The 116,408-nt window shown below is 47.4% G+C and overlaps 2 protein-coding genes and 1 long non-coding RNA gene across 5 annotated transcripts in view; 2 read left to right on the forward strand and 1 right to left on the reverse strand.

The window, feature by feature from the left end:
* The window catches only part of LOC116635880, a 14,347-nt gene extending 1,918 nt beyond the window's left edge, over positions 1 to 12,429 (forward strand). The window contains exons 2-3 of the long non-coding RNA XR_004300222.1: positions 6,078 to 6,260; positions 12,345 to 12,429. This is a non-coding gene — a long non-coding RNA (uncharacterized LOC116635880). The remainder of the gene's footprint in view (positions 1 to 6,077; positions 6,261 to 12,344) is intronic.
* Positions 12,430 to 24,817: 12,388 nt separating this feature from the next.
* Positions 24,818 to 44,232, forward strand: BNIP5 (BCL2 interacting protein 5). Its single transcript, XM_032410118.1, has 12 exons — positions 24,818 to 24,938; positions 32,074 to 32,717; positions 33,833 to 33,952; positions 35,519 to 35,583; positions 35,855 to 36,095; positions 37,122 to 37,253; positions 38,115 to 38,176; positions 38,481 to 38,718; positions 39,586 to 39,717; positions 40,620 to 40,684; positions 42,144 to 42,407; positions 44,197 to 44,232. Exons 2-12 carry the CDS (start codon positions 32,078 to 32,080, stop codon positions 44,230 to 44,232), a joined length of 1,995 nt encoding a protein of 664 aa, XP_032266009.1. The 5' UTR covers positions 24,818 to 24,938; positions 32,074 to 32,077.
* A 4,499-nt stretch (positions 44,233 to 48,731) lies between these two features.
* PNPLA1 (patatin like phospholipase domain containing 1) lies at positions 48,732 to 94,890 on the reverse strand. 3 transcript variants are annotated; one of them, XM_032410181.1, is made up of 10 exons: positions 94,252 to 94,890; positions 69,498 to 69,730; positions 68,297 to 68,362; positions 66,871 to 67,080; positions 65,110 to 65,170; positions 57,483 to 58,067; positions 56,149 to 56,227; positions 54,596 to 54,721; positions 50,977 to 51,082; positions 48,732 to 50,197 (listed from the first exon to the last, which is right to left on the reverse strand). In XM_032410181.1, exons 1-10 carry the CDS (start codon positions 94,454 to 94,456, stop codon positions 50,171 to 50,173), a joined length of 1,698 nt encoding a protein of 565 aa, XP_032266072.1. In that variant the 5' UTR covers positions 94,457 to 94,890; the 3' UTR covers positions 48,732 to 50,170. The 3 variants fall into 3 exon arrangements, with proteins under 3 accessions (XP_032266072.1, XP_032266073.1, XP_032266075.1); XM_032410182.1 differs by lacking the exons at positions 48,732 to 50,197; positions 50,977 to 51,082 and having other exon boundaries at positions 54,592 to 54,721; positions 56,149 to 56,233; positions 94,252 to 94,456; XM_032410184.1 differs by lacking the exons at positions 48,732 to 50,197; positions 50,977 to 51,082; positions 94,252 to 94,890 and having other exon boundaries at positions 54,592 to 54,721; positions 56,149 to 56,233; positions 68,255 to 68,362; positions 69,498 to 69,650.
* Between the last annotated feature and the right edge of the window lie 21,518 nt (positions 94,891 to 116,408).

A 116,408-nucleotide genomic window follows, 5' to 3' on the forward strand; every position in this document is an offset into this window, starting at 1 on the left:
TCCTTCTGAATGCCTTTCCACCCTTATTCATTCCATTCTCCAGCCTTCCTTATCCTGCTCCGTGGCTAGGAGGCTGACCCGTATGGATGGCACCAATGGCTCCTTTGTCCTCTGCTTGTAGTTGGGTTGGGTCAAGGAAGCCACTGGAAGGAAAACTGGAGAATGTGGTCTAGGTCTGTGTTTCTCCCGATCCCTCCTTGACTGGGGACTTTCCCCCAGTCCCAAGCAGGTCCATAGGTTGGCTATGTTTTTCTACTAAAGGCCACGTTTCTGTCACTGCCCTCTCCATACGGTCACTCCCTTCAAGTTTTGTTCCTGTTCCTTCCACTTGTCCTTTTAGACTGAGGGATGGTAACCACTGCCCATTGGCAGCCCCAGGAAACCGCACCAACATTTGCTGTTTTCCCTACACCTTGTGTGCATCCTTGTAAATGGTCTCGTTATTTAACCTTCCACAATTGTCCAGTGCAGGTGGAAGGGACTCTTTGGTGGACAGTTGTCTCTGCCCCATCCACTCTGACCTCTATGCTTCTTGGCTTTTCTGCATGGGCTATCAAGGGCTAATGCCTCTTTCCTGCACCCCAGCTTCCTCATCTGTAAAATGAGTGGGCTGAGCAGGAAATCTATTCAACTGACATTTGGTAGCCCCTCCAGCTGCAAATGGCATCTTGGCTGTCCCGAGCTACTTGGCTCCTTGCCTATGAACTCAAATGCAGGTTTCTCCTTCGGGCTCCAAAATAAAAGTAATCTCATAATGTACCACCTGCCACATATCTTCTCCTAACTTCCTCTTGTAGATTCAATTGTGCCTTTCCCCAAGCCCCGTCAAATTCACCTCTTGAAGCCCTAAGCCCCAGTACCTCGGAATGTGACTATATTTGGAGATAGAGCCTTTAAAGAGGTAATTAAAGTAAAATGAGGCTATTAAGGTGGGCCCTAATCCAATCTGACTGGTGTCTTTCCAAGAAGAGGAGATTAGGACACACAGAGAGACACCAGGAATGTGTGCACACAGGGCAGAGATCCTGTGAGGACACAGCGAGAAGGCAGCCGTCTGTAAGTCTGTGGTACTTGGTGACGGCAGATCTTAGAAAACGAATACATGTCCTACCTTGGCTTCTAGCCCTTGAAGGCTTCTCTGTGTTATGGCTCAATACTTTGATAACTTAACCTGCGATGATGATTCAGTGGAGGTCAGACAGTCCCTCAAATTTCCCTCAATAACACATCTCTACTTGAAGCATGACTCTTCATAAGACAACGCCCCAAAGAGATTGGCAATGAGATAATGCAGGTTAGCCGAGCACCTCTCTTGTCATCCTCCTGGTAATAACTGGTTTTGCTTCTGGGAACAGCTTCTCTCCTGCTCCATCACAGTCTCCTGCCCCTGATAATGGGGAAAGGCCTGCAACCCAAGTGGGGCCATTGAGAGAAGCTCATTCCCCTGACCACAGTGATTGTTCCAGAGAAGGCATGTGACCCAGGACAGGCCAATCAGAGTCCTTCCCTGGCATTTTTCTGACTGGAGCTGGCAGGGAGGTTACCCCCAAGCTGTTGGTGATCACGCCCTCCGCCATGATGATATGACAGAGAAGCAGGAAGGTGAGGGGAAGTCCTGACTGGGCCTGCTGTCCATTTCCAATCCGTGGGAGTTCTGAGCTGTCCTGATCCCTGAAGATCTTCCTTCAATTCTTTGACAACCCCGATAGCTTCCTAACAAATCTCCTTTCACTTAAGTTGGTTTGAGTTGGGGTTTCTGTCTTATACAATTAAGAACGCTCTGACTCTATTTTGAGGAGGTACAGTCCTTCCCAAAAAATGTTTGGCATTCTTCAAGTTTGCTCCCAGGCCTGCCACTGCTCCCTCTCCTAGAAGGTAGTTCCCTATCACCAGAGGTTTTCGGGCAGAGAGGGGGTGTCCTTTGTCTGGGTTGAATCAGAGGGAATTGCTGCTTTGGAGCTCAGGAGGTTTAACTGGGTGGCATCAAATATTCTCAGTAAAAGTCACTGATTCCATTGTGTACGGTCTCCTCCTGCCAGGGATTAGAGAGGCCCACTGTTTGAACACAGCTCTACTTTTCTCTCAAACTCATACATTGAGAGTTTATGAGCATCAGTGTAATATACTCTATTAATAAAAATGGAAGAAAAAGCCCATATCATCATCTCAACAGACACAGAAGAATCATTTGGCAAAATCGAACACTCTTTCATGATAAACATACTCATATCTTGGAATAGAATTGAACCTCTCCAACCTGATAAAGGTCATTTATGAAAACCTTGCTGCTATATCACACTTAATGGTAAAAGATTAGATGCTTTCCGCCTAATGTCAGGAGATTCTAGCCAGGGAAATTAGTCAAGAAAAAGAAATAAAAGACATTCACATTGGAAAGGGAGAAGTAAAACTATGTCTGTTCATAGATGATATGATATTGTATACTGAAAAGGCCCAAGGAAAAAAATCGATTAGAATGAATAAGTGAGTTGAACAAGGTTGTAGGATATGAGACCAATCCATAAAAGTCAGCTGTATTTCTATACACTAACAATGAACAGTCTGAAAATGAAATTTGAAAGCAATCCTATTTACAGTAGCATCAGAAAGAATAAAATACTTAGGATTATATTCACAAAACTACAAATCATTCCTGAAAGAAATTAAAGAGGCTCTAAATACATGGGCAGGCATTCCATGTTCCTGGATCGGAAGACTTACTATGTTAAGATGGCAGTACTCCTCTAATTGACCTACAGATCCAGTGCAATCCCTCTGAAAATTCCAACTTTTTTTTTTTACAGAAACGGATAAGCTGATATTAATATTTATATGGAACTGCAAGAGACCCTGAATAGCCAAAACGATAGCCAAAGTAATCTTGAAAAGAAAAACAAAGTTGGGGGACCCATGTTTCCCAATTTAAAACTTACTACAAAGCTACAGTAACCAGAACAGTGTGTACTGGCATAAGATAGACATGTAGATCAGTGAAATAAGATTGAGAATCCTGAAATAAATCCACACATCAATGACAATTGATTGTTGATAAGGGTGCCAAGACTATTTAGTGGGGAAAGAATAGGTTCCTCAACAAATGGCATTGAGACAACTGGGTAGCCACATGCAAAAAAAATGAGGCTGTAACCTTATCTCACACCAATGTACAAAATTTAACACCAAATTCAACTCAATACAAAAATTAACTCAAAATGAATCAAAGACATACATATAAGAGCTAAAACTATAAAACCTTTGGAAGAAAACATAGGAGTAAATCTTCATGACTTGGATTAGGTAACAGTTTCTTTTTTTGTTTTAAGATTTTATTTATCTATTGTCAGAGAGAGAGAGAGAGTGCACAAGCAGAGGGAGCTGCAGGCAGAGGGAGAAGCAGGCTCCCTGCTGAGCAAGGAGCCCGATGTGGGATTTGATCCCAGGACCTTGGGGATCATGACCTGAGCAGAAGACAGATGCTTAACTGACTGAGCCACCCAGGCATCCCTAGGTAACAGTTTCTTAAATGAGACCCCAAAAGTACAGCAAGAAAAGAAAAAGAAATAGATAAAATGGACTTTATCAAAATAAGAAGACAGCACAGAAAATGGGAGAAAATATTTCCAAATTATATATCTGACAAGGGATTTATACCCAGGAAATATGAAGAACTCTACAAACCAATAATAAAAAGACAAATAACCCAACCAAAAATGGCAAAAAGACTTGAAGAGACAATGAACAATTACCAAAAAAGATGTATGAATGGCCAATAAGCACATGAGAAGATGTTCAACATCATCCATCATTAGGGAAACACAGACCAAACCACAATGAGGTACTATCTCACGCCTACTAGGATGGTCATAATAGACAAGATGGACGGTAACAAGCGTGTGGAGAAACTGGAACCCTCAGACATTGCTGGTGGGAATGTGAAATGGCGAGGCTGCGATGGAGACCAGTTTCACCATTTCTCAAAAAGATAAAATAGATTTACTATATGATCCAGCAATTCCATTCCTAAGTACATACCCAAGAGAATTGAAAATATAGGTCCACATAAAAATTCATACACAAATGTTCATTGTAGCATGATTCATAATAGCCAGAAAGTAAAACCAACCCAAGTGTCCATCAACTGATGAATGGATAAACAATATGTGGTATATCTATACAATGGAATATTATTTGGCCATAAGAAGGAATAAAGTTCGGATTATATCATCCCACTTACCTGCAATGCCTGGCAAGGCAAATCAATAGAGACAAACAGTAGATGAGTGGTTTCCAGGGCCTAGAGGGATGAGGAAGTGGGAATGACTGCTAATGGGAATGGGATTTCTTTTCAGTGTTGAAAATGTTCTGGAATCCGGTAGTGGTAATTGATGCACAACTCTGGATGTACTACAAACTATGGCATGTGAATTAGATCTTAATAAAGGTGTGATTAAAGAAAAAAGTGCTTATGAGCAAATAGACCTCTGTGTGGAGTGGCAGCTTCCCCAAAGACAACAGCAGGTCAGAAGTACTTTCCTAGGTCCCTAAGAGTGGGACACAGCATAAGGATTAAAACCCAGGCTTTGAATCCCCATGGTTGTGGGCTTAAACACTCCTTCCACCTCTTATGAGTTGTAGAGTGTTGGGAAATGGTTTCTCTGAGCCTCTCATCTGTAACGTGAGAATAATTCTTACTTTCTAGGCTTCTTAGGAGGATTATCTGCTTGGTAGCTTAGAGTGTTCAATAAATGATAGCTATTATTATTATTATTATTATTATTATTATTATTATTATTTTCTCTTGGACAGAGGGGGAAGAGATCCCTGGAAGGAAACTTTGGCCTTGGATGAAAGGTGGAAAGAAGAGGCCCGGCTGAAAGAAGTAGACAAACAGATTTTAGGTTGTAGCTAGGACTAGAGGGACACGGAGGACCCTCTCCAGGAACGGGGGGCAGGACGGTGATTGGAGAGGGAAAGAGTAGAGATACTCAGCCTCCCAGTACTGTCGCCAAGTAGGTTAATGCTAGGAGGCCGATCTGGTGTTTTGTCACATTCTAGTGCTGCAACTTTCCAAACCTTTACTCTTGGGAAGGGGCAAGGAGTTGCTTGTGGATACCCAATTGTCTCAATACAGTCTCACTGTAGATCCTAGGCATGAACATCAAAATCAGCCCAGGTTCCCTTGATTCTGCAAACAATGAACAGCAATAGCTGGCCCGTTAGGACTACATCTTTAGTGGGGCTGAATGTTTTCTTCTCATCAATATTTGATTCTTGTGCAATAACAGATGATTTTTATTTTGTTCTTTGGCCTTTTTTGTACTTTTCAAATTTTCTACAGGGATAAAGGTTTTGTTGTTGTTGTTTTGTTTTTGTTTTTGTTTTACTAAAACGCTATTAGGAAATTCATAATAAGCATGACTTATGACAGCATTGCCTTTTGTCCATGCTTTTCCTTCTTGGATCTTGCCTGGCTCCATCAAGATTAGTATTTGTGAGCTGTATCAGTCAGGGTTCAGCTGGGGGAAAGAGAAACTACACCAGCTGATTGTAGCAGGAACCGAATCAGGGGCTTACCAAGTTGGTGGAAGGGTTGGAGGAGTGGGTTCTGAGTTGTGGCCCCCAGGAATGATCTGGAACACCGCCATGAGACCTATGATCCAGACATCAAGGGCCATCCTTGTTCCATGAAGGGGTGTCCGCAATGCTGGAATGCTGTTGAAAAATACAGTTTCTCTTGACCTTGCTTGTCCCCATAAGAAGACACCCCATCTCACCTGCTCCTCCCAAATCTTGGGCCCCAGCCTCTAATGGTCAGATCCTCATTCACGTCCAAAAATCTAGGGGCAAAGGAGGGTGAGAAGTGTACTTTTCAGTTTTTTAGCCTGTGAGGTAAAGGACGGGACTCTGGCAGGAGGCTGGGATGGACATGAATGGGGTCAATCCATCCAGACCAGCCTCCGTATATCAAGATTTTGACATTTCTTTTGGCTCGAAACTTAACTGAGTTAAACAACTGATGATACCCACCCCCCTTCTCTCTCTGTCTCTCTCTGGCTGTGTAAAATTTATCTTTGCAGTGTGAAATGACTTTTTCCTGTGTGTGGAGTCTATACATTTACCTCTGAAACCCTTGAAACCAGGAGAAGCAGTTTCCTGCGATGAGTCCTTGCATCTGACTTCAAGTGCTCTGAGTTTGGCCGCTGCTGAAATGAAATCCACTTTTTCTACAGGAAGTGCGAAACTCCTGTGCATTACAGGAAGTAAGAGCTTCCACATATTCTCTTGAGAATAATGAACACTTCCCGGAGGAAACAATATAACTTAATAAGGTTTTTTTCAATAAAGAACCAACTGCTTAAGAACACACTCAGAGGGAAAAAGCGTTTGAGAAGATGCTTCACTTCACGAATAATTAAAAGCAAATCAAAAACAAGAGTGGCTCATCAGATCAATAACAAGGAACAGGCTCGAGTATCTACTCGGGTCCGGTACTTTTGCTGTGAGCGACTTTGCCGTAGACATCTTTGCTGCAAACATTTTTTGTCACATAACTAATTGGCCATAAGGCGATTTTGCCATACAAGATAAAATAACTGGTTGACGTTTGGTTTCATTTCTCCATTGACAAAGTTCCCATTTTTATGTTATATAAATCGCTAGCCCTCATAATGGTTTAGACAGTGTTGAATAGAGGTGGTGATCTTAAACTAGTGGGTGATAACAACTATGTATATCTATTTTTTTTTTTAAGATTTTATTTATTTATTTGACAGAGAGAGACACAGCGAGAGAGGGAACACAAGCAGGGGGAGTGGGAGAGGGAGAAGCAGGCCTCCTGCTGAGCAGGGAGCCCGATGCGGGGCTCAATCCCAGGACCCTGGGATCATGACCTGAGCTGAAGGCAGACGCTTAATAGCTGAGCCACCCAGGCGCCCCTATGTGTATCTCTATTTGATAGAAAGTTCGGTGACAAAGCTTACTGGCAGTGTGACATAGCCTGTTGAGTAGACCGCCTACTATACTAGGCCAGAAAATGTTATCTTATCAGTTACAGAGATAACAAAGCTCAGTTATAAATGCTTTACAGCACTGGCATTTCTTCCACATTTCCCATAGAACTTGGAAATGTCTGTCAGCAGACAGGTGACAATATGCCAAGAGCGAACAAGGGTGTGGAAGGCTTTCACAATGCAACATGAAGCTCAGTGACAAATACGCATCCTACTATTTGGAAACGGATACCTCCCTTAATGAAAAGAAATTTTATTCTTTTAGGTTTGCATTTATTTTAATTTTATTTATTTATTTGAGAGACAGAGAGTGAGCGGGGAGAGGAGCAGAGCGGAAGGGAGACGGACAAGCAGACTCTGCACTGAGGGTAGGAGCCCGACCTTGAAATCACCACCTGAGCTGAAACCAAGAGTCAGATGCTTCACTGACTGAGCCACCCAGGTGCCCCTGAAAAGAAATTTTAATGTAAAAAAAAAAAAAAAAAAAGTGTGATGCAGGATGAGGAGATGAATCAACAGGCAAATAATTTTTAAAAAATGCATACTGTAGTCCCCCCTCATCTGGAGTTTTGCCTTCCGGAGTTTCGGTTCCGCCTGGTTGGTTTCATTTACCCTAGTCAGTCAACACTAGCAAAGGCAGATGATTCTCCTCCTACATCATCATGTCATCACAAGAGGAAAGGCGAGCACAGCACAGTAAGATGTTTTGAAAGAAAGGGAGAGAGAGACTGCATTTATATAACTTTTATTACAATATATTGTTATGTTTTATTATTAGCCTTTGTTGTTAATCTCTTACTGTGCCTAATTTATAAATTAAACTTCATCATAGGCATGTACATACAGGAAAAAACATAGCATATATAGGCGTCGGTGTGGTTTCAGGCAGCCACTGGGGGTCTTGGAATATACACCTTATGGATAAGGGGGAACTACTGTATTACTATGAATGAAAGACTTTGAAGACATGTGCTTAGGTACAATCCACAAAATAAAATCAATTATTTGTGCAGTGTTGCCATGAATCCACGCTCGACACCTTGAATGAATTCAAATGTTTTGTATTTCCCAATATTTTTAATTCCATTATTCATTTTTCATGTTTCCTTACGTGCTTTTAATGAATGTTCCTCTTTCGTTTTTCGTGATTTCGGTTTTTACGACAAATTGCCTTATGGCGATTCTATTAATTTTTTCATATCTCATTATTATTTTAAAATGTCCCTTTTTACTTTGCATTATTTTATCTTTTATGGCAAAATTGCCTTCAGTCAATAGTTATACAGTGAAAGACGCTTGCGGTAGAGATGTCTATGGCAAAGATGTTTACGGCTGAAGTTACCTGGACCTGTGTCCCCTCTGAGTGTGGGTGCAGAGAACAGCCTCTCTCAGCAACCACAACTGGTGCAGTAAAAAGGCGCAAAGTTTGGGAAGGAAATTTGGCAGGGCCTACAAAAAACTGAACATTGGGACCTCTGGGTGGCTCAGTCGGTTAAAGGTTTGCCTTTGGCTCAGATCATGATCCCAGGGTCCCAGAATCGAGTCCCGCATGGAGCTCCCTTCTCAGCGGGGAGCTTGCTTCTCCCTCTGCCCCTGCCACTCCCTCTGCTTGTTCTCTCTCTCTCTCTGATAAAGAAATAAATAAAATCTTAAAAAAAAAAAACCCCAAACAAAAACACACAGGAAAAAAAAACCAAAAAAAAAAAAAAAAAACCTGAATATCTCCCTTGGGACCCAGCCATTCTGTTTCTGAGAAAACACCTTTCAGAAATGTTTTCATATACGAACAAAAACATATTTATAGAAATCATCTTTGAAACATGGGGTTACAATTACAGAAATTTGGGAAAAGCCCAAATTTTCCATTGGATCAATAAATCCAATGGAATACTATTTTGTTCTGCAGGATACTTGATATAAATTCTATCAAGGAGTGAGACTGAAAGCATGACTTCCTCTAAGAAGTCACGAGGATTTTACTTACCTCTCAGGGTTCCCCAGTGAGGAAGGAAAGGTTGAACTTGGATGTCTTAATTGTCAAACACCTTGGGTTTAAAAGAGGGAGGGGTGTTACCTTGGAGAGGGAAACAGTGACCTAGCTGCCGACAGACAGACAGACAGACCGCTGGTTTCGGTCCGCCTCCACATCCCTGCCTGTGTAGGTTGGGGTGGGAGGGGGGCAGGTAAGTTCCACTCCAGCTTTTGAAAATTTCAAGGAGAAAGGTCATCAGCTGAAGGCTGAGAAGCTAGTGTGGGTAAAATGCAATATTCTTCTAAATATTCTAAAATGCATGGGGAATACAGGGACATTGCTGAACTCCCCTCCTTCAATATTCATATTGACTGTCTCTTGGAGTTTTGAACCTTGCTCTCACTCGTTGAAAAAAAAAAAAAGAAACCCTTTGAGGCTTGGAAGGAAGAAGGGAGTCTCCCCTGCTCTTTGGCCCCAACCTCCCTTAAGGTACTGTTTATTGTGGAATCCCACCACCAAAGGAACATAAGAGAGGCGAGTCATGGAACAGTATATACTGAATGGTCCCATCCATGAACATAAGAATAACAATATGTAATGCTATGCTATTTTCCATATTAAAAAAAAAAAAGATCTCAGAAAGGCTTATTCAAAACAATGGCTATGTCCAAGTGTGGGGGTGTTATGTGGCCTCTGGTGTTTTAAGTCACACACAGACACGTATTATTCTTGAAGGAAGCTGCTCTGTTTCCAGCCAAGTTGCCCACAGGCTTGCCGGCTCGTTTTGATAAGATAAGACCTTCAAAGTCTGTCCTGGACTGCTTATTTTCCTGTTCTCTGGTGGGAGCAGAGAGATCTTACTTTTCAATGGAGGAACAGTCACCTGTTAGTGCAAGGGCCTGCCTCTTCCCCGAAACACGCCTCCTTCCAACTTGGGCCTAGTACCCAAGATCCTGATAGCTGATCACATTCCCCAGGGAATTCCAGAGTGCTCAGAAAGACTTGGCCCTCAAGTATCACCTTGTGGGTGACATCTGCAGGTGAAAACCTGGGCCTCCCTTGGACTTACTGGGAAGGTCAGAGCTGCCGAGGAACCTTCTGTCACCAAGAGCAGAAAGACCTGTGAGTAATGCTTTGCCTTGGCTTCAGTATCTTTGATATTGGTTTTACATTTTTTATTTCAACATCAATCATTTTCTCTTGTAATTAATTTTATTTGCTTATTTTTCAGGGCCATGAAGGGACCGCTTTAGAAGTGGCGGGATGTGGCAGTGTCATCTGCCCGGGATGCACACTTCTGCTGGACCACTCAAGGTGCTTCTTGTTCTAGCAGGAAGGGGAATATTCCAGTGGGTTCCTGCTTCGGAGGGGGAGATTGTTGGGCAGCTGAACCCTGAGCCTGGATGAGAGTGTGCTGGGTGGGGGTGCCAGAACCTGGAGACCCAGACTGCTGAACAGCTGGGTGTGAAAGAGAGCATACCACAAACTTGGGGGCTCGGCACCGCAGAAATGCATTCTTCCATAAGAGGCCAAAGATCCAGAATCCAGGTTTCATCAGGATTGGTTCTCTCTGGAGGCTCCAAGGGACATCGGTTCCATGCCTTTCTCCCAGTTTCTGGTGGTCGCCAGCAACCCTTGGCATTCCTGGGTCTGTAGATGCCTCACTCTGATCTCTGCCTCTGTCTTACATGGCTCTCTTTCTTCTGCATGCCTCCATGAGTCTCAAATCTCTCTGTCTTTCTAAGGACATCTGCCATGGGATATAGGGCCCACTCTAAATCCAGGATGATCTCATCTTGAGGTCTTTAACTTAATTACATCTGTAAAGACTTTTTTCTGAATAAGGTCACATCCCCATGTTTCAAAGGGTTAGGGCTTGGTCATATCCTCTTGGGGGTCATTATTCAACCCACTACAAAGAGGGTCCCAGCGAGAGCGAAGACACTGCTGCTCTCATTGCCCTTTGGGCTACCACAGTTGGTCACGGCATGTTGCAAATCTCTCTCTGTCTAATAATTTGCATGATCTCATATTTGCAAAAGTTTCCAGCTCCTGGAACCTAAATTGCAGCCTTTCAGCCAGTTCAGACCTGGCTGGAAGATGGGTATAACGGGGCCCTTTTGCAGAAGACACTGGAGTGCTCAATGGAAGGGGAAATAGAGGGACACTTTGGGGCAGGTGATCAGTTCCTGAGGAGCAAGGTTCTTCTTGAAACTCCTCCTCTTCTCTGCTTGTTGTCACTCCCTGGCCTTGTGTTGGTGGGCACCCCCCTCCCCCATCCCTGCAACCCTCCCAGATAGGAAGGCTTGATTTGGGTTTGTTCAGTGTTTGGAGAGCTAGAGCCACTGCGTGGCATTCTGTTTGGGAGCTGTATCATGACAGAGAAGGTCTGGCCTGCGGCTTGAGTTTCTTGGTGAAACTGAGAGAACCAAGGTGACATGTCTGAGACCCCATGTGGACAGGAAGGAAGCTTCCATAGGGCGCAGGAACTTGGAAGCTGTCACTGAGTAAGATACTCCAGGAATCCTCCCCTCACACCCTCTTTACCAAAGGGGGTAGCCATTTTTTAAAAAAGATTTTATTTATTTATTAGAGAGAGAGAGAGTGAGTGAGCACGAATGGGGGCAGAGGCTGAGCGTGGAGCCTGATGCAGGGCTCCATCTCAGGACCCTGAGATCATGACCTGAGCTGAAACCAAGAGTGGGATGCCCAACTGACTAGCCACCTAGGCACCCCTGGGGGGATAGCCATTTCTATAATTCGCCTGGTGGGGAACAAAGCCAGGAAAATACTGTTAACTAATTTTCAAAAATGGAGTAGATAAATAATACATAGGTACTGTAGAAAACTGGGAACATTTGGCAAAAATAAATAAATAAATAAATGAATAAATAAGTAAATATCACCTATAATTCCATTCCAAATGAAAGTCATTTAAAGTATTTAGGTGATTATATTTCCATTTTTAAAAACACATGTGTATGCTTGAATATCATTTAGATTCTTCTGCACGTGCAATTTTATATCCCGAGTTTTCTACTTAATGTGCCATAACATATACAAATGAAAATAAACTCTGTATACAAAGTGTAGTTGTATATTAACAGTGACGTTAAACATGTATTTTGTGTTTACTGATTACTTTTAAATTTGCATTTATTTTTGCATTCCTTTATAAAATAAATAGAGTAACCCTTTGCCTGTAGTATTTGTTGCAAATAATTATTCCTAGTTTGGTTGTTTGCCTGTTAACCTCTGATAGTGTTTTTGATTTGCAGAAGTTTATGATTTTGACTAAGTCAAATCTATCATTTTTTCCTTATATGACTCTTCTCATTATGTTTTTTTTTTTTTTCTTAAAGTATACTAGGTCCAACGTGGAACTTGAAATCACCACCCTGAGATCAAGAGTCGCATACTCTACGGACTGAACCAGCCAGGTGCCCCTCATTATGGGTTTTATTCTTACAAAGCCCTTCACCCAAATTAAGTTATGTACTTATTTTTTTAGCTTTTTAAAGTAGTGTTATTTTTACATATAATGCTTTAATGCATCTGCAAATTATTTTATACTACAGTATAAAGTGTGGATCTAAACGGGTCCTCCCCACCTTCTAGCTAATGTCTTCAATACCATTTGCTGTATAACCCACCTCTTCTTGTTGGTTTGTGAGCTTTGTTTCTCATACACAAAATTCACATATAGTTTGGAATGGTTTCAGAGCTATTTTTTTCTGATTGATTGTTCATTGATTCTTGTTGACACAGCCTTCTTTTACTTCTTTAGCTTTATAATACATTTCATATCCGGCAGAGAAAATGTCCCTTCTTTATCTCAATTATTTTTATCTTCCAAAAATATTATGTAACCTTACCTGTCAATTTTTCTAGGAAAATATAGCCAGAGAAAATTTGCCAGTTTTTATATTCAAATTCTGTCAAATTCTTTTGAATTTTAATCGAAACTATGATGAACTACGAATTACCAGCAGAGAATTAAAGTTGTTTTTTTTTTATATATATAAGCTTTCCTTTCAAGAATGTGGATGTTTCTGTATTTTCTCAAATCTTTTATACTGCTTGTAGACCTCATACATTTCTTCTTCAGGACAGAGTATTCTCTCTTTTTTAAGATTTTATTTATTTATTTGAGAAAGAGAGAGAAAGCATGAGCAGGGAGGAGGGGCAGAGGGAGAGGGAGAAGCAGACTCCCCGCTGAGCAAGGAGCCTGATGTGGGGCTTGATCCCAGGATCCTGGGATCATGACCTGAGCCAAAGGCAGATGCTTCACCGACTGAGCCACCCAGGCACCTCTGGACAGAGTATTCTCAAATTGCTTTATGGCTGCCAAATTTCCTGCCATCACACCTTCTACCTGGTTATATAGAAATAAAGTAAATAGGGCGCCTGGGTGGCTCAGTTGGTTAAGCGACTGCCTTCGGCTCAGGTCATGATCCTGGAGTCCCTGGATCGAGTCCCACATCGGGCTTCCTGCTCGGCAGGGAGTCTGCTTCATCCTCTGACCCTATCCCCTCTCAGGTGTTCTCTCTCTCTCATTCTCTCTCAAATAAATAAATAAAATCTTTAAAAAAAAAAAAAGAAATAAAGTAAATAGTAAATAGAAAATATTGTAAATAACAGTAAATAGAAAAACTGGACCTTTTGTGGTATTTATTTTTCATGCAGGCTCTTTTGTATTATTAATTCTAAAAACTTTCAACTGATCCCAATTTTCTGGCTTTGTAATTATATTTCTACCAGTGATAGTACTATTGCCTATCTAGATTTATTTCATGAAAGAATTTCAATCTAAAATGGAATCAAAGGATACAAAGTGGAGAATCTCACACATGTATCCTCAGAAAAATAGAACTTAAGAACGAAGAGACTGATTTCCATCAAATGCCTGACTTACAGAAGACAAGACTTATCTCCTGATCAATGAATATCTGCCAAGAATCTTTCCCTATCCTCAAGCCAATGAACCCATTGTTTGGACTCTGGCTGGACTTCCCCACTATGTGCTCCTCGATTGTAAAGACAGCCCACCCCAAACCCAGCAGACTCCCCTATAGCTTGCTAAAGCTTGTGTTTCTGGCATTGCAGTTCCTCTGCTATTCCTAAATAAACTCAAATTTCTAATAATTTGAGCTTGCCTCAGTTTACCCCCTTATTTAGGTTAACATTCAATGGTGTCAGAAGTGAGATCGGAAAGAGACAACCTGCCTTACCCCCCGCAGGGAAGAGGAGCCTCAGAATCAAACAAGTCGCCTGAACTGAGCCCCTTGAGCTCAGTGCTTTCATGAGTGACATTCTACTTCCGGTTTTATGAGTTTCCTGTTGAATTTCAAGCTCCCTCCTTTTGGTTGAGCTTTCTGACTTTTTCTGGGATTTGGATAAGGACAGATTGTCCTTCTGGTAAGTACTCTTTTGGTTTCTGAATTTAGAATGCACTTGGTTTCTGAATTTAGAATGTGCTTGGTTTATGAATTAGAATGTGCTTGGTTTAGATTTAAACTTGTGAATTTTCCTGAGAGCAAGACTAAAACCAAAGCCGATGGCATGGTTGAGCACCTGGATGCTGCTAGGGCACTTGCCACCTTTCTAAGAGAGACAACCATCTCTGAAGCACAAGACTACTGTGTAAAGATAAGGTGATCACAGACGAGGGAGTTTCATATTAGGTCACTCGCCACCAGCAAGAAAATTCTGTGCAACAAGGGAGACCTGGTCACAGGTCAGATAAATAGGGCAGAAGCCGTCTGTCAGGAAAAAGGAGTATCCTGAGAAAGGCATGCTGTCAAACAAAACTGACATCTCAACCCCAAACATGTCCCCTTGGCTATCTAAGAATTTTTTTTTTTTTCCTCTCAGGAACACTCCAAAAATGGGATCTTAGTCATCTAAATGCTTTAAGAATGGCCCCCTCCTTGGCAACTGTGGTTGGTTTTATGTTAAAGAAATTATGGTCTCTCCTCATATGCATGGACCAATCTTACTGAAGACAACTTAGAACAATGACCATTATGAGGAATGTTCTAATTAGATAAGATCGTTTATTTAAAAAATGCACTCGGAAGCAAGGATGACCAGATCAAACAAACAGAATGGGACACCTATTTTAATCGGTATGTAGAAGCCTCCAAAAGGCTTCAAATTTCCAAAATAGTTTTGTTGAAATATTCACTGCAGAAGGCTAATGAAGAATTAAAGGCATAAAAGTACGGCAAACAAAAGACCATGAGGCTGATGTCACTCCTACTGCCCCCACTACCCTCCTCTACGTAAGGACTCATTCTACTAGTCCTCTGTCTGATTGGTCTTTCCACTCTGAAGAGACTACATGACTGTAAACAAAAGTCCACTGTTGGTGGTCTTATAGATGCCCCCATGTCTATCCTCGAAGCCCCCTCCCAGGGTTGACAGGATCTGAGGAATTTTCTGGTAAACTGCTACCAGTGATTTCCTTGAACAGTCAAGGGAAATCTAAAACTAATGGAAAGTCTTGCCAATTTCTGGTAGATACCAGAGGTACATTCTGTGCTTTAAACCCTACTTGCTTTGGATCCTGCAGATGGGATCCTAGGAAAGTGGGCAGCCGCCAGCAAAGGGTGAGAATTCTCACCAGGGTCAGCTCTCCTGAATCTCTGTTCGCTGTGCTCAGGTGAGAGAGGAAGGTAAAATTTCACATCGTCTCTTCCTTTCCAAATCCAAATCCACTGGTTACGGATCCTCCCCCCGACCCCCGGGGTAGTGGTTACTTTCTTGTTTGTTTGTTTTGTGTCCTAAGAACTTGGCTTGGCAACCATTAGGTTGGGGGCCCCAAAATATGGCCGGACACAAATGTGTGTTGGCAGCCCATTTGCAGGCAAGGTCTATTGTCAGCCCCCCAGGGGACTTGCCTAATAAGTCTTTCTTTCATTTAGTTATGTTTGGGAGTGGCCCTGAATCTTTGGCAGGTATCATCTTTTGCAGTCTTTGCGGGGATGCCTCTTGGGTCCATGGTGTTGTTTAATACTCCCAGGAGTATTTACTATTTATCCTGGCTGAAACCTGACAAGATATTCGGGAAGATTTTTTAAGTAGCTCTGTGGTCAGAAGTTGGCTCAGTTGAAAAAAAAAAAAGAAAAAAAAAAAAAGAAAATTCTCTTTGTCGCAAAAAAATAAAATTTTAAAAAAAAAAAAAAAAAAAAAAAAAAGAAAATTCTCTCTCTCGCAAATAAATAAAATCTTAAAAAAAAAGAAAAAAGAAAAAAAAAGAAGTTGGCTCAGTTGGAAGCTGATAAAATCTGTCTCTATATGTATGTGTATATCTGTCTCTGTCTCTATACCTATCTGTGTATCCATCTACCTACCTATTTACCTTTTATGTAGACCTTTTATTTCTATCTCGGGTCTTAACGTGTTGGTCAGAAATACCAGGAACAATGTTCACCAATTATGAGATAATTGGCTTTATCTTTTATTCCTGTCTTCAACAGGAAGACCTCTGATATTTCACTATTGTGCAATGATGTTTGCAGATTTAAGAGATTTATGGTCTTCTTGTTTATTTTTGTTTTGTTTGTTTGTTTTGTTTTTTTTCCCTGGACCTCAGGTACAGTTCATGGTACATCATTTGCCTGTGCAAGGCCCCCTCTCGCATGTGTTATGTATGTGTTTATCCTGGGTGGCTTTCTCTCCCCAGCTGACCCTGCCGATATGTTGAATGTGTATCTTTTTTTTATTTTAATTTTTTATTGTTATGTTAATCACCATACATTACATCATTAGTTTTAGATGTAGTGTTCCATGATTCATTGTTTGCGTATAACACCCAGTGCTCCATGCAGAACGTGCCCTCTTTAATACCCATCACCAGGCTAACCCATCCTCCCACCCCCCTCCCCTCTAGAACCCTCAGTTTGTTTTTCAGAGTCCATCGTCTCTCAGGTTCATCTCCCCCTCCGATTTCCCCCCCTTCTGAATGTGTATCTTTTTATATGTATTCTTACAAACCCAGCATTGTTGTTTTTCCTGTTTATATTCCTTTATTTTATTTTATTTTATTTTATTTTATTTTATTTATTTGCCTGAGAGAGAGAAAGAGCGAGAGCATAGAGAGAGAGGGAGAAGCAGACTCCCCACTGAGCAGGGAGCCCAACGCGGAACCCGATCCCAGGACCCTGAGATCATGACCTGAGCCAAAGGTGGACGCTTAACCGACTGAGCCACCCAGGCACCCCATTTGGTTTTTTTTTTTTTTTTTTGAGAGAGGAAGAGAGAGAGAGCATGTGTGCAAGTGTGCATATGTGCATGTGCGAGAGAGAGTGAGGTGCGGCGAGCAGAGGGAGAGGGAGAGAGAGAATCTTAAGCAGGCTCCATGCCCAGCACAGAGCCAACGAGGGGCTCAATCTCATGACCCTGAGATCATGACCCCCGCTGCAATCAAGAGTCCCATGCTTAACCGACTGAGCCACTCAGGCGCCCTGCCTGTTTATCTTCTGAATTTACATAATGTTATTTGGTACATCTCATTCTGTTTCTCACTTTTTTCCAATAAATACTGCATGTTTAGGATCCCTCCACATTGCTATGAGTTTATCCAACCAGGCTTCTCATGTGTAAATAATTCTTCAGGGTGTCCCTCTTCTACATTTTATTTGTCCTTCTCCAGGATCCTTTAACTCTCCGTTACCACAAATGGTGCTTTGGTGGACTCCTCGTTCATGTGCCCTTAAAGAGCCGTGTGAAAACTTCTAGGAGTGGGGCGCCTGGGTGGCTCAGTTGGTTAAGCGACTGCCTTCGGCTCAGGTCATGATCCTGGAGTCCCTGGATCGAGTCCCGCATCGGGCTCCCTGCTCGGCAGGGAGTCTGCTTCTCCCTCTGACCCTCCCCCCTCTCATGTGCTTGCTCTCTCTCATTCTCTCTCTCTCAAATAAATAAATAAATTAAATAAATCTTTAAAAAAAAAAAAAAAAAAACTTCTAGGAGTGGAATTGCTACGTCCCAGCAATACAGACACCGGCCCATTTGCCCTCCACCCCCAGCAGAAAATGTCCCCACAGCTTCACGACCATTCAGCACTTCCTAGTCCTCTAATACATGAAACCCGATTTAAAAAGCCCTGTTTTTTTTCAGTGTTACTCCCATTGATCTAAGTCATATTTTGGATATTACTTAAGATAAATCATTTTTATCATGAAAAAGAAATCTCCTCCTCTGCCTAGCTTAAAAAAATTCCCATCAGGATTGCATATAGAAATTGTCAAACAATTTTGTTTAAACCCGTTGACACAGCTCCCTGACAGGAGTAGTTTCTTAATCTCAAATTGCCTTTGATTTCTTAAAATACAGTCTACTGGATGTTATGGCGAAGTCATTTAATGTACTTTCAAGTTTAATTTGTTGCTTGATGTTAAGAAATACTGTGATATTACTGCTCTAAGTGATTCGGATGTATTCTGAGAGTGACCCGGAAAACCCAAAGCATGTGACTCTTAGTATCAATCAGGTCAGTAAACTATGGATTGTCACCTGTTTTTGTATGGCCCAAGAGCCTTCGGGAATGATTTTTACATTTTTAGATGGTTGAAAAAAAGATTTTTTAGAAGAGTAATATTTCATGGCATGTAAAAATTATATGAAATTCAAATTCAGCACCCATAAATAAAGTTTTATTGGAACAGAGCCATGCTCATTTGTTTATATATTATCTATGGCTGTTTTCTCATTCACTCTGTTCAGAGTTGAATAGTTGCGACAGAGGTCACGTGGCCCACAAAGCTGAAAATATTCACTCTGTCTCTACATGAAAGGTTTGCCAAACACTGATATGAATTATTTAGTCAACAAAAGCTTATGAAGAACCTACTAGTGAATTTTGTGCTGTTGTTGAAGGAACTGGGAGATGTTTGCATCATCACTTGCATTATGGGCTTATTTATAGTTAAACCATGTTTAATTTGCATGTGAATAAATAATTGCCTATGTAGGGCTTTTAGTGATGTAAGCAGAAAGGGGGGAAGTGAAAGCATTCATTGATTAGTTCACTCACTCATTCATTCAATGAGCATTGATTGAGCACCTTCTCACTGCCAAGCACCTGGCTAAGTTCTGAGGACACAGAGGAAAACCTAAGGAGGTCCCTGTCGTCAAGGTGCTGTCATCTAGTGAGGAAAGCAGATAGAAAAATAATTTCCACACGTATGGGAAGTGCCCATATCGCCATGTCAGGGGGGACCCACACCATTTCCTACCCTCTTCTCCCTGGCCACCTAGTCACTTCCCCAGCCTCCCTTGCAGCTAGGGATAGACATACAACCAGTTTTGGTCAACAAGACATAGAAGAGAACTACTGAGAAGTGCCTGGGAAAACTCTTGAGATTAAAGGCAAAGCCACACATAACACCATCACTTTGTGCCTCTTGCCTACCTTTGAATTTGAATGTGATGGTGGTACAATGGGATTTGTGGCAGCCATCTTGTGATCATGAGGTGATGATCCTTGTTAGCATCCTCAAGCTGCTGCACCAAACCTGGAACTACCTACCTTCAGGGACTCTCATTCGAATGAGATCATTACATGGCATCATTGTTTAAGTCAGTGGTTCTTACCTGGGGGGTGATTTTACCCTTCAGGGGCTATTTGGTAATGTCTGGAGACATTTTTGGTTTTTGCTACTGGAAGGGGGTACTCCTGGCATCTAGTCGGTAGGGGCCAGGATTGTTGCTAAACATCCTACAATATGAAGGACAGCCCACACAACAAATAATTATCTGGTCCAAAATGTCCGTAGAGCCAAGGTGAGAGACCCTGGCTTAAGCCATTGTTGACCAAGTATGTTCATTACTGATACAGAGAATGTGAAAGGCTGGCCAGAGCCACAGGAGGGTGAGCGGACCGATGGCCACCTTAGGACATGGGAAAGAGGAGTGCAGGGAATTATTCACTGGCCTCACTCCCACAGCACCGTTAGGTTTGACGCAAGTTCCGTGAGAGGGCTGTGGTCCCCAGCCCCTCAGCTGAGGCCTCATCATGGGCTCCTCTACACCCCATGCTGCCACGGCCCGAGTCCCTTACTCTGTGGCCCAGGCTAGTGCTCATGGGAATCACCTCCTTGAACTTTCCCGCCAATTCTGCCAGGTCGGTGTCATTTATTCCCATTGTACAGCTATGAAAACTGAGGTTCAGAAGAACAGTGGTGTGCCATGGTTAACGACATGTTTGGAGACTGACTGACAGGTTCTCTTCTGCCATTTAGCCGTGTCACGTAAGCTTTTTGTCTTTTTGGGTGTCACTTTCCAAATCTGTAAAAGAACAATATCTACCTTATAAACATTATGATGGGGATAAAAAGAAATAACACACGTAAAAGCTCTTAGTACAAGGCCTGACATACAGTAAACATTTCCGCAAATGGCCGCTGTTGGCATTACTAGTCTAGTATGCCCACTGCAGGCGAGGAGCTGGATTGCAGTGCAGCTCTGTCCAAAGTCAAAGCCAGGCCCTCATGAGGGTCACCTGAGTTGCTCACTTGCAGTGGGGGCCCAGAAACAACTGAGGGAGGGGAGATTCTGGGAGCCCCTGGAGGGGCAGGAAAAGTCAGCGAGGCAGGGGAGCGTGGAGAGGGACTGAGATTCCTTGAGCACTTAAGGCAGGAGACCCAGAGCGCCTGGGTGGCTCAGTTGGTTAAGCGACTGCCTTCGGCTCAGGTCATGATCCCGGAGTCCCGGGATCGAGTCCCGCATCGGGCTCCCTGCTCGGTGGGGAGTCTGCTTCTCCCTCTGACCCTCCTCCCTCTCATGCTCTCTGTCTCTCATTCTCTCTCTCTCAAATAAATAAGATCTTAAGAAAAAGAAAAAAAAGCAGGAGACCCAAGTTCAGTCAGGGTCTCTCACCTTGGCTCTACGGAAGAAATTTTGAGACTGCCTCTGGACAGGGGATTTTGGTCCCTGGTCCTGACCTGGCTTGGGCAAGTGTGAAGTCACAGGGTTCAGGTACCTGTCACTGAGGAGAGCGAAGAAGACATCTCTCTAGGAAGCTGGGTAAGTGGAAGGTGCAAACGAGGTTGGGACTGGACTTTGAATTGGTGGATTCCAGGCAGAGGGTGTGGCCCCGGGAAGGAGGGCCTGTCCAGGCACTCGCTCTTTGCCCTTGGGCCTCACCATTTCCACAATGCAAATTCTCTTACTGGAGTGGCGGTTAGATTTCTGGGAATGGGGGTTCCAACCTCAGAAAGATTCTCCAGTGTCTCCTGGGAGAATTCTTCTGTTAAGTACGTCACTCAGAACCACCCCGCCCCCGGCTCCTGAGACTGGAGCACTCCCTTCCACCCACCCCTCTTCATTCGATACCTTCATTTTCCCTCGAGACCAAGTTTATCTTCCACGTCCCTGTGTTGCCTGCGCAGGCCACCCAAGAAGCTAAATGGTCTTTCTAAACAAACAAATATACAGACTCTCAGGGAGAAAAAAAAAATTCTCCATTTTGTGAATATGCCCCTGTTTTTGCAAGTTTTTGAGTTTGGGGCTATTCCAAATAGTGCTGATAAAAGCCCTCTTGTAAATGTTGCTTTGGGGGAGTGGGTGCACGCATTTCTGTTGCGTTTGTATCTAGGAATGGAAGTACCGCGTCAGAGGGTGGGTGTCTGCTCAGCTTTAGCGGACAATGCCACTCAATTTTCCAAAGTGGCTGCACCCAGTTTCCGCTCCCTCCGGCAGCTTAGGAGAGTTCTGGGCCCCCCACATCCTCTCTGACACTTGGCATTGTCTGTCAGAGAATTTACAATCGCACTACAGGCCACAGTATGGCTGAGACGTGAAAGAGAGAAAAGCCAGCCGTGAAAGAAAACATACACTCTGGTTCCCTTTACATAAAGCCCCCAAATGGGCAAAATAACCTAAGCTGTTAGAAGTTCTGATTGGGATACCCATGAGAAGCACGAGGAAGGCTTCCAGGCTGCTGGGATTCTGCTTCTTGATTTAGGTGCTGGTTCCACACCGAAATTTCCTCTTTGTGAAAATTCTGTATGGTTATGATTGGTGCACTTTTCTGTATGTGATACTTAAATGAGACTTTCAAAAAATATTCTGTCTCACTTTCCCCCTCTCCGTCGCTCTGTCCTCTTTCATCACAGCACTGACTGGGAACTGTCCCCACCAGAGTCCCCTCCATGGCCATGTGACTGGCACTCAGAAAGGCCTGTGATTGGTTTCATGCTCTGCTGTCTCTGTCTTGAAATAATTAGCACTTAAAAAAAAAGATTTTATTTATTTATTTTAGAGAGAGCGTGTGAGCACGAGCTGGGGGAGGAGCAGAGGGAGAGGGAGAAGCAGACTCCCCCCCCGGGGCTCGATCCCACAACCCCGAGATCATGAACTGAGCCAACACCAAGAGTCAGCCTTTAACAGACCGAGCCCCCCAGATCCCTGCACGAGGCTTGGTCTTTGACGGGCAGAGGGCCAGGGCTAGGTTGCCCCTCTGGCTGACTAGAGAAGGTGCCAATGCCCATAATGGCCCCAGGATGGCTCTCCCTCCTATGGGAGCCTGGGACTGTATGTACCCGTGCATGGACTACGGGGTCACAGGGGAGGTTCGCGGACGATGCCCCCTTGGTTCTGCCCCTGCTTTTCCATCTGCTTTTTTTTTTTTTCAATTGTGGTAAAATACACATAACATGAAATTTACCATTTTAACCATTTTAAAGGCTACAGTCCAGTGGCATTAAGTACATTCACTTTGTTGTACAACCAGTCTACCAGGCATCTCTAGCTCTCTTTCCTCTACCCAAACTGACACTTTGTACCCATGAAACAATACTCCCCACTCCCTCCCACCTGGTTGTATGATACTTCTGTGTGTCTCTCTTCCCAACTACACTGGGAACGCTATGAGGGCTGGGCGGGGCTTACTCACCTCTGAATGAGAAAGAGCACGCAGGATGCATGCTGCAGGAGGACCTGGCTAAGAAAAGAAGATGTGGTCCATCTATACAATGGAATATTACTCAGCCATCAGAAAGGATATACCCAACTTTTGCATCAACATGGATGGGACTGGAGGAGATTATGCTAAGTGAAATAAGCAGAGAAAGTCAATTATCATATGGTTTCACTTATTTGTGGAACATAAGGAATACATGGAGGACATTAGGAGAAGGAAGGGGAAAATGAAGGAGGGGAAAATCGGAGGGGGGAGACGAACCATGAGAGACTATGGACTCCAAGAAACAAACTGAGGGTTTTAGAGGGGAGGGGGGTAGGAGGATGGGTTAGCCCCGTGATGGGTAGTAAGGAGGGCACATACTGCATGGAGCACTGGGTGTTATACAAAAACAATGAATCATGGAACACTACTTCAAAAACTAATGATGTATTGTATGGTGACTAACGTAACATAATAAAATTAAATTAAATTAAAAAAAAACACAGTTTCATTAAATAAAAGAAAAGAAAAAATTGGAGGGAGGAGGACATAATTTAACCCTTATCTGAAGCCTGGGTCAGCTCTTGGGCTAATCAATCCTCTAAATTCAATGTTGAGACAGTGCCCAGCACATAGCTGGATCCCAAACCTATTTGCTGGCAGAATGAATAAAATGTTAGTAAACGTGCTACCAATAGTAAAATATTGGCCCTTTATTGAGCACTTCCAGGTGCTAGGCATTCTTAATACACAGAAAGGATGGAGGGGCGCCTGGGTGGTTCAGTTGGTTAAGTGTCTGCCTTCAGCTCAGGTCATGATCCTGGAGTCCTGGGATCAAAACCAGGCTCCCTGCTCAGGGGGAAGCTTGCTTTTCCCTCTCCCTCTGCTGCTCCCCCTGCTCATGCTCTCTCCTGCCCTCTATCTCTCTCTAATAAATAAATAAAATCTAAAAAAAAAAAAAAAAAGAAAGGGTGGAGAAAAGGGCTTGGTACTCAGTACGTTTTCTTCTTTTCCTTAGGAACATTATCCCATTTAGCCCTACAGTCACCCTCTAAGGTGACTACTTAGTTTTTGAATGAGAAACAAACTCAGAGACATTGTGTCCCCTGCCAGCAGTCACACAGCTGACATATGGTTCCAGGTCTGGGTGCCTCCAAAGCGTGGTGCTTTCAATATTTACTTTGCGATGCCTCCCCGCGTCAATTAAACAGAATTGGATTTCTGCCTATTTTCGCTTTTGTTTCAATAAAACTAGTTCTTCTCTTTTGGATTATAAACATGTATCAACTCTCTAAAAAAATCTCAGGCATTACAGAAAGTGAAAAATGTGAATTTTTAAGACTTCTTTGAATGTTCTGTCAAGATTCATGGCGACACTCTCCAAGGGTAGCGGGATTTGGAAAACATGTTCCTCATCATCCTCCTTCTGAGTCTTTCGTCCAACTCAAGGAATATATGTGTTGCGTTCAATGACCTTTCTTTTCAGATCTTTCCCTCTTCCGGGAGAGCTGAAGGTGAAGGTGATAAAACGCCTCCTCCTCCCCCCTCCCCCCACCTGCTTTTCCCATAAGGGCTTGTTTTCTCTTCCATGGACTGGCTTTCCTCCAGCCAGGTCCAAGGTTGTTTTCTGGTATTGGTTTCTTGTTGTTGTTTGGATGTAATAGGGAAGTTGTTAAATGAAACTGTTTTTTTTTTCCCCAGGTAGCTGAGGTAAGCCTCGTATCGCTGGAAGAGCAAGAAGCAGCCTTGTGATAGGACGGGGCGAGGCCAGAACCCGCAAAGGTTGACCTTAGGCTCTCTGGATTGGCCGCCCATGAGCTCAGCTCCTGGGAGTTACGATATAAACGTGATCATGACCGAAATATCTTCTGAGACACTGGAAACTGGCAGCAGCAATAGCAACATCTTCTCCCTGGGTTACCCCCTCGGTCCAACTTCCAGCCGACAGGAAGTGGTACCCAGACACTGCGGGGGTTCCCGACGCAGAGCCACTGGTCTGGAGGTCCTGGCCAAGGGTGTCCTGCGACAGCAGGGACTTCTGTGGTCTGAGGTGAGTTGAACAATACTCTCTCCTTAGGGGGCTGGAGTAGCGGGTATCTTGGGGTCCTGAAAGTAGGGGCAGACCCAGGACTCAAACTCTGAGTCGAACCCCAATTCTGCTTCTAGCTTGTTGGGCTTTCCCTAGGCCTCAGTTTCTTCAACTCTAGAAAGGCAGAGCAGACTTCAGTGAAGTAATCTCCAACGGCGTCTTGCAAAGAGCTCTGGACTAACTTGGACTTACGAGCGCTGGGTTCAAGTCCCAGGCCTGCCACTTACTAGCACAGCAACCTTGAGTGAGGAAGTCCCCTTTCTTGGGCCTCAGTTTTCTCATCTATAGAATGGGAGCAGCATTACCCACCTCTCCTGCTCGTTTCCCTATTGAATGTTGTAGAGGTCAGGTTAGAGACTTTATGTGAAAGTACATAGTAAAGGGAAACCTGACATAAATAGGAGGTATTGTTATTACCCATGGCTCGATTCAATTTCTATCAGTTTAAAGTTCTTGAAAGTTAGTCCAAGGCCAGGGAGATCTTATGGAAGAGCTCTGGTGGCCTGCTGTTCTGACAGCGATTTGAGGGGGGATGATAGCATCGCATTGCCTGTGGTCCTGGATAGACGACACGATGGGGTGGGGACGGGATGGGGCGTCAGCAGAGCACAGTCTCGTGTTGGATCGAGGGGAGTGGTGGTTATCGTAGGAGTTTTCCAGCTTTAGGAATGATGACCCCACTACCCCTGCCCCAAGTCTGCCCCACTGCTGTATCATAGTGCCTGAAGTTCCACCATTAGGTACTTCTTTCTTTTGGGTTTTGAAAGATCCTCAAGAGATGCCAGGGCCCAGCCTTTTGGAAAACAGGCACCAGGCATCAGTGTGTTTGGCGGTGACGATAAGGAACAGGCAGATAGTCAAAGTCCACTCCTTTACACAGAGCTGGCACCCCCAACGGTGCCATGTGACTTCTTAGATGCCCTGTGGTCGGAGGCTTCATGCAAAGATCCCATCAAGCTCTGCCGGGGTTTGGCCCTGGCTGGAGCCCCTGTCCAGGCCTAGGTCTCACGTTCTGAAGTGGACGAGGACCAGCAGGTGAATACCCAGGGAAGGGTGCCCAGGAGGGGAACAGGTCTAGAAACCATGTGATTTGAGGTGACTGGGGTGATCGGGGTGATGGATGGGGACAGAGAAGACTCAAAGGGCGACATGGCCTCCCCTCAGGTGTGAAGGGCTGCCGCTGGTGACTTCAGCTCAGTCTAAGGAGGACTTCCCTCAAAATACAGGCTGGCTGACAGTGGAAAGCTCTGCCTTGGAGGGTGGTGAGTTCCCACTGCAGGAAGTGTTCCAATATGGGTTGCAAGTCTCCCTGCCAGGAATGTGGCCTAAAGGAGTCCTATACAAGAGGTAGGGCTAGATCCTTCTCAGGTCCCTTCTGGCTCCTGGAACCTATGAAGAACCCCAGAAAGGAGAAGAAACACCTTGAATTGTCACCATCTAACACCTGAGAGGTGGGCACAGGAAGAGGATGGGTCTAGTGTTGAAAGAAAAGATGACAGCCTCGCCCTCCACTTGAGTCTGGCCAGTGGGGCTAGAGGGTCTTCCCCAAGGAGGCCCCTCACTACACTGCATGTGGGGGGGGTGTGAGCTTCGGAGGGGACCTACATCACTGTGGGAGCCCAGGTTGAAGGCTTTGAACTTGGATGGACACAGCTCCCATGCCAAGAGTTTGGAGTGTCCCTGGGGCCACCTATGCCAGTGAGAAGCAAGCGTGACCTCAGGGTGCAGCCCTTGCCCCTCCAGCCTCCTGATTGGCTCTAGTTCAGGGGTCTGTGAGCCCCTCCTGGTGTTTACAGTCTTTGCCTCTGGGGCACAGGCATCTATACCAAGCACACGTGTGTGTGTGTGTGTGTGTGTGTGTGTGTGTGTGTGTGTGTTTACATTTATGGAAGGCCACTTGGTGTAGGAGAGAGAAGGAAGGATTTAGAATTCAGGGAGGGAGAGTCAAGCCCCAACTCACTATGCTTCCCGGCTGTGGGTGCCCAGGCAAGTCTCTCAACTGTTCAGAGACTCCGTTTCCCACCACCAGCCTGTTGGAGTCATGGGGCCGTGGCTTTGAATGTGGGCCGATTCAAAGGGCATTCTGGACGCTCTGTGGCAGCGTACCGGTGACTGGTTGAATTTGCGCTTATCTGTGTATTGCTTCTTTGTTCTGCAAACGCTGAGAACTGCCCAGGCAGGGTGGACCCAGCTGGGAACCAGGCAGGCTCAGGTCCGTTCTCTTAACTTGGGAGGGGGGCGGTGGTGGTGGTGTTGTGGGGGCAAGTAGACTCAATCATTCCCTTGCATTTGATTTAAGAAAAATCAACACAGTGTTATGAATCCACATAGGTTTATGTGTGTTAGAGTATGTTTCTGTGACCCGTGAATGTGTGAGCCCATTCAGGCTGCCGTGGCCCCCAGACTGGGCGGCTTAAACAACAGACCTTTATTTCTCACAGTTCTGGAGGCTGGAAGTTCAAGAGCAAGGCGCCAGCTGATTTGGTGTCTTGTGAGGGCCGCTATGGAGGGTCACCTTCCCAGTGGCCCTTACATGGTAGAAGGGGTGAGGGAGCTCCTCTCTTTCATGAGGGCTCTGCTCTCACGACCTAATCACCTCCCAAAGACCTCACCTTCTGACAGTGAGGTGAGGATTTAATATGCGAACTTCGGGGAGTGGGGCACAAACATTCAGCCAATGGCCATGAGTGTCTGTTGGGTGTTGACCCTGAGCCCCCACGTGGGCGCCATGCACACGCTCCCTCGGAGCTGCCCCTATTTGTTGACTATCTATTGTGTGAAGCACAGGGCGGGGGAGAAGGGGAGCCCCAGAATCTCTCTGTGAACTGGTGCCCGAGCCTGAGCAATGAATTATCCAATAGTATAGAGATGAGGTTTCATTCACACAATAAAACAAAAATGGCAGCACGCTGAGAAGAAGTTGGCAAACTTGCTGCTCCCTAGTCACTCAAGGTCAGCTCCGCGGACTTTCTCTGGTGGCTTGTTGTTGTTGTTGTTGTGAACACGTCACTGGCCTGGATCACGTCTTATCAGAAGTCCTGTGATCTGCACCTCACTTGGGGGTTTTGGAGCAGGCTGGGACTTTGTTCTGAAGTCTGCTTTCTACCAGGGCCATAAACGAGTTTACAAGAGCAGCTGGGGTTCCCTGCAATAAGGGTTTGCTGCTGTTTTGGGGTTCCTGGTCTGGACGTACATCCAGGACAGGGTGGAATTCCCCACCAGGCCGAGTGTGGGTGGACCCCCAGGCAGAGCACAGAACATGGGAAAAAGGAGGAAGGAAAAAGAAAGTCTTGCTTTGCTGAATTCTAGACTGGCAGAATTTTACAATTAGAAATTCTGGAAAGATTTAACTTCAGCACACGTAGAATTTGGGGTGTGGTGTGTGTGTGTGTGAGAGAGAGAGAGAGAGAGAGAAAACACAATCAGGGCTTAGAGACATTAAAAGTCTGAGGACACGTTGGCCAAAGGGAGGCTCTTCCAGGGTGTCTCCAGGGGGTGGCTGGGCTTGACCTCCTGGGCCAGCCACACTCTCCCCACTCTCTGCTAGCATTGGCAGACAGGATCTTTGGAGCGTCACAGAGGAGAAGTGGTGGTCAGAGAGGTGGGAGGAGGCCGGGCTGAGCTGGGTCATGGCCGCCCAGGGAGGAAAGAGTGGCAAGGAAGCAGGGTGACCATGTGAATACCGTATCGAATGCTGTAGCCCCTTCAGGGAGGATGGGGTCCGTGGATTTGGAATGAGGAGACCTTGGGAGATCCTGGAGTCTCTCCTCTCTGGAGAAACACTCAGAAAGGCCTCTCCCAGCCAGCTTCTGGGGCTGTGTTCCTCGCTTCCCTCCAGACTCAGGGCATTGTTGTTCTGGGGAGGGGGTCGCCACATCAAGGCAGTTTCCTTGAGAAAACATCAAGAAGGAACCATTGCCTGGTGGAATTGTACCGATGCTCTGATGAGAAGTAGCAGCGTGTCCTTCGAATGCAGTAGGAGGACACTGCGACCATCGGCGATGGTGGAAACCGTTTCCATAGCAATGACAGCTTTTAAACAGATTACTGTACCTCTTTTCCCATTAGCTGGGAAGGATGCTCCGACCCTTCCTGTGATTTCCAGCCCCCCCTGCCCCCCCCCCCCCCCCCCCCCCCCCCCCCCCCCCCCCCCCCTTTTCCGCCCCCCCCCCCCCCCCCCCCCCCCCCCCCCGCTGGAGCCAAGTTAGCGCAGGAAGAAGAGGGGCTGAGCCAAACCAGGGTGTTCTGTTGTGTTCTGCTGGTTTGGTGGTTTTGTTATCGAACAGCCTCTCGGCCAACCCCACCCAATGGGCCCTGACCACAGCAATATATGGAAAAATCAGAGAAGCCTGACACCACTCAGTAAATATTTCTGGCTCAGCTTGCTTAGATCTTAAATTAAATAGACCTTCAACCTAAATTTATCTGAAGACCGTGTGCTGCTAAAGAGAGAGCGGCTCTCGGGGAATAGGCCATTACCGTCACCACCGCTTCCTGTGGGGCCCATCTGAAGAAGACCAGAACATTCTCTCCGAGGGTACAACCTGCATCTCGTTCATTGTATCCCTAGCACCGAGCATAATTCTGGTACTTGGTGGATGCTTACTGAACGTTGCTGAAAGACATAAATGAGAAGAAAGGAAATCTTTTCTTCTATGATTTCTTCTGCTTATCCCACCCCACACCGCATTTCAGCTGCAAAACCACAGGCTTCGAGGCTTTTGAGAGCATTCGTTAATTTCCATATAAGGTACAGGCAGAGTGCTAAAGCTTTGGTGTAACTCAGATGCTCCTTTTAAGGAACATTAGACAACAAATAAAGCCTTCCAAATGGCCTGCTCCCTCCCCAGCCCCTTTTCTCATTTCCTCCAAGATTGTCCACGTGTGGATGCCCAGCCATGCTGCTGGTACCTGGGGCCCCTGGCCACCCTTCCCAGTCCCTCCCCCCCAGACCCGTGCTTGAAGGAGGGAAGACATCCTGAATGTTATAGTCACCTTCAAATCTCTCTGTATTTTCCCATGCCTGTCCTCTCTCTCTTTATGTATTTCCTTCATATTCACATGGATCCCCGCACATCTGGAATTGCAATTATAGATTGTTATTTGCCCCTCTAAGCTGGACATGTGATAGAGCACATTTTAAAGTAATGAATTAGGGGCACCTGAGTGGCTCGGTCAGTTAAGCATCTGCCTTCGTTCGGCTCAGGTCGTGATCCCAGGGTCCTGGGATCGAGCCCTGCATCAGGCTCCCTGCTCAGTGGGGAGTCTGCTTCTCCCTCTCCCTCTGCCTGCCTCTCTCTCTCTCTTTATCTTATTAAAAGATAAATAAAATCTTAAAAAAATAAAGTAATGAATTAGTTGGTAAACGCGGGACATATGATGTAAATACGTAATTCATGAATATGTAATACACTAAATAATACTTAGTAAATGCATAATAAGGCTATAATTACAAAGTAGAATAGGCAGTCCCTGTATCTAAACTCCATAGGAATCTCTGGGGGCTCAGATTTGGGATTCAAGACCATATTTTATTTTTCTTTTAACTTCCACCAAAGGGCAAAGGGTTTCTGAACAACTTTGGAAGAATTGGAAGCCACAGGAGTTTCGGATTAAAGACACACAAATTAGGTGCGTTGCTCACAGCCTGGCCTGCTTAAAATGCTGCCAGGAGGAGATGATTCCTTCCGTCATCTTTTCCATGGGCAGCTGCTTCCTTCTGGATGGATCAAGGAAGGGCCCCCACTGTTCTAAGATGGGACCGGTCCAGATATGTTTACTTTATGTTAACTACGCACCCAAAGATACCTTACGTATTGTATAGTTTACTAAATGTTTGTGTTGGACATTTATTCATTTATTGAATGAGGGCTTATTGAGTGCTAGGTGCTCAGGATACAAGACCTCGCAAAACAGAGGGAAGGAAGAGAGACTCAGACTATAACAATGACCCACACAGAGGTGTGATACCACGTAACATGATGTAGTAAAGGGGGAGAGGATGTGCTCATGGTGGGGGGGAGGTGCACAGGGAGGGCCTCTCTGGGAAGGTGACATTAGAGCACAGCCATGAAGGAAGTGAGGGAACAGACCGTAAGAATGTTCTAGAAAGAGGGAACAGCCCGTGTGAAGGCCCTGAGGCAGCGAGCAGGGCTGTGTGAGTGGAGTGAGTGATGAGAGGTGGTGAGAGGGGTTATGGGACCAGGTTGTACAGGGCCTTGCTGGCTACTGTAACGACTTTGACTTTGACTCTGAGTGCAAGGGGAGCTGTTGGAGGCAAGAGAGTGACGTGATCTAACTTAGGGCGAGTCCCCGTGGCTGCCGAGGGGAGAAGCTAGGAGGAGGACAAGAGCAGAGCAGGGGGACCAGATGGGAGGCGATTGCAGTAGCCCAGATGAGCAGAACTGGGGCCTAGACCAACCCAGAGGGTGGTGGAGGAGGTGGGGAGACGGGTTGGGGTCTGGACGTGCTTTATGGAACCAACAGTCTTTGCTGATGGCTCAGATGTGGGGAGCAAGAGAAAGCAAGGAACCAGGGACAGCTTCAACTCCTTGGCCCAAGCGAATGGACGAGCAGTGTTGCCATTTACTGAGCTGTCTTGTGCAATAGTCTTACAGGCGGGTCGCAGGCGTATTTCAGACGAGGACAGTGGTGCCCGAGGGGCAGGACTTGGCCCCTGGCTCCAGCTCTATTAGTTTCCTATCGCTGCTCTAACAAAATCCACAAACTCAGAGGTTTGGGAACAACATGAATTAATCACCCTGCAGTTCTGGGGGTCAGAAGTCAGTCAGTCTCAATGGACTAAAATCTTGGTGTTGGCAAGGCTGTGCTCCTTCTGGAGACCCTGGGGGAGTTGCCGACCAGCTGTGACATCTGGGGCATGACCTCCATGGTTTAGTTTTCTCCTCTGGAAAACGGGGACGAGGATAGCCCTCCCTCCTGGGGCTGTTGAGGAATTGAAACGAGACGACAGCTTTGAGGGTTGATTGTCACTCACACGAATGGGCAGGGTGGCTCGGAGGGCGGGTCAGCGCCGGTAGCCCACTGAGGCGTCCTGGTAGGTCTCCTGTAAGGGAACTGTTTGCTTTGTTCATAGTGCCATGGAGCATCCGCGGGAACCGAAGAAGCCTCTGTCGGGGAGAAGAGCCAGGTCTCTGGACAGGTCACATGGCCCCAAGAAGGACTCAGAGTCATGGCACTGCCAATGCCTTTCCCTGCCCATTCTCACCGCCCCCTACAGGCGGGTGCTGCACCGGACGGCCAGCGAGGGGACCAGATGTCCCCAGAGCCCAGCTCAGTCTGTGGAGGCTCAGGGCACCACGGCCATAGCCCTCAGCCTGGAGGAGACCAGGGAGTTTCTCCCCAGTGACCACAGGCCTCCGCAGGACACTAAGAAGGACAAGGCCCAGAGGCGGGGCCAGCAGGGGTGGCTGAAGACCTTTATGAACTTCTTTCTGAGGACAGGCCCTGAGGAGCCCAAAGAAAAGGGCAGCCGGAAGGCAAAGGGGAAGGAGGGCCTCCCCAAGCCCGCAGAATCCCCTGGGGCACCGGGGGACACAGCTCCTAAGAAGAAAGCCCACGACAAGAAGGCCAGCCGCAAGAAACATGGTCACAAGAAACATGTTGCTGAGGAAACCAAGGGGGCCCAAGATCAGGAGGCCGAAGGCCAAGAGACAGGGCTGCCCAAGATGGCGGTTGCCCCACGCTCCGAGGAGGCTGACCTGGGCCCAGCACCCAGGGGTGAGCAGACCGTGCCCGGTAACCTCCCTGCCCCACCCCCAAGGGCTAGGGTACTCTAAGCCGGCTCCTCAAACCTCTCAACAGAAGGGACGTGGAAGGCGGGGCAACCATCAGGGCTCCACTGTGCAATTTCTTTGAGGCAGAGCGGCACCGCGGCTGAGAGCCTGCGGTCAAACCCCATTTCCACCCCCCCTTAGCTGTGTGACCCGGGGCTGGCGACTTTCCTCTCTGAGCCTCAATTTTTTTTTCCATCCATAAAATGGGGGTAACAACAGTTGCTACCTCCTGGAATAGCCGTGGCCTGGAGCTGGCACAGGGAAAGTGCTCCGTATATGGTAGCTGGAGTTAGGTACTCTCGTTGAAGGAGCACAGCCCCTGGGGGAATGGGAAGGCAAGGAGGGAGGTGAGGAGGGAGGTGAGGAGGGAAGCCCAGCCCCTCGACATTAATCCAGAGGCGAGGACTGTGGGCGGGGGGCCCCGTGCTGGTTCTCGGCTCAGCTGTATCGGGAATAAACTTACAAGTTGCTGCCCCTCTCCAGGACCTCTGGTTCTTCATTTGTAAAATAAGGAAGCTGGTCCCCGAGGTGCCTTTCTTTTCTGACTCTTAGGTCCCGGAGGTGAGCGCCCTTGTAGGCACCTGGAGGGAGACAGAGCTTTGCCCTGTAGCACTCAAAACCCACCATGGGTTTGTTTTTTTTTTAAGATTTTATTTACTTATTTATTTAGAGAGCCCACATGAGGGGGTGGGAATAGTGAGAGAGAGAATCTCAAGCAGACTCCCCACTGAGCGCGGAGGCCGATAGGGAGCTCCATCCCTGGACCCAGAGATCATGACCTGAGCTGAAATCAAGAGTCAGACGCTCATCCGACTGCACCACCCAGGCGCCCTCAAACTCACCATGTTTTTAATGAGGATAAGGATGCCTGGGTTGAAGCAGCCTGTTTTCGAATGGAAACCTTGGCAAGTTGCCGCTTTTTGGTTAAGCCTAGAGCTACAGGGCCCGTCCTGCTGTGAGTTCTGGGTTGTTTTACTGTGCTCATGGACGAAGTCAGAAGAATGTCATGGACACCCCCTCACCCCACCCCACACACACTTACTTTCATCTTCCTTCCAGGTGGGGAAGGTTCGGATCTCCACCAGTCCTTGTTCATTGAGGACCAGGGTCCTGGAGCGTCGGAGATTTCTTCTCAAGGCACAGGTCACTTGCTGGAAGAGAAGCTCAAAACCCTTGACAGTGAGTCAGAATCTACTTAGCAGCCTCTTTCCCTGCAGCTGGATGACTGCTTAGACCTTGGATGGTCCCTCTCAAAAATGCCTGTACTAATCTTGCTCCTTCTGGTGCTTCTGGTCACATTTACTTATTTTAGAGTCTCACAGAAGGGAGTCTCAGGAATTAGAAAAGCCACAGGCAAATGCTCCTGCCTTATGTGTTAATGAGCGTGGGACTTTTTTTTTTAGTCTTTTTAAATTTATAGAAGGAAGATGGAATAGAGGAATATAGAATTTATATATGTTTTTAAATATATGAAAGAGTGGAAGAGTTCTTTGTACACTCATATACTCCCAATTGTTGATGGAGGCCAATATTTGCCTCATATGTGTATGTGTGTGTATGTGTGTATGTGTGTGTATGTGTGTGTGTGTGTGTGTGTATAATTTTGTTGCTGAGCCATTTTCAGTAAAATGGTCCTTCATCCTGAAATACTAAAGCACACATCTCCCAGAAACGAGTACAGTCTCCCGCACAACCGCAATACTGTCATTGTCCCGAATAAAATCTATGTGATGCTCTATTAATCTAATTCCCTATAAAGAATGGGCATATTTTAAAAGATAATAAAACATCTATGCATCTGTTGAAGAATAACTAAAAGGCATTTAGTTGGCTAGTCTGCAGGCTGTGTATTTTACGTGCTAATTGTTTTTTCACACCAGAGGAAATCAGCTGGTAGACTGAGTCAAGGAAAAAAGGCCAAACAGGATTTATAAATGAAAGAGGAGTGAGGGAGGGAAATGGGGGGTGACAAAATCTGCAGGCAGCCCGGGACCAGGAAGTCTTGTTTGCACCTTCTTTCGTATAATCCGGTCAGTTGGCGGTTAGCAGAGGCTACTCTGGGCGCATTGTCTTTGGATCAGTCGATGGGGTATCAGAGAAAACCATTTATGTTGTTTGTGGTTTCTCCGTAAAGACTTGGTGGAGGCATCGACATGGCAGGCCATCTGTGTCATGCCTGCTGGGGTCCCTCCGTCTTCCGCCTTAGTTAGGCTGGGTCTCCACCATTTTCCCCACTGGAATTTTGCAGGTGGGAAGATCAGCATTAAGCTCCCACAGTATTTCCAAGCACAGTTCCTTGGTGGCCTGATAGCCATCTGAGGGAAGCAGGACTGGGATTATGATTCACCCTTCAAAGGGAAAGAGATGAAGGCCCAGAGAAGTTAAGAGATGTACTCAAGGTCACACAGCTTGCTGAACCCAAAGCAGATATTTACAAATCTGTAAAGGTCAAAGGAAATAGTGGGGTACAGGTTGAACTCTTGAAGGACTGACCTGAGATGGCCTGCATAAAAGTTCATGCTTTGGCCAACTCCCCTTTTCCTTTGGATCTCCCGAGTCTCTCTCAGAAGGACAGCTCCTGGAACATGGTGCTTTTCCCCACTTCTGTGGCCTGAGGAGCTGTTTTAAGAGCACGCTCACTTAATACAGAAGGACTAAGTTGATCTCAGAAGTCCAAGACAGTCATTAGAAAGAGGGCTCTGTACATGGAGAAAGACTAAATGGGTGCATTTCACTTTCTTCCAGAGGAGACCATCATCAGCATGATAGTGGAATTTCTCCAAAGAGTGGGAGACCAGTGGGAGGAGGAGGTAAGGAGCAATTGGTCTGTGTTGACCCCCAGAGGCTTGCTGTTTCCTTTCCATCCCCCTCGTCCCCCCTCCTCCCCCTCCTCCTCCTCCCCTTCCATGCTCAAACCCCATCTGCCCTTCCAGGCTTCCGTGTTCCCTGGCTCTGGGCTCTGTCACCTCCCTCACCTAGGGCCACCTTGAAGCACTTGGTTGCTCTTCAGTTGCTTCTCGGGGAGCTTTTCCCTCTCCTCAAGGTCAGGGCCTGACTCAATTTCTCTCATCTCTCCCACAGCATCTTCAAGCTCCTCGGCCAGAGGTGGTTCCACAGAACCCAGTGCCAGCCGTCAGGAAGAAATCCCAAGAGAAGAAGTCTAGCCTCAAGAGAGCCTTTTCTCATAAGAAACACAGCTCCGAGGAGCCTAAGAGAGTGGGGTCTGCAGATGTTTCTAGCCCGGAGTCCTGGCCACTCAGGAGGCCCAACTTTCTGCCCCTGTGTGTGGGGGGCCATCAGCCCTCCGCCTCCAGCAGCACTGGTGAGCAGGCTCAGAGTTTCCATAGCAACACTGCAGCTACCTCCAGCTCTGGAACCTTCTCCAGGGTTGGAATTGGCCATTTTAAGGGCTGCCATCCCAGTTCTGACTTTCGCTCTGCCCTGAGCAGTGTGGGGAGGGCAGTGGGGAGGAGAAAGGGATGCCAGCAGGTCACCTCCACAAATGAAACCTCACTGTCTAGGCAGGCAATCGGGTAAGCCCGCAGTGGAAACTGTGTTGAGGAATCCCCTCGCCATCCTCATCTCTCCACAGCTCCAGCCTCTCTACCCTGGCAGGGGGTAGCATGTGTAGGAAGGAGCTACAACCTGGGAGGCAGGACACCTGGGCTCTGAGCTGGACTTTCTACATCATTCCCCATCTCTCACCTGTAAAATAAGACACTTCCGTACTGTGTATCTATACTCGATCAGCTTTTGTGGCCATATTGTTATCCCCATTTTACAGATGAGGGAACTGAGGTTTAGGGAGGTAAAACAATGTGTTCAAGGTCACATGGCCCCCAGTGATGGAACCAGAGCTAGAGAGAAAGGATCACCCTGGGTGGAAGGGAGGAATGGCCTAGCCCAGCCACTTGGTCTGGCCAGGGGAATTTACATTTTAAAAAGAAGGGGCAATGCTTCACACCAAATATAGAGCCACAGTGGTGGAATTTCAGGCCACAAGGGGAGATATCCTCATGCAGGGAGATTCTGGCCCTGCTGCTTTAATTCATGCTATGGAATCAGGCCTTTACTCTCCAGGCTGAGATGCTGGAGGAGGATGGGGTTACGAGGGGAGGGAGGAGAGGAGGGCAAAGCCCAGGAAACCTGTTGTAAGGAAGTGCAAAGGGATAAGGGAGCTAGGTCTGGGCCAGTACATCAGAGCCTTGACCCTGACCCACCTCTGCCCCAGCAAGACCTTTGCACACTCTAGCCATGGAGTGAACCTTGGAACCTCTGCTAACTTCTGTGCATTAGTTAACACCCTCACCCAAATGAAACACACCCACCATTTCTTCTCACTTCTCAGGTTCGGAGGAACCCCATGTCCAAGAGGCCCTGTCTGCAGACAGCGGGGCTCCAAGTTCCTTCGAGCTTGCCGCCCAAGCAGGAAGCCAGGGACCCGAAGAGGACTTGCAGATGAACAGAGCCTTGGAATTCCGTTAGTACCCCCTCGTTTTCTTAGAGGCCCCTTGGAAATCATCTGGCCTGACCCCTCCCCGTGCAGAGAGGCAGTGACCTGGCCTTGACTTCCTCTGAGCTCAGCAGGCGGGGTCCAGAGCACTCAGCACAGTGAATAAGCTATTTAGAGCTACTAAATGTTAGCTGCCCTTTATTGTTATTATTGTGGTGGTTCCGGAGTCCAGCTTGAGAACAAGGCCTCAGGAGAAGTCCGGAGGGTAGGCAGGAGGGTAGGGGCCCTAAGGGTGAAGTTCAGCAGACGGTGGTTGCCGGCACTGTTACTATTATTCCCTTACCATTGGCAGAGGCGAGGCGGGAACCATAGAATCACTGTCAGTTCTGCGTGTCTGGAGATCCTTCCAGATCCAGATCTGGATCCACTTCGCCCACATCCCCCATCCTGCCTTGTTGGCTTCTCACAGAAACTGTGCCTCGAAGGGGAATTGAGAAGGGCCACTGTTGTAAGTGGAAGACGAGGAAGGTGCTGGGCCAGGGGACTTGTGGGGACCAGGCCCTTCCGGAAGGCCTCGAGACCCCTTCTCCTGGAGGCAGGTGCCTACGTTATTTTCCTCACACTTAACGTGGCCCATGTGGGCGCTGCCTGACCAACGAAGAGGTGGCTATATTCTCAGGGAAGCAGCTCTGCCCTCAGGCCACTTCTGAGCAATGCCCCTCGTCCCCATGGCCAGGCCTGGGACGACCGACAAGGGCAAGCCGGTCAGCAGCCCGGAGACCTGGCAGATTCACCCAGGGAGCCGCTTGGGCCTTAGGAAGTGAGGACTGACTGTAGAAAAGCTTTTCTCCACACTCAAGTGCAAGCCACCCTTTTGTTCTCTTTCAGAAGAATTCATCCAGAAGATCATTGCCCTACTCCAGGATGCGGAGGAGCAGTGGGGAGAGAAGGTGAGGCCGACATTCCCCACATAGATCCTGACCCTCGCTATGGACACCCCCACCCCTGCCTGGCCTAAGAACTTCCCTGCCCCTCCCCCAATGCTCCATCTTTCCAGAGCCAGGCTCCAGGTCCTTCCCGAAGCCTCCCCAACCCCGTGGCTGCAGGCCACGCTTGTTCTGGCCAGGCCGTGCCCTCTGGTCCACAGCGGGGTCTCCGTTTGTTTCAGGGGGTGCTGGTCTCTTTCCCCAGCTTGCTTGCAATGTCCTCACGGTTGGGGGCCCTGACTCAGTTTCTCTCCTCTCCCCCACACAGCTTCAAGTCCAGGAACCGGAGGTGGCTGTAGAAAACCTGTCCCCATCCTGCAGAAGGAAATCCCATGAGAAAAAGTCCAGCTTCAGAAAAGCCTATTCTCATAAGAAACGCGGCTCCAAGGAACCAAAGAGAGCGGGGGCTGCAGGTGCCGCCAGCCCGGAGTCCCGGCCACACAAGAGGCCCAGCTTCCTGCCCCTGTGCATGGGGGGCCATCAGCCCTCCACCTCCAGCAGCCTCGGTGAGCAGGCCCAGCGTTGCCATGGTCACAGAGGCTGCCTCTGGCCCCAGGCTTCCCCCAGGGAGGCTTGGCCAGCTGTGTGGCCTCAGCCTCAGGCTTGACTTTGGCTCTCTGCTCTGAGAGGGGTGGGGAGGTGTGGGAGGGCTGTGGAGAGCGGTGGGTGCCGGGCGCCAGCTGGACCCACCACCCACAACGCAAGCCCTCCCCCCCCCATACATAAACGCACAAACACTTTAAAAATGCAGTTTGAGAGCCGTGCATGGGTTTATCAGCGAAGGGCATCAGACTCACCCGAAAGCTAATAGAAAAGCACAGAGACCCGGGTTGGATGAAGTAGGATATGGCCTGGGCCTCTGCTTTTTCACTACTCTGCCGTGTGAGGTGCACCGTGATTCCCTTGACATTGACGGAGTGCCTCCTACGTGCCCCCCTCACACGTGTTATCTCATTCAGCCCCCTTGCAACCTGTGAAGTCGGTCTTGTTATTCCCATTTGGCAGATGGAGAAAGTGAGGTTCACACAGGCGAAGTGACTCAGCAAAGCCTCACAGAGCAAAGGGGAAGTGGGCTCATCGGGTGGGATCTGTTGGTGGGCCTGCTCTCTTTCCTCCCAGACTGTGAGGAGGCAGAGGGGGTTGCTGGCGGAAGGGAAGAATGAGGTTTCTGGAGGGGCTAAAGAAGGCACTGTGAGCTCCTTTGAGGCGGGCCCTGGAGGTCGGGGGGCTCGCTGAGGAGCCTGGGAAACCAGGACCCCTCTGGCGCCAGCGCCTTTGGACAGCTTCTTGTCAGAACCTGGACCCCCCGTAATGTGCCTGTGGATTTGAGACAGGAGCAAAACACACTCACACCACCTCCTTTCTGCCCTCAGATCTGGACGATGCTGAGTTCCAGGAGTCCTCGCCTGCAGAAGGGACACCTGTTGGATCCTCAGAAGCGCCCCCCAAGACCAGGGGCCACAAGCCAGAGGAGGGACTGCAGCCGGATGAAGTGTTCGAATCTAGTCAGTACCGCCCTGCCCTCTCCTGGGCTGCCCTCTCCTGGGGCGGCTGCCGTGGGGCTTCTATTTGCGTGGATCTCGTAGGGTGAATTCGAGTAGGATCTGGGAAGGCTGGTGATCAATACCCCAGGAGACTCTAGCAGGGCGGGGAGGAGGCAGGGTTGGCCTTTCAACTGGGGCTCCTGGGGCAGAGTTGCAGGTGGAGAGTTCTCTTCCGCTAGAGAACACCTGTCTATTCCGTGGGATGTCACTTCACCCCACCTCACCGCATTGGTTTGCTTGAATGTTTCATATAAAACTCCCCGCTTGCCCTGGGTCTCATAACCGGTGGTGTTCTGGCAAAGAGGCTGAGGGTGGGCCTGGTGGGGGAGCCCTGATACGTAGCATTTGCAGATTTCTATGGTGTAAGTGTTCCCACCATGGCTGATTTCAAGCTGCCAACAGTTTATAAAAAAAGGACCACAAACACCCAGAATATTTGCAATTAGGTCTTGGTATGAGCAGCCATGTGTATGTGGCCGCTTACAGCCCTGGCTGTGCATTCTTGTTGCATCTGGGGCTGTGGTCTTTCCTCTCCCTGCTTTCTGATTAGCTGCTCCTGGTCCCAACTTCCATGCCTGGCCATGCTACTCTGTAACCTGGATAGGGGACATTGGGAGGTCTCAGTTTCCCCATCTGTTAAATGGAGCTGAGGTGAGGCTTGACTGGCCAACATCCTTTCAATTTCTATAAAGCAAACTCAAAATAAAGCTTTCATGCTTCAGCCCTAGTTTCGGGGAATCTTTCTTCGCCCTTCAGAGCTAATCCATGTACTGTGTTGTAGAGACAACGTATCGTCTGTAATGGGAGGATGTGTTGTTATAGAACTTGTCAACAGTCCCTGAATCTTTCTTTATTTTCTTTAGAGGAGCTGATCATTCAGGGGCTGGTGGATCTTCTCCAAGAAGTGGATGACCAGTTGGGGGAGCAGGTAAGGACTGCTCAGTCCCCCCAAGGCTGGCCCTGGGGGCCTCATCACCTCACAACTGAGGCCTGGGTTCAATCCCCATCTCTGCATCCAGGTGACCTTGGGCACATCGTCCCTTAATCTCTCTGAGCCTCGGTTTTCTCTTTTGCAAAATGGGGGTATATATCTACTTGACAAAGCTTAATGTACATATAGAAAATGCCAGTCACATAGGAGATGAGATAAATGTTTGCTTAAAATAGTATCATGCCCATGCAGCTCACCCTGCCGGCCAGGACTTCCCCCAATCCAAATCCCCCTTGAAGTTCAGCTCATGTCTGACCTCCCTGGAAGCCTCCTACCCCAAGTCCGGTCCACCAGTACCCCCTGATCTTGTCCTGTGCTAGCTTCTTTTTCACTCTGTCTTGGCACACATTTCAGCATCAATATGGTCTCCAATTCTCTCAAGCTTTTAGATTTTCCCCTCCTGCTAGAGAGCCTATAACAGAAAGTTGCCTCTTTGAAAACCTCACAGTCTACTTGGAGAGACAAACACAGATCACCTATGAGGTGTCAGATATGAGCACAGGTCATAGATGGGTCATGAGCATAGCGGGCACTGTGAGTGCCTCGCTTTACCACCACGGTGCTCACTGGCCCAGCTCCCCACTGCCAGCACCCGCATTCTTTTGCCTGAGGACTGGCCTCTGGAACTATTTTACCACCCACATGGTAGGCCAGAATGATCACCCCCCACCTCCTGAGGAGCAGCCCTCGACCCATGGCTCCTGGGACCTGGTGTATACATACCTCAGCTCCCTTGCCCCTTGCAGGGATAACTCTGGAGAGTGTGCTCTACACCAGCTCCTGGAGTGGCCAGTGAGGACCAGGCTCAGTAGCTAGTGTGTGTGGACTGCCTTCCCATCCTTGTCCCAGAGCTCCATTCCCCCATCGGTGTTTCGTAGCATCTCTTACCACCTAAACTACCTGCACCTGAGCCCTAGTCTCTGGGGGAACGCAACCTAGGACATTTAGGTATGAAGAAGAGGTGACTTAGAGTGGGAACTAAAATTCATCCAACATCTACTCCGCACGGAATATTTTACATAAAGGATCTCACTTAATCCCCTCCCCGCAACAACTCTGCATGTGGGTGCGGGGCATTATTACTGCCATTTTACCCATGACTAAACTGAGGCTCGGAGAAGTCACATGGCTAGTAAATGCTATTTGAGCATCCCTTGGACAAAGACCTGCTTTCCGTCCACCACCCCCCACGTTGTTCTGCTGCTTGGAGTTGAACCTCGCAGAACAGATTCTGAGAGGCTGGAGGGAGTGGAGGCATTTAACAAGGGAGCTCATCCCAGGGACAAGGAGGCGCCCAGCCTGGGTGCATGGAGCTGGACGGGGGGCGGGGGATCAGCTGGTGGGAGGGGGCTACCTGCCACCATCACTGATGGTCTGCCTCCGTCTCTACTTCCAGATCAGGCGACACCCCAGCTTTAAGAGGTTTTTACACAAGCTCTCCGACTCCTCCCTCAGGAAGTTGGCAGCCACCCTGCAGAGCCGGAAGGCCCACCCTGCAGAGCCGGACAGGGACCTCACCAAGGGACCCTACCACTTTGCCTTTGGCTCGTCTAACAAATTTGCCGGCAACAATAGCCACGCCGTCCTCAGCCTCATGGGCCTGTGCTCTGGCCATAGCCAGCACAGCTATACCCACTTCCTGTGCCGGGTGGCCCAGCAGGTGAGAACACGTGACAAGAGGCTCAAGATCCCAGCAGGATCGCCCTTACTGGCCTCTCCCCTCCCCTGCTGAGTTCTTGGCTTTTGGGGGGCTAGCTCACATGCCATCTCCTTGCTGAGGCCCCATGAGATGATTCTACACCCACGTGACCATTCTCTTTTCCAAAGCCCTCACTGGCTTTACTTGATCCTTAGCATCTGCTTTATTTGGCTCTGGTCCCTGATTGTATGTGCATTTCCATACTTTATGATTTCGGTATGGAATACTGGACGGGGTGCTACCCTAGCTTGCCCTCTTGTTGTTTCATGGGTTGTGCTGGTTGGCTTCCCAAATTCAAGACCATCATAAAATTTAAACGACGAAGCAAAGTAAGATTACATGTCAAGTGAGGGATGGTTGAGGTAGATGAGGATCCATGGGCCATTGGTTCTGGAAGGCTTCCAAGGGGGGTGGTCCTTCACTGACCTTGTCTTGGTTGATTGATTAAGAATAGCTTCTCCTTGCCATCGATCTCACTCTTCTGATCGGTTTCATGCTTTTCCTAATAACTGCCCCTGCCCCTAAGGCTCTGAGATGGTCCCTTTAGAAATAATACTTCTCACTGATTTTTTTAAAGTCTGAGTTTTCATGTTGTCTGGTGGACTCTGATAAGCAGTGTTCCCCGCCTTTTTCAAAATCACTTAAGGTAACTTGCCTACAGACATTTTGACCCAGATCTTTACTGCAGAAGCTACCGAATGAAGACGTGACATTAAAGGAAGGAAACAGTGTTGGGGCACCTGGGTGGCTCAGTCGGTTAAGTGTCTGCCTTTGGCTCAGGTCATGATCTCAGGATCCTGGGATCAAGCCCTGCATCAGGCTCTGCTCCGTGGGGAGTCTGCCTATCCCTCTGTTACTCCCCCTGCTCATGCCCTCTCTCTCTCAAATAAATAAATTTTAAAAATCTTTAAAAAAAAGGGGAGGAAGCATTCTGTTTGTTGGCATTGGACAAATAGAACTTCTATATCCAGATGGTCTCTAGGCCTTTATTACAATGATGTCACCATCATGCAAACACCCTGCCTCTCCTGGAATTACCTTTCAAAGTCATGTGATGCATCTTTCAAGAAAGCTGGTCTGATTTCATAATATTCCTATCTTGTCATTCAAATGGTCTGCTCTATGTTGGCTTGTTTTCCTGGTGGGAACTCCTTATGACCTTCGACCTCTCTTTCCTCAGCCTCATTATCTTTGCCCAGATATGGGGATATTATGGATAATTTGCCCTCTAGGATGGGTTAGGTAATAGCTTATGGAGTGATCTGAATTCTTTGTGAAAGATATTAATAGAAACAACAGCTCTGACATCCTCAGTAGCCCTAGCTTCATCTTCTGGTTTTACTAACCATTCATTCATTCACTCCCTCACTCATTTGACCAATAGGTGTTGAGAACCTCCACTGGGCCCTGCTGTGCAAGGTGCTGTGAGGGCCTGTGGATGGTTCTGCTATAGGAAAAGACAGAATGTTTCCTGATGACGAAATTAAGTACCAGTAAAATGCCAAATTAGTGGTAACTGAGGCCAGTGAAGCCATTGGTCCTGGAAGCCTTCCAGGGGGTGGCAGGCATAGATTTTGACCTTTGAGGATGGAGAAGCTATAGATGGGGAGAAAGGACCGAGAGAGCACTGCAGATAGGAGGTAGTGCGTGAGTCCAGACCCAGAGGGGACAGCTAGTGTGCTGTGTTGATATGTTAATTAGAAGTCTGTTGGGGCTATGGCTAAAACCTATGTTCTTTTTCTCCTTCCAGAACATCGCAAGTCTTGAAATCCAAAGTCCAGATTAAAAGCTATGCTTTAAACTCAAGCTCCCTTGAACTATTCAAACAATTGGTGGCTTTAGGCAGGACCCTCTGAGGATGCTTCATGACACCCTCCCCAGATATGAACGAAGACGAGGATGGATGGCCATCTGCATACGTATGCCATCGTGGGCTTCTTGAGACTGGGATACACGAATCCCTCTTCCACTTAGCTGGACGCAGAGGCCATGCTGGGGGAAGGAGAGCACTGCACCGGGAGTTAGGAGACCAGAGCTCCACCTGCTGAGCTGCCCCAAACTTGCTACAAGACCCCGGACTTGTTTGTCTTCCACTCCAGACCTTGGATTCTGGGCAAGTCTATGTACACGACCCATCAGATCCCTTCTGACTCCATCATGCTGAAGTCTCTTTAAATGGGGGGAGGTTGGTGCTTCCACTCAGTGGCTAAATACACCCCACTGAGCTGGAGGCAGTCCTTAAGTCCTCATTGAAGGAATGAATGACCAGACGAATGAGTGGGAGAGCTCCTGAGATCCAGGTGATTCTGCCAGGCATTCCTTGGGAGGCCTTGGTCTTCCACTAGAATTGTGCAACCCGTAGTTCTTTCTCTAAATTGGGGGCTAGGGAGGAAATGGGGAGCTACCTTGACAGGCACTGGTCCTGAGCATTGAACCAGGGGTCAGGGCCTTCACATTCTGGGGTTAACCCTAGTACCAACTTATGTACCCTTATTTTTTACTATCATGTATTTTCCTGATCTGTAGGGGCTAAAACTATGCCTACTATCATGTGGAAAGCTGGCTGGCATTTTCTAGATGACAATTTCAAATGAGTCTTAGTTTGTTTTTGTTTTTTAGGATTTTATTTATTTATTTGTCAGAGAGAGGGAGGGCACAAGCAGGGGGAGTGACAAGCAGAGGAAGAAGCAGGCTCCCCGCTGAGCAAAGAGCACAATGTGGGACTCGATCCCAGGACCCCAGGATCATGATCTGAGCCGAAGGCAGACACCTAACCAACTGAGCCATCCAGGCGTTCCAAGTCTAGTTTATTAAAATAAATTTTTGTTAATCTCTCAGCAAAATACCCATATGTATTTAACCAGATGTGCATCCACGTGCAACAAGTAATTTATTCGTTGGCCAACAGTGCTTAATGTCCATATGGATTTACAGACACCTCTCAGGAAATCTGCAGGCCTCAGACAGAGAAGATCTATGGATTGGGTATCACTGGTCTCTCAGAATCCTTCCAACCCTGTGTCCTATAATTCCATGTCCAGAGAAGTGAAGCTGATGACTTGCACCTCTCCCATCTCATGGGGGTTTGCCAAGAGTCGGTGAGAAAATGAATGTGAAGAGTGCCACGTCCATGTATGTTGCTATTCTTATTATAGCTACAATCTGGGTAGTTTTCAGGAAATAGGGAAGGGCTTTAAGCTGGATTGCCACGGATGGTTGTATGGGTGTGCACTGCTCAAGAATATCATACCCCAGGAAGTGCTATTCACTTCCTAGACATTGTAGATTTGTAGATTTATGATAGCAGTTTTCTACCTGATGGCAGTAAAGAGTCCTGAGAAAGGGGCTCCTTTTTGTTTTTGTATAAAGGTGAGGTGTGGGCTGTTAGAGGCTCTGCCTTCTACAAAACTGAGTAGTTTGAACAGCTTGGCTCAGATGGGCAGTTTGCCACACGTCCATTATCTACATGCATGCCCAACAGGGCTATAAACACAGCCATTGGACATTGCATGGAACACATGGCCAAAGGGGAGAGAGTGGTAAAATCTAGACTCACTCTTATTACCCTCGCTGGACACTGTATTGCTGTGTTGAACATGGTGATCACTGGGGGGTAGGACTGGAGAGGGGGTGAAACCAAGGGCAGAGAGGCCTTGGGCACTTAGCTGGGACTGGCCTCAAACCTGAGGCAAAGTTTTAGGAAGTTCGACAAAGCATATTCTATAAGTCATTTAGTTTTATTGCTGATGCTAAGAAGTGAGGCAGAAGTGATCTATTTATGGATTTATTTTAGTGTTCAGGAACACAGCCCCCAAATGCGAAGGATCAGAATCAGTTTTGAAACGAGGGTCAGGAACCTTCTTTACATAGTTTCTTGGTTGGGATGATGTTCTTTAAGTTGTATGTGTATTTGGTATGAGTCCCTGATGCTGGCATCTGAGTCTCATTTTTGTACTGTTATTTAAGCAAATAAAGAAATTGACTTGCACCAAGGTCTCATCTGGATGATTCACAACGGTGGCAAGATGGGAGGCCACCTGCCACATCTGGGCCAGTCTGGCACCTTCGAGGCTGTGAGGGCCAGCCTCCCTGTCCCCGCCTGGGGGCCCTCTCTGGTTGCTTCCCAGGTGTCCCCCTCTTGGGATGTCAACTTATTGAGACAGTAATGGAGTGCCCTGAGCATCAGGAGACCTGGGTTTTAGTCCAGCTCCCCGCAGGCTGAGGCCCTCAGGGACATGATACTTGCCTCTGGACCTGACATTCTCCCACTCTGTGACTGTTAAGATGACAGTTAATGGTATGTCCAGGAACATCTGGGTCAGTCTTGAGTCTACATCATCTGTTTTATTAAGTCGCTAATTTTGGTGCCCAAACTGTCACTCAGAACCAGGGTAAAAATGGACAGAATACAGTGTCTGGGTTTTGGTCTAGAGAATGCGGTCTCTGCTGAAAGGCAATGAAGACCTCCTCTCTTGACTCTCAGGTAACACGTGAGTCCTTCCAGCGGCTCCCTGGGGAAGGCGGCCCTCTGGTGTACATAGTACACAGGTTGTCTTCTTTCCAAGCCACCTCTCTGCTCCCAAACCTTGGAGGCTCACTGTAATGCTCTGAGGGGGGCAGGAGAGGGCAGCACCTCACTTCATAGACGTGGAGGCTGGGGCTCAGAATGAGCGGATGCCTTGTTCAAGGTCACGAGGCCACCTATAGACAGAACCAGGCCAGGATCCAGCTCCCAGAACCCCCGTTTTAGTGCCTTCCCGAACTGTCTAATCCATTAGTTCATTCACTCAACCAATATTTACTGAGCATTTACTACGTGTCAGGTCTGATGTAGCTCAGTGCAATACACACATGCAAAAGGCACAATCCCTGCCCTCGGGGTGCTCATGGACCTCACTCGTTATGGGGATTTTGTGCCAGTAGGAATATAAGGTGGCGGAGACACCATTGTGCGAGGGCGGGCGGGGCTCCCTCAACTCACACCATGGAGGCTCTCAAGAGCAGTGAGGTGCATGGGAGACCCCGCTGCTTTGAAAGGCTTTGAAAAGGTGGCTAAGTGCCATCAGGACATAATTAACTTAATTTCTGACCCTGAGAAGTCAGGAGGCTAAGCGAGTAAGTCAGAGATGAATGGGTCAGCCAAGACCGGGTTGAGTTTGGGATGTGCACTGATTTACAGGGAGGGCTGTGCTGTAGAGGTCGTTCGGATATGCTTGTTTGGAAGACCAGAGAGTGTTCTGCCCCTGGCCTCCGCACCAGGGAGACCTCCAATTTCAGAGTACAGTGACTGGCACATCAAAAACAACAACAACAACAACAATCCACTAGTATTGGCTTTAGAAAAAAAAAGGCATTATAAGGAGAAAGGAACTAATTAGAGTTGCCAAATTTAGCAAATAAAAATATGGGTGGCCTAGTTAAATGTGAATTTCAGACAGACAACAAATTGTAGCAATACTGGGGTCTTCCTCCTACTAAATATTCACTGTTTATCTGAAATTCAAATCTAACACAATGTCCTGTATTTTATCTAGCAACCCTGGAACTAATGCAAGAAGAGTTCTCTTATTTACTTTGTAATGGGAAAAAGGGAAATAAGCAAAATGAAGGAGAATATACAAGGGGATTTATCCATACCTGTAACTGTAACATTAACATAAAGGCATCTGAGCTCTAAATACAGGCTTTAATTTAGAACAACAATGATTGTTATGTTCAATACCCCTTTGCACACCAGGTAATAAGCATTCCAGAGTTGTGCAAGACTGAAACCCTCCCCCTCCTCCCGTTCACATGTCTCAAGACCTCGGGGGCCGCAGCTGCCAGCAAACCGCAAGACCACTCCTGGGGGGAAACGCCAGGAGACCGCAGCCAGGTGGGCCACTCCAGGTGGGACCTGTCTTTCCCCACCCACGTGGCCCCCAGGATGCTTCCCTTGACTGGTCTGAGCCACAGATTCAGAGTATCAGAGGAGGCAGAGGGTGAGGGAACACCCGAGGTTTGAGTCTTTTCAGCCTCTCAAAGGTACAGTTAGTTAGTGATGGAGGAAATGTTGGGGTTCGGAGCTGATGGCCAAGAAAGAATTCTTGAGGCGTCTTTGGTGCCAAATGGTGGTTTTATTAAGGCACGGGGACAGGACCCATGGGCAGAAGGAGCTGCACTGGGGTTGTGAGGGGTGACTGATTATATACTTTCAAGTTGGGAGGGGGTTGAGGACAGCGCAGGCCTCCGAAGTATTTTGGAAACAAGGTTTCCAGGATCCTGAGGGGGCTAGAAGGGGCTAGCTATTGTTAGGAAAAGGTCATTTATTACTGTTTAGTAAAAACTTGGTCATGAGCCCCTTCAGATGCAGATCAGTGGGCCATATGCTTGGAGGATGATTGCCAACATGTATCTTGGGGGGTAGAGGTCAAGGAAGTTTCCGTAGGCATTCTTAGATGTTAAAGTAGACTCACAGGATCCTGGGGGGTTGGGGTAAGAAGATGGCCTTTTGCCCTTAGCAAAGTGTCAACACTGAGGCAGCTGAGCTCCCAGAGGAAGGTCACTCTGCCTGTTACAGGGACTTGTCAGTGGGCTGTGAGCAGTAAGGAAATTTAATTTTTTCTTTTGTCTTTGTTTTCCATATCAGTTAGGTTCTTCCTGGCAGAACCTTCTTAAGGGTGCCTGTGTGGACTCCTGCTCCGTGACATGGTCCCCTTAAATGTAGGCTCCAGCAGGCCCCCTTGCTACAGCCTCCCGCCCTCCGTGGCTAACATTTGCATGCATCCCCCAGAGGCCCCAACCAAGCTCAGGGCTGTCTTGCACCCAGTCCTCTGGGTTTTGCATTCCAGGGTTTGCTAAGCAAATACATCTGAGGCCTGTGGGCAGCCCGGGGTTCCTTACTGGGCCTGGATGGGGCTGGAAGTTATCTGCACTCCAGCAAGCAGTGGGGCTCATTTTTTTTCTGGATGGGTTGAAAAAATTGAAGCTGAAGGTGTCTTTCTCATGGAACATTTTCACTGAGGTGTGAACAGCAGATGGAGTCTGCCCTCATGCTGCCCTCCTGCTGGGGGATGGGGAGGGAAGGGACATTTGGCCTCCCGTTTCCTCTACAACCACACCGGGACTCAGGGGAGGCCAGGGCGGCCTGCTCAACATGGCTGCACCACACAAGCCCTGGGGAGCTTTTAGAGACCTCATGCCTGATCGGCTCCGCAAGTGATTCTGCTGAGCAGCCGAGACAGAGTCCAGTGTTTGCAAATCAAGCCTTTGGTCCACCGTGAGAATTAAAAACAAAACAAAACAAAAGAACTTGGTCTCTTGACACCACATCAGAGAGGAAAGTGCATCAACCCCCAAGAGTTTAGCCTGAAGACTAGATCCTGGGGGGCCAAGGATGGATGCAGTCTATCTCGAAGAAGCAAACTCAGGCTGAGGCTGGGAGGAAGGCCCAGAGCCCAGCCAGCCGGGAGCAGGATGTGCTGTGGGCTTTTCAGAGCCCATCTGTGTTGGTGTCCATCTGTTTGTCCAGAGCAGGGTAGGGGAAGGGCTGGAGGAGCGCAGAGAAGCTGAGAGGATGTTTAGACAAGGAGGTGCTTGCCCAGGAGAAGCAGGACCCTCCACACCAACAGGCTTGGTAGTGGGTGACACTTGGTCCCCCAAAGGCCTAGGGTGAGGGGGATGCGTCTGAGAGCCTTGGGGAGAAGGCTCTACCTTGAGGTCATCATGTTCTCTCCCATTCCAGCTCAAGTTCTCTCCTTGTTCACAGCTTCCTAGAAGAAGGATAGAGATTCATCATTTCTAAGTCCCTCATCGAGGACTTTCCTCCCCTTATTTCCACTGAGAACATCCCTCACAGCTTCCTATGTGTCGGGCAGCCCCAAGCAAGTAGCCAGGCCCCATTCTAGCCAGTCTGATGCGTGGAAATTGGAAATCTCAATTTGTATAAAAAAATCAGTTAACAAATCCCACTTTATTATATAAGGTATTTTTTTTTTTTTTGCAAATGGAGAATCCCATTTGCAGAGCAGGAGTTGATAAAAGAGTGTTTGAAATATTATTCGATTTACAAAAGTCTGATTAATATTTGTTTTTTCAGGAAGGGGAAAGAAGTAGAGTGACCTCCAGAGCGCTGAGTGCAGTTGTGTAGACTGCAGACTGCACAAGGAGACCCTGCCAGTACACAGGGGAGGCATCTCATGGACGTATTTATGCCGCATGTTATTTTTACAGTTTTCTGTGTTATTTGTACAGTTTGGTAGCTTTGTATGACATTCATACAGATTTCTAGCAGGTGGCAGTCAACTGTTTTAACAAAATCAGTATATTATCACAATCTTCCGGCAGCTGGCAATCAAGTTCTCCAGGAAAGGGTTTCTTTCAGTTTTCTGAAAGAAACAGTTTTCTTAGTGCACAAGGCAATATATGGGCTAGTGCTGGCTTTGACTATGACCAGGAAGAGGTGGGTGGGGTCAGAAAGGAAACTGGCGGACGGAGCTCAGAGGTCACCGCAACATCTGGGAACAGAGCAGGCACCTGGGCAGTTCCACACCTCAGGGTCGCTGTATTCCTGGATCCGGCTGGGGTGAGGCCTGTAGGTGACCCAAACTGTCTTGGAAGTGGAGAGCAGAGAGAAGTCGAGTGGGCAGGGAGCAGACCTGGACATGAGACGCCGAGAAATCACACGTGAGGAGAAATGAGACAAAAAGGGGGAAATGGGAAACCCTGAGTTTCAAGGACTCTTCCACCTGCTGTGTGACCCTGGTCAGTCATTGGCCCCCTCGAGGGAATTGCAGGAAGACTCTTGCAGAGCCCACCTCAGAGAAATGCTGGCATGAGGACCTGTCCATTCTTGGATGGTTTTCAACTCTGACTGTGTCATTCTGTTTAATCCCTGTAATGACTCCCCAGCACCACAGGTGAAGTCCAGGTGCACTTTGTTAGCATGGCCCCCAAGCCAGCCTGCCCTATCTCTGCCACGTCTGCCTGTGCACCTCCAAAGTGCACCCCCAGGCCTCTCCCTGCCCAACAGACAAAGTAGACTAGACCCTGTGACGTCCGATTCACTCCAGGGCTCCTTCGACCCTGGGAGGCTAGATCACTTGGTGCTCGACACCAAGACATTGGTGACAGACAACTTGGATTCAGATCCTGGCTCTACCATCTACCTACTGTGTGACTTTGGGCATGTTGCTTACCCTCTCTGTGCCATAATGCCTGGACCATAATAACTACTTGGTAAGTTTTAGCTATTATCATTACATTCCTATTTGCATAGGGGGACATTCCATAGTAACTCAAAGGGGGGCTCTCCAGCCATAGAAATGGCAGAAATCAGAAGAGTCTGACAGACTTGGTAGCCGTTGAGAGGATTTGAGTAGCAATTAGCAAGAGGGACCTCCTCCTTTTCCTTTGGGGGCCTCTGGCAGTCCCTGAATTTCTCAATCTGTCTTGCCACTTTGAGGCCCGTTACACAACCCGAACCAGATGGCCACTGAAGGCTTACGGGAGGAGAGCTGAGGCTAGCAGAGGAAAGCCAGGCTGACACATGTATCTAGCCATGCTCCAGAGACAGAGCATATTTGGCACATCTGCTGGTCCTGGAATGAAAGGGACAGGGAGCAGACTCGACCCCAACCTGTAGCCTAAGCAGAGCTATCCCAGACAGCTCACAGAACTCTGAAAGAGTAAAAGAAGCATCTGTTTTGGAATCCACTGAGATGGGGTGAGGGTGGGGGTTGTTATGTAGCATTATCAAACTGCAATTACTGACTAATACAACCAGCATCAGAGTATTAATTTGAACATCTGATTTAAAAAACACAGAGGGAGGGGCACCTGGGTAGCTCAGTCAGTTAAGCATCTGACTCTTGATTTTGGCTCAGGTCATGATCTCAGGGTCGTGAGATGGAGCCCTGCATTGAGCCCAGCATCAGGCTCTGTGCTCAGCACGGAGACTACTTGAGATTCTCTCCTTCTTTCTCTGCCCCTCCCCACCCCGGTACTCTCTCTCTCTCAAATAAATAAATAAATAAATAAATAAATAAAAATTTTTAAGAAACATGTTGAGAGAGAGAGAGAGATTAATGTATGGAACATCTACCCTGTAGCTTTTATTCTAGCTTCTCCCCTCTTTATTTGGAAGAATATCAGCTGAGGGCCAGAAGTTGCACAGGACTAGCCCATGGATGTGACAGGGTCTCTTGTGATTGTACTCTGTTAGGAAATGAGCAGATTTCCTCTTTCTGGATCACTCCTCCTCTCTGCCTAACCTTTTTGAGCTTCTCTTTTCTACCCTCTACCCTGGTCTTTGAAGCTCAGAGCAGTGAATTTGTATGGAATTGCCTAAGAACGTCAACTGGTAAACTGCTTCCAGGCAGTTTCATAGTCTGTTCTATAAAGGAACACCGCAGACGGCATGTGTGACCTACTGACAACAGTGTTTCCCACAGCTGTGAATGTTGTTTTGTTTGTTTTCATCACAGTCTGCTTCTTTATAAAGTACCTTGATTCCTAGAAGTTTATCGACCAAGGGAGCTCTGGCTGAATTGCATAGGTCCCACTGCCCCAATGTATAGGAGGAGGCCTGGCCCTGGAATGAAGGGACTCAAGTCTGGGCCTGGCTTCTAGATGGCACTCCCAGCCCCAAGGAAGCTTCCCCAACCCCACAGCAGACCTGCCTATGTTCTCCTGACCAAACTTGACCTTGAGCTCCTAGAGACAGAGATACAGACACTCAAAAAGTCAAAGAAGCCTTGGGGCTGGAGACCAAGGAACAGAGCAAGACTAATCCCAGGATTCACTAATTCCATGACCCCCAAGGGGACTGCCAAATGCCCACTGGATTAAACGATGGGCACCTCCAGAAAGTGACACACGTGTCTGCCCCACTTCCTGCAGCAGCTGAGAATCTCCTTCCCACCATACTGCTTCCTCCCACCCACAAAGTACCTACTTGCCCAGACCTCAAAGTGGGCCTGTGGCTGCTAGGGTGAGATTCTGACCCTCATCTATCTGATACATCTCTCTGCCCACCTGGGATCCCCACCTGGGACAGGAACAACACAGAAGGATGTCACTTAGAATGATCTGGGGATTTTCCTGACCAATGAAGGCTTGAAGCAAAGTAGATAGCAGTGTGGGTCTGTTCCATTCAGAGAATATTTTGATAATCCTGTAAAATAGTTGTAGATGATTCCTGGCTTGGTTTGCGTTTGAAGCTGGCATTTTTCATTTGTGTGTATGTGTGTATGCATGTCTCTTTAAAAAACAAGGTTACAGTTCAGTAAAAAATTAAGACTTGGTTCTTGGCTTTAGTCTAAAGTTCAATTTTGGGGTAAACTCTTAAAGTTGGGAATCGAGAGGTGCCTGAGTGGCTCAGTTGGTTAAAGCGTCTGCCTTTGGCTCAGGTCATGATCTCGGGGTCCTGGGATGGAGCCCCATGTCGGGCTCCCTGCTCGGCGGGGAGCCTGCTTCTCCCTCTACCCCCGGCTCATGCTCTCTCTTTTGTGATCTCTCTCTCTCAAATAAATAAATAAAATCTTTAAAAAAAAAAGAAAGTTAGGGATTGAGTGCAATTCATCTTTGCTATTTCTAGAGCCCAGAAGAGTGGTTGGCACTCATTAGGTGCTCAATAAAGGTTAACTGATGGAACCAATGACAAGGTAATATAACCAAAAAGCTGTAAGAAGCAGGCTTACACTAGTTAGGGCTTTTAGTTGTAGGTTGGCAACAGTTTGGATCTCTATATGTTGAGGGTCACATGGTTACACACCTGTCTAGTTTGGTTTTTAAATAAAGTTCTATTCAGAAGCTGAGAAGTCCTAGTTAACCTCTGCATATAACCCTAATATCTGCTAAATTATTGAGTGCTAATTACACGTCATGCATTCTGCAAAGCAATTTACATGTTGACCTCATTAAACCCTCACAATATTATCCCTATTTTATAGATCAGGAAATAGATGCTTAGAAAGATCACATGTCCTAAGCATGATCACTGAGTAAGATTATGGCAGAGCAGGGAATTTATGTTGGGTGGGTCCGACTCCAAAGTCCAGTTCCTAACACCTGCTCCTGCTGACTCTTCCTTTACCCCTTGTGATCTTCCTGCAGAATCTTTCCAAAGCTTTTCTTCCCCATGGAACTTGAGAAACATTAGTCATGCTCACTGCACTTTGCCGCCTGTTTTTTTGGATGGTGGATGTCTTGGGAAGCCTTTTCTGGTGCTACTTGTCTTTTGTTTGTTCTTCTTGAACATCTTGCTCATCCAGTTGGAGTCTTCAGTAAGGCTCCCCCTGGGCAATAGATGAAGTAAATAGTTTGTTAATGACCTTTCCTGTGTCCTCCACTATCAGGGCCCTGCTCCAGCTCAGAGGGTAGACAGACACACCAATGCTACGGCTTTTAACCCTGGCTGAACACCAGAGTTCCGCAGCAAACATTTGTTTTATAATCAATGACCATTTATCTAAGTAACATCATGCCAATGAGTCAACTGAAATTCAACTGAACTTTTATAAGTTATATGTCAATGCAATAAAGTTTAAACCCTGTGAACAAAATGCATAGTATATGCCCAAGCACAAAATTTTTAAATTTACGCAAACTCTTTCAAAAAGTTTTATAATTAAAATTATACTTAATGTGAGAAGCAAGTATGTTTTAATATATTTGATATGATATGGAGTTGGAACACCAAAAGGACCTGCTCTCCCAATAGCTGCAGCTGTGGCCATGGAGAACCCCAGCCACTGCCAGAACTGCCCCAAGGGAGGAGAGATGAGGTTGGGGAGGGGAGAGATACTCTTTGACTCACCTTCTGATCTCCTGCTGGTGCCTTCCATTGGCTAACCCAACTGGCAAGAAGCCAGCAAGGGAGCCCGGGTAATATGGTCCCCAAGGAACTTAAAAAAATACCAATCCTGGGGCACTTGGGTGGCGCAGTCGATTGAGCCTCTGACTCTTAGTTTCAGCTCACGTTGTGATCTCAGGGTCATGAGATTGGGCCCTGCGTGGGGCTCTGCACTCATTGCGGAGTCTGCTTAGGATGCACTTTCTCTCTCCTTCTGCCCCTCCACCCCTCCACCCCTCCCCACCCCCGTACTCATGTGCTCTCTCTCTAAAAAATAAATAAAAATAAATCTTAAAAAAAAAAAACAACAATCTTCAGGCCCTCTCAGAATGACTGTGAAGGTAAGTAATGGAGAACTTGTCACACAACCCAGACAACTGATGTGCATTATAAAAAAGATTTTCTGGGGACAATCTATAACATAGGAATATTAGCTCGCTTATTGTGCTGATAGAAAATAATTTGGATTAAAGGAGGCCTTTGACAGAGTCTCACAATTCACACCATGCAGGAAATAGGCTACCTCAAGCTAGGATGTAACATGCCTGCTAACTCCCTTGAACTGAGACACCACCGGAGAGTGAGACACAAGGGGGTGCACGTTCTCCCACTGCACTCAGAGAAGGTGCATTCCCTAGCATGCACAGGAAGGAGCTGACGAGAATGACATTGTGAGCACAAATAGCTCATTTCCCATTCAGTGCCCCCACTGAAGAATAGAGAAGTGTAAAGGGGTGGACTGTAATCACACAAACCGGAAAAGGATCCCAGTGTTCCTAGGACAGCTAAAAAGAAGGAAAATTTCCCTTAGCTTGGCCCCCCTCCTCTGGCCAAAGGAAAGAATGTGTCCCTAATTAAGGAGAAACTTACATTGCGTGAGGCTTGCTGGTGGTTTCCTTCACATTAACCAAGGACATGGTGCCTTTCAGATTTGAAGAGGCAAGGGGAGCTACAGTCAAAAGTAAAAATAGAGGAGACAAGAGTGAGGTGGCAAAATCGTGCCCATTTCAACTCACCTGTCACCTTCAAGAAGCCTTCCTTAAACCCCCAGAGAGAAGTGATCTTAACCTCTATGAATACTTCCAACACTCTGTTTTTCTTAGTAATGTAGTACTTAATAATTTGTGCTGTATTTTTGAGGTTGGTATCTCTGTCATCCCCTCTGCTGGAGGGGAGAGTTCCTGAGAGTGAGGAGCTGAGAATTGTTTAGCTTTGAAGCCTCTAGAGCAGATCTGTAGAAGATACCAGTTGTGAAGAACCAGCTTTTAAAAATCTTTTTTTGGAAACCATAATGTACTAGTACTTTTGTGAAATACAATACAATGAATTAGTAGGAAAATGACCAAGCTCTTGGATGTCATGGCTATAAACATTTCTAAATGCTTACTTTCAACCTCTGTGCTCATTTCATTGTAAATTAGTAACAAATAGTTTGGGGACCAGCATTGGTTCACAGAGCATTCTTTGAGTAGCTCTGCCCTGGCACAGTGGTTATCACAAATAATAAAAACCTTCTGGTATAGTGGTTCTCAATCATGGTTCTCAAAAGAACCCCCTGGAGGGCTTATAAAAAGATAGAAGGACACCTGGGTGGCTCAGTCGGTTAAGCGTCTGCCTTTGGCTCAGGTCATGATCCCAGGGTCCTGGGATCGAGCCCCGCATGAGGCTCCCTGCTATGCTGGTAGCCTGCTTCTCCCTCTGCCTGCCACTCCCCCTGCTTGTGCTCTCTCTCTCTCTCTCTCTCACAAATAGATAAATAAAATCTTTAAAAAAAAAAAAAGATAGATAGCTGGGTCCCACCCCCCTGAGTTAGGAGGTCTATGGTAGGGTCTGAGAATTTTCATTTCTAACAAGTTCCCAGGTGATGTGTTTGCTGTTGGTCAGAGACCAACCTTTGAAAATCACCGGACTAAAGACAAGAACAAATGTCAAGAACACTGTCCCCTTTTGGTGGCCTATCCTCAAAATAGGTAGAACCGCTAAAGCTAAGTGCTAACTTTACCAGTGCACCCCTCTAAAGCAATGGTTATATGAGACTAATGAATTGTTGAACACTACATCAAAAACTAATTATGTACTATATGCTGGTTAACTGAACATAATAAAAAAATAATAAAGCAATGGTTGTCAGCTCCCATGTTGTGGCACACTTGCTGAGGGGCTCCAGACATAAGGAAGCTGGGAGAAGCCAGAAGGGTTCATACCTTGGGGCTGTTCTGGGCCCAATTCCTCCACAGGTGGCTGTGCAGATGACGCTGAAGGAGAACACTGGGGCAGTGTTTGAGATGCCCCTACAGATGAAGGCCCCAGGGATGGCCTGGGTGACAGAGATGCCTGGGAGGGTGGGGATCTTGGCGGTGATCCAGTCGTTTGTACCCGCTGCTGTGGGGATCCACGTGACGGCACAGCTCTGGAGCTGAGGGGTAAGGGCACAGCTGGGAGTGAGCAAGGGGGCAAGTCAGATGGGGAATGTGATGGTAATGAGGCCAGTGGAGATGCAGGTGACTGCTCAAATGAAGAGACAGGTGGTGAAACAGGTGAGTCAGCAGGCCACTCGTGTGTGGATTCAGGTGTCTGCACAGGTGAGGACACCAGTGGACCGTGGCGGCACTTTCCTTCCCCTTCAGGAGCCCACTGTGTGTGAGGTTGTATGGATTCTTCCTGCTCCGTTTGGAGGCTTGATTGGCTGCGTTCAGGGCACTCATTGCCAAGGGCAAGTTCTATATTGCAGTACACTTCTACACGGGGGAACATCACTCTCTTGGAGGGAGAACTGAGGTGAGCAGCATCTAGGAAAACAACAGCATGGGGTCACAGGTGGCATTACTAACCCCTGGCATCAGCATGGCATCTGCAAAAAGTGATTTCCCAAATTATTTTCATAAGCAGGGTTAGTGCTTTTCACTCGTCTTTCTTTACTTACTCAAATTTATATTGAGTATTTGATTGTGTATTGATTCATTATTCAACAGATATTTATTGAGCATCTATATGTGCCAGGCATTATACCAGGCACTGAGGAGTGAAGGGGACAAAAACAGGTGTGATGGTCCTTGGCCTCTTGGAGCTTACAGTCTGGCTTGGGGTCAGGCATTGACTACCCAAATAATCTCATTTTAACCAAGACACGTTGTAGGCGAGAAAGGAACATGATGTTAGGAGAGAAGGAAGCAGGGAGGACTACTTTGGGAGGGTTTCCCAGAGGAAGCAACGTTTGAGCTGAGATCTGAAGGGCGAGTGAGGGTCCAGGGGGTGGTCGGGGTGGGATGGGGCGGAGCAGAGCATTTCAGACAGAGGGAACAGCACACACCAATGCCACAGGTTTGAGGGAGCATGAGAAGGACCTGAAAGGCCAGTGTGGTTGGAGCAAGGGTGGGGGCACTGTGGTGAGAGATGGGGCTGAGGAGGCCACAGGGGCCTGACCATGCTTGTAGACACCATTGAGGGCCCTTGGTTTTCACAGAGGCCATGAAACACCTATTGGCAGTGGGGATGCTGCTCTGTCTCTGGCTTTGACAAGATCACTGTGGCTGCTGTGTGGAGACTCACTGAGAAGGGCATAGCGGATCCAGGGAAACCTGTAAGGCTGCTGTGGAGAGGTATTTAGGGCTTGCACCTGGAAGGAGAGAGAAAGAAATAGAAGACTCTGTTTAGGAGGTAAAATAAATGAGAATTGGCAATGGATTGACTAGGGGAAGAGAGGAGGTAGCTGGCTTGCACAACCAGGTGGATGTTGGTGCTGACAGGGTGACCATGGAGGGGATGGGTTAGGGGAGCAGTGAGGAAGGCACAGTTTATAGTTTGTTTGGGGATATATGGATTTTAAGGGGTCTTAGAGATGTCCAAGGAGAGATGACAAGTGAGCAGTTGGATAGATGGGTTTGGATCTCAGAGAAGAGATGAAGGTTAGAGGTGTCTATTTGGGAGCCCATCTATGGATGGTCACTGAAGCTGTGATGGTGGCCATGGAGGAGACTGCCTAGGGAGGAAAAGCAGAATGAGAAGAGGAGGGAGCCAGGACTGAGCAAGGAGAGGGGAAGAGGGGAACCCAGGCCAAGTTGCTAAAATAGGCAAGACTGGGGTAGACCTACAAAATGCTGGTAAGGATCCATTTAAGAGGTGGGGGTTGGATATGTAAAAGAGAGATGAAATAATGGATAATTCAAAAGTGCTGAGATGGGAAGGGGTCTGAGCACAGGTACGGGGTGGGCTTTAGGCAAGAAGAGGGTTGCTTTCTTTAATGTTCTAAGAAGGAGGGAACAGAGCAGGCTGAGTTTGTATATTTGGTAGCGCAAAGTTGAGAGAACTTCTCTCTGTTGGTTTTGCTTTTCTCTGTGAAGTTGTTTGGAGGCAAGGTCCTCGCCTAGGGATCAGGGAGAGGGGAAGTCTCGAGGTGGTGGTTGCAGAGGAGGAGAGAATAGGTTGCCAAGACAAGTACAGATGACTGCATTTTGTGTAGAAATTCACAAGCTAATTCTAAAATTCATATGGAATTAGAAAGGACCTAGAATAGCCTAAACAACTTTGAAAGAAAAAAAAAAAACAAAGATGGAAAACTAAGACGACCTGGTATCAAGATTTACAATAAAGCTTCAGGGATCAAGACAGTATGATATTGACCTAAAGACAGACAAATAGATCAATGGCACAAAACAGAAAGTCTAGAAATAGACCCATAACATATAGAGACAACTGACTTTACTTAATAGAGAAAGCATAGTTTTTTCAACAAACAATGCTGGAAGAAGTGGACATCCATATGCAAAAAAAAAAAAAAAAAAAAAAAGAACCTTGTTTTATATCTTGAACCATATTCAAAAATTAACTCAAAATGGAATATAGACACAAATGAAAAACCAAAAAACTATAAAACTTCTAGAAGGAAACATAGGAGAAAACCTTTTTGTGATCTTGAGTAAAGCAAAGGTTTCTTAGGTAAGACACCAAAAGCATGATCCATAAAGAAAGCAAATTAATAATATGGGCCCCATCAAAATTTAAAACTCCTTTTTAGAAAACTGTTAAGGAATTGAAAAGAGAAATCACAGACTGAGAGAAAGTATTTGCAAATTATATTTCAGATAAAGGGCATTTATCTAGAATACATAAAATCTCTTAAATAAGAAAACAAACAATTCAATTTTTAAGATTGGTAAAAGAGCCCACCAAAAAAAGCTTCCAATGGCCAAAGGAAATCTGAATATATGGTCTTCAGTTAATAATAACCAATATTAGTACATTGGTTGTAAACACTACACTATACTATATACCGAATTTTATATGTACCATACTATAACTTCTAACAAATGTAAGACATAATAATAGGGAATGTGGAATACATGGAGGCTCTCCATACTATTTTCACATTTTTTTCTGTAAATCTAAAACGATTCTTTTTTTTTTTTAAAGATTTTATTTATATATTTGATAGAGCGAGAGAGCACAAGCAGGGGGAATAGTAGAGGGAGAGGGAGAAGCAGGCTCCCCGCCAAGCAGGGAGCCCAATGCAGGGCTCGATCCCAGGACTCTGGGATCATGACCTGAGCCGAAGGCAGACACTTAACCGTCTGAGCCACCCAGGCGCCCCTAAAACGATTCTTAAAAATAAAGCTTATTAAATGGCTAGGTGGGAAATGACCAAAAGAGTTGAACCCTTCAACAAAGAAATATATAGATGACTAATAAGCAAGTGAAAAGATGCTCAACATCATTAGTCATTAAGGAAATACAAATTAAAATCACAGTAAGATACCACCACACAACTATTCACATGGCTAAAATTAAAAAGACTGACCATTTCAAGTGTTGGTGATAATAGGGAGAAACTGGAACTCTCATGCATTGCTGGTGGGAATGTAAAGTGGTACAACCACTTCAAAAAACAATAAAAGTTAAACATACCTTCTTCATATATGTCCTTAGTATATATCCCAAAGAATTGAAAATAGGATATTTGCATACCTGGGTTCATTGCATCATTATTCACAATGGCCAAGAGGAAGAAGCCATTCAAATTGTTCATTAATAAAGAAAATGTGGTATGTACACAGGGGTACGTCACATGCTCTGAAATGGATAAACCTGGAGGACATTACAACAACGAAATACACCAGCCACAAAAAGACAAGTACTGTATGATTCCACTGATACGAGGTATCTGAAGTAGTCCATCTCCTAGAAATAGAAAATAGAGTGGTGGCAGCCAGGGCATAGGAGAGGGAGAAATGAGGAATTGCTGATCCATGGGTATAGAGTTTCAGTTTTGCAAGAAGAAAAAGTTCTGGAGATTGGTTGTACAATGTAAATATACTTAATAATACTGAACTGTACACTTAAAAATGGTTAAGATGGTGGGGCACCTGGCTAGCTCAGTTGGAAGAGCATGCAACTCTTGATCTCAGGTTTGTGACTTCAAGCCCCATGTTGGGTGTAGAGATTACTTAAAAATAAAAAATCTTTAAAAAATGGTTAAGATGGTAAATTTTATGTTATGTGTTTTACCCTAATTATACATATATATAATTGTATATTACATAAATATAGATTAAATGTACATCCACCATACCATCTAGACATTCCACTCCTAGGTATTTACCCAAGAGAAATGAAAGCATATGTTTATACAAAGACTCCATGAGTATTCACAGCAGCTTTATTCATAATAGCCCAAACTGGATACAACCTAAATGTCCATTAATGGGTGAATGGAGAAATGAACTGTGGGGTTTTCATAAATGGAATGGAATGTAAAAAGGAATGAACTATTTATACATGCAATAACATGATGAATCTCAGCATAATTATACTGAGTGAAAGAATGCAGACAAAATAGAGCCCATACTGGAAGTCCATACTGGAAATTTCTATAATGACAGAAAGTAGATCAGGGGCACTGGGGGAAGTTGGGAAGGGTCACAAAGGAGCATGAGGAAAACTTTGGGCATGATGGATGATGGTTCAGTCTCTTGAATGTGGTGTTGGTTTCACAGGTGTGTGTGTGGGGGGGGGAACTTAAATTACGAGAGGGAGGAAGGGTGCAAGAGAAGGAGGAATGCCAAGAGGGAAAGAAGGAAGGAAGGAAGGAAGGAAGGAAGAGAGGGAGGGAAGAAGGAAGGAAGGGAGGGAGGGAAGGAGGGTGGGAAGGAGGGAGGAAGGGAGGGAGGAAAGGAGGAAAGGAGGAAGGAAGGAAGGCAGGCAGGCCTGGCCAGGCACGCCTGGATGCCAGATGGATAATTTTAGACATGGCATCCTCTGAGCTCCAACCTCACTCAACGCCCACATCCACATGTCTGTGTGGGGAATGTGGATTTTCAAGCATGCCAACAAGCAGTGCCCTTCCCTTTGGCAGAAGGCTGCTGCCAGGGGAGGCCAAGGGTGGAGAGGGAAGCTCGCCTGGAATCATTAGGCAGATGTGAGCCCTGAGGAGGGCAGAGAAGGGGGACGTCAGGATGTGAGTTGAGGAATTGAGGGTGACACTTTGTGGGTGTGGCCTTCTGCCAGAGCTGACCCCCATCTAGAAAGCAGTAGGGTGGGAGGCTGGAGCGGACTCCCATTTTTCTGTTCCCAGATGGCAGGTGGGAATTAAGAGTGTGGCTCTGGGCACCAGCCGCAACTTCTCAGGATGCGTCATACCTCCCGCTTGCATCTGGTGCCGAGAGGAAAATCCAGCCCTATCAAACCCGAGGGGATTTAGGGGTGGGACTGAAGAAACCTGCACTGAGAGAGCCATGCAAACACTGGCAAATCGGAAGAGGAATCAAAACTAGCTGGTAGCCAGCAGGAGACATTTTCTTCCTGATGAGTTGTGTCAGTTCCTCCTTGGAGTGATTCCAGGGCCCCTGGAAAAGCCCACCATCCTCCATGCACTGCCCTGATTCTTTAGTGAATGCCTGAAATGCTCCTATTAGAGCCTCATCCTTGGGTTTAAGACCGCCATGTATACCATGGAGTCCACATCAGCTAAGGGTGGAAGGGTGGGGGAGCGTGAGCCTGCACTCGGTTCCTCCCAGAGGCTGGCCCAGGGGCTACTGAGAATTGGGGGAGACCAGAGATGCTAAAGCAAGGCACTTTGTAATTCTCCCCGGGGCTTGCCCTGAGAGGAAGAGAAAGAAGTTCTAGGGGAGAGACAGGTACGGTGGTAACCAGGCAGCCAGGCTGGAACCTGAGGTGTAGAGGGGTTTCCTGAGGCATAGAATTGGTCCCAAGTCCTGGTCCCAAATCAGGGGATCCCCCAGCCCCATGTCCCCAGTACACATCATCACTGAGGAAAGAGTGAAGGGGCTTCTCGGCTGGGGGTGGAAAGGACCCCAGGTCCTCGCCAGCCCCTCCCCTTCCTGAGGCTCCGTAGGTGAGACCCCATGTCAACCCCCCACTGACACCCCTCAGGTCTTCCTCCTTTTGGACACTTGGATCTTAGTTTTCACAGCTGTCACCCATGTCAGTGTGCAGGAGGGGGGGGATGCTGTCCAAGTAGAGTCAGGGTTAGGAGGAGTCTGTCCTGCAGAAAGGTGAGAGGAGGGGCCTGTCTCCTAGGTCAGAGGATCAGTGAGCTACATTGACTGTGTCTAGGAATAAAATTCTGAGGGGGGTTCCATGATCAGCCCCATTATACAGATGAGAAAACCGAAGTCCCAGGAGATGAATTACCTGCTCAAGATCACACAGTTAGTAGGTGTCAGGAACCAGGATTTAACCCTTTTTACAGATTAGGAACCAAGACAGAGAGGGCAAGTGATTTCCCTGAGTTCACACAGCCAGGGAGGATGAGAATCCTGGCCCAGGCCTACTTGCCTCCAGTACCCACATTCCTTCCATCCTTCTCTCCTGCCCACCCCCTCCCTTGTTCGGAGAATGGCCCCAGGAGAAAGGAAAGAGTCAAGACAAAGGGAGCTTGGGAATGCAGGAAGCAACTTTGAAGGAAAAGAAGTCAACACATCCTAGGGAAAAACCCACATTCAATCTCATAAATCTCACTCCTAAAATATATTTCTTTTGAACTGCGTACACAAAAAGTTCACCACAGCATTGCTTAGAACAGTGAGCATTTGGAAACTCAAAGGAATGATCAAAGTTTTCTGTACAACTGTGATGGAAGATCACACGATTGCCAAAAAAGACAGTCACAAAGACCACATGACAACATGGGAAACAAAAAAACCACTTCATACAGCATTAGGTAAACACCCTCCAGTCCAGGAATCCTTTTTTCTGGAACTGCGTTCTATGGAAACAATTCTAAGTATGGAAAAGCTTTTTTCCTTCCCTTTTATCGAGGATGTTTGCCATGGTCTTCAAGGAGGTAGCGTGTGTAATACCTGCCATGGGAATCTCCCACGCAAGAATGCACAGAAGACGTGCGGGTGCAGGGACCACACTTGCTAAACCAACACAGGGCACAGGCTCTTCCCTCTCATTTGTTGATCAGTGTCACTCAGAGTCTTACGCGAGTATAAACTAGTCATGTCTGGTTCTACGTTAACAACGCGATTGTTAATAAAGTGAAATGACATGAAAACGGAATTCTCCGGGAAGATACGAGCTATGTGTTTCCTAAACACAGTCCTTAAATCCAGAAAGGTATCTGTACAAAAACCTACCCACTGTCCCAGCAGTGACCCTGAAAATCACTTTTCCAAGAAGATCCTAATTTTTGGCCACAGTGGGCTGTCCGGGACAATGCAAGGGGCCGGGTCCTTGCGCCATTCCGGCCCTCCTGCGGAAGGGCGTCTCCAGGTCACAAACCCGAAGGGAATGCTCCTCGACTCAGTCTCCACTTCCGGTATTAGCCCCGCCCCCAGCCCGCCCCTTCCTGGGGCCCCACCGCGTACTTACTCAGCCGCCTCAAGTAGGAAACAGCATCTTCGTATCCTCGGTAGTAGTAGTTGTGCAGGATCTGCAAGGAGGGGACAGCAGGACAATGACTAAGGCTGCAGCAATGGAGAGAGCCGAGGTCCCCTCACCCAGAGCAGCTCCTTTCATTGCCCTTGAGCTTTATTTGATGGACTTTTAAAAATGTACCATCCAGTGTCCCATCCCTCACTATCTGCTAAGAAGTGGGGAGCAGTTACTGATCGTGTCTCCAAAGGGACGGTGCATTAATGTGTTAAATCATTTACAGCTGATCATCAGCTTCCCCTGGGCCAGAGAGGGTGAGATGTTTATAGTAGAATCAGAGAATGTGCATTTGGGCCATATGAAGAGCCGAGTTTGGAGACTGGCTTCAAATCCCAGTGTTGCCACTTGTTGGCTGTGTGGCTGTAACCTCTCACGGCCTCAGTTTCTTCACCTCTAAAATGGGAATAATGATAGTATCTACTGCAGAGGATGCTGGAGGGTTACATGAGATATTGCTCACAAAGCCTTTCCATAAAGGGCCAGATAGTAAATATTTGGGGTTTTGAACACCACAGATAGTCTGTCTCTTCTTCTCGTTCTTCTTGTTCTTGTTCTTCTTGTTCTTCTCCTCCTTCTTCATCATCTTCTTCCTCCCTCCTCCTTCTTCTCTTTTCCTTCTTCCTCTTCTCCTTCTCTTTCTTCTACTTCTACAAACCTCTAAAAATGGAAAGCCCATTCTGAGCTCACAGGCTATATAAAAACAAGCCACCTTGAGAATGAAAATCAAGCACTGACTGTGAGCAGAAAGTCAAGTTTGAGAGGCTCTGATGACTACAATATATTTGTTCTACCTTTCTTGAACTGCCTATTGATGGATTGCTTTTATGAGGGTAAACAGACATAATCTTTACTGATAAATTAGTGTAGGCAGATACCGGAATTCCTAACGCAACAGTTGGAGGACAAAGAGTCAATCAGATTAATAAAATATCTTGTGTATCCATTGCCTGACTAAGCATAATAGTGTTTTGAATATGAGTTTTGTAAACAATAATTAGACTGTAAGTCACAAAACTGGCTTAGAGGAGTTATTCAAACAACAATTACTGAGAACCTTCTATAAGCAATGCCCTCTGTAGACACAGTGAGCGTAGTCAAAGAAATGAGTAAAACTTGGTGCTTACTCCCAAGATCACACTTCTTGCCAAAGAAAGACATGCATTTTGTTAAGACATGTAGACTTAATTTTTTTGAGCAGGTTTGGAAAGGTTATGATCTCAGGGTGCTGGGATTGAGCTCCGAGTCAGGCTCCCTGCTCAGTGGGGAGTCTGCTTCTCCCTCTCCCTTTGCCCCTCCCCCTCACTCATGCTCTCTCTCTCTCTCTAATAAATAAATAAAATATTTTTTTTAAAAAGTAAAATAAATAAAATTGAAAACAAAACCCAAAACACAAGCCACTGGCTGGATTTGGCCCATGGGCCATACTTGCTGAAGCCTACATCGCATGTCAGAGTGGAAAATTTCAGGTAACATCCTATCAGCAGTTCTGACATCATCTCATTTTACAGGGGAGAAAATTGAGGCTGGGAGCACTTAGGGGCCTCGTTCAAGGTCACATAGCTAGTTAGCGGCAAGGCCAGGATACAGGTTTAGGAGGAAGTTTAAGGAGACACAGACGGAACTGCATGGACCCCAGTGGCTCCCCCAGGCTCTGTCAGCTTCCCCCGGTCCCCCTCCCTTCCAGGACCCTCCTCTCACGAGCAGGTCCGGCGGGAACAGGGCATGGGTCATCCTGGCGATGTTCTCCAGGGAGAACTGGAAGGAGCAGTTGAACATGCGGAAGTCGTGGAAGATGGCGGGGCAGTCCCGGGGGCAGATGTCCTGCTGCCCGCTGAAGGTGGAGATGGTAATGGCGTCAGTCCAGAAGGAGCAGGGCTGCATGCCTGTGAAGCCCCCGTCAATGTAGCGCTATGGGGGACAGGCAGAGTCGTAAATGCTCATGGGGTCAGAGGTCTTCTTCCCCACTCAAGGAGTCCACTGAGGAAATGGGGGTCCCTTGGGACAGGCCTTGAGGCCAAGGTCCAGGTGGGTGAGTGGTGTGTCCACGATGGCCCCTGAACTCCCAGCCCAGTGCTCTGTCCCTACACTGTCTCCCCTCAGTCATCTCAATGGTGCTGAGCCTGGGGGGAGAGGGCCATTCATACTCTGGATAAAGCACAAGCAAATGCTCTCCTGTCACAGCTCCCCCTCCCAGGCTACCCCTCCTCAGCCACTCAACTACCAAGGGTAGGGTGGGGGAATGGAGCCTGTGCCCATGGCCTTTTGAGAAGGTGAACACATGGTGGGTCTGAGCAGGTTGGGAAATACCCCTCTTCCAGACTGCTGTGGGTCCAAACTGCCTCCCTCTGTTGAGGTCGGGTATCCTCAGCACTCTCCAGAACACCCCGACCATGGCCTGGCCACCAGCCACCACATAGCCCTTCCCTCCTGTGGCTTCTGTTGCCTCAGTTGTGAACAAAGGATCACAGATACTGAGGTTCTAACTCTCTGGGATGCCTGAGAAGTACACGGCTGACATGCACAGTATGTGCTCCATTTCCTAGCTGAATCCTGATTTCTGGATCTCATTTTCTTTCTATATAAAATGAGGAAGGGGCATGGGTAAATCCTCCTACTCAGAGCTTGGTCTGAGGACCAGCAGCACTGGCCTCAGGCGTCAGCTGAAGCTGGTTGGAGGTGCAGAGCCTCTGGCCCCGCCCCAGGCCTAGGGGGTCAGAATTTGCATTATTTTACGAGATCCCCTCCCCCACTGGTGATTCAAGTACACTAGCCTAGATGACTTTAAAGGTCGCCATCATTCACGGTTCCAGGTACCAATGTCACAGGGTCCGTATTCTACACTCTCTGTCAAGTATGGGAAAATCCAGCAAGCCTATGGGGTCTTGACTAGCCAGGCTCAGTAATGGGCTGGTGGGCACAGAGTGAAGCCCAATGTATGGAGGGAAAGTTCATCTGAAAGCCCCAGAAATCCACCTATACGGGGAATTGTAAGTAGAAAACACAAGAATCTTTCCAGTTCTTGGTCTTCCTACTGAATTCTGAGACCACCCCTCTACTCTCCCAGATGTGGACCACAGGGCACTCCCGGGTCCTGGCTCACCCTCTCCCATGCCAAAGCACTCACCACACCACGGTAAGTTGGGGGGATGAGGCCACAGTACACGGGGACAAAGCAGCTGCAGTAGAGGGCCTGTGGGGAGAGAACCGGCGGAGATGTGTGAGGCTCTGGCGGCTGGGTGGGGAGAGCTCACCGGCAGGCCTCTGGGCCACCACCAGCCGGGTCCTTCTTAAATCCCAGGCAGAGGCACTGTCCTGGGGAGCGGAGCCCCAAGTTCAAGTCCTGGCCTGGCCCCAACGAGCTGGTTCCTTGTTAACCTACTTGGTAGTCTGGGCCCGATATCCCAACTTTAAAGAGACAAGGCAGCCTCAGTGACCTCCAGGGTTCCTTCTGGCACCATATCTCCATGAATCCAGTGGAATTTAACAACCATTAATGTGTATTTGGCCAGGGCCGGGCTCTGGGATCAAAGGAGAGTGAGATACGTACCCTTGGGAATGCTCAACAAGGGAGAGTAAGCAAGTAGGTGATAGTACACAGGGTGACAAGGGCTGGGATGGAGGTGAGCATGGGCATCGTGGCCTCTAAGGAGGAGTACCCAAACCAGGAGGGTGCGGGGCAGGCAGATGATGAAGGGAAGTTGCCAGGCAGAGTGACTAGAGTCTTGTCAAGCAGGTGAAGTGAGCTGGGAAGGAGGGAGGGGCATTCCAGGCAGAAGGCACAGCAGGTGCAAAGATCCAGAGGTCTGCTTTGTGTGTGGTTTGCTCTGGTTTGCAGAAGTAAGAGCGGGAGCTGATAAGAGGTGGTTGGGAGAGAAAAGTCTTGAAGAGCTGAGTGCTAATAAATCCAGGGGACATGAGGTAGGTTTTGGAGGTGTCCATGCCCACTGCCCATCCATTCCCCACCCCCAGGATCATGGCCATGCCAGCATGGGGCTGTGAGGCTACGTGGTAAGGGCCTTGTATTTGGGAGAGGAGAGAGGAGTGGAGGTATGGGACGAGGGTCATGCCACTTAACCCTTTTGTCCTGAAAGAAAACCGGGCATATCCACAGCACTTGCCAACAATAATAATTCACAACTAAGATTTCTATTAATGAGCACAGAATGGTGCACAGAGCACCCATTCTTGCATGATAACCCATTTGGTGATAATTCAGTCCTCTTATCAAGAGCCATTGGATGGGAGGGGACAGAATGGGGGGCTGTTTCTACAAACTGGGACCCGCCCCCTCTTCTGGCTCCTGCACCCTGGGCCCCGCCCCTTGCCTCGATGAGCTCTTCCTTGGATGTGTACTCTGAAACCACGACACTCTCTCCATCTGTGAAGCGAGTGAGGGACACGTGGAGCTTCCCTGTGGCCGCCTTGTAGGAGTCCTCGGGCAGGACCCTGTACAGAAACTGCCGCATCATCTGCACCATCTTGCAGGACGGTGACAAGGGCCCCAGGAAGGATTTCTTCACCTCCGCGACGCCTACATTGAGGACTCTGAGGTACTCATCTGTGGAGGAAGCAGAGAGGAGAGGGCAGGTCAGCAGCCGGCCACCTCATCCTGCATCCAAAAGATGGGAAACCCCTAGAATTCTGAAGCAGCGTTGGTCTCAGGAATCGACCTGTCATTCTGCACACGAGGAAAGCAAGGCACAGAATTAAGTCACTGGCTCCAGAGACCCACAGCTCGTCGACGGCAGAACTAGACCCAAGCATCCTGACCCCTTTCATATTGAGCACAAAGGACCACTTGCCTACCCCACAACTTGCTTTCCCCAACTTGCCTGGAAATCTACCACCAGACTACATTCTTTTGGGGTCTCGGAGGTTTTTTGCCTCATATGAGATTCCTATTAAAACACGGATACAGTTGAAAGCCGTCACCAAGGGACACCCTGTGACACTTAGCTTAGTGTCCACCAAATCTGTGGGCAGGAAAGGGGGACTGGCCCTGAGGCAGGTGACTTACAGGGAGGGGTGATCCTGAAACCATTGCATCCATCTTCCCTTTAGAGCCCCTGGCACAGGCCAGAGAGAGAGAAGGCCGTGAGGTCGGAGCACAAGCCATGCCAGGCCAAGCTGCAGGTGTCTCCAGGACTGGGAGAGGAACCTTCTCCCTCTTTCTGAGAGAAGCACAGCCAGGTCACATGAGGGCCTACATGTGCCAGATGGGGCTTGGAGGGCAGATGTATTGTTAAAGGGATTGCAGAGGAAGGTGTAACCTGTCCCCACCCCAGTCCCCAGAATTCCCCTGGGGAAGTTAGGGCCGTAAGCTCGATGAGAACTGCTATCATGCCAGATTCTCACAGCAACACTATGAGGTAGGCATTTCTAGCCTCATTTCACTGATCAGGGGACTGAGGCTTGGGGAGATAATATAACTTGCCCAAGGTCAACCGCCTGGCAAGTGAACAAAGTGGGATTTTAACCTAGAGCGTGTGACCCCAGAACCCATACTCCTTTCATGACACTAAGCCACAGGCTTCTAGAGCCGGACCTGTACCTGCTCCTAGCCAATTGCTGCTAATTTCTACCCTGTGCAAGCCCTCCGGCGAAATTAGAAGCAGCAATAGCTCTGAAAAGGATTGCTAACTTTTAAAAAATGAATATTTAAGTGTAAAACATCCTATACAGAACTTTCTTACAATTAGTGTCATGTAGCAATGGTTATTTGGGAAGTTGAGCGGTTATGAGCTCTCTGCCAGTGGAGGTAATCAAGCAGAGGTGGGACAAGTACCTCAGTCAGAGAACTTCTCAAAGGGATTCCTGCCTGAGTGCGGAGATTCCTTCCAACATGGAGATTCCAGGATTCTTACGGGTGCCTGACAATACGCCTGGGAAGTCATCACAGGGGACATTATTTTCCCATTTACAAATAAAGCAGCTGAGGCACAGAGAGGTTAAATGATTTGCCCAAAGTCACACACAGCAATTTGGAGACAAACCAAAGCCAGGGGCCGCGCTCCTCCTTCCGTGTTTTACAGTTCACGATAAGTCCTTGTTAATCCTGGAGGCGGGTACGATAAAGGGCTTCAGCATCATTTTACAGATGTAGAAACCAAGGCAGAGAAAAACTAAGCGCCTCGCCCGAGGTCAGACAGCCAGACCATGTTTGTTCTGACTCTAAACCCCACCTTCTTTCCCTGCGTGTTGGACTGATCCCAGAGGCTGAGCGAGCCTGGGTTGCCATAGTAACGGCCTTTTTTTTCCCCCTCTCCCTCACCAACATTCAGAATCACAACTGCATATGTGTAGTAGGGACTGACCTGAGCAACAGAGCATCTTGGCTTTCACCCTGTTACAGGGGAGGGTACTCCTGGGAGGTGGGAAGGCCCTGCGATTTTATTTTTATTTATTTATTTATTTATAATATTTTATTTATTTATTTGAGAGAGAGAATGAGAGAGAGAGCACATGAGAAGGGGGAGGGTCAGAGGGAGAAGCAGACTCCCTGCTGAGCAGGGAGTCCGATGCGGGACTCGATCCTGGGACTCGATCCTGGGACTCGATCCTGGGACTCGATCCTGGGACTCGATCCTGGGACTCCAGGATCATGACCTGAGCGGAAGGCAGTCGCTTAACCAGCTGAGCCACCCAGGCGCCCCCCAGGCCCTGCGATTTTAGCAAGCTTAGCTTTACCGTGTGCCAACTTGTACCGACTGCATTTTCCCTCAAGGGAGGGTGATGGCAAACTCACCATCCTTATGTAGTTACAAAGCAACTGAGCATTTAGATACCAAGGGGCTAGGTCACTGAGTTCTGGCCCCACAAGACCAGTCAGGATGGAGAGTCAAACTGGGGGGGGGGGGGGGGGGGGGGAGTTTTGGGGATTTTTTTTTTTTTTTTTTTTTGATATTTTATTTATTTATTTGACAGAGAAAGCAAGAGGGGAACACAAGCAGGGGGAGTGGGAGAGGGAGAAGCAGGCTCCCCGCAAAGCAGGGAGCAAGATGGGGGGCTCCATCTCAGGATCCTGGGATCATGACCTGAGCCGAAGGCAGGGGCTTAACAACTGAGCCACCCAGGCGCCCCGGTTTTTGGAATTCTTAATGAGCAGCTTGAGTGGCCTTGCTTGGGTTGGTGGCCTTTCCCACAATGCCTCTGAGCCAGGAGGATCTGGTTCACCTTGCCCCTATACACCTGGACTCCCCGCAGGAGATGCTGGGATGGATGGAAGGAAATTTGTTCCCATTGCACAAGACATACATGTTCCTTCGGGGAAAAATAATTTTTAAAAATGCAGATATGGGGGAAAAAATGCAGATATGGGGGTGCCTGGGTGGCTCAGTCGGTTAAGCATCTGTCTTCTACTCAGGTCATGATCCCAGGGTCCTGGGATCGAGCCCTGCATTGGGCTCCCTGCTCAGCAGGGAGTCTGCTTCTCCCTTTTCCTCTCCCTCTGTCCGTCTCCCCCAGCTTGCGTTCTCTCTCTGTCTCAAATAAAATAAATTAAATAAATAAAAAATGCAGAATATGCAAAAAGAAAAAATTAAAGTGGAATCTTTGGATTGGAGGGAATCCCTTCAACCAGAGCTCAACATCTCACTTACGTCTTCCTAGACTATATATTTTATATGTATTCTTACTTAGAAGAATATTTACATGAAATCATACTATATACATTATTTTGTAACTTGGCTTTGTTTTTTTTTAACCTAATAAATCATATCTTTCCACATCAATAAGTACCTATTTATAACCCAATTTACAAGCGGCACGGAAAGCTATTGTAAGGTTATACCATTATTTGCTGAGCAGGTGCCCAGTAGGGGTTGTTTCTCTGCTTTTTCTAAACAATGCTGCAGGGAATAATCTCGTGCTAATTTTTCCCCCTATGCCCTTAATTATTGTCCTTAGGATAAATTCCTAGAGGTGGGAATGTTAGGTCAAAGGCATGCATATTTCATCTTGTACTGCTTGTTTTAATCATGGCTTTTGTGTATCATCCATATACAGTCCACTTTCAGCTCTTCAGGAATGGTGATGGGTGGGGACAGGGACAAAGCAGTGGGCAAGACAATAGAAATAGTATAGATATCTCCAGGATACTCATATCTGAAAGTGGTGCTGTCTAGAAATCAGCAATGCTCTAGCCAGGATCATGTAGGCAAGGAGGTAGGGGGCAGGAGATTGACTCTTCTCCCACTCAGGTGCCCAGTTTCACATTCTTTCCTGCTGCTGTGGCTCAAAGGCTGCCTTTATCCCTAGCTCTCCTTGCTTTTTTTCAGGTCTCTCTCTGTGTCTCTGTCTTCAGAGTTTCCGACCATCCCTTTCTCTGTCTCTCTTTGTCTGTCTCTTCTTTCTTTTTCTTTCTTTCTTTCTTTCTTTCTTTCTTTCTTTCTTTCTTTCTTTCTTTCTTTCTCTTTCTTTCTTTCTTTCTTCTTTCTTTTTCTTTCTTTCTTTCTTTCTTTCTTTCTTTCTTTCTTTCTTCTTTCTTTCTTTCTTTCTTTCTTTCTTTCTTTCTTTCTTCTTTCTTTCTTTCTTTCTTTCTTTCTTTCTTCTTTCTTTCTTTCTTTCTTTCTTTCTTTCTTTCTTTCTGTTATTTATTTGAGAGAGAGAGCACAGAGGGAGAGGGAGGGGGAGAAGCAGACTCCCTGCTAAGCAAAAAGCCCAATGCAGGGCTTGATCCCAGGACCCTGAGATCATGGAGATCATGACCTGAGCCGGAGGCAGACACTTAAATGTGTCTCTCCCTTCTTTCTCTCTCTTTTCCCAGACAAGGGAGAAGCAACTAATCTTCTCGTTAAACAAGTCTCTGTTGGTAGAAAGTCAAGTGTTAAGCATAGCAATTGCTGGGTGCTGGGAGAAAGGATAAATTTAGCTTGCTTCTTTATGCATCTCTGTACTTTCCAGCACCTTCTCCCATTTAAAGGCCTCCTTCCAAGCTGCAGGCTGCTGGGCTCTGAAACACAGTATCCCACACTGACCACAGCAAGATGGGATTTAAAAGCAGCACCGCAGGAGACTCAAGGTTGGCTCTCCCACCCCCAACCCACACTTGCTACATTCACTTCTGCTTCCTCCCACTTCCTTTCACACCTTTTATTATCTAAGAGCGGTCTGTCTCCTAAGCCAAGAAGATTCTATGGGGGAAGATCCTTATGGTCCTCCCCTCTCTAAGGCCTATCACTGTGGTTTGTCTATGGGAGGCCCTTCAGAAAGCTTTGCTATTAGCTGGGAACTCCTCAAGGGCAAGGATGGGCCATACTCACTTTTGCCGACCAAGCCTCCCACGACCCTTGGTGGGTGCCCAATATTTGTTCAGTAAAAACTGACATGGAGGAAAAGCAAGTGATGGAGATGCTCACAAGGAAGAGCTACTTGATGTCATTACCCAGTAAAAGCTTGAAGGCAAGATCATCCCTGATAGATGGATAGATAACAAGGTCAACTGTATTGGTAACTGTGGCCAGTTCATCAAGTTTTATGAGTCTATTGTGCCAAGAATTTCTTTTTTTTTTTTTTTTTTTAAAGATTTTATTTATTTATTTGAGAGAGAGAATGAGATAGAGAGAGCATGAGAAGGGGGAGGGTCAGAGGGAGACGCAGACTCCCCGCCGAGCAGGGAGCCCGATGCGGGACTCGATCCCGGGACTCCAGGATCATGACCTGAGCCGAAGGCAGTGGCTTAACCAACTGAGCCACCCAGGCGCCCTGTGCCAAGAATTTCAATAGAAAAATAAATAAATAAGATCCAGGGACTAGGAGATTTCGAAGGGCATTTGGAAACAACTCCAGGTCTCAGCCACTCAGAGAGTCTTCTACTCTTTTCTAGGACCAGATCCATTTTGTGGAAAGAGCTCAGGCTGTGGAGCCGGGGGATGTGGTTTAAATCCCAGCTTCGCCACATACTATCTGGGCCATCACTAGCAAGTCAAATAACTTCTTCCAGTCTCAATTTTGCCACCTATAAAATGGGAATAATAATACCTTAAGTGGGTTGTTATGAGGCAGATTGTTTTTTAAAAGTGCCTGCGTGGGGCGCCTGGGTGGCTCAGTCGGTTAAGCAGCTGCCTTCGGCTCAGGTCATGATCCCGGGGTCCTGGGATCAAGCCCCACATCGGGTTCCCTGCTCAGGGGGGAGCCTGCTTCTCCCTCTCCCTCTGCCTGCCTCTCTGCCTACTTGTGCTCTCTATCTCTCTGCTAAATATATAAAATCTTAAAAAAAAAAGTGCCTGCGCATAGTAAGTGCTCACTTTCGGTCAGGTTGTGCCAGTAATTCTCCTCGTGACCGTGGAGAAGTCTTCTTGATGTTTCTGGCTTTCGGCTTTCTCACCTGAACAGGGGACAATGATCCCTGCCCCATATCTTTATTAAGGTGCGCTCCGGCTCACTTTGGGATGCAAAAGAGCAAAGTAAAAGCACTGAGGAGATGAGAGCGTCCCTCTGTTTCAGAGAGCAGTGCGGTGACAGGTCAGCTGTAATGCAGTAAAGGCATGGTTAGCATCCTCACCCCCTCCCTTGTCAACTTGGGGGGCCCTACAGATTTAGTAGGGAAAGGGACAGGGCTTAGAAATATCACTGAAGAGGAAGGAAGGGGATTAGATGTATGTTTATCTTATTATCTTTTTATTTGCTTAAATGTCTTATGTCCTCCAACCCCCCCCCCCCAGCTTCGTGAGAGCAAGGATGGTCCCTATCTTGTTTATCCTTTTGTCCCTAGTTCCTGATATGGTGCCTGGAACATGGGAGGCACTTAATAAACATGAATGCATGCATGGATAATGAATAAATGAATGGACCTCAGGAATCGAAGGAGGTCACGGAGGTCCAGAAAGAGAAGCAGCTTATTCAAGATGATCCGAGAATAAAACCGCTTCCCTTCCCCTCCTCCACATGACCTCCTGCTAAGTGAAAAAAATCCTAGAAAGATGGACACTTGGCGGCTGACAATTTAAACTGCTGGGGAATCTCCTTCACATGGTGCCCGGATGGGGTCTGCGGTGGGGGAGGATGTGCCGTGGAGGATGGGACTACGTGGCCCCAGTCTCCCGCGGATCGGTAGCCTAGCAACAACCTCCGGCTCAGCCAATCACCGCCAGGGGCCCCCCTCCTCCCGCCGCCAGCCCGGCTCCCCGACAGCGGGCACTGTAAGCGCGGGGGGCGTGGGGGTGGGGCGTGGGGGGGAACCAGGCGGCGCAGCAGCCCCGGGGGAGACGGCGGCGAGCAGAGCTGCGTTCCCAGGAAAGCCCTGCAATTCTCGGAGTCCCTGCATGGAGCACCTGGGAGTCTGCTGCTCCTACCTGGTCCCTAATTGCAGGCTGAATTATAGGCTGGATTTCCCTGTGGGCATATCTTGACTGCCCGACTGCACTATAATAATAAAAATTATTATCTTAACAACAGTCTTTTACCCAAGCGGGTTTTCACGCTTACAATCTCAGTTTATCCTCACAGTGACAGCGAGCCCCCGAGGGGTAGTGACCCTGGTTTATTCTCCATTTTATTTCCATACCCCACACTGCAGGGGCATTGATTGAAAAACAGTTTGGCTTGAAGCGGCACTGTTGCCACAGGGAGATCCATAGACACCTTCTGGGACAGCGATTTTTCAGTCAGGGAGCCTTTGTTCAAAAGAAATCTCAAGTGGAAATCCAATACATAAAACAGCTAAAAGCAGGGCTGTTTTAGGTTGAAGCCAAGTGGGGTCTCAGACCCCGCCGGGTCGCCCCACCCCAGCCTAGGAAGGCGGCTGTTGAAAGCACCACCTTGAAACCCCTAAGATCCTAGGATCCTAGGTCAAAATACGAAACCAAACTAATTCTCTCATTTTGCAGATAAGAAATCGAGCCCAGGGTGAAGAATAAGGTCCATAAATACAGCCGGATGGCTGAGTGGTTGGATGGATGGAGAAATGAATAAGGGTGGATATACCCTAGGTCACACCGTCTATGTTAACAGAAACTGGAAGTAGAATGTATGAGAAAATCACATTTTTCTACTCTGTTCTGAATGTAATATAGGCTTTAGCGAAAGGCAAAATAACTCGGACCTAGTAAGCACTGAAAAAACAAAACAAAATAAAACAAAACAACCAAAACCCCCAAACTCTTCTATGAATAACAATCTTTCACGCAGACTGTTTTCTAACCCTAAGAGTTTACTACAGAATTGGCTTTAAAAGTGCCTACCGGTTTATATCAGGTTGCCATGGCAACAGCGGTGTCTCCCACTGGTGCCTCACCTGGCTTCCTATCAAGGCACCCGGGGGGCTCTTTCCAGCATCCGGCCCCTGTGTGCCTCTCCCCCAGAATCCGGGCACAATCTCCCCAACTTTCCACTGAAGGATCTGTTGATCACCTTGAGATAAATCAGGCAGAGAGGGAATGTATCTAGAAAGTTCTCTGGAACCTCAGAATGTTCTGAGGGCTATTGCCCCTGCTCTTTTCTCTCTGTTCTCTTTGGTGGACCCAGAGGTCTCTTTGGGATCCTGCTCCAAGGTAGAAACCAATATTGTCCCCTCTCTAGGCTCTGGCCTGTCCTACTCTCCAGACCCTCCCTGCACTACTGAGGGGACCCCGGGATAAGGCAAGAGCTGTGAACTAGTCACCCTCTAGTCTTAAAAGCTGTTTCTGTTTTGTTTTGTTTTATTTTGTTTTTGTTTTGTTTTGTGTGTGTGGGGGGTGGTGGTGGTGGTCAAGAGACCTCCAAGTGAGTCTTTGCTCTACAGACCGAAGGCCATCTCTGAACATCTCCTCATTCAAGATATGCGCAAGTTAGGGCGCCACCGCAGAGGAACACCCATGCCTCTCTCTTCCACCACCATGATAACGAAAGCTCATTCCTGCTGACTGGAGATACTCTCTGCCCCAGCTGCCCAAGACTTCAGATGGTCAGGTCTGTTACCTACATCTCTCTCCATCTAGGTCTTGGAGTCCTGAAGCTCTCTTAAAACCACAGTGTCCTAGTCTCTCCCCGCTGCTTACTGGACTTACCACATTTGCTACCACCTCCTGGTATCTCCCTGGTGCCGGTTGCTGTGCCAGGCTCTGGACGCCTTGTTGTCTCGTCCCATCTTCACGACACTCCCTTGAGAACAGGGAGAGACCTACCCCTTGAGGTAGGTACTCTAGTTACCTCTTCACAGATGAGGAAACAGAGGCTCACCAGTAACTCACCCAAGGTCACACAGCTGGAACACAGCAGAGCTAGGCCTCCACATCCTGAGGGCCCCCAAGCCAGTGTTCTTTCCACCACAGCTGGCTGCCTTCACCAGGGACATGCCCTCCGCCTCTCAGAGCCTCTGTTTCCCACTGTGAGGCAAGAGGGTGGTTCCATGAAGGCTCTTGGGATCTGCCTTTCTAGGACTTAGTTTAGGTACACCTCCTAAGGTCCTAAGGGCTCAAATGTCCCTGGGAGACAGGATGACTCTTTTTAGAGCAACAGAACCCAAATCACATCTTCAAACATATGCTCTTCTATCCCCACACCCAGAGCCCCTCCTCAGGACAGTCTGTCTCATCTCTCCTGGGTAAACATAAGTGCACAATCCTGCTTATTTCCCTTCTACACACACCATTTTTTTTTAACCATGCAGACCTCACCCTTAAGCCCCGCTTAAGATCTGGGCCTCCTCCTTGAAGCCCTCCCTGCTCATCCCCACTGTTCGCTCTCTGTCTCCCCTTACTGTCCACAACCATTTATCTCAGGCTGTCTTGAGTGGCCTGTCCTGTTTTTCTGGCTAGCTGCCTCCCTTGAGGACCGGGCCTGTATTAAGAATACCCTTCTCCCACATGATTGCCTAGCTCAGTGTTGAACACTTAGTAGGTATTCAAGAATGAATAAATAAACTAATGTCCCACAAGCAGGGACTATTTGTTCTGTTCCCCCATTACGGCCCCAGCACTTAATTCAGTACCTGACACATTGTAGTAAATAAATGTTTGTTGAATAAATTAATAATGAATGTTTAACAAAATGAATGAATGAATGAACTGAAGAGGGAGATCAAAGAATATCTTTTCTACTGAGCTGTTAGGAATCTTTCCAACTGGTAGTCAGGAAGGCGAAACCTTCAGTGACTCACCCTCACACCGGGGTTGTGAGAAAGCAAACCACAGAATAGTTTTCTCTGTCAAGCCTGGTCCTAACTCTTGCCCCCACATTGATGGACACAAGACCCTGAGCTGGGATTGAGGAGGAGATTCTTCCTTATGTGGTGGTTTCATGAGGACAGAGTTGGAGCAATGTGTCAACTCCCGACTCAAATGGGAGTCAAACTGGTCTGGAGGTTTATCATTTGTTTGCCTGTTTTCGCTATATAATTGGAAATGGAGCTCAGTACCTTTGCTGAATTTAATCCCAAAGTGAAGCAAGGAAAACAGTACTATCTTAATACTGAGTGAGCGAGTTTAGAAATGGATCCACCAAATGCAGTGAGGGATCCTGGATTAGATCCTGGGACAGAAAGAGGACATTAGTAGAAAAACTGGCAAAATATATCATGAATAGTAATGTACCGATGTTGATGTCTTAGTGTTGACAAGTGTACCATAGTTATGAAGATGCTCCCATTAGAGGGGAACTGGCTGAAGGACATATCAAACTATCTGTATGGTCTCAGCAACCTTTCTGTAAATCTAGCAATATTCCAGAATTGAACGTTTATTATAATTGAAGTAAAAACAACCAAACCACAACAAACACAGATGACCAAGGCTGTTAGGCACGCAGAGCCTGCCACTCAGCAGGGGCTCAGTTAATGCCTGCCAATGTTGGGGGAAACGGATTGCAGGATGTCAACCGCATGAGTTGTTTCCTAAATTGTTAAATGTTTCTACTGTGTACACAACACATTCAGAGTTTGACCAGATTTGCCATTCAATTCTTTTCAACTTAAGAGTTGAGAGGATTGTTTGGGGAAAAGAAACCTTTATCCACTTGGCTGGAAAGGTTAAACATGTAAAACACGTTACTTTGATTGACTTAAAAGATACTGATCTCAACATGGTATTTCGAGTTACAACCATCACCACGCAGTGATGTCACTTATACAGCATTTTATAAAAAGTCCTTTTTGCATTTATTATGTCATTTGATCTCACTTTCTTAAGCAATGTGCAAATAATTGCTTGGCCACAGAGTTTGGCAGGAAAGCTGTCAAGTTGCTTGCAAAGCAACATCTGAACTCGTGATTTAAGAGGATGGAGAAGGTAGAAATTAAGAGAGAGCTCAGTCTTGGCTGTGCTGCATAAACCCTGGCAAGTTATCTAATCTCTCTAAATACCTGTTTCCTCCTTTCTAAAATGGGTATAAATACAGCGTCTGCCTTGTGGGGTTGTGAGAGAATTAGAGTAAATGATTCGTGCAAGACGTTGAGCACAGTGCCTGGCACATTCTAAGTGCTTGATAAATAGCTGTTAATAGATGACATCAGGACATGAATCAGAGCAGAGTGAATTTTTACAGGAAATGTTGCCATCTCGGGCAGATAAGTAACTGGAAATGATTTCCGATGAAGACATTTTGATTCTGAAAGCGCACCTAGCAGCCAGGACCGAACTCCAGGTTCCATCTGGGATGCGCACCCACATATGCGCATGCGTGCAGGTGCGTACGCACGCAGGGACACATACGCACGCACGCACGCACGCCCAGGAAAAAAATGGAGGTTCTTATTTCTGTCTTAAAGAACTTTGGGGAGACTCTCTGCTCTAGCAGTCCAGGAACATTTCCAGCTTCAGGAATAGCAACAACAACAACAACAACAACAACAGAGAGCCTGATGTAAAAATCGTGAGACATGGTTGAACTCACAAGAAAGTAGGGGAACAAATGAAGGAACTGAAAGCCAGCGCCAGCAGAGAGAAAGCTGACGATGTGGTTATCAGACCAGAAACGGGCAGGGACAGAGGCTGTGGTCCTGGGCTGTGTGAGGGGCACTGAGACCCCTGCTGAAAGCCAGGATGCTCCAGCAACTGCTGGACCAGTGAAAGGTGCCAGTAGCTTATCTCTGCCCAGGGCTCTGGGTGAAAAAAACAGAGTCTCCCATAAAAATTCAAAGCCCCTTGCCTACATTACCTGTGGTTTAGAGTTTGAACTGACACAACCTACCAGGGTAATTATCATGAGAATTGATCCTGAATTGGTGATAACCCTGGGGAGCCTGGCCAGGGCCAAGGCAAACCAGCTCAGATGGATCCTGCCACTGCCCAGGCCACACAGAATTCCCAGGAAATCCAAGTCCTTGTGCAGATGGGCTTACAATTAAAATATTAAAAATATTAATTTGACCAGATGGTTGTCTAGTAATCTTTGTTTTAATAAGTTTAACAATGAAGGACATTCTTCAGTGAAGTTTGAAAAATGCTGCTTTACTTATGCTTTTCTATTTCAATTTATAGTTTTCTTTTTACTTGTTCTTCCATTCACTCAGCCTTCACTCATTAAAGACTTATTTTGTGACTAATATTTGCCAGGCACTGTGCCAGGAACATCCATGACTTCTTTTGTCCCTCACTACAATGTCCAAAGGATGTGCTCCCCCTGCCCCCCGCCCAAGTTAGAGATGGGAAAACCAAGGGGGAGGCAGGTCACTGGCTGGCCAAGGGCCCACTGTGATTAGTGGCAGAGCTGGAACACCTGGTCCAGCCTCCTTCTTCCTGGGAGCTTCATTCTCACCAAACCTGGGTTGTCTTGTTCCTCGACTGAGTCACAAGACAGGTGCACGGGTGACTGAAGAAAGGAGTTACCAGAGCCAAGGTTCTCACAAAGCAGTCTCGTCCTCCCAGCACAGGTCCTTGAGGCCCCAGTGGGCCCAATGCCTGGAACACACCTGAGCCACCTGCCAATGACAATAACTTCAGTCATCCTTGACTCCAGGGCCTCAGGAGGCCTTTGGTCACTGGGATGGCAGGAGCAGCCTGAAGCAGCACTGGTCCAGATGTGGGAGGCAGACCAACACACCTGTAGTGGACTCCATCTCCATGGGAGGGGGCGTGCTGGGTCCTGCTGTACCCAAGTATGTGGGGCAGGGCCCATGCTGCTCCTCTGGCCCTCTCATGTACTTTGCAAGGTCCTTTTAAAACCCATTTCATGTCCAGAAGGACAGCTTGCCTTTCTGAGAATTCAAGCGCATTTGCGCCATAGGTCTCTCAGCCTGGAACATTCTCTCTGAGCTCACGTGGCTCCTCTTCCCTTCCTTCCGCCTCTGAGACGCCTCCCCTGACCTGCGCACCTGAAACTTCACCCTTTAATCATTCACCACACCCTTCTCCTGCTTTATTTTCTCCTTGGAGCATGCATGCTGATGTTTTTCTATGGGTTTGGTTATTTATGGCTTCATTTCACCAAGACAATGTCAACTTCACGAGGGCAGACAGCTGTTTTGTTCACTGCTGGATCCCTAGGACCTAGAATGAATGAATGAGTGAATGAACAGTCTATTTTATCACTGTAATTCATCCAGAATCTGGCCCTCAATTTCTTTGTCTGCACATTAAGTGGATTAGATTCAAACAGTGGGGTTTTTTTACTTAAAAAAAAAAATCACTGGAAAATTTCCTCTAAATGAAATTTTAAAAAGAATGGACAATAGCAGCGCTATAATTTTGGAAGCTGGGGAAGGTCCCGGGGCTTCAGTGTGTGTCCTCTCCCTGTTCCCTGATGCCCCCCTCCCCTCAACCTCTCTCCTTCCCATAAAACTTTAGGGTTTCTTGGAACACAGTTTGGAAACCACTGGCTTAAGCAAGGTCTGCCCTCAATCAGTTACTTCCTCTCCCAAAGTCTAAATACAATTATCTATAAAATGAAAAAGTTGGACTCAGTGACCTCCCTTCTATGAAATTCTAGTATTATAAGTCAAGTCATATCCATAAGTGCAGAAAGTTATTTAAGAGTCAGGTAAACCCCAAAATAGAAATTGCAAAAACGCATTCAATGTCATGCCTGCCAATGGCCAGCAATCATCAGGAGCTTATCAAGCATTTCTTGCTTGACAAGCAGTTTGTGGAGCCATGGGACCTGTAAGACCTCAGGTGGCTCAACCAATCTAGTTGATGAAATAAGACACAGCTTCTGAAACAATTATGACCATATATCATCAAGTGCTAGACAGGTGGACAGATTCTGTGGGCAAACTAGAGATCGTGGAAAGAGATCCAGTAGGGTACAATGGGAAGGTGTCTTGGGAGGAAGTAACATCTCTTGAGAGAAAACCAGAAGGTCATTTTAGGCAGGGGATGTAATGGCTGCCGTGGTGCCCTGCCCATGCCCCATAGCAAGACTGAGGCACTCACACCCCCAGCTGCCAGGAGGGCAGCCCACTGATGGCTCAGAACTGAGGCCCTCCCCAGCCAACAGACTGGACTTGACCTGGTGGTATGTAGTCATGGTCTTAGTCCCTGACAGGGACTGAGTTTTTCCATCACTGTCATATCTCCAAGTATGGTGGTTATGGCAGAGACTGCTAGTTATCCCCACCATCCATTCTCCTCTTCTTCCTTTGTAACTGAATCTACGATTTTTAGCTGGACACATGGCTTCCCAGAATAAAGTCTATATTTTCCAGTCTCCCTCGAGGTCAGGTGTGGCCCTGTGACTAAGTTCAGATCCATGGGATGTAAGGTGACATGATATGTGTCACCTCCAAGGCCTGCCCTCAAAGGGAAGAGGTGTGCCCTCCCCAACTAGCTGGAATGAAGACATTGTGGGGAGCCCTGTTGGACTGTGAATACCACAGTGGAGGAAACCTGGGTCCTAACTCTGTGGAGCCACCACACCAGCCTTGGGGGGCTGGAGTGCAAAGACCACATGAGCGAGTCTTCTCAATGCTCTTCTGCCTTGCTGAAGCCTCTGCTGCCCCAACCAAAGCAACTATAGTATCAGTCCCTTGCTTGCAAAGCTTGTTCAGAGCGACCACTGTGATTCCCAGAGCCAGGCCATGGAGAGGGGGAGCCAGACACTATTCTCCCCCATTGTACAGTAACTGAGCTGAGCTCAAGGCAGCTTGTCCAAGGTCACTCACTGCTGAGTGGGTTCCTAGGACCAGAGGGAAAGGAGGGGTGGAGAGAGTTTGGACACTGGGGTCACTCCAGCTTTGCTTTGAGCCCCACCTCCCTCATTAATAAATCCTACTGTGAAAGACCATGTGAAAACAATGCATGTGGCCAGCTAGGCTCTTAATCTGACCGCGGGGCACTGTGGGTCTCAGAATCCCGAGAGCCTGATTCCTAGTCAGGTGCTCTTTCCCATGGGGATTCTGGCCTCTGAGACAAGCGCTATCCTAGAGCTGGCTGTGGGAGCACGAGGGAGTCAGTGCCTGAAGGGAATCAGGATTCACTCTCAGAGGAGGTGACGTCTGAGGTAGGCCTTGGAGGATGGGGAGACGTTCCATAGGGACGGCATTCTTGTGGAAGCAAAAAGAAGAGCTCCCAAATCCAACCTTGATCCTGGGCCCCACCCTTTTAATATTTTGTTTAGTGGTTTGGGTGTTTGGGGCAGTGGGGGTGGGGGTGGGGAGGCCAAGGTTATCATTGTTGAGAAGGCAGTGTGAGAGGTATTGGGAAATAATTACTTCTAGAGGCCAAAACAAAGTCACGTGATAAGTTCAGCTAAATGTCAGCTCCGTCCCCTGGTCGCTCCCCTCACCCACCGGGAGGAGCTGGGGAGCAGCTTCGGAAGCAGGTGCCTGCCCCTCACTATCCGGGCTGCAAGCAGATCAACGAGCCCCGTTCCTTTGGGCTTCCTCGGGCTCCCAGTCCTTATCTGCAGAGACACTTGCTCCGGAACACTGGCGCAGAAAACAGAGCCTGGTGAGGCTACATGCAACTTCCACGTGAGCTTAAAATCATTACAAAACAAAAAATATATAAAAAACAAAACAAAGCAAGGCGGGGCGGGGAGTCTGTGGTTGAAACTCGGTTGGTAAATGCTGATAACTACTGAAGTTATAGGATGGGTCCTTGGGAGTCCATGATAGATATTGCCCTCTTCAACATGTTTGAAATCTTTTCGTTAAAAAAAAGTTATTAGGAAGTGTTAAAAATGCACTCGATCTTAGCTAAAAGGCCGATAAAGAATAGTATGGAGGACATTAGGAGAAGGAAGGGAAAAAAGAAGGGGGGGAAGCAGAGGGAGAGATGAACCATGAGAGACTATGGACTCTGAGAAACAAACTGAGGGTTTTAGAGGGGAGGGGGGAGGGGGAGGGGGGATGGGTTAGCTCGGTGATGGGTATTAAGGAGGGCACGTACTGCATGGAGCAGTGGGTGTTATACGCAAACAATGAATCGTGGATCACTACATCAAAAACTAATGATGTATTGTATGGTGACTAACATAGCATAATAAAAAAAAAAATCACAAGTAGTTAAAAGGAAAAAAAAAAAAAGTGTTAAAAATGTACCTGAAGGTTTATAGCAGCATTATTCATAATAGCCCAAAGCAAAGACAACCCAAATGTATACCACCTGACAAATAGATAAATAAAATGTGTTATATCCACACAATAGAATATTATTCAATAATAAAAAGAATGGGGTGCCTGGGTGGCTCAGTCGGTTAAGCGTCTGCCTTCGGCTCAGGTCATGATCTCAGGGTCCTGGGATCGAGTCCCGCATTGGGCTCCCTGCTCATCGGGGAGCCTGCTTCTCCCTCTGCCTGCCACTCCCCCTGCTTGTGCTCTCTCTCTCTCTGTCAAATAAATAAATAAAATCTAAGAAAAAATATTTAAAAAATAAATAAAAGAAGCTGAACGCGAAAGACCACATATTGTGTGATCCCACTGATATGAAATATCCAGACTAGACAAATCTACAGAGACAGAAAGTAGATTAGCAGCTGCCAGACACTTGAGGGGGGGATGCAGGAATTGAGAGGTGACAGTTAAAGTGTATGGGCTTTCTTTTGGGGGTAATTAAAATGTTCTATAATCGATTGTGATCATGGATGCACCACTTTCTGAATATACTAAAAACCATTGAATTATATGATTTAAATGGGTGAATTGTATGGTGTGTGAATTATATCTCAATAACGCTGTTCTTGCAAGTTAAAGACCAAAGTGAGGGTGTAGAAGAGAAAAATAAAGACAGCCAGGGGAGGCTCTGGGCCAGGGGTGTCCACCAGTTTCTCTGAAAAGGGGCTTCAACATGGGAATGGGCTAAAAGGAAGGGATGGACCAACCCCTTAACAAAATCAGTCTTCCTCATTTATGGCCCAGCCAGAGGAATTCACAGAATCGAATCAACCTAAAGCCTCTGTGGTGAAACGGTTTCTTTTTACCCTGGGAAAAGCCATTCCCCTTTAATAATCAGAGAATTGTCATTAGTCCAGGACTGTGACGGGCGTTTCGCAGGTTTGCTCAGGAAATGCCCGACCCACTTCCACTGCCTGGTCGGACATTCATAGAGTCTTAGGGAGGTGGTACATCTTAGATTTTCAAAGCACACTGGGTCTCCACCCGGGCTGCATGGTGGAATCCCCTGGGGGTAGACTAAACACTAGTGCCTGGGTTCCGCCCTGGGGGGATCGTGATTTAATTCATTTGGTGAGAAGCCTGGGCACTGGACATTTTAAAAGCGCCCTGAGTGATTCTCATGTGCAGCTGAGAGGATCACTGATTTAATGAAGGTTGTTTTAATGACTGGAAGAGAATATTAAAATTGTGGCAGTAGAGTATGGTATCCTATCATAAAACTTTTTTTTTTTTTTTTTGAGAATTATGTTTACACTGGGTCTTATGTTTAGACTGGGTCGTCCCAGTCTGGGAAGCTGGAGACCTCGGGTTTATAGGTCATCTCGGTGACCGTACCCAATCAAGGGGACCCATGGGAGCAGCAACCAGACAGGCGCCTCCCAGCTTCTGTGCGGGCCTCTCCGAGCGCAGGTGCTCCTTTCTTCAGGAGCGGCCCTTTCGCATCTTGGACAACTCTCGCGGAGCCAAAAGCAGCTTCTCTGACCTGGTACAAGGCCCCTGACATCAGTCAACCTGCTCTATTCCCCATGCCCTGGAGGCGTCACGTTTCCCCGCTGTGTTACTGTTGTGTTGTAATGCCCGGTCCTCACTAGAAGCCTAGGCTCCTGCCCAACCTTTCCCTCCCCGTGGGACTTCTCCTCACCTCTCAAGCCCCAGCTTGGAAGCCACTTCCACGAGGCTTCCCTCCATGAGGCTCCCTTCCTCGGCACTCCTCTGCCTTTGAACTGTCTGACATTCAGCTGGAACTTTCTTGTGTTATACCTACTTGCTAGCTGCCTTTGCATTTGAGTAGGCTGTAAGTTCCTTGAGAGCAAAAGCGGAGTTTCATTTTGTATTATAACTCTGTGTCCTCTGCAGAGCCTAGCATATGCTCAGAAAACACTTGTTGAAGGGCGCCTGGGTGGCTCAGTCGATTGGCTCCCGTCATGATCCCAAGGTCCCGGGATCGAGCCCCACATCGGGCTCCCTGCTCAGCAGGGAGTCTGCTTCTCCCTCTCCTTCTGCCCCTCTTCCTGCTGTGCTCTCTCTCTCTCTCTCAAATAAATAAATAAAATTAAAAAAAAAAGAAAATACTTGTTGAAGGAAGGAAGGAAGAAAGGAGGGGCTTGCCGTGTAGTTTTTATAGGGGGAAAGGTGCCGAGTAGTAGCTAAAGCAGAGATGGGGTTTTAAGTCCACCCAATCCCCGTTCTTTAATAAGAAACAAGTTTATTTTTCAAAATTATGCAACTACACCTGGGGGCAAGTTCCCAGACCCACTTTTGACCAGATTGGAAATTCTGAGTCCCCCCACCAGTTGTCACAAACACCATCTATCCTCAGGTAAATGAATGAATGAACAGAAACCTTTACTGCACCACTAATGAAAACCAGGCACTGTGCTAAGTGTTTTTACAAACACTTTCACGTACCCCAAATTGGTCCTATCACAGGGCTTGGCGCACATCTCCAGAAGGTGGACCCATTGCTGCCTCTGCTTTCACAGGAAAAAAACAGGCAATCTCAGGGCAGAAAGCTCACTGGAACAAGAGGAGGGAGTGTGACCGGAGGAGAGAGGCCCCACATGCCACATGTTGAAGAATTTTTTTTTTTTAAGAGAGAAAGAGAGAGAGCATGCGCACATGAGTGGGGGAGGAGGAGAGGGGCAGAGGGAAAGGGAGAGAGAATCTTAAGCAGGCTCCATGCCCAGCACAGAACCCAGTGTGGGGCTCGATCTCACGACCCTGAGATCATGATCTGAGCGAAAATCATGAGTCGGAGGCTTAACCGACTGAGCCAGCCAGGCACCCCAAAGAATTTTTTAAAAAAGAGACAAACTTCTGGTTATATGGAGATACGGTGATTGTTTACATATAAAATATGAAATAATCTACCAACAAACTCCTGGAACTATTAAAAATGTTCACAAGTTTGCTCAAAACAAGATCGATATGCAAAAACAATCACCATTCCTCTATACCAACAGTAATCAATTAGATCAGAAAATGCCATTGGAAACAAGAACCCATTTTTCATAGCAACAAAAGCTAATAAATCCAATAAAAGATACAGAATCTTTATTGAATGACATAAAAGGCCAGAAGAAATAAAGAGAGAGACTATATTTATAAATGGGATGATATAATTTCAATTAAAATCCCAACAGAGTTTTTTCACAAGGAGGAAAGAGGGGTCATGAATAACAGAGGCAATACTTGAATAATAAATCCAGAAAGGAGCAGAGGAGAGGGATGGCCATTTATAATAAGGCTACGGTGATTAAAACAGTGAGACGTGGTATAGAAATACATAAATTCACCAGTGGGAGGGAAGGGAGACTCCAGGGACAGACCCTTGAGAATCCAGGAGCTTGAATAAGCCACAGGGAGCATCTCAAACCAGGGTGAAAAGGGTTGCTTATAAATGGTGTGAGGAAATTGGTAATCATGTGGCAAAACAATGAAAAAATTTTTATTTCTACCTTAAACTAGCCACAAAATAAATTCCAGCTGGATTAATTGAAGAGCAAAAAATCCTAGAACTTTTGAAAGGAAATATAGAAGATGTAATTGTAACAAAGTAAAGATACTAAAACAGAACTTGTAAGAGGAAAAGACTGATACATTTGACTGTGCTTCAGACTGAAATTTTCTGAATGACAAAAGACATCCCCAAAATAAAAAGACAAGCCATGGAGTGAAACAGGAGAGCGGCAATGCTTATAACTGACGCATGATTCGTGTGCAGACTATATAAAGAACATCTGCAAGTTAAAGGGAACAAGGTAATGGTCGAAAAAGAAAACAGGAAAAGTTCAAGAGCAAACAGGCAAGTCACAGAAGAGGGCGCACAAGTAGGCAATAAATACACAGATAACACATACAATAAAAACATGCTTAACATGACTACCAATCAGGATATTAAGATTAAATAAGCAAAATAAAATGAGATATAGTTTCACATTCATTAGATTGACTTAGAACTTTGAAGTCTGACAGTTCCAGGAGCTGGTGACATTGTGGGGAGATTAGTACTTGTATGCACTGCTAGGGATTAAATTGGTACAAACACTTAGGAAGAATACTTTAGTCAGGTCTGGTAATGTTTTTTGTTTTTTGTTTTAAAGATTTTATTTATTTGACAGAGAGAGAGAGAGAGCTCAAAAGCGGGGTGGGGGCAGCAGAGGGAGAAGCAGACTTCCCGCTGAGCAAGGAGCCCGATGTGGGGCTCCATCCCAGGACCCTGGGATCATGAACTGAGCCGAAGGCAGCTGCTTAACCAACTGAGCCACCCAGGCGCCCCAAGTCTGGTAATGTTAATGTGAATGCGTATCCTAGGAAAACATTCTATGTGGGCATGTGAGACGTAAACAAGGATGTTCATCACAGTGTTGCTGATAACAAAAACGTGGCTGTTCCATCCACAGAATGGCTAGATGAGCCATGATATAGTCTTAATGGAACATATACTGAAAGAGGTAAAGATCCCAAAGAAAGTCAGGAAATGGAGTCCTGCTTCTTGCTCTGCTTCTGACTGATGACAGGGAGTTTCACAAGTCACTTGTCCCTCTTTGTAGAATGCTCTCCCCAGATAGTCTCGTGGCTCACTCCCTCGCCCCCTCCAGGTCCGGGTGCAAATTCCATCTGCTCTGAAAGACTTCCCTGACCCTAGGAGCCATACAACCAGCATCGGCACTCCCTGACACTGCTTTGCCCAGAAACAGAGTAGTTTAAAAGGTGAGGCCAGGGGTGCCAGGCGGCTCAGTCAGTTAAGTGTCCAACTCTTGGTTTTGGCTCAGGTCACGATCTCAGGATCGTGAGATTGAGCCCCACATTGGGCTCTGTGCTCAGCACAGGCTCCTCCCCGCCCTTAGCCCTCCCCCCTCCACTTGTGCACACCCTCTCTCTTTCTAAAATAAATAAATCTTTAAAAAATTTTTTCAATAAAAATAAATAAATAAATAAGTAAATAAAAGGTAAGACCAGACTGGGTTCTAATCCCTGGTTTACAGCGTGCTTGTTTGTATCACTTTAGGCAAGTTAGTTAAATCTTCTGTGACTCAGTTTCCTCCTCTGTAAATGGAGGCAATTATAGTTTTCACCTCAGGGGGTTGCTGTGAGGATTGGGTGAGTTAATATGCTGAAGACTTAGAACAGTGCCTGATATAAGGAAGTGCTAGTTAACAGTAAATTACGTGGCAGTTAACCCAGATGAAGGAGGCTGGAATGACATGGATAAATCTCAGAAACAGGCCGCTGAATGACAAGGGCAAGTCCCATGTGCATCCTCCTTGAACTTCTCTCCTGATCACGGGCAGTGTGCGTGGTCCAGGCCTTAGTCACACCTACAGTTAGGTTTCCCCATGGGTTCTAGTGCCTCTCCCCTCAGCCTGTCCGAGTCTGTTTTTGACAGTATGGGTTGAACTGATTGAAATGAATGAATTCTGATGAGTCCTTGAATGCCAGAGGATGGAAACACCACTGACTCTCTCAGATGGTGTATTTTAAGAAGTCAAAATAAAGACATGAAGAAGCTGGGAGCAATGGAGCAGGTGAGTGACACAGATACCTGGAAAGGGAGAGAATCCCAAGGGCAGGATGTCTCCAAGGGCAGGAGTTCTGTGATTCCCAGATGAAAGAGTGCGGGCTCTCACCCAGCTCCTTTCTGAAGGCTTGTTCTAGGGTCTATTGTGCGACTGAAGCATTAACTGCTACATTCAAAGAGGACTCTGGGCATTAAAAAAGATGTAGGGGGGCCAACAGACACATGAAAAGATGCTCCATGTCACTCATCATCAGGGAAATGCAAATCAAAACCACAAGGAGACAGCACCTCCTACCTGTCAGAATGACTAAAATCAAAAACACAAGAAACAGCAAGTGTTGGTGAGTGTGTGGGAAAAAGGGAACCTTCGTGTGCTGTTGGTGGGAATGCAAACTGATGCAGCCACTATGGAAAACAGTATGGAGGTTCCTCAAAATGTTAAAAATAGAATTACCATATGATCCAGCAATTCCGCTCTTGGGTATTTACCCAAAGAATACAAAAACACTAATTCAGAAGGATATATGTACCTCTATGTTTATCGCAGCATTATTTGTAATAGCAGCCCAAGTGTCCATTGATAGATGAATGGATAATTACTCAGCCATAAAAAAGAATGAAATCTTGCCATTTGCAACGACGTGGATGGACCTTGAGGGTATCATGTTAAGTGAAATAAGTCAGGCAGAGAAAGACAAATACCATGATTTCACTCCCAGGTGGACTTTAAGAAACAAAACAAACGAACAAGGAAAAAAAGAGACAAACCCCCAAACTGACTCTTAACCATAGAGAACAGGTGCTTGCCAGAGGGGGAGATGGGTGGAGGATGGGTGAAACAGGTGAAGGGGATTAACAGCACACTTACCAGGATAAGCACCGAGTAATGTATAGAATTGTTGCATAGCTATATTGTACACCTGAAATGAATACAACACTCTATGTTAACCATACTGGAATTAAAAAATGTTTTTAAGTGAAAAAAAAAAGAAGATCTAGAAGGATCTAAGCACAGTGCTTAGAACTGGCTACAGGAGGGAGAGTGGGATTGGGGACAAGGAGGGTGAGCAGAGGCTTTAAAAAGAAAAACCCTATATACTTTTGCATTGTTTGAATTTTTTACAGTGAGAAAGATTTTATAACTTGCGAAATATTCGAAGGAAAAAAATGATCTTGCCCACAAGGTACTCGGTGAATGGGCATCACTATTATTCTTTACAACGAAGATAGACTTCTCACCCAGCACAGAGGTCCCCAGGCAGGAAGGCGGCCCGCTGGTACCCCTTCCTCCCGCACTGCTGCTGGCCCTTTGGCAAGTCTCACTGGCTCTCCCTCCAAAGTACATCCTGAACCCACCGGCTTCTCACCGCCCCTCAAGACCCGGCTACCTGCTGTGTTCATCCCTCGCTAGACACACACGCCATAGTCTCCCGCTAGTCTCCTTGCGGCCACCCTTCCCTCTCCAACTCAGTCTGCCAGCAGCTGAGGTTCCTTAAAAACCCCAACCAGGTAGTTGGCACACCAAGCATTGCCATGTGCCAGGCCCTGTGATAAACCCGTCACTCTAGCTCAGTTAATGCTTTAACAACGCTGGGAATTAGGTCCAGGCGGAATCTCCACTTCACAGGGGCAGAAACGGAGGCACAGAGCATTCAGTAATTTGCCCCAGGCCCACATGGTGAAATGGCGGAGCTGGGATCCAATCCACCCGGAGCACACGCTCTTCACCACCTCGCCACGCCACCCCCGTACAGCCTGCCGGTGCTCCTCAGCTCTCCCGGTGAAGCCAGAGCGTGGTGCCCTGGCTGCGAGGCATTGCGCCTGCGCCATCTGACCCCCGCCTGCCTCTCCAGCCTTGGCCCCCACTCCCTGGCTCCCCGGCCGCTCGTCCCCCTGGAACGCTCTTTCTCCCATCTTCACATCACTCTGGCCTCTGTTTGAATGCCGCCTCCTCCAAAAAGGCTTCCCTGACCACTCCTTCTAAAATAGCCCCCACTTGGGGCGCCTGGGTGGCTCAGGCGTTAAGCGTCTGCCTTTGGCTCAGGTCATGATCCCAGGGTCCTGGGATCGAGCCCCGCATCAGGCTCCCTGCTCCGCGGGAAGCCTGCTTCTCCCTCTCCCACTCCCCCTGCTTGCGTTCCCTCTCTCGCTGTGTCTCTCTCTGCCAAATAAATAAATAAAATCTTAAAAAAAAAAAAAATAGCCCCCACTTTATTCTCTGCCCCTTTCCTGCTACCATTTTATCCATAGATCTCATGGCGTCCTGAGGTGACATCATCAGATTACCTGTCTGAATGTTTACTTTCTGTCTCATCTCTCTAGAATGTCTGCTTCACGGGTGGGGGCGGGCGGCACACGGACTTTGTACAGTGGCACAGTGAATGAATAAATGCACTCGAGGCAGCCCGTGAGGACGCTGGTCTAGCCCTGCAGTGTGGGACTACCGGGCACGTGTCCGTTTCCCCTGCCCTCTGGCTCAGAGGTGGGACCCCATCCTTCTCTCTGGGGCCCCGCACCAGCAGTAAAGAAGGTGAAGTGAGATCTCCCGGATTCCTTCCCGGTTTCTCCCCCTCTGGTTCATCCCCGTAGCCACAGGGCTTCTACCTCTCCAGCCACCTGGAAGCTGAGCTGACAAACCTACCCCACCGAGGCAGTAAAGATGTGTAGTATTGCCCTACCCAGGGACAATACTTTAATATTAATACAGGCACTTTAAAAGAGGCCAAACAGGAATGACACTTCACCCCAGTGTCCGACTGTTTCATGGCATAACTTCCAAGACCAGGATGTTGGAGGAAAGCTACTGCCTGTCCCTCTCCCAGGCCCTGGCCCACAGAGCATCACAGAAGAGTGTTGAGGGAGGGGGAGAGGGAGAGATGGGTCCACACTCACCCAGTGGGTCAGAAACTGGGACCTGGCTGACCCCAACCTCAAACGTCCCAGCTGCCTGCCGTCCCGCTCAAACCCTCCTCTTCCTTTCCCACCGCCCAGCAGGCCTGGCTGTGTTCCCCGAAGCGTCCCCAAGCGATCCTCAGGCTCCACTTTGAGGACTCTTCCCAGAGGCCCCCCAGGGCACCCAGAACCAAGGCCTTACCCATTTCAATCCCACAGATGACCAGAGCTGCGACCACTGCACCTGCTGACGTCCCAGCAAAGCGATGGGTGGTTTCCAGCATCCGGGGGGCCAAGTCTCGAAGGGCATCCACGGCCCCGGCCTGGTAGAAGGAGAGAAACCCACTGCCGGAGAAGGAGATGGAATGAGGAGTGTCTGGATCCCCCTTGAACACCTGTTCTTCCATCTCCTCGGCCCCCCAGTGCTCGCCTCTCGGAAGCTGCTCTCCTGCTGGAGCTCAGGCCAAGCTGCCCTGCCGGCCCCGAGCCGAGAAACGGGCCGTCTCTCCCGTCAGCCGGGACACCCACGGGTGGCGCGCACAGCCACCGCCTGGGCCTGCCGAGCTCCTCCAGGACGCAGTGCCAAAGGCTGGTAAAAGGCTTCAGGCCCAGGTCGAGGTGCAGGAGGCACCCCGAATATGTGAGCAGCGTCTTGGGCCTGCGAGCAGCCCCCTGGCTTCATTGCGTGGCTCGATTCATCTCTGGCACAGACTCCTCAGCCCTTGCCCGGGGCCTCGTACGCCTAGCAGTGTGGGCAGCTACCACCCGGACCATCCCAAAGAGGCAGGCACTGCTCCGCCAGCCCGCAGCCCAGGAGCCTTCACACCTGAGTTGCAAAACCTCCCCCGATGGTTATCAGAGGGTGCCTCTCTCTCCGACACGCTGAGGCGGCCAGGGAATTATATGCTGGCCTCCCTCCAAGAGGAAGGTGCCCCCTCCCCCACAGGAGCCAGAGCCAGCAGGTTGGTTATGGCTTTTGAGGGGGACACACTCACACCACCCATGCCCCCGACGGCATCACCCCTCCCTGGGCTCCTCCTCCAGGTTCCGTGGGGCGTGTGTGGTGTGTTACACAATTGTTTTTATTTGTTCCTACGTAAGAACTTGGGTGTTTGCTCACATGTTAGGACTGGTCACGGGCAAAATTGTAAAGGAAGGGAAGTCAGGCTTCAGGGCCCCACCCACCACCGCCTCTCCATCTCTCCCCACCCTTTCTCCCCGGCCCTACACTGACCCACTCACCTGCGGTACCCTCTCGCAAGCCCCAGACTTTCACGTTGTCTCCTAAGCACATAGGAAAAAATCAATCTGAAATCTAGATCATTCTAAGTGTTTGGAGCTTCATACTGCACGCTCCTCCAATGATAGATTTGAGATGGCAATATTTAACCCCAAGAATCTACAGCTTGGGAGGCCAGATATGGGGGCCTCAGGGTCAGAGGTATGTTGGAGCCCAGAGGGCAAAGGAGGTGGTGCCTGGGGACCCGGGTTGGCTACTGGTCATGCCCCCCCTGGAGCTGTGCACTGAGGCCCTGGGAAGGAGGCCCCTCCTCAGTCCACAAATTTCTCTGCCTCGGATGTCGCAAAGCTGGCAAGATCACACCTCTCCCCTCCCCCCAGGACCGTACAGTGGCAGGAGCAGAATTAGAATCGAGACACCAAGTCCCCCACTCAGTGCTCAGTCCAGCTCCGCACTCTGTTAGGATATGATGTCAGGGCCTCGCCCGTCGCAGTCCGTCGCAGGGAACTGCCATCCGCTCTTGGCCTCCCTGGTCCACCCTGGAATCCACAATGCGGGTGACGCCCAGGATTCAGTTAGGAGGGAGTTTTCTCTCTTGGGTGGATAGTTCCAGATACATAATTGCCTCCTCCATCTGGGAAGGGACCTTTGATTAAATGTGTGTGTAAGAGGGAAAATGTGTGTGTCTGTGTGTGTGCGCACGCGCGCACACACACACAGAGCGGTATGAGGCTTAACCGCTTCTTCGGAATAAGACCAGCAAACGTGAAATAACCAGAGAACCACACGAGGCAGTCTATAATTAAGGGCCAACTTGTGCAGGGCTGAGATTCCTGCCAGGAAAGTTAAGATACGAGGGTGAGTAGCGTGGGCTGGAAGCACCAGGGAAGCTAAATAGTGGGGCTGGGGGTTAGGGGATGTGAAGAAGCCGGAAGCTATAAAGATATGGCTGTAAAATGCCTGGCATGTGGTACATCTGTTATTATTAAAGGGCAGTAAGGGTCAAGGCTTCTGGAACAGATGGATCTGGGAGATAAGGTGGAATGGAAAATGGGGTCGGAAGAGGAAGTTGTGATCCACTTGCGACATGCAAGAGGAGCTGGCCGGGGGGCTCAGACCCAGCAAAGAGACCAGGACTGGAGGATGAGGGAGGAGAATAGCACTGTAGCCTTCTACAGATGTTGGAGGCCAGGCCAGGAAGACAAGCTAATGAAGCCACAGTTGCAGAGACTCTCATGACCAGGGGACTGGTTGGATGAGGATGAGTCACTACTGAGGCCTCATTTTCAGCCTGCGGGTCGGGAGGGGTAGGGCGGCCTTCGGCTGGCTTAAGGAAACTGCAGCTGAGCTGGGGAAACTGGGTAGAGGACGAGTTAACTTTGAGACTGCAGCTGAGCTGGGGAAACTGGGTAGAGGACGAGTTAACTTTGAGACGTGTCTGAGAAGGCAAGAAGACGTTGGAGCTGGAGACAGGGGGGTGGGAAGGCTCCAGAGAGGGGGCAGAGAGCCCTGCCATTGAGGCAGCCGAGAAGGGTGAGCACTCAGAGGAGGCTGGCATGGGGCTATGTTGAAGAAAGACAACCTTGGACAAGTACTCTCCTTCTAGGTTCACCTTGCTATCCCCAGTTCTCTGGGGATATAGGAAATAGGAAGCAAGACCACCTTGCTCTACACAGGCTGCCCGAGCTCAAGAGGGCTGGGGCCCACCATCCTTTCAAGGATGGTGCCTTGTCCCAACGCGGCCTCAGGCATCCCCGCTTCCCAGGCCTGGCTGTTGGATTAGGCCGCAATCTCCGTAGAGCACATCTGATGAGGGCCAGTGGGCCGCAGGCCTCGCCTGTCCTGGGCCTCGGAGTTGAACAACTAAGAGGGTTCATCTCATTTCCCCTCGTTCCTGGCGTTATACTGAAAGCCCTAAGAGCTTCAAGTGGAGGCCATCAAGAAAGGATCTCATGCCAGCATTTCTGCATTTGATTTTTTAAGTCAGCTCATAATCCTGTCAGGGGTTTTGAACTAAGTTAGCACTGCCCGTGTGACTCATCAGCTCCCAAGGCAGTCACGGGCAAGAAACGGAGACCGCTCACCATGCACGATCCCAACAAGACAACCCACAACGAATTTACAGAGGAACCCAGAGTTCCCACACGTATAAAATATGTGAAGCTGCCCAGGACACAGCTGTCAGGGAGAAAGACAGCATCTGGATTCTGGGTTAGCTTTTCAATGATGGCGCACCACCCTCTGCTCAAATCTTGTAAAATGTTTATTTAGTGAAGAAATTGGTTGTTTCTTGAGGTGAGTGAGTACGAAGGTCACGGCATCGCCCATGAATAATCTTGCCAATAATGTTTAACCTGAATCTAATTAAGGCTTACTTTCCAGTTCACAGTGAATACAGAGTATGAAGGAAAAAGTGAAGAGTGCTGGGTGGAAATAACCAGACAAAGTGAAACTGTGGGAAGGGCTGGCAGCTCCTGTGGTTGCTACATGGTAGCCATTCCCCGTCCACTTGTTCTCTGCCCACATCCCTATAAAGTAGCTGAAAGACCTGATACTTGATTTTCCAGCCCCCCTTGCATCTAGGAGCAATCATAAGATCCAGTTGTGGTCAGTGAGAAGCAAGGGGAAATCTGCTGGTGGCTTCTAAGGAATACTTTCCTCTTTGGTAAAAGGAGAAAGTACATAGGGAGAGCCCCTTTGGCTCCATCCGCCGTTCTTCCTGCCTGAGCTGACGCCCTGTGAGAACTCGATGTTTGGAGCTGTGGCAGTCACCTTGTACCCACGCGGGAAACATGGCGGACACATGGAGTGTATTAGTTACCTATTGCTGTGTCAGAGATTGGCTATTGATAGAAAGCCCTGATGCCTCACTACACCCACCTCTCCAAGTGGCTGCTCAGAAGAGGACAGTGTGCTTTCCCCAGAGTGAGATGCAAGAAAGTGACAGAGAGGAAGAGAGAGGAAGAGAGAGAGAAGAACAAGAAATAGCGTGAACCCAATATGGAAATTGTAGTCTTTTTATAACCTCATCTCAAAAGCAATACCATCCCTTCTGCCATATTCCACTGGCCACCCAGGCCAACCCGGGTAAAATGTAGGGGGGTGTGAATACCAGAAGGTAGGAATTGTTAAGGGTCGATTTGGAGGCTGGCTACCGCACCGAAGATAGCAAACGAATACTTGATCGACTATCGGGGTATTCTCCGTGTGGTGCAAGTGTTTACACCTTTTTCTAAAAAGTCAGCAACTTTTAAAAATGAGGCTTAGGGAGAGAGGAGGAAATCTGACACAACGGAGGTGGGGACAGAGCTTGCCAGCATCCTGTCATGTTGTCCTTTATACGACCTTGAGAAAATTAATGCAGCCTAAATCATATCTTCTCATTATGAAATAGCTCCCACATACAGTTAAGTACCAAAATAGAACAGCAAACATCCAAGTACCTACCAGACATATTGAACAACCTTAACATTTCACCACATCTCGGTCAAATATTTGGCCTTAAAGGAGTGAAACACCACAGATGGAGGTGAAACCTCCTTTGAACCGTTTCCTAATCTTACCTCACACTCTCCTTCCCACAGGAAACCAGGTTCCCAGTTTGGACAGAATCTGTCTCCTCCATGTTTTTACACTTTTATTACAAGAATATGATCTATAAACAATGTGTAGTATTGTTTTATACATATTTCTAAATTTCACGTAAGCAAACACATTGATTTATTCTGCAATTTGCCATTTTCATTCAGTGTTGTGATACACAAGGCTCTCGTCTTTTCCATTTTGCTGCTTTTGGGTAACCCATTATGGGACCATGGGACAACATCATTCTACTGATGGACATTCTGGTTGTTTCCAGTGTTTCACTATAACCAACAATGCTGCAGTGAGCACTCTTATATACATCTCCCTTTGTAGGGCATGGGAATTTTTCAGGTCACAGTGTGGGTATATCAATTGCACCCACAAAATCTGAATGTTCGGAGGAGACTGAGTGATGATGGGAGAGGCTAATGCCATTGAAAGAAGATTTTGGGGCGCCTGGATGGCTCAGTTGTTAAGCGTCTGCCTTCAGTTCAGGTCATGATCCCAGGGTCCTGGGATCAAGTCCCGCATTGGGCTCCCTGCTCAGTGGGGAGCCTGCTTCTCCCTCTGACCCTTCCCCTGCTTGTGTTCTCTCTATTGCTGTCTCTCTCTGTCAAATAAATAAATAAAATCTTTAACAACAACAAAAAAAAGAAGATTTCTATTACAGCAGTCCCCCCTATCTGCTGGGAACATGCTCCAAGACCCCCAGCGGATCCCCGAAACCATGGATAGTACTGAGCCCTATATATACGATGTTTTTTCCTATACGTACATACCTATGATAAAGTCTAATTTATAAATTAGGCACAGTAAATAAGAGATTAGCAACCATAATGAATAATAACTCAATTATAACAAAATTCTGTAATAAAAGTTGTGTGAATGTGGTCACTCTCTCAAAATATCTTACTGTACTGTGCTCACTCTTCCCGTGCTGATGTGAGGTGACAAGATGCCCCCATGATGAGAGGACGGGAGGTGAAAGACGCAGGCATGGGACACAGCATGGGGTTACTACCGACTTTCTGACATGACATCAGAAGGAGGATCATCTGCTTCCTGTCCGTGGTTGACCACTGGTAATTGAAACCACGGAAAGCGAGCCGCTGGTTAAGGGGGGACTTCCGCACTTACATTTCCAGAGACCAGGGGGCATGCCTTGCCAGGGCTGTGAACTACAGGGGTGGTCTCTAGCTGTCTCGTAGCTGGCCCTGGGTGATGAGGCCAGAGGAATGTCACTCCTGGAATGTCACCAGCTGACAGAGGAAGTGGGTCAGAGTCTGGGCTCCAGATTGCTTGTTTGCATAGGAAAGGTGTGCTCCCAGCTCTTTGCTCTCTCTAAGAACTGGCTAGCCCTAGGGTGAGGGGTAGGCTGGGCAGGCAGTCTCTCCCGGGTGAGGCAAGCCACACAGGCCAGAGCATCCAGAATATACAAAGTAAGAAAATATAGTTAACGCAAAGGGCATTTCTTCAATTTGACTATTGCTGCCTATAGTGGTCATGCCAAGTTATGCGCCCACTGAGAGTTTGTAAGAGGTCTAATTGCTTTGCTTCTCTTGGTATTAACAGAATGGAACATGTTGCCAATCTGAGTGATATGAAATGCTATCTCATTGTTCAACGGATATTTTCCAGGTTATTCGTGAGGCTGTGCATCATTTCTCCCATCCGTTGGTCAATCCAGTTTCCTCTTCTCTCAATTGCTTGTTCTTAGCCTTTTCCCTTTGGGGTGGGAGCAGTGTTTGTCTTTTGTCAAGAATGTGTAGAGGGGCACTGGGTGGCTCAGTTGGTTAAGCGTCTGCCTTCGGCTCAGGTCATGATCCCAGGGTCCTGGGATCGAGTCCCGCATCGGGCTCCCTGCTCGGCAGGAAGCCTGCTTCTCCCTCTCCCACTCCCCCTGCTTGTGTTCCTTCTCTCGCTGTGTGTCTCTCTCTGTCAAATAAGTAAATAAAATCTTTTTTAAAAAATGTGTAGATGTTGGTACTAATATGAGCTAATATTAAATGCGTAGCAAATATCCCCTCCCTGTTTGTGGAATGTCTTTTAACTTTTTTATGATGTCTCTATGGTACAGAAGTTTAAAATGTATCATTCTTTTTCCTTTATGATTTGTGTTTTTGTGGCTTGAAGTCATAAAAATGCTCTCCCATATAAAATAGAGTCTGGGTTATTTTAAATGGTTTAACCATCAAGCCTAAGCTATCAGTTCTGTCTCCCTTGAAAAACTACAGTCTGGTGGGCAGTTTGGCACCATTTATTTTAAAATAAATACTTGTAGAAATTTATCCTACAGACATACTCACAGGAGTCCCCAGAAATATATGCACAGGATTGTTCAATCCAGCAACAATTGTAATAGCAAAAATCCAGAAGTAACCTAAATATCTATCAGTGGAAAGCTAGTTAAATGAATTATGGCATGGTCATATAATGTAGTTCTCCTTAGCCACAGTAAAGAATAAGGGAGATCCAGATGTGCTCATCTGGAGAGTTCTCCAAGATATATTGGTAAGTAGGAAAAATGAAAATAAAAAAAACCAAGGATCCAAACAGTATGCTCTCATTTATGTTGAAAATGTGGGGAAAAAAAGAGAGAGATTCTCTCTGTGTGCACTGGTAAAATTCCAGAACTAAAACTACTGATGGTGGGTTACTCCTGAGGAGGGGGACCAGGGAGGGTTGGGGCGGGGGGGGGGGGGGGGGGGGGGTTGGGGAAGGAAACCTAGTGTTCACTGCCCTTCTTGTGTGCTGCTTTCACTGTTATTTCCTTGACTGTAAACAAAGAAGATTCGCTGGGGCCGGTCCCGCTTTGCCAGAAGTTGCTATTTGTTTTGGCATTTGAAATATTCTGAGGTGAAGAGGGCCTTTCGTTGCCATAGCTGAGAAGGAATGGAATGATTAGAAGTGGGGCAGGAGACGGGGCATCAGCGGGCCAGTTTCATTACCCGTGTTCTGTAGCTGGGTCAGAAGGGCCGCGCTCCCTGCAGCACGCCCGCCCGGGCGATGCGATTCACACTCGCCATTGTCTGGGGGACTGGGGAGCTGTCTGCGGAACAAGGGAGGGGGGACCTGAGAGAGGTGGGGGATGGGGACCTGTCTGTGGAACGGGAGGGAGGGGAGGGGGCGGAGGAAAGACAATGGAAGGTGGGGGCAGGTCTGAGCCAAGAGGAGCCGCCCAGGGCCCTGCGGTCCCAAGACCAGCTGACTGATCCCCAGGTCTGCGCCCGCGCAGGCTCCGAGTCTCCTTGGCGCTGTCTGGCTGCGGGGTAAGAAGAGGCTCTGCGTCCTCGTCCCCAGGGGAGGAGAGTCCCCACCTCCAAGCTGCCGGCAGAGGAAGAAAAGCCAGGCGCAAAGTAGGAAATCGCTCATCCTCCAAGTGAGAATTAAAGGCACTTGAGTTTACCCTCCTTGAGATTTAAGAAGGGAAAGGCATTGGGCGGGGGGGTCACAGAACAAAGAAAGTGCTGCCAGGGTTTAATCCAGCGGCTGCTCTCAGGGCCCGGGCTGCGGGGACTGAAATCACAGCCGCGTCACTGCACCGCTGGCAAGTTATGCACCATCTCTGTGCCTTAGTTTTCTTATCTAGAAAATGGGGACATAATAGTTACCCCGCAGGGGGTTCTCCTGGCATATGGTAAATGCTTCTGAAGTGGTAACCACGGTTAATTCTGTCTTCATTTACCACCTTTGTAAATGTCACCGCAGCCGAGACCCTGGCGGTGCCGGGTCAGCACCTGGAGGCGGGAATCTGGGTCCGCGGCACATGCGCATTAACCACGCTCACGAGCCCCATCAACTAGCTGTAACCCAACGTGTTGGTTTACACAGGCCAGCACACTGGGTGGGTGCATCATCACCCTTCTCTCCGCTCAGCATGTGGGAGCGCAGACTGTACTCAGAGGCTCCTTGGGGAAATGGGAACACTTCTGGGCTCTTATTTATGTCCATGGCCGCTCCAGCGGCTTGCCCATCAGCCCCTTAGGGGAGAGCACTTTGGTACATAGGAGGAGCGCAACTGATGGTTGTCAAATAAATACTTGTTGAATGAGTACATGGCCATAGCGTGTGCTCTGTCATAGCAACACTGCAAACGATCTAAATGCTCAACAACGGGGAGTTGTTACTAAATGTGGTCCAGTCACCCCACAAAACCAAACAGTCATTGAAAAGGACAATTATCGCAATTATATAGAAAAATAGAGATATGCTTGTGATGTAGTCTTAGAAAAACAAAAGAAGTCAAAATGGGCTGGACATGATGTTGATATATCTTGATATTTTGTTAAGTGAAAAAGCAATGCTCAGAGAAGGGGATATAATAAGCTACCATCTGTGTTAAAAAGGGGGCAGGGAAGGGGCGCCTGGGTGGCTCAGTCGTTAAGCATCTGCCTTCGACTCAGGTCCTGATACCAGGGTCCTGGGATCAAGCCCTGCATTGGGCTCCCTGCTCAGCGGGAAGCCTGTTTCTCCCTCTCCCACTCCCCCTGCTTGTGTTCCATCTCTCGCTGTGTCTCTGTCGAATAAATAAATAAAACCTTTTTAAAAGGGGGGGCAGGGAATATAAGGTTTCACTCGCAGTTATAAGCATAACATACCTCTGAATAACACCCAGGAGACTGAAAACACTGGGGGCCTGTGGGGAGGGGACAGAGGTGAGCAGTGACTGACAAGTCACTGATAATCCTTTTGTACCTTCTGAATGTTGAACCATGTTGAGAGTGTTTCCAATTCAAAAATCAAATAATTTAAAACATTTGAGAGGAGAAGAAAAGGAAAAAAGAAAAGTTTTTCTTTTCAGCAGAGCATGTGACTCTTGATCTCAGGGTCATGAGTTTGAGCCCCATGTTGGGCATAGAGCTTACTTCAAAAAAAAAAAAAGAGAGAGAGAAAAAAGTAAAATGAAACACTTGCTGATACATACCAAAGTAAAATAGATCAATATATTTTTTTCCTACTATATTCCTCAATTCTAAGGCATGGGTTTTGCCCCCTACACTTTAAAGTTTCTGATATCAGAATGTATCTTACAATCAATGGGCATTCTTAATACGTTCTTGTGGTGGTTTCTTTTTCTCCCTAAAAAGCTTTTAGTAAATTGATGCTGCATCTTAAAATTGATGGTGTTTTAGAATCAAGGAAAAGCAGTACATAAAAATGTGGCACGTGGAAAGGGATTGCAACGAAAACCATTGTGTGGCGGGATTTCGGGAATCTTCCTACTTTAAAATGGCCCTTACCAACCCTTTTACATCATCTTTTCAATAGTTTTTAAAAAACATATTTTAAACTGTTTTTAGGATAATCAGTGGTTTTTAGAGGGAGGCAGCGTTCCCCAGCACCAGGGTCTAGATAACCTGCAAAGCAGTAAGCCCAGGAAAGTCACCATGTCCTCAGTTTAGTTTATATTATATAATAATCAGAGCAAAGCCCTGGGCCCTAAATTTAGCTGTGGTTACAAGGAAAGACTCATTTTCCTAGGATTTTTCCAGAGATACCCACCTTCCGGGAAGAGTTCGTCAAAAACTGAGACAACACTTACTTGGCCACTTATGGGTGTTCATTTCAGCAATTGGTTCAGACCTCAAGTTTTGGTCCAAACCATTGCCATGGTTCAAAAACATCTGTTGAGTTGAAAACACTGATAACACCTGGTGCCTGGGGGGTGCTCGGGGTTGTGAGATCGAGCCCCGAATCAGGCTCCAGATCCACACTCAACGCAGACTCAGCTTGAGATTCCCTCTCCCCTCTCCTCTGCTCCTCCCCCTGATCATGCTCTCTCTCTCTCAAATAAATAAATAAAATTAAAATTAAAATTAAAAACAACCCAGTGTCTGGTGAGGCACACTTGAGTGTTGTAACCAAAAGTTGGCTAGGAATCTTGCTGCTTCCAGTTGAGACCAGTGTCCTGTACCCTGCAGGACTCAGTTCTGACATATGCTCTGTGGGTAGAGGATTTCTTAATCAAATAATCAAGTTTAAGAAATACTATTAAGATTAATTCAATGAGGGACACCTGGGTGGCTCATTTGTTAAGTGGCTGCCTTAAGCTCAGGTCATGATCCCAGGGTCCTGGGATTGAGGCCCATGTCAGGTTCCCTGCTCAGCGGGGAGCCTGCTTTTTCCTCTTCCCCTCACCCTACTCGTGATCTCTCTCTCTCTCTCTCTCTCAAATAAATAAAATCTTAGAAAAAAAAAAAAAAAGAAACAGCCGAGGACAGAGTTCTGGTAAACACATGGCTGGAAAGTGTGGAACGGAATCCTGGGAAGGGGAAGGAGCCACGAAAGGAGAGCCCCAAACTCTGTGTGTAGACTGCACGAGTCTCTGAAGCCGGCTTGCACAGGGCAGACTGCAAGCAGCATAGTGAAGACTAAAAAGATTTACACTGAGATGTCCACTCGCAGCATCTGCCAGTGAGGAGACAGAGTTTGCAGTTTGGGAGTTCAGCCCAGCCAACTGCCTGCTGAAACAAATAAATACAGAAAGCAACACTCTTTAGAAGAAAAACAGGAAGCCAGAGTCTCTACAGCATATCGCTTGCAATGCTCAGGATACCATCCAAAGGTACTCGACATTAGAATAAACAGGAAAATGTGGCCCATCTGACCAAGAAAGCTCAATCAGTGGAGACCAAACTCAAGATGACCAAGATGGGAGAATTGGCAGACACGGATTTTATTTTATTTTATTTTTTTAAGATTTTATTTATTTGTCAGAGAGACAGAGAGAGAGCACAAGCAAGGGGGAGCAGCAGGTAGAGGGAGAAGCGGGCTCCCTGCTGAGCAAAGAGCCCGACATGGGGCTCCATCCCAGGACCTGGAGACCATGACCTGAGCCGAAGGCAGATGTTTAACCGACTGAGCCACCCAGGCGTCCTGCAGACACGGATTTTATTTTATTTTATTTATTTATTTATTTATTTTTAAAGATTTTATTTATTTGACAGAGAGAGACACAGCGAGAGAGGGAACACAAGCAGGGGGAGTGGGAGAGGGAGAAGCAGGCTTCCCGCAGAGCAGGGAACCCGATGCGGGGCTTGATCCCAGGACCCTGGGATCATGACCTGAGCTGAAGGCAGACGTTTAATGACTGAGCCACCCAGGCGCCCCAGACACGGATTTTAAAGCAGCAATGGTAACTATGTTCAAGAACATTAAGGAAGATATGGAAAAGGAAAGGACTTGAAACGAATGAAAAGATAGGGAATCTCAGCAGAGAACAGAAATTGCAGAAAGGCCATAATGGAAATTCTAGAACTGAAAAATACCTGGAAGAAAAAGACTAAAAGAAGAAACAGCCCATTTTTTACCTTTGGTCAGCATCAAGATGTGATGCTTCTTTTGACACCATCATCTTCTGGTCATGAGGATAGCTAGCCCAAGGATGGGGCCCACATGCTGTAAATGGCAGAGCAAGAAGATGGACAGGCCCTGGGTCCTTAATGATATCAGTCAGCCACTGGATTAGCCAGCCTAGAAACTTCCCTGTGGCCAGAATTCTTGTATTAGGGAAAAAAAAAAAGTGCTTACCTAAGCAATTTCCATTTGGGTTTTATGTGACTTACATGAGAAAGAAAGCATTATTAAGTTATAACACTACAATAAAGAACTTGGCTTAATTTTGTTTAACCCAAGGTTTACCAAATGCATGTGACCCATCTTTTTTTAGCTAGTATCTAAGGAAATGTCAAGCACACTTAGGAAAGTCCTGTGTGGACTCCAGTTTATACCTTCTAAATCTGTGCCATTCGATTATATCACCTGTAGGCTAGTAAAGGCCACAGGTTGTTTTGATCATACGACAATGTGGAATGCATACCAACTGTCCAAACTGATGATTTTGAAGTCTGCCTGGAATCTACTATTAGAAAATGTCATGCTTGCAAATTGCTGCAAACCCTTGTTACTCGAAGTGTGGTACACGAGCCGGCAGCAGCACCTCGTACCCCAGACCCTCTGAATCTAAGTCTGCATTTAAACAAGACTCCCAGAGGATTCAGACACACATTGGAGTCTGAGAAGAACTGCTGTAGACCATACGCTGCAGGGTAGATGTTAGCTGTATTATGAATGAAAACAAAACATGATACTTAATTTTTTTAAGATTTATTTATTTATATGAGAGAGAGAGAGAGAGTGCAAGCAGGGGAGGGGAAGAGCGAGAGGGAGAGAAATCTCAAGCAGACTCCCAGCTGAGCGTGGAGCCCGTTTTGGGGCTTGATCCCAACCCTGAGATCATGACCTGAGAGGAAATCAAGAGTCAGACCTTTAACCGACTGAGCCTCCTTGGCACTCCCCTTAGTTAATTTCTTAATTTGTTTTCAGAGACCTTCAGATAATCATCTCATTTGGCTTTCACAGTAATACTGAGTTAGAAGTTTTTTTAACCCCTGTTTACAGAAGAGAAAATGAGGTTCAGAGTAATAAAGTGACATTTATTATATTAAGTTTCTCTAGTCCTATAGTAGGTAAAAAAAGTGGCCAATTCATTGTTGGGATGCTGTCATGGTTTTTGATGATGCAGACATTTGATGTCTAACCAAACTAGGAAGTCAGTCCCTGCCACCCCTTTGAACATCCTTTCCAGCTCTGCTAGGATTGTGTTCCTCTCTCAATGCCCAGGGCTGTCTGTCCCTCAGGAGGAAATATATGACAATCCAGTTCACACAGCTAGCCCCTCTTGTCTGCTTAGCCAGGGCTCAGAGGGGTCTCAAGCCCCCGAGTGGTTCAGAGCCCAAGGCTGAAGAGCTGGGATAACAGATTCCAAGTCTAGAAAGCCAGATGGGTCCTTAACACCAGCCTAACAAGGACTTTTAAACTCTATTCTGGTTGGAATGGCCCATTCTAATCAATTAAAGGATCAAGACGAGGATGGTATTAGGCTGTGACTGATAAAAATTCAGGGTTAGTGAGAAAAGAACAGAATATTTATTTCTTAAGAAACTTAAGTATTATTTAAATCTAAGAGGTGTTAAAAAAATCATAATGTTGGATTATTTGCTTGGCTATTTAATGGTTACTTTATTTAGCTGTTTGATAAATTGTCTAAGTTGTAAGGCAAGGATTATTGGTAAGGTACTAGCTATAAAATTTGGTCTAAGATATATTAGGAAGACCCTTCCCAGACTATGATCACCTGCTCTCTCCCTCGCAACCAAAGCCCAGCCATCCTGATGGCTTGGTCCTCCGTGTTCCTCACAAACCCCTCAACACACAGCATGTGTCTCTTCCACTGGGATCCTTGATATCAGCGACTGGGTTTTCAGACTCCTTTTATTTTGCACAGCCCACAGCTAAACCCCTGCACCCAATCACCAAGCCCTATTGATTCTACTTCTTAGCTTCCCTCAGCTTTCTTTTTATTCCTTCAACCAAGGCCTGCATTCAGGACCTCCTTTTCTCTCCCGTGGACTCCTGCAATATTTTAGCTCTCAGCGCTATATCAGTTAGCTTGCTCTTGACTGCAAGAAACAGAAAACTCAGTAAGTTTAAGCAGAGTGGTTTCAATAATGAGGGAAGTCTGTTCTTTTTATTTGGGGAAAAAACTCCTTTCCAGAAAGCCTTCCAGAAGACTCTCCCTCAGGGTTCACTGGCCAGCACTGGCTCACACATACAGGCCTTAGCTGCAGGGGAGGCTGGGAAGGCCATCATTTGGCATTTTCAATCTCCATATTGGGATTCAGGCTCTGCTAGTGCAAAGGAGAGAAGGCTGAAGGGGCCGTTTCTACCTTCAGCATAGGAATAGGGACGCAATAGTGTCTGCCTCAAAGTCCCTGTCTGGGTCTCCCCACTCCTTTAATCCATTTCCAACACTGCCATTATTCATTCATTCATTCATTCATTCATTCATTTAGTGATTCATCCATTGCTGAATCAGGTTAATTTTCAATGGCCATGGCAGCAGGGAGCAGATAGAGAATAGAGATCTGTACCAACTCTCACCTGCTTCCGCCTACCATCAACATATATCAAGTCTGTTTGCATTTTATTGGCTAAAGCAAGTCACAGAACCACACCTAACTTCCAAAGGGCATAAAAGTGAGATCATCCTTTGTGCAGGGTAAGCGCACTCACAGTTACCAGATTCAACAAATATTTATTGAGCATTGACTATATGCTAAGCAAGGCACTGGAGGTGTATTGATAAGAAAAACAAGTATCTGTTCTGAAAGCATTTACAGTCTAGAAAGGAAGAAAGTCCTCCCTTTACGCCCTCATGCTGACATACAAGGACATCACCTGTGCCACCGCTTACATTTTCATTGCATTAAAAACAAACAAAAAGAGACGCCTGGGTGGCTCCGTTGGTTGAGCGGCCAACTCTTGGTTCCGGCTCAGGTCATGATCTCAGGGTCCTGGGATCCAGCCCTGTGTCGGGCTCCACACTCAGTGGGGAGTCGGCTTGTCTCCCTCTCCCTCTGCCCCTTGCCCCACTCATGCTCTCATGCTCTCTCTCTCTGTGTGTCTGGAATAAATAAATAAATCTTAAAGAAAAGAACTGACTCTCCGCTTGCATAGGCCGTAAAGCCTTAAAGATGTCTTCTCCCTCCCTGTAAACCTAATACCTAGAATGGGGCCTAGCACTGGTAGAAACTTAATAAATGTTTGTTGAATGATACATGAGATAGGATGGGCTCAGTTATAAAGAACAGGAAGCCTAGCTGGTAGCCGCCTAAACAAACAGAGCTTGTATTGTCAAATGGTGATGAGTCTAACAGCCAGCAGCTGCTGTGGTTGGTTTCTCTGGACCCAAGCTCTTTCCAGCTGTAAGCTATGATATGCTTGGCTTGTTGGCTTTTTCTCCTTGTGGTTGTGCCTCATGGTTACAAGACGGCAGCCACTGCCCCGCATAATGTATTCATATGTAAGGTGAGAAAAAAATCAAAAGGACGGTGTCAGGGGGCTCCCCTTTGGTGACTCCTTTATCACAGGGAACGAAAGTTCTCCTAGAAGCCACCAGTAGCTTCTATGTCACAGCAAAACATGGATCACAAGGCCACCCAAGCTTCGAGTGAGGCTGAGAGAGTATCTGCATTTCCAGTCTCTGTGGTTGGACATGGCAAACAAGGGGCTGGGAATGGGTATAGCCATTTTGGGTATAACCAACTGAAAGTGCTCTCCACAAATGCAAAATATATGCTCAATAAATATTTATTTGTGGAAGTTCAGATTTTTATGACCTGGTTCTTTTTTTAAGACTTTTAATTTATTTATTTGAGAGAGAGCCGAGCCAGCGGGAGAGAACAAGAGTGGAGGGGGGAGGCGCAGAAGGAGAGGGAGAAGCAGGCTCCCCGCTGAGCAGGGAGACAGACAAGGGGCTCCATCCCAGGATCCCAGGATCATGACCTGAGCTGAAGGCAGATGCTTAGCTGGCTGAGTCACCCAGGCACTCCTTATGATCTGGTTCCTTATGGATTTCTAATGACATAGAAAGAAACTTCATCATTGTTGTGCTGAACCAATTTGAGTGCATCTTCTGTTCATGCTGGCCCCCTATGCCAAGCAAGTTATATGAATTTTCTAACTTAGGCTTTGCCACCTTATGACAAAGTGATTATCAATCTCTGTTTTACATATGAAGAAACTGAATCCCACAGTAGTTAAGCAACCTGTCCAACCTGCTCACTTACCAGCTCGTAAATGATGAAAGAGGGCTTGAACTCCAGTGTCTGAGTCCAGAGCCCATGTTCTTATCCTAGAACTTCAGGTCTAGAGGGGAATGGAGAGCTCATTAGAACGAAGCCCTTTATTTTCATGGTGCCAAGGCCCAGAGATGGGAGGTAACTTGCTCAAGGTCACACAGCAAGTCCAAGTCCTGACTCCCAGGCCATGGTTCTTTCTTTCCCAATGGGCTGCTCTAGTTAGAAATCTCACAGATTCGGGACGCCTGGGTGGCTCATCAGTTAAGTGGTTGACTCTTGATTGTGGCTCAGGTCATGATCTCAGGGTCCTGAGATCGAGCTCCATGTAGGACTCTGCGCTCAGTGGGGAGTCTGCTTGAGATTCTCTCTCTCCCTCTCTCCCTCTGCACCTCCCCCCGTCTCTCTCAAATAAATAAATCTTTTAAAAAAAAGAAATCTCAGGAAAAAAATGAAACAAGATGAAACCAGAGAGGGAGACAAACTATAAGAGACTCTTAATCTCAGGAAACAAACTGAGGGTTGCTGGAGTAGAGGGGGGTGGGAAGGATGGGGTGGCTGGGTGATGGACACTGGGGATGGTATGTGCTATGGTGAGCGCTGTGAATTGTGTAAGACTAATGAATCACAGACGTGTACCCCTGAAACAATAATACATTATATGTTAATTTTAAAAAAATCTCACAGATTCACTGATCTTTAAAAAGACAAAATGCCAAACTTGGGATCCCATAGACAACTCAGTTTTCAAAACAAAGCATTTGACTTAAGGTTTGGCAAATTAGAACAAATTGTTTCCCTTTTTGGAGTCAAAACTTGGTGATGAATCGGCTCAAGCTCCTTTCCTCATCTCAGGGGGAAACTCCAGTCTGTACAATACTTTCCGGTTCTCCAGTGTAAGAGAAAGGAAAGAACGAATGGTTAGAGCTTCAGCTGGGACTGAGATCACTTCAGACTCCAAGCTCACGGCCCAGAAATGCCTTACTTGTGGTGGTGTTTCAGTGTGTCCTGTGTAACAGCACAGCCTTGGGAAGCCTCTCAGTAGAGTAAATGTGTCTGGTTCAAATCCTACTTCTGCCGACTCGCTGTGGGAGCGCACTGTGAGAATCAAGCGGGGCTGAGGTGCAGAAAGCCCCTGGCACAAAAGGGCACATGGGAGAGGTCAAGCCCCTCTCCCCGGTCCTCTGCTACTTCCCCTCTGGACTTAGGGCCGAAGTGCAGCCAGCAGCCCACCTAACAAGCAGGGCCCTGCCTTATCCACACCACACCCTATCTTAGGAGGGTCAAATTCCTTTTGCCAACAGGACTCAAACCTGTTGGGGGAAAAGTTTGCTTAAATTGACAAGTCATTTGGGTGTGACATTTCCAACCCTGGAGAGAGAAGGTTATAGGCATAGGCTCTTGAATCACATGGCTGTTTGGATTTCGGCCCTGATACTTCCTCACTCTATGTGTCCTGGTGTAACCTCCTTGTGTCTCAGTTTCCCTCTCTGTACAATGGGGGTGATGACAGTGCCTCCCTCGGGGGCTTGTTGTGGGGGTGAGTTGAGAGAACACGGACCGTGAGCTGAGGACTGTGTGTCTGTCCCCACGGGAAGCACAGCGTTCACGGTCGCTGTGAGCTTGTCGGACCCTTCAGTCTCTTCCACGACATTTCTCGTCTCGGCGTTGAGTGTGGGTGTGATAAAACATTTTCTCTACTTCTTTTAGGGGTCAGGACAATTGGGCAAGTGGCTGCACGGGCAGCAGAGTGCGGTGGAATAGCAGACAGTCACAGAGAGCTCAGGAGTGCAGGGCAGGAGACCTGGGTTCAAGTTCTGGCTCTGCCACCAGCGCCCATGTCTCCTTCTTCCTCTGGGCTTCAATTCCTGGCTCATAAAATGTGGGGGTTGGAAGAGGTGACCCGTCAGGTCATTCCTGGCCTTAGCCATCCATGCTACTCACGGCCATCCAAAAGTCTTCCTGGAAGCCTTAAATAACAGACTGGCAGGAATCTACAGCTTAGTGAAGGTTCAGAATCCTGTAATTTGGGTTTGAGATTGAAGAACTTTCAAGATCTCCCAGACCAAGAAGTGCAGATAGGAAGGAGGAATAGCAGTCTTCTCCTCTGGCAAGCTTGAGGAGTCCCTCTAGCCTCCCTTGGACACAACGTGACTTCCATCCTCCACCTTTTTTCTCCAGATACCATCATAAACAAGCTCCCAGATCCTTCACACTCTGAAAGAAATTCATTCAACAAACATGCACATTCACCCAATGGGTACCCTCTGTGCACAGGGGGGCACTCTGCTTGGGGGGTGGGATAGGGCAGACAGAAGACACAGCCCCTGCCTGTGGGGCCAACATTCTAGCAGGGCAACCAGGAGCATGCAAAGTAAACAAGTAGGATCCATAGTAAAGCACGTGGAGTTAGCAGAGAGTTGGATTTAACTGGGTGAGGGTTTTGCAGTGATGAGGATCTAGCAAGCTTGAGGTGCAAGAGGTGTAGACAAGAAAGGAGCTCTAAGAACTAACCGTGGAGTTGAGGGTGGGACAGGAGGGGAGGCGGGGCTTGAAGGGGACCGTGAAAAGGTGATAAGGCCAGTGACCTTGGGGCCCGTGGGTCCCGTGGGGCTGAAGGCTTGAAGGAATGAGCTAGGAAGAAGTTTGAACGTGGCATCTTTGGAGGGTCCAGGGCTTGATCTTGGGACTGAGTAGCTGAGCCATTGCGGGAGAGATCAGGGAACCACAAGGCCAGGACATCAGTGGATGGCGAAAGCACCAGGCATCGAGCATCGTGGGCAGGACGAGTGGAGAGAGGACAGTGAGCGGGGAGCTCAGACCTTCAGGGAATCTGCAAAACTGACAGCGGTGAGTGGCAGAGCTTGTAAAGACATATTTAACAGTGCAATTTAATGTTACATTTGGGGAAGTCCTCTCCTGTTTTTGTAAGAACTACAGGAAGGGAGGGAGCTGTTTCTGTCACAAAAGGCAGGCTTGAGCATTAAAGGGTGGGGAAGTACCTGGGAGAATCTCATTTCCTCAAGGATACAAGCTGTCAGCCTAAGAGATGCTGCTCTCCTTGAGCAACTGAAAGCAGCCCGAAGCTGGTGGGAAGGTATTTCATTTTTAATGGGTGAAGGGTCTTCTTGCTTCCCCTGAAATACCAAGGAGGGGGAGCCTGGGTGACTGAGCCAGTTAAGCGTCTGACTCTTGGTTTCAGTTCAGGTGGTGATCTCAGGGTCATGAGGTCAAGCCCCATGTGGGGCTCTGCACTCAGCATGGGGTTGGCTTGGGACTCTCTCTCTCCCTCTCCCTCTGCCCCTCTCCCCACGCACTTGCACTCTCTCTGTCTCTCTCTCAATAATAATAATAATAATACAAAAAATAAAAAATAAAAAAAATACCAAGGAGATAGCCACCATTTCCACAGAAGCTTGAAATAACAATCTAATGATAATTTATGAGTATCATCTACCAAAAGCCATTGTTTGAGAGGCCTTGGTGTAGAGGAGTTAAGAATATGGGCTCTGCCAGGGTTTAAATCTCAGCACTGCTCCTTACTACTCCTCCTTTCACCCCACCTGGACAACATTGGGGCGGGGGTTGGTAATAACAGCACCTACCCTTCCCGCCTCTGAGAGGTAAATGAGCAGCAAATAGGTGCAGAGGGTAGCCTGGAGTGCGGGAAGACTAAAAAAAATGTTGGCTAGGTATTCTGATCTTTCTCATCCCTGTTGGCAAATAAACAGGCAAATAAAAACCGACTTGGAAGGTCCCATGCCATTCCTATTGCTGTGTGGAAAACCAGCTAGAGAGTAAAGCTGAGACGTCAGTCCTTCCTCCACTCATTGCACTTTACAAGCTGCTGGGAGGCAGTGTGGCCCAGGGGCAGCAAGTCCACTGGGCGTGAGGAGCCCTGGGTTTTAGTTCCTTCTCAGCCTCCGAGGCCCAGGCCAAGTGCGCTCAAGGGCACGGCTGGTGTCTCTGAGCCTCACCTTGCCCACCTGCAAAGTGGGGCAATCATCCCACTTAGGCCCACAAAAGGTTGTTTTGACCAAACCAGGAAAGGTTCCAAGAGGGTAAATGGTAACCCTCTGGAAGAGGGCATGTGGCTCACTGTGTTGTGGGCCCACCTCCTGTGTGCTGGGCACAGAGGTGCAGAATCCGGCCTGTGGCATCTCCCCTCCCCAGAGGTACCCAAAAGACAGGGTGTATACCCAGATGGCCAGAGTCTCTGAGAGAAAGTGCGAGGGCGGTCAGATTACAGGAGGAAGGAGTGCTTTTATTGTTAGGTCTATGAGCAGATCTGGGGAGAACAGAATGATGGTGTGGAGTGTGATCAGAGCATTATCCTTCCAGAACGTTATCTAACAGAGGGCCCTGCTCATGGAAAACGACCCGAGCTCCAGGCCGTTCGCTATAGAATGTTTTATAGCAGCCTCAGTTCCGAAGCCCCCCGAACACCCACCAAAATGAGCACGGGTTGAATACATGGGCTATAAAGCAGGATAAGGAAAATAAGTTCTCTTAGTGAACTGACATGGAAAGACTGATGAGAAATACTAAGTAAAGGAAAAAAAAAAAACTAGGTGCAAAACAGTATGTAGGATGCTACCATTTTTTTGTCCAAAAAAGCAGGGGAGAGTCTCTATGGAATATATGTATTTATATAGGCACAGAAGATGCTAAAACTAGTTATAAGAAACTCTTCCCATTAGTTGTCTCTAGGAAGGGGAGGAAGAGGAAGATAACTATACATCCATTTGAACTTTTTGATTTTGAGGCCAGGTAAATACAGTATCTACGGGGGCTGGTGGAAGGAGGGGGAGAGAGGGTGAGGAGCACTGTGTGGGCTCTAGAATCAGGTGGCAGCATGAGTCCTAGCTTTACCACTTCCCAGCTGTGCGACCTTGCACAAGTCACTCGATCTCTTTGAGGCTCAGTTTCTGCACGAAAGGAGCATGATAATAAGTACAGAAATAGCTCCTGGTAAAACCCACCTGGAGTCTTGGGAGGCCGAGGCTGAGTTCAAAAGCACTCAGATGGAAAATGGTGGTTGTAGCTCTTTAACCAGCCAGGACTTCCTACTCTCCAGATCAGCTTCCAAACTTCTTGGAGGGACTACCAGTTCTTCTCCATTCCCATGCCATGCCCCAGGCACCCGGCCCAAGGGAGTCCCTGCGCCTCCAGGGTACCAGGTCAGCTGGGTGGGGGTGAGGGGAGGGTCCCGAGTCAAGTGCAATACAATCCTTCCTCCCAGAGGAAACCCCTGCAGACTGGTTGCTGGGCTCTCTGGTAACCGGGTTCAGATCCACTGCGCCCCACATCCCTTCATGCCAGGCTGCAGGTCCCGACTGTTGAAAACAGCAGTTCTCGAACACGAGCATGCATCTGAATAGCTGGTGCACGCCAGATTCCTGAGCCCACCCTAGGACCTAGCGTGCCCGCTGAGGCCTCCAAGATGGAGCTCCAGCCACATCTCCGGCGCTCAGTCCCATACCCTTTACACTCCATGTCTCTCCCCAAATCACTCACCTGTCCTCAAGCACGTTCAAACCTTTCCTTCGCCCTCCATGCTTCTGATTTCGAGGATCCCTTCCTCAAGAGAGATTTCCCCAGTTGCCTAAATGAAAGCCCGTCTTGACGGAGGCCACGAAAATACCTCCTCCTCCAGGAAGGCCCTCCGATTTGGGCTTCCTTCCCCTTCCTCCAGGCATCTCAGACCCAGAATTTGCGTCTACCATAGTACCACCAGGGGCGTCCTTGAATTAGAAGTATCCTCGATAACGAGGAAAGCTATGACTTGCAAGTGCATGAATGTGGGGTGTTCTGGGTGCTCGGCCCCACTCTGTCCCCAGCCCCAGAGACACATTAGCATCTCCGTTTTATAAAGAAGTGAGGTTCAGGGACATG

Source organism: Phoca vitulina, unplaced genomic scaffold (assembly GCF_004348235.1).
Source record: "Phoca vitulina isolate PV1807 unplaced genomic scaffold, GSC_HSeal_1.0 scaffold11, whole genome shotgun sequence".
Lineage (NCBI taxonomy): Eukaryota > Metazoa > Chordata > Mammalia > Carnivora > Phocidae > Phoca > Phoca vitulina.

What these genes read in the sequence shown, in the direction of transcription:
- BNIP5 (XM_032410118.1), top strand. Translation starts at nt 32,078, where the DNA reads ATGGAGCATCCGCGGGAACCGAAGAAGCCTCTGTCGGGGAGAAGAGCC. An exon ending in GAGACCAGTGGGAGGAGGAG is followed by an intron (nt 35,584 to 35,854) that starts GTAAGGAGCAAT and finishes TCTCTCCCACAG; the next exon opens with CATCTTCAAGCTCCTCGGCC. An exon ending in CTCCACCTCCAGCAGCCTCG is followed by an intron (nt 38,719 to 39,585) that starts GTGAGCAGGCCC and finishes TTCTGCCCTCAG; the next exon opens with ATCTGGACGATGCTGAGTTC.
- PNPLA1 (XM_032410181.1), bottom strand. Translation starts at nt 94,456, where the DNA reads ATGGAAGAACAGGTGTTCAAGGGGGATCCAGACACTCCTCATTCCATC. An exon ending in TGTTCCCGCCGGACCTGCTC is followed by an intron (nt 65,171 to 66,870) that starts GTGAGAGGAGGG and finishes CCCTCCTTGCAG; the next exon opens with ATCCTGCACAACTACTACTA. An exon ending in GGGCCCAGAACAGCCCCAAG is followed by an intron (nt 56,228 to 57,482) that starts GTATGAACCCTT and finishes TTTTGACTGTAG; the next exon opens with CTCCCCTTGCCTCTTCAAAT.